The 144,179-nt window shown below is 34.4% G+C and overlaps 1 protein-coding gene, 1 long non-coding RNA gene and 1 pseudogene across 2 annotated transcripts in view; 2 read left to right on the forward strand and 1 right to left on the reverse strand.

The window, feature by feature from the left end:
• Positions 1–18,461: 18,461 nt before the first annotated feature.
• On the forward strand, positions 18,462–21,649 carry LOC126734055 (uncharacterized; annotated as a pseudogene).
• An 11,748-nt stretch (positions 21,650–33,397) lies between these two features.
• Positions 33,398–89,366, forward strand: LOC126742140 (uncharacterized). Its single transcript, XR_007662494.1, has 3 exons — positions 33,398–33,638; positions 33,720–33,789; positions 89,292–89,366. It is a non-coding gene; the product is annotated as an uncharacterized LOC126742140 (long non-coding RNA).
• A 53,574-nt stretch (positions 89,367–142,940) lies between these two features.
• The window catches only part of LOC126741346 (kelch domain-containing protein 4), an 8,865-nt gene continuing 7,626 nt past the window's right edge, over positions 142,941–144,179 (reverse strand). Inside the window, exons 8-9 of the mRNA XM_050447744.1 lie at positions 143,278–143,490; positions 142,941–143,221 (exon numbers count right to left, since the gene is read on the reverse strand). Of these exons, the coding sequence (XP_050303701.1) occupies positions 143,019–143,221; positions 143,278–143,490 (416 nt within the window). The 3' untranslated portion in view covers positions 142,941–143,018. The remainder of the gene's footprint in view (positions 143,222–143,277; positions 143,491–144,179) is intronic.

Below are 144,179 nucleotides of genomic sequence, written 5' to 3' on the forward strand. Positions count from 1 at the left end.
AATTAGCTTAAATTAGGCGGTTACTTAGGTATAGGAATATGTCATATTAAATTAAAGGATTTTACATTTCCGTTAGAATATAAGATAAAATATATGGCGTGTTCCATTTAAAAAATGGGCTTATTTGCATTTGAGTAAATGAAAGATATTAATTTAATTTTTTATGACCCTAAATAAAGCTGATTCAATCGGGCTATCGGAAGTTAATCAAGATGGTCTCTTAAAGTAATGTTTACAATTTCAGCTTATTAGGTGGGATAAAAACAATTAGTTATCCCTTGGTTTTTAACAAACAATACGTATTTTTTTTTCTTTAAAACCCCTGAAGATAGGTATAAGGAAGATAATATAAGTATGATTAAAAATTCGAAAATATATAGGATGTTCCATTTAAAAGATCAAAGGCGTTGCCATTTTCCTACATAAGCAGCAACACTACAGTGCTTGTTACCATGGCTATCTAATTTTCGCTATGTTTCGTTTTCCCTATACAGATCGTACCATCGGTCGTCAATCACCCTGTATATTTTATTAACAAACGAATCTTACATATTTATTAAAGCCAAATTTTTTTAATAGAGATTTTTAATGTAAATTTGTAATAGTTTTCAACTAATTAAAATTTAAAAAAAAGTAATAAAATAAATGAATAAATCACAATTTTTAATTGAAAATATGCTTTTTGTATATTTAATGTTTTAATTTCATGATATTCTCCTCCTTTCTGACTCTATTTTACCATTCCTTGTATTACAGTTTGTAGTAGGGAGTATCAATCTCTATTTCTCATAACATGCCCTAGGCATTTTATTTTTCTTTTTTAATGATATACATTAATTCTTGATCTTTTCCCATTCTTTTCAGCACTTGTATGTTTAATATGAGCTGTCCAAATTTAAAAGATTCTCGGTATTTTAAAGATTCTCCTACATAGTCAAGTCTCAAATGCTTCCAGATTTTTAGTAGTGGCTTCTGTGAGTGTCTATAATTCTATGCCATACAATAAAACAGAAAAAACAAGAAAATAATATAACTGCTTGACCTCGTTTATTTTTTTTCTAAGAGATGTTGTGACTTTTGAAAAAGAGTCTTTTTGTTAAATATCGTCATTGCTGTTTTTTTTACAATATTTTATTTCTTGTGCGTTGTCCCATTGTTCTTTTATAATATTTCCAAGGTAGCAATATTGTTGAACACGTTCAATTCGAGTTTCGTCAATATATAGATGATTTCTTTTTATATATTTCTCGCTGATGATCATTTGATTCGTTTTCTCGTTTTTTCTACGCTGATATTAAGGCCAATATATTGACAATACTGGGTGATATGGTCCACTAACCTTTGCAATGCTTCCAAGTTATTTAATTTTAATCTGACTAATATTTAGTCTGACTTTGTTCGAAAGACTACCTTCGTCTACTTCTTTAAGGGTAATAGTCAAATTTTTTCCGGAATATGAGTTGTATTCCAAAGATATATTTGTCACTATTTTCACCTATGCCATTTGATCTCCATCAATTCTTAAGTATCCAGTACAGATTTGAAATTAATCCGATATCTTTATCGTAGAAGCCGACCTTCCAGAATATCAATTATTTTATGATATTTAATGCGATTAAATGCTTTTTTATAATTTATTTTGGACGCCTAGAAATTACAGCTGATGTATCTGCATCTCTGGATTAAAAGCTCCAAAGAGTGCCTGTCTGGTTCCGACTGCACCTATAAAACCAAATTGATTTTCGCATATCTGTTCTTTGTATTTATTGAAAATTCTTCTGTAGATGATTTTAAGAAACAGTTTTAGCATAGGACTCATCAGAGTGATGGTTATATTCCTCGCACTTTTTTGCACCAGGTTTTTTAGGCTACACTATAAATGGTGTGGGATATTCATAGTCTATTTTCTGGTACCACCGCTTTTTTCTTTTTCTATCTCGTGGATTAGAATAAATGGGCCTGTAACATCTTCCGACAAACCAACTTTCTTTGAACTAAACTCTTGAACCAACACCTGAATACCTTAGAGTAATACCTTGGCCCGAGATCTTGCATACGTACAGTACAATTTTCATCTTAAAATAAATAAGATAAAAAGGGGACAAATTTAAGAAAGTACACACAGATGAGGCCAAAAGAGTTCCTCGACCCGCGCAAAGTACTTTGTCAACTTCTCGAGGACTTTTTATTTTTTCTTGTTCTGAGCCCACGAGAGGCTTTTACGCGGTACCATATGGGTACCGAGCGTGGCACTGTAATAAATGGATTTACTCATTAAATGACCATCAAGTGCATGTTATTTATCACATTTATTGTAAAAGTATTATATAAATATAGCAAATATTTTATATGCAATGAACCACTTAGCATTTGTGAGTCCAAAATTATCATATAAATTGTTTATGCTAATGGTATAATCTATCAATAACTCCCCACGGGTATTAAGTATGTTTTTATACCTCTTAAATCATATTAAGGTTAGGGTACTGCATTTTCTGGGCACACCTTTTGCAATAACATGTCAAACACGATCAATGAAACACAACATTTTGGCCTAAAAAAGATCAAATCTTTTGGTGTTCTCACGATATTTAATATAATTTTAACATTCCCATCAAGCGAGAATCTTTAAGGTAAATAAGACGGTCACGACCAGCTATTATAAAAATAAACTATTAACGGATTTAGAAAAAACGTGATTTTGTTATTAATTCAAAATAATGATGGTTAAGGATTTTTTGATGTTTACCATGCAGAATTAAATAAATTGTTTAAGTTGATCTTATTAAGTTTGATAATAGATAATGTTAATGAGGGGTATATAGGAAACACTTTTTTTCATTCTGATTTTCCCTATATTCTTGAGGCAAAAACTTCTTAATACGACATGACGTTTCCCGTGTCAAAATTACCTTTAAAAATCCATTATATTATGTACATTGTGGAAATGTAAGGAATTGTTTTTTTTTTCTAAAAACATCGGTAGTGCAATCAGATTTTTAGTACCACAGTTTTTTGTTGAAAATTTCAAAATAAGTAACAATTTTTAGAAAATCAACGAAATGGTATTTTTTATTAGGTATATTATTCTAAATTATTTAAAGGAGAATTAACATTTTCGTTACCGTTTCGACAATAATAAAAGGTTTTCTTAGAAATAACAGTAAACCCATCGAGATGGTGGCTTTTTCACCTCCCTTTTTTGAATAATTTCCGAGTAGAATAAAATTTTTAATTAATCTGATCACTTTTGTAAAAATTAAAAATCTTTCTTAAAAACTTCAAAGTTCTCTTTTTTCAGCTATTGTACTCACGTAGACCTTTTTACGACTTTTTAGAGAACGTTTGCAATGGGAACGAAGGCTACAATCGGAAGCGATTTTCTGCGATCTATTTGAAGCTTTTGATTGTGTGGATCACGAATTACTTCTAAACTTGAAAGATAAAGCTTTCTAGGACCCGCTCATGCCTAGGTTAAGTCTTATCTTAGCGATCGGCTTCAGTCTATTGCGTATTCAGAGAAAGAAATCATCTCTTGCAAGAACTACTTGCGAAGTCCTACAGGGATAGATTTTAGAACCAATTATATTTTAGGCATATATAAATGACCTTGTTGGGCCTAATTATATAAGGCGTTGGAGGTGTTGCAGCAAGCCATGGAGAATGATATGAACATCATTAATGAATGGCTCACAACCAATCGCCTTTGTTTAAATCAAACAAAACACATTGTTGGATTTAGGTATGACGTAGCAAGTGTGCCCTTAAATGATAAAGTTGTTCAGAAAGTTGAAATAACTAAGTTTTTAGGAATTCTGATTGATCAAGAATTACGCCTTGAAAAACATTTATGTTAACCTAATATATATAGAAATATTCATATTTCTAACCTGTTCTACAAAATCAATAATCTATAAATTTGGCATCTGACATGGGTGGTAATACCAGACACAGTTATCAACACATGACATACATTTAATCCTATATTTAATATTGTATTTAATTAAAGCTAAAGCCCCTCCTCTTCTACTGTTTTACTTATACATATCTTCAATCTGTTGCCATCTACATCCAGCTTATATAAATTATTATTATCTGTTATATAAGTCTCACTCAAGAAAATGATATTGAGTTTTCACTCTTTTACTAATATTAAAATGTTGTCTCTGTTATTTAAATAACCCTGGCGAGTAAAGTATACAATACTAGAGTTCTGTATAAGATTTAACTCTCAATGATACTTAATTCTTTGCACTTACTCAATCCGCTTACGATTTACATTTAGACCAAGGCCATATGTTTCGTTAGTCGTTAGACATGACACAATTAATATATTTAACAATATTGACATTACATTCTTTTCAACCTCTTTAATAAATGTCTATATCGACAACACCGGAGACATTCTTTAACACCATAATCATTGAAGATAAAACAGCGACACCATCCAATGTTGATTATCTACTTCTAAATAAAACATCCTAATATACAGTATCGGACAAAAATAGAGCGACGATCCAGTTTTTTCTTTTATTAAAAAAGCAAAAACGCAAGAAGAAAGCAAGAATTAAAACTCAATAAAACAAATACACTCATTAATAAACATATATTTATTACATAACATACCAAAATTCTTCCGTATAAACAAGATCATAAAATGAAAAAGAAAATTTAAATATTTCTATACGACAAAAATTAAACGACGCTTACAATAAAAATAAAAGAAAACATTATCAGATTGCGCCCTTAATATTTAGTCCACAAGCCCTTATTTGCGATTACCTGGCGGCACTTTTGAGGCATGGGAGAAATTAAATTATTAATTATATCTTGATCAATATTTTTCCATATATTTTTAATTTCTTCAAAAATGTACTCTTTGTTTTTATAGGTTTTTCTTTTAAGTTGCCTATCCACAATTTCCCACAGGTTTTCGATCGGGTTAAGATCGGGCGATTGGGCTGGTAATTTAAGAATGGGTATTTTATTTTCATTAAACCCTTCTTTTATACACTGCTGTATGTTTTGGATCATTGTCGTGTTAGAAAACAAAACGTAGTGGCATATTCCATTCCGCATAAGGTAGCATGACATTTTCAAGGATATATTTATACTTAAATCTGTCCATAATGCCCTCAATTTGGTAAATTGGTCCCATTTCATAGCCAAAGAAACAACCCCACACTAACACGTTGCCACCTCCATGTTTTACAGTACCTTAGACATACTTTGGGTAAAGTCTTTTACCTGCAATACGACGAACATATTGAACACCATCACTTATATACAAATTAAACTTTGACTCATCACTAAAAAGTACTTTTTTCCATTGCTCTGGTGTCCAGTGAGCATGTTGTTCTGCAAACAGAAGACGTGCGTTAATATTCTTCTTACTAAGAAGCGGTTTTTTGGCAGGTTTGCATGCTTTTAAGCCTGCTTCAACTAGTCTGCGATGTATCGTTCGAGAAGAAACATTAGAGCCCCCAGCTTCAGCCAGAATTAGCTTTGCTGACAGGAAAGGATTTGCCTGGGAGATCCTTTTAATTTTTCTATCCAGTTTCATTGAAGTTTTTCTCGGTCTACCCGTCTGTTTTCAAACCAAAAAATGTGGGCCTTCTGGACAAAAAATTTTTTTTTGTTAATTTGTTTAAAAAATTCATATTTACACATAAAATGAAGACAAAATTTAGAAAAAAAAATAGATGCACTCAAAACGTGGATTTGAAAATGTATCTACATTGGATACACGTGGCCATTATATTAGTTTTGGTTATTATAACCGCATGTATCCAACCCAGATACATAGGAGATATATTTGACAACACTGCTTGAATATGAAGCCGGACGCATCGCGGTTGCGCGCCTTTAGTTATTTTACGGTTGCTTGTTGTGCCTGTCGTCTGTCAGTTCTTGGAAACTGTCACCATTCGTTGCTCTTAACACGTGCGCATGATTACTTTAGTACTTTAATTGCAGTAGTTTTATTATCATCGCCGATAGTGGTTTGCTGTGTGTGTTATTTTTCAAAATGGCGTACGAAGAAGAACAAGCTAAATTAGAGAAAATGATGCAGGAAATTCAAGATGAAGATTCTGTATTCGGTGACGTTTATTTGTCAGACGAGTATCAACCCGAAAGCTGAAACGAAAGCAGTGACTCATCTACAACTTTATCTATTACACCTAAGCGACGTAAAAAAAATGCAATCCCTCAACAACCAATTTATGGTAAGTGTTATATCGCTTTAATTAATTAATTCTTATTTATAATTGTAAGATAGAGGAAGTTGTTTGATATGGGTTCAATAAAACAAAATCGCAATAACATTAATTTTAATTATTATAAACTAAAAATTCTTTCTACTCAACCCAGTACAAGCAAAGGTGTAGCCACTAACGTGGGTTTGGAAACTCAGCAATCCAGTCCAGATCGTACACGTACCGATGTCTTCAGGTGACGAAGCAACCTCCAATTTTCCCACGCATGATAATGATACCAGCCAGATTTCACAAATGATAGAGGATGTGATAAGAAACTTTCGATTACCCAAATTCAGAAAACGATGAAGATATTAAAGCTTCTGATAACCAACCATCTATTGTATGAATTTAAAAAAAATCTCGTTTATGGAGAATGATCCTGGCGTAAAACCGGAATTTCATGACATAAAAATTATATGAATTTTTTGATAAAAATCCATATAATTTTTATAAACTTATGGTACCTGTTGTAAGTTATAAATCATATAGTCATTGAAACAAATCGTTATGCAGCACAATCTAAAAATAAAAATATTAAACGAAAGTCCAGAATACAGAAATGGGTGGACACCAATTCGGAAAAAATTGAAAGGTTCCTTGGTATAATTATGTGGATGGGACTATTTCAGCTGCCAAGTATCCAAGCATATTGGCAGACATCTTTTTTGTACTTCAATAAAGTACGATCTTTTATGAGCAGAAACAGATTTTAGTTGCTGCTAAAAATGCTTCATTTTAACGATAATGAAGGTGTTGTTCAAAATCGTCTTCATAAAATAGACTCACTTCTCAAAAAACTCATAACCAGTTTTCAAGCACCTATTATACCTGATGTATTGTATGTATTGACGAGACTCTCGTCCCCTTTAGAGGACGTCTCTCTTTCCGACAGTACATAAAAAACAAGAAGCATAAATTCGGCATAAAGCTGTTTAAATTGTGTGTCTCCAAGGGATATACCTATAACCTCAGTGTATATTGCGGTGCTGAAAAAAAAAGGGGATGCATGTATCTACTGCAGTTGTAATGTCTCTTATGAATAACTTACTTGATAAAGGACGAACTATATATATAGACAGTTAAACGTGACGTCTTGGTTCTTAGTACTAAACATACAAACAAGTAACTGTTAGACAAAAAGGTGGCGAAGTTCAAAAACCTGAAATTATAGCCGACTATAATAAATGTAAGGCGTTTATTGACCTATCTGACCAGATAAAGTCATATGGAACATCATTGAGGCGAGGAGTAAAGTGGTACAGAAAATTAGCTATAGAGTTACTAGCAGGAACTGCAGTCGTAAATGCCTACATTTTGCACCAAGAAGTTGCCAACGAAAAGATGTCAATAACAAAATTTAAAGAAATGGTTGTAGGAGTAATGCTTCGCATTCCACCCGTTGATGCGGATGCTCGAGGTCCCGATAATCAGGTGAAACATATTTTGGTAGAAAGTCAAGGTGCTGAACGAAAAAGAGGTTGATGTGTAAAGAATACCCATTTTATGCATACTATTTTACAGAAAAGTTAAAATATCTTAAAAAGTACTTGGTTTAGCTATAGGATATATTAAAAAAAAATGAAGGTATTTGAGGGACAAACTTAATTAGATAAAAATATACAGGGTGTTCCCTTTGAAAAATTTGAGATATTGCGTATTTAATTTCAGCAAGTTGGAAAGTTCATTAAAAACACCCTGTATTAAAAAATTACAAATTATCATAGTCAGCCTAGAGGAAGTACCCTAGACTAACTTTGGTACAAGTTTCATAGGCGCAGAAAAAATTTTAAGTTAATTATGATTTTTTAAACGAACCCTCTAAAAGGCAAAAAATAACATAAAAAAAATAATTACGTTGCAACGCCGCACGGAAATTTTAAAAACATTATATCAAAATAAAGTACTCTTTTTACCTTAATATACAGGGCGTACCATTTAAAAAAAATCATACTTTATAATAACTTTTTGTGACGCACCCAGTATACATAAAAATATTTTTAGTTCGTAGGTTTTTGTCAACCCTACAACTTTGCTGTAGAACTTTTTGCTCTACTCGTGTAGTTAAGGCGCTATCTTAGCCGTACACCTTGTTGGCACACCCTGTATATTCCAATAGCTTAGTAACCATGCTGTAACCATCATGACATTATTTTGAATCTGGGGCTGAGTTATGGGAAGTATTCGTTGCCACTTAATGATTAACGTTAATGATTAAGCCGCCATTTTTAGTTGGTTTTCTTATACACGAACCAACTCACAATAAATCACAATATTTATAGGATTTCCTTTCTTCTCAAATCATCTTTCACTTGTTTCACAGTTTTTTCAGGGCACTTTTATTTAATAATAATTATTAAGAATTTTGGTGAAATTTTTGGCGACAGTTGTTACATAGGACGGTTTAATAATAAGTAGGTATTACGGTACCGTGATTTATTTAACACCCTTAAGTCCAACAATTTCTTCTTTTTGTGTACGTTTTTCCACTAACACATCTACATTTGGGTTTACCTCCCTGGCTTTTCCACTAAAAGTTGCAAAGTGGGAATAATAATATTGGTAGAATTGAAATTCTCATTCAGATGACTTCTTTTCTGACACTCCAATCTATTTTTGTTAAATCAACTAGGGTCATAAATTTCACGTTCCCAACTTTTCTTTTTTGTATGAAATCCTCAAATTTATACTTAACACACTAGCCATCTCAATTAAAACTAAAATCTTAAACTATGACATTGGAAAGTAAAGAGTGTTTTCTTTAGAGGCGGAGAAATTTAAATTGAAATTAAACACAAAATATTTTATTGATATGAACGAATTTGCTTTTATATTAAAGAATTTTTTTTGGCATTAATATTTAAAAATGATTTCGGGCATGTGACCTCCACGGCTGGCGCGTACGTGGCGTAATCTAGAGGTCCAATTTTCACACACTCTTTCCAGTACTGCAGGCTGTATTTCGGCAATCACGCGTCGTATGTTGGCTTCCAAGTGCTAAAATGTTTCGGGTTTATCAGCGTAGACATGCGACTTAACATAGCCCTAAAGAAAATAATCTAATGGCGTCAAGCGCACGAACGAGCTGGCCAGTTTACAGGTCCATTCCTTGAAATTATTCGTTGCTCGAATGTCATCTCTTGCAGTAAATTAATTGTTTGGCGCACTGCCTGGCACGTGGCACCGTCCTGCTGAAACCACATTTCTGCAACGCCTGTAACGGCTTCCAATTAGGGCACAAACAAGTTGGTTATCATGTTTCTGCATCGCTTACCGTTTACTGTAACGTTCTGACCATCAGCATTTCTGAAGACATAAGGACCAATGATTACACCGGCCCATAAAGCGCACTAAACGGTTAGTTTTTCTGGATGAAACGGTTTTTTGCCAATAGCTCGTGGATTCTCATCCCCCCAAATTCGGCAATTCTGCTTGTTTACATAGCCATTTAACCAAAAGTGTGCTTCATCACTGAACAAAATTTTTATATGAAATCGTGAATCGACAGCAATCTTTCCTTCCGCCCATTCATCTAATGTACGGCGCAAAAGATGATCATGGAGTTTCAACTCCTGGACAAGTTGAATTTTATATGCTCGCAATCCGAGATCTTTGCGCAAAATTTTCCATAAAGTGGATGGACATAAATTCACTTGTTGAGAAGAAGAAGACGATGAATTGACACATTTGGATCATTATCAACACTATGCTGCACAGCAGCTATCGCTTGTTGCGTGCGCACTGTACGGCGTCTTACGCGATGCATATTGTCGACTAGAGTAAAAGTATTACGAAAACGATCAACAGTTTCTCGAATGAATTTCTCTGAAGGACGATTATGAGCACCATAAAACTCACGTAATGCCCGATGTGTTTCTCGAATAGAACCATGTCTTTCAAAATAAATTTGAACAATTTGGACACGTTGCTCTGGAGTGAGTTTGTTCATGATGAATTGCCAATCCAAACTAATCTAAAAACAACCCAGAACAGTGTTGCCAAATGAAAGTTCTCCGTCTCTAAAAAAAACACCCTTTATTATAAAATATTTAACGATAAAAACAGAAATAACATAGGTTCATAATTGGCACTATAATTTATTGATTTTCTGACTTCACAATAAGTAACTAAATCATATTTACCAAGACATAACTAATTAATTTGCAATATAATATCAATAATTGTATATCCAAAGCAAGAGTACATGTTTTTTGCAACCTACTATAGCCGCATTTTAAAATTGAATGGGTGAAACAAATTTTTTGGTAGCATTGATGATTCTTCCAAAAACGCTGGGATTGTACTTTTTTTATAGTAGATTCTGTAAAAATTAAAAAAATGTTTGCAAAAACACAATAGACCCATCAGCACGGTATTCATTTTAAGCTGTTTTATACATCTGATATTTCTTTTGAAATTAGACGATTTTCTACCAGTAAATCATAGTTTAAAATTGAATTTTTATCGTAAACATGCATAACATAATTATATACGATAGTGAGTTCTTTAAATATATTAGTGTCCCACCCATCTCGTCAACTTTCTGACTTGAGGGGCGATTTTTAGTGCTCTCGGGCTCGGGTCAACAGAAAACAATAAGCAATTTACCTTTCGCCAACGTAAAGTACTAAATGTAACTCAAAACCGGGCCATGCATATTGTATTAACAGGGCATGCCAGTTCGTTGGGCCAGACATAACATAATATTAATGTTCGCCCGATTTACGACTGTTGGACTTAAAAGTTCAGCATTTCCATTTCAATTGTTTTGGGGTGTAAGTAAGCAAATAATAAACAAAAATAATTTTTAGCACCATTATTTTAACAAGTTGTGAAAAACTTAAAAGGAAATTAAATTTAAGTGAAGTAAATTAATAAAACAATATGGTTCTTTGGCTATTATTAGCGGTTGTTTCTTCATTCTAATTAATATTATTTATATTATAAAATAAAATTATAATAAATTTATTTTCATCAATTTTTGATATATACCATATGTTTTCAATCAGCTGTTCTCCTTTTTTTAGCTTAAATTGATATTCTAGTTTGTGGTTTTTGTCACTCTTGGCAACATTCTGTTTTTTCATACCTATCCAAAGTATTCCTAAAATAAATTTTGTCTAAACAAGCGTCTAGCTGCAGTTTTATATAGGGTATTGTAAGTAATATTAAACCAACAAGTATTTATTCACATAGTGTTAGAATTGCAAAATAGAGAAAAGTCACATCTCTTCAATTTGCGAATAAAACCGTCATCACCGTTCCCATCTTATAAAACATTCCTTCATTGTTCTTTTAAAGATTTTACAAGAAAATCGAATCTTTAATGGCAAACTTTGCATAATCAATTTAACAGGTTAATAAAGCGCCGAACAACAATTTGCCGCTCGCGGCTGAACGAGCGATAGTTTTGTTATAAAATTATGCACTCGCTCCGGGCCTGATTTTTTATTTATTTATTTATTTTTTTTATAATATTGCAATTTTTATATTTACAGGTTGTGTAATTCCGTGCCTGGCGCGATGCTTATGGATATATTAAATTGGTATTATTATTATTCGTTGTTTGTTTTATGACAGGTTAGAGACTCGTGATTTTTGTTTTATTAAATTAGCATTTTTTAATATTGTTTCTAATTTTATAGTTGTGAAATCTTTCACGTACTAGCTGGCAACAGTATGGGCTACAATAGCCGTTTCATTTAAAAAGTGCGCAACTATTATTCGTGTGGATTAGTAATAATTCTTAAATTAATATTACGAGTAACACGAGTGAACACTTTAGTAATAGCAGAGACGAAAGTATACTCGAAAAGAACCAAGGTTTATACAGTTGTTATTTATTTAGTTGTTATTATTTTTTTGTAAAATTTTATGAAAATGCAAATAAGTTAATTATTCTCATAGTTTTGTACTATTTTATTTATATTTTGCAGTTTAAGTTTCTGGTTTTTAGTCTCCATCGATAACAACAAAGAAAAAAATTCTTTAAGCGATATTCAACGCGATTCAGGTTAGATTTTTTGACGTTGTCGATAAAGGTATGTTGCTGATATAAAAGAGTATTCCTGGAGTAAGTGTAGGAATGTTCCTGAATTTCAATTTAATACTATATCCTGGATATGACCTCCACATTCGATTTAGGTACAACTTCGGAGTCGCCGACTTCATTATAAGTATTATATCTTACCAGCGAGAAGAATAAGAACTAAATATCCTTAAAGTATTTCTACTTCTTCTACAGATTAACCGACTATACACACTACAGAAAGCTTTTCACTCACCTTGCTGATAAAATCGACGATCTGCAAGCAAAGTATCCTAGTAAAGAAATTGTTATTGCAGGACACTTGAAGTTCCACATGTCACCTATTTGATGTAATCTAATATGACTGATGATAACAGGCACCCAAGAAAACTTTGCGATTAATCACGACCTAACGCAATATACACGTGCCTCCTGTATCTGTTTCTCGTGACGAATCTTGATTCATACAATATTACCGCCCATGCATCACTAGGAACATTAAATCACAAAATAAGCGCAATATGTCAACTAGAACTGAAAACTCAGGATCCACGCCTGTCGCAAAGAGTTTGGTAGCCAACTGAAGACATTGAAAACAGTTCCTGATAACCTGATACTTAGGGACCAACTCTACCTTAGACTGACAAGGCAAAACACCACCGACTTTACCAAGAGATGTTTTTCAGTGCTAGAGATAGTCTTCTATTACGAGTTTTTGAGATCTTGAAGAAGTTCTCAAAAACTTGAACAAGGTATTTTATTCGAGCCGGGTGGGCTCGAATAAAATACCGCCAATATTACTAAAAAAGGGTGCGATAGTACTGACACCACCGTTATGGAAGGTCAGTCAGTCCTATCAGTCAGTCTGATTTTCGAAAACACAGGCGATCTGTTGGTTTATATCACGCATGTCTGGACGGATGCTATCGACAAATATGGTACACTCCGTGCAACAGTCTTGGAAATATGAAAGACATTCGATAGGGTCTGGTATAAAAACTTTTTTTATAAAAACTGTATTCTTATGGTCTGCCACCAATTTTCGTTACTTCGCTTGATTTCCTTGAGAACCGATCCATTCCCGTTTGATAAACACGCCTCGCAGAGATTTATTTCAAATTAACGTTGTTGTCCTTCACGGATGCATGAGGAGACAATCCTTACCTCTTCTTATTATATATCAATGATCCCCTCGACAAAACTTCGGATCCAATTTATTGCTTTAGTAATGACAGTACCCTGGTGTCTTCCTTCAAGTCGGCCAACCAGATGATATCAGCCGACACTTAGTTCAATGTGATTAAGTTTTACATAGCTAAGATTCAGGCTTCTAAATTTACACAGAAGGCTGCCTCTTCCCAAGCCTTATTATGTCTGGCCTTACGGTGCCGCTGTCTTTTTTGTTAGGTGTGGAACTTAAAAGCAATATTTCTTAGCATCAGGATATCAGGACAAAATCACTACTTATTATAACGTACATGAAAACTTTTGAACCAATTGTTAGTAGCCGTTAGACATAAAAATAGATTACAGTTTTCTCAATAAAATGTTGTCTCGAAGGCATTTTGGTTTTTTTATCTTACAGCATTTTAGAGGGCAGTCGCCACAATTGGTAGATGTAGAGCCTTCAGTTTTGTTCCAGACATAGAGGTTCTCAAAGCAGATGGAGCGAAATTGCTTCCAGTTACTATTTTACAGTAGAAATTTTTGAAATTTAGAAATCCTAAAATATCTTTAGGTTTATTGGCACCTATATTTTTTCTATAATTTCACGGGTTAGCCACTTCCAAGCCAGCTAAATGGAAAATAGTTTTAACAATTTATTTTTTTTACATACTGATCCAATAGTAACTGTTATTCTATAAATTAAATCAATTCCTCCCAGGCAGGAGTTGTATTTGTTTACAAAATTTCGTCTCGGAGTTAAGTACTTTGACTCTCTTTTGTACTTACTTCTACCTGTAAGCCCGTAAAAGTAAGCAGAACATTTTTCATATGAAACCACTATACCACCGAAATTTACTATTTTACACTATTACATTTTACCACTAGCTTTAACTGATATTTCAGAGGAACCTCGTCCAAGTGTCGTAATGCTTTTTCATACGATCTTTGCACACTCCTAGGAAATCTTGTTGGAAATATTGAAATTGGTTTCATTGGTACTTGTTTGTTATTAATCACAAAAAGACCAAAAATTATACATCCTGCTCTGGTGATTTTTCTTCCTTATCATTTTGTGTGCCTTGAACTTCATTTTCTTTACTTCTTTAAATTTGATTATTGCTGTTGATTATTGATTGATTTTCTCATCTTACTCGTTGCACACTTCTTGTCTAAGTGATTAATCGGAAGATCATCTTCAATATTGTGCATATTTATTGATCTCTCGAATCCTTAAAAACTACCTAAAAATATGGCACTTTTACAAAAGGGACAATTACTATGGATAAAACTTACCATCATTTGGGCTGTGGTATTTTGTTCTTTTTTTCTTATTTTTGGTGTGGAAACCGTAGTTTTCTGCAAAAGAATTTGTTATGCAAAATAAACAGTCATGGTCATTGTTTATTTTTGGATTGACCGTCGAAGTAACAGTTGACTGATGTGTCTAAACCTAAGGCCGGTTGTAGACGTCGCCGTTTTTAATTTTTTTTCTATTTTTCATCTATCCCATTTGATGTTTTTTCTGTCATTTGTCTTTTATTTATTAGATACCATGTGAGGTTTTGGCGGCCAAAAAGACTCTTAGAACTTTGTCAGTTCATTGTAGGTTGTATTTGTAACCGCATGTGTCTTTAGAATCTTTGGAAATTTAACCCTTTATAGGGAATAAGAGTGATTTAATTACATTTGAAATTTTGGTATAGTTGTACGCTTGTTTGGAACCATTGGAAGCGACCAATGGAAGCCTTAGTAACATCAAACATCCCTTTCGTTTGATTATATTCATTAAACGGCGAATCTTGAACACATGGTCAGATGACTTTTCATGCAATATGACATTATTATCGATAACAACTTTCAAATAAGACTTGACTGAAGAAAAATCCATCTTTGGTCATTGCAGGAGCAATCGCATTAACTTTGGTTGTTTTTGCCCCGTATGGAAACATCAAAAAAACTTCAGTAAATGTTACATTTCTTGATTTCTTATTTACTTTTAAGAATCTCGCATTAGTAAAGTCGCTAATATTTTAAAAGATGTTATTATTCAAATACATTTTTAAGTAGTTTTGAATTTTCTAGTTACGTCATGTTTCGCTATGGTTAATATCTTTTGGAAATTGAAAGTTGAGGGAATGAATGACTCTTACCTATTTTTTTACGTTAATCAATAAGAAGCAGTTATCTGTTTAGCAAGTACTCTTTCTTGAACTCCACTGAGTGGCTCGTGTCCTTAAGAAAGAAGTTAAAAACGTCGTTGAAGATATTTTTATCCCAAAATTGCTAAAACACTTAAGTACGTCCTACTGTCCACTTAAATAGACAGGGTACATTAATTTATGACATAACTTATGTTATAAACTGAAAATATTCTAGGCCTATTCCTAAACATTTTTCCCAGTATTTTAAATAAAAAAATACGCATGGAATTGCATAAAACCGGTACCTACTGTCAATTATTGCATGACCAAACGTCTTCATTATTAACAACACGTTTATTACTAAGCACTTAATATCGCAGCCCAAAATCTAGTACATACTTAGACTTCGATGTCCAACATATTGGACATCAGGACTTGGGAGAGTATATGCATAATAAAATGACTGTAATGGTTTTTACTAGCGCTTACTAATTTTTTCTATCCCCTCTCGATCTTCTGGGTTATTTATAAAGTTTGTAGTTGGTTATCCAACCATTATCTCGGGCGCTACCCTCAAGTTTAATGTGGATGAGGGACCACGGCCTATCGGGTAGCCTTTAGACAGTGGAGAAAGTAATCCAGGTCTTCTGTGTGAGTAAAACAATAGGCAATATTGCATCAAAATCACATTTATTCATCCCAAAACCTAACATGTCATCCCTTTGCTAACACTTCTCAATAAGCCTTACATACGGCCAAATTCAATACGGTACGGTGCGGGAAGAGGAGGGGTGCAATGAAGAGAACCCATGTCGGTAAGCAAAATGTAAAAGCGGTACGGTAATTTATGGAGTGAAGGAACGGATCAGATACAGCCCAGAGAAAATAAAGTATGAAACGGTCGGTATTAATCGGAATGGTAAGCGGTAAGTCACCCACAGGATAATTAAGCGGTCTAATATAAATGCGGTCACTCGTAACCTTGGCCAACTCTGTTTAAAATGTCGGTAGACGCGGTCTTAATTATGTAGGTAGAAGATAGTAATGCTGTCGGGTTGGGAATAATGGGATAATATCCAATGCAGGGTGCTACCTCGTAACGGTCCGACACGTAGCCCCCTAGCACTCTTTAAGGATACACAGTGTAACCCCGTAACGGTCCGGCACGCGACCCCGTGTATCCTGTAGACACTAGGAATAATGTCTTATGCAGGGTGCTACCTCGTAACGGTCCGACACGTAGCCCACTAGCACTTTTTAAGGAATACACAGGGTTATCCCATAACGGTCCGGCACGCAACCCCGTGTATCCCGTAGACACTAGGAATAATGTCCAATGCAGGGTGCTACCTCGTAACGGTCCGACACGTAGCCCCCTAGCACTTTTTAAGGATACACAGTGTAACCCCGTAACGGTCCGGCACGCAACCCCGTGTATCCTGTAGACACTAGGAATAATGTCTTATGCAGGGTGCTACCTCGTAACGGTCCGACACGTAGCCCACTAGCACTTTTTAAGGAATACACAGGGTTACCCCATAACGGTCCGGCACGCAACCCCGTGTATCCCGTAGACACTAGGAATAATGTCCAATGCAGGGTGCTACCTCGTAACGGTCCGACACGTAGCCCCCTAGCACTTTTTAAGGAATACACAGTTTTACCCCGTAACGGTCCGGCACGCAACCCCGTGTATCCTGTGGACACTAGGAATAGGAAAAAGGAATTAGCCTACCTTCTTACCTATTATACTTACATGCTGACAACAGCGGCGGAGTGAAGGAGTTGGTGCGGCGGAGCGATGTACGGTACTGTAGGGCTTACCTCGGTCGGTTGCTGCGGTCGGTCTTCTCGGTCGGACTGCTACTTTCGGACTCCCACCCAACGGACTGCGGACTCAGCGGACTGCCGACTGCCGGTCAGTGCTAGTGTTGCCAGATGATTGGGTGAAAATTATGGTACATTCTGGCCAAAATTATGGAATTTTGTACAAAATTATGGTACAATCATACAATTCTGTCAGTACACAACCTTTTCCTATGTATGACGTAACCTCACAGTCGCACCGTCGCCAAACTTATAAAATGTGTTACATTTTGTTGATAATGGATTATGAATTTAATCAAATTTCCTATTCTGATCATTTCTTTTAATTAAAAGAACGATTTCTAGTAGAAATAAAATACTTTTTTAACAAAGATAGTAATTTATTGAAAAATGAACAAAACATTGCACTCAAAATCTAAATTAAAAATAGATAAACATTAACACAAATACATATACATATTTGTATATTGTAATATTTTTATTTGTAATTTTAACCAACCCTGAAACGATTTATCTAATTCCCAATCCTTTCGATAGCTTTGGGGTCTATTTGCTCGTCTCTTTTTATTTCCAAACTTAACTTGTTTTAAGTTTCGTTCACTATTTTCATCTTCGGATTCAGAATCAGAAATATTTATATGTTTTTGTTTTAAGTCGGAGTTGGAGGTATAATCTTATAATAATTATTGAAGCTTTATTCTTTAGTCCTATTTCACCCCCAACCCCCAAGAGCCAAAAGCAAACAAAAATAATAACAAAACAACTTAACCACAAATAATAAAAATAAATGACGGACTGTTGACGTTGACGTTTAGAAGAGTTGTGTCTTAATGTAGTTTTGTGTTTAATGGGATTTTTCATGTACATTTCGCATTTTACTGCGAAATTGTTCATATCATATTAATATAAAAAATAATCATAGTAATTTATAAAACCCAAAAAAAGACAAAATTATGGTACAACTATGGTACATTTCTGATTATGGTACAAGTTATGGAGCAAGCAAAAAATGTTGCAAAATTATGGTACAATTCCATAATTATGGTACGTCTGGTAACACTACAGTGCATCGCGTTATATAGAGCACGGACATGCGCGGTACTTAGTAAACGCGGTAACAGTAGTGGTGGTACGGACACGAACGGTACTGAGGTATTAACGCGGTGATAAATTAATAATTAACGCGGTCGCGCGTTTATTAACAAAATAGAAACTTTCCTAACTTTACTGGGCAAATTTTAGTTGTCAATATGAATCTTGAAAATTATTAATTTAAGTTGGAACAAGAACCGAGAAATTCTATAGATAAATAAGAGAATTACAGAAAATTTAGTAACTTCGTTACATGACTTGTCAAGGCAATTGAGGCTATAGTTGAGGAACGAAATATAGTAGAATCTTAAAAAATTGGCAAAAATCCACTTTTTGACATGAAAATCTATCTCAGTCAAGTTTGATTGAAGATCATAATGAAATAATGTTCCTCATCAGTCGTGATTATATCTACATAAAAAAAATGACTTGTCAAGGCAATTGAAGCTATAGTTAAAGAATTTAATGCAGTAGAATCTCAAAAAACTGCTAAATATTCACTCTCTTCATTTTTTGACATGTATCTGTCACAAGTATGATTAACGATCGTAAAAAAGGGATGTCCTTCGTCTGTAATAATCACCTTTACGTAGAAAAAATAATTTGTCAAAAAAATCAAGGCTATAGTTAATTGAAATGTAGTAGAATCTTCCAAAATTGCTAAAAAACCACTCTGTTTATTTTTCAATACGTGAGTTTATTTCAGTCCCAAGTATGTTTGACGATCATAATGAAATGATGTCTGTCATCTGTAGTACTTGTATCTTCATAAAAAAATCGATTTTACAGTACGACAATGACATAAAGAGAATTTAATTTATATACGTCAAGACGTTACTAGCCTTATCACCCGGCAATAGCGCTTATTCAACCTTGTCGATCACGTCCATCTAATCATTTTTTTTTACATAGCTCATTTTAATTTACATAGCTCCATTGTAAAGTCAAGTAAAAATTGTAAACATAGAAGAAAAACTCCTACATAATGAGGAAGTTTTTTAAGAGAAAATTGTTTATCAGAATGCTATAAACACAGATATGCCCGAACCGAAAATATCAGTCGTAACACATAATATAATTATATAAAGGGAAAAGAGGAAAGGAAAGTGTCATTTTAGAAGTAGATCCAAATACATACAGTCTTATGCAAAAAAGAGATAAATTGTCTATTGGTTGGAAGTCATACAAGTGCTTTGACTACATAAATGTCATACAGTGTTTTAAATGCTACAAATTTGGACATCTTGCAAAAGAATGCAAATCTCAAAATGTCATTTGTGGAAAATGTGCTGGTAATCACGGATTTGAGGAATGTCAATCAAGTATTATTAATTGTGCAAATTGTAAATATGCAGCTGAAGTCCTAAAAATATCAAACATAAGTTTTGATCAAAATGTTTATGATAAAAACTGTGCCATGTATAAAAGAGTCTATAATCAAATAGAGCAAAAAATAAACTATCCAAATATTATTTATCCAAGCCAAAAATAGCAATCAAAAAATAAATTAAAGGCACAAATAATATACCTAAATATACAATGTCTGAATACTCAAAAAACTCAACTGGAATGGTTTATAAAAGATGTAAAACCATTGATTTTGTGTGTATCCGAAACTCACATAACAAAGGACTTTACTCAAAATGAAATAAAAATAGATGGATATAACATAATCAACAACCTTGACTATTCTGAATGAACACCAAATAAAAGACGAAAAGCAGAGCCTTCTAAGTATGCTCGCAACATACAGAAAAAGGCAAGATTGGAAAGAAAGTCTTATAAAAACAGTAAAGGAAGAGATGTTTGTGAGAAAAAAATTAATAATGGAGTCCTTTGCAGATAGGTTCTTTTATAGTATTTTTGGCACATCGGTTAATTTCATTATTTAGTTGTAGAATGAAATGCTCTGAAAAGTTCTTTAATGCAGATAGATTGGCGATTTTTCAACGATTTTATACTTTAAGCTTTAAAAACGAACAAGACATTTTTCTACAGGGTCTTGTGGATATGATGGAAGTAAAGCAGCGGCGTCCTCGACCAGGTGCCAAAAATAAACCCAAATCAAAAAGTTTCAAGTACTACTCATTTAAAGGAAGTTCCAAAGTAGAAATTTGTGTTAAAGCATTTTTGAATTTATATGCTATCACGTACAAACGCATCAGGAGAATTAACACCTTATCCTCATAAGGCAAGTCACCGAATGACTTACGCGGAAAAATGACAAGTGCTAATACTTTGTCGGAAGAAATTCGGAATTGTGTAAAGGAACACATACAATCATTTCCTACAAAAATCAGCCACTATTCAGGACGTGAAAAACATTATTTGAATTAGACAAAAATGCATCAGCTTTACCTAGAGAAGTATCCACACCAAAAGGTAAGCTTTTCATTTTACAGATGATTTTTCCGTGAAAATTTTAATCTCTCTTTCGAAAGACCACAAGTTGATATTTGTTCGACTTGTGAATTACTAAATAACAAAATAAAAGACCAACATTTGAATGACACGGCCAAGCGTACTGCCGTCGCAGAATTGATAGTTCACAAACGAAGGGCTAAAAAATTTTATTCAAAAATAACCAAAGATATTGAAGAAAAGGAAAATAAAGACCAAGTTCTGTCATTGGCCTTCGATTTCATGCAAAATGTCCAGTTATCCACAACGCCTGTGGGTGAGGTATTTTACTACTACCAGCTTACTGTGTCCATATTTTGTATTCACAATCTTAAGACAAATAAATCCAGGATGTACGTTTACCACGAGGGACAGGCAAAGAAAACAGCTGACGAAATTTGTACATTTGTTCTCGAATATCTGGAATGAATTCAAGGAAAATCAATCGAAGCTTCATCTTTACAGTGATAACTTCTGGGGCCAAAACAAGAATCATACTATGGTCAGGATGCTTTTGGCTCTCACAGATTCTGGTAAATTTAGCATAATTTGGCACTTTTTCCCAGTTAGGGGGCATTCATTTCTTCCGTGTGACAGGGACTTCGCGTTGGTGAAAAAACATTTACGGAAACATGATAGAATATGCATCATTCACGAGATCTCCACGATTATTATTACCAGTACAAAAAATAATACAAACGTTTCAGTCAAAGAGGTTGCAACAAGTGACGTATTAGATTTCAAAAACTGGTGGGAAAAATTTTATAAAAAAACCTGTGTCTCTGAAGAAACAAAACATTTTCCTCGTAACGAAAAGGTCAACTTTCAAACAAGCACCTTTTTATGTTTTAAATACACATCCTAACAAAAAGACACTGTTCAAGCCTATCCTTTTACTGACGGTATGGTGTCACATACATTTAATATATCATAACCTGGAATGGCCTGCCCAACTTTGCCAACGAGCCTTGCGCATCCCTTAGGAAAAGTTCCTATTAAGGCCAACAAAATGGAGCATATAAGGAAATGCACTGCTTTTGTTGCAGAAGAACACAGACCATATTTTAATGCTATTCTTCAGTGGCCTACAATCAACAATCAATGAGTGATCCGAAGATTAGTTTTTTCAAAACATTGTACTCTTCGAGTGAAATTAGCTTTTTATTTTTGACTTGTACTTTACATAACTAAAGCTGTATTAAAAAAAATTAATATATTTTTTTAAATTTACTAAATAGCATTATTTGCAAAAAGGGCACACGTCAATTCTTTCAAGGTCTTCTGGGGGAGCTAAAATCAATTTTTAAATTTAAAATATAGGGAGACAAATCGTGCTATTCAAACTACAAATCACTTATAACATTAAATATTAATAATTTTACTTAATTTGAAGAAAAAACAGTTTTTATCGGTTTCCCAAAAATGGCAAAAAAAAGTGTTTTTTTGACATGTGCCCTTTCTGCTTACATCGATTCATATATTGTTTTTATCATTTCCCCATTTATAGAAAAATTAGAGGATTGCTTAGAAAACCCGAAACTAGGAATGTGGCATCCTAATGCTGACAGATTTTAATATAGATTTAAAAAACAATAGCGTTTATGCCAATAAATTAAACAATTCAATAAATAGTTATGAAATATATCAATTAGTCAACACTTATACCCAGATAACACCGACATCTTCAACAAAAATTGACCTTCTTCTAACAAATAACGAGGATTTAAGGCAAGAAGTGCTAGATACTCCCAAAATTACAGACCATTTAATTATTAATGTATTTTTACCTCTTAGTCAACAGAAAAGTTATAATGTAACTATAACATACAGAAATTTTAAACAACTAAACTCCACAAATTTTCTTGAAAACTTCAAACTAATGGAAATAGTATAGCCATCAGATTGTACAGATACATATACTTTAGCTGATTGTCTAATAAATCATATGATAGTGACTTTAAATGAGGTAATTTCTGAACTAACATTAAATATAAATGAACTAAGTCATAAAAAAATGTGGTGGAATCCGGATATAGAAAATGAATTAAGAACACGGGATAACTTATACAAAAAAGCTATTTGGACCAAAACCGAGGAAGATTGGAACAACTACTCAAGGCAACGAAATAAAGTAGTATCATTCATTAAATCAGCTAAAGTAAGTTACTACAATCGTAAAATTGATGAAGTAAAAAATAACTCTAAAGAAATATGGAAATCGTTAAAAAAAGTAATTAGCCATAGCGGTTATGTTGAAAATAAAAAGGAAATAATATTTAATAATGTGATTGTTAAAGAAAAGGATCTCTGTGAAAGTTTTAATAATTTCTTTCTGGATAGTATTAAAGAAATAGCAAAAAATACTTATAATTTTTCTTAGTTTAGATAATTCTTACTTGCAAAATTGATCCAGCTCATGTTCACACATTATATTTTGTATAACATCTTCATTAGTTTTATTTCTATAAATATAGGTATTATAGAAATAAAACTAATGAAGATGTTATACAAAATATAATGTGTGAACATGAGCTGGATCAATTTTGCAAGTAAGAATTATCTAAATTAAGAAAAATTATGAGTCTTATGGAAAATAAAGAAAGCAACACCGATGGTATTACTGTAAAACTTAAAAATGTAATTTGAAGAGTAATTGGAGATAAAATGCTGAATGTAATTAACCAAAGCCTGGAGTCTGGCACATTTCTGAAAAACTGGAAGCTAACCACTGTTGTCCCAATTGAGAAAATTAGTGGGACAAACAAATGTGAAGAGTTTCGACCTATAAACATGGTTCCACCCTATGAAAAGCTACTCGAGATGCGTGTGAATCCACAAATTGTAAACTATATAGAAGAAAATAATATACTTAGTGTATACCAAGCGGGTTTCAGAAAAAAAATATCATGTAAAAGTGCTTTACAAACAGTTCTTTTCAATTGGAAAAAAGCATTGAAGGATAGAAACCTAATAGGGGTTCTCTTTTTGGACTTCAAACGTGCTTTTGAAACCATTGATAGACAGTTGCTACTACTGAAATTACAAAAGTATTGCATGGGTGAGCATATCCTCAAATGGTTTGGGGACTACTTAAGGGTTCGCCAACAGGTGACCAAGTTCAATGGAAAATTCTCCTCTACCAAAGAAACAGTATATGGTGTACAACAGAGGACATTCTTGGGCCCCACTTTATTTATATTGTACTTAAATGACATTGTAAAGGTAGTTCGTAAGTGTAAAATTCAACTTTGTGCAGATCAGATAATTCAGATCAGATAATGATCCAGTGCAGCACAAATAATAGAAACTTTTATTAATGAACTTAAAAATATATATCAGCGATTAAACAACAATGGTCTACAGCCTTACATTCAAAAGATAAAATCCATGATTATAAAAAATAAATATATTAATATAAACATATGTACATCGTACATGATGTGTTAATTAGCGAACAAGTTATAGTATATGTCGATAAGTTTAAATACTTAGGTTGTATAATTTATGAAAATCTAACATTCTTAAACCATTTTAACTACATAACAAACAAATTAGCAAAAAAAAAACAATATTTTAGGTCGTCTGTCAAAAAAATTAAGTGTGTGAGCCACACTAACTGTATACGAGACAATCATTGCTCCTCATCTTTATTTTTAATGAATAACTCCGAAATCGATTTACTACAAAAAAAAAAACAAAATAGGGCGTTAAAAATTATTCTTGGTTGCAGTCGTTATACAAGGAGAACAGAAATGTTAAACTGTGCCAATGAGTATAATCAAAAAATACATACGCAATAAATATCATTGTGTCACTTACAACATAATGATATTTATTTATAAAATGTTACACTACTTAGTTCCAAGTTATTTAGTAGGAAACTGTAAGTTTGTTAGTGACATTGATCAACACAATACAAGATAAAGGATAATTTTTACATAGACAGGGTAAATACTGGTGCAGGTCAAAATAGTTCATATTTTAAAGGTTTAAAACAATACAATGAGTTGCCGGATTAAGTAAGGAGCTGTAATAATATAAACAGCTTTAAAAGGGAATGTAAGCAATATATTAAAACTTTAATTGTTATATTCCATCAGACAGTATTAATGTAACTTTTAGAAATTTCAAAAGGATTAATATGAATCAATTTCAGCAGGACTTGGAAGGAATTGAGTAAAATGCTATTTATATTTTGGATACAATGGATGAAAAAGTTAATTATATTTCCACTAAATTAACTAACTTAATTAATAAACATGCACTTCTTAAAATAATAAAACAAGTTGATTCTAAACCATACTGTCCGTGGTTTACTGATAATCTTAAATTATTAAAAAGACTAAGTAATGGTGCACTAAATCGGTTTCGCCTTACACGTTTACCTCAACATTGGGCATTCACTTCCGACTCATTTAAAATAGCCTAACGAGATCAATTCACATTTTGTTAGCACAACAAATTTAAACTCTGCTCCTAACAAAGACCTTCTAGAATTTTACAAGAATAATAAAAAAGTCAATCAGGAATTCTTTTTCATTAAGGTAACAGAGGATACAATTTCCAATACTGTGCTTGGGATGAAATCTAAGGCTTCTGGAAGCGATGATATAAACAGTACTATTTTAATATTGTGCTGCCCCTTTATCATTCCTTATATTAAATTTAATTAATTATTGTTTACGATTATCAACATTTCCGAGTGCTTGGAAGTCGGCCATTGCTATTCCTTTTCCAAAAGTAAATCAGCCCGATGACTATGGACAGCTAAGATCTATTTTATATCCTACCAGCTATGTTCAAAATTTTAGAGAAAGTTATGGCAATGTAAATTTCTGTCTTTATTTCAAGTAATAATATTTTGCCAGAAAAGCAGTCAGGATTTCGACGTGGACATAGTTGTACAACTGCGTTGGCTGAGATTACGGACCGTATTAATGGGGAATTGGATAACAGCAAAGCTAGCATTCTGGTACTTCTAGACTATTCACGAGCTTTTGACTTATTAAATCATGATGTTTTGTTGAGTATTTTCAAAGATAATTATACTAACAAAGTATAATTATTATATTACTAGTTTACTATTATTTTCATTGGTATTTTAGTTTATATTGGTTTTCGGTTTAATGCCCAATCTATGATTCAATCTTTTCTAAGTAACAGGACGCAGAGAGTATTAGTTGATGGGAAGTACTCTGAGGTAATGACCTTACACTCAGATGTCCCACAGGGAAGTGTCTTGGGCCCTCTTCTTTTTAGAATTTACACGTCTAATTTTATTAATTCAATTCGCCATTATGATTATCATTTATATGCCGACGACACTCAATTTGATACTCTTTTAAGCAAAAAAATGCGACAGAGGCTAACCTTAGAATAAATACGGATCTTCGAGCGCTTTGTGAGATGTCCGCAGATCACATGCTGAGGTTGAACCCCTTGAAATCGGTGACTTTATTATTTTGTAATGATAAACTACGTGAAAATATCTCGAGTCAGTTGGATCTAAGTATCGGAAACGCTAATATTTCTTTTAAAAATTCCACTAAAAATCTGGGTTTAATTTGTGACACTAAACTAAAATTTACCGAACACATAACAGGTTGTATTAAAAAATCCTACTGCGCCCTTAAATCTCTTTTTCCTCATAGGCTTTACTTAGAAAAGAAAACCAAAATTGAACTATGTGACGCACTTTAACTTCATGGATAGTGTTTATGGTCCTTTTCTGGATACAACACAGGCCCGGAGAGTGCAAAAGGTTCAAAACTCATGCATACGTTTTATATGTGGCATAAAACGTGAACAACACGTATCACATAAGCTTAAAGAACTTAGTTGGTTGTCAATGTTCAATAGGCGCGTACTGCACTCGGCTTGTCTGTTTTATAACATCATTAAATTTCAGTGTCCTATCTATCTCAGTAGGAAGATTGTTTACAGAACTGATGTTTATAATATAAATATACGTAGAAAGCACATCCTTACGATCCCCAAGCACAATAAGGAACTTTTTAAAAGAAGATTCTCTTATAACATAGCGTTAACCGTAAATAAATTTCAAGTTACTCATTTTAACAGATCTTTATTCTGTTTCAAAAGAAGGATCAGACAGCAGCTTCTCAGTGAATGAGTTTTTATGGGGGTTTAAAGGTATTTCAGAGAAAATAAGATATTATATACATACGATTTAAAAAAAAAAATTCTGACCAGAGGTGAATAGTTTTACCATGTATTATCTCTGTACCGCTTAACATAATGGACCGAGTCATCTAGCTTTTCATTAATGTATTTGGTTTTATTAGGCTTAGGTTAGGTAACTAAATGTAAGTACGGCTTAGAATTTTTCTACGGCTTTAATAGCCTCTCCTTTTGGAGAGAAGCTGACTATAAAGGCCATTTGTTTCATTTATATATTTATTTTGTATTTGCAAAATTGTTATAATTAATTGGAACAATAATATAATTTATTATTATTAAATAGTTAAACCAATGTATGAACTTGATGCTAGCCTAGTGCTATTAATAAAGGATTTTTTTTTCATTCAGATGGATTTGTCATAACTCTAGGCTATACTCCGCAGTTATTGCCACATATTATGAGAAGTAGAAGCGCTTATGAATAAAGCATTTTTGCCAAAAATTTAACCATTTAAAATTCGGGTTTGCAAGAGATTGAAGTTATATATAAATATATAATCTACACCCGAAGGTTGAGGGGACGAAAGGGGAACCTTAGCGACTCTAATTTCGATTCTTCGTTTCGTCGGTTCTGCGAGGCCCCTCCGGGCCGTTTGGCCTACATCATTTTAAATAAATTTGGGAATTCTATTTTGTTTGCGTTGCCTCTCGGAACAAACAAGGACGATAGCCGCGAGCGGTTCTCGTTCCGTCTCTTTTCTTTTATTTTCCGGCCGCTCATAATTGATTAGGACCTCTTTTCACATAATTAAAATCTCCTACGATCTTTCTGCTATTTCACGTTGAGTTTTGAACCTCGTCTCGTTATTCGATAGCCTTCGGGTATTGTTCGTGCCTTGAGATATAATTTTTAGGTCTTTTTTTTTTAAATGTTGAAAATCATTGAACTTTTTTATTTTAAGAAATTAGCAATAAGTTTGCTTTTAGTACAATTTTGGTGAATGTAAGTGATTTTTAAGAAAATAAAATCCAACTTATCCTAAATATTCTTTTAAAATATATACATGGTGTTCATTTAAAAACTTCCCACCACGGATTTATCGAAAACCACTGTTAAAAAAAACGCCGAAATACGTACGTCAAAAGGTTTGTCAAGGGGACAACTTTCTAACCTAAAATTACTTCACCCTCTGCCCCCCAGGATCATACCCTTAAAAATTTTAAATGGCAAGGGGTATCGAGTAATAGTTTGTTTAAAAGGTCTTTCGAAGTCTTTTATTTTGACGTTTGATTTTTTTAAATCGGTCGTTTCGTTTTCGAGAAAATTAGAAAAATCTTTGTTTATCTTAATTTGTTCGGATAGAAAACAAAAACATGAAAATATCGGTTTTTATTTCAATAAGTGTTCAAAATGTTGCCCGTTAGGGTTTACCAAATCTACAATTCGTTTATAATTTAAAACGGAAACTACCAACATAAGCAGCAATTCCGAAGATTAGATGTGGAAAAAACTCAATAACAACCTGAATTTTTTTCCGCATTCTTTTCATCAGCACAGATATCCGAACTGTATTTATTGTTATACCTGCTTAGTTATTTATAGTTGCCAAGGAAAATAAAGAATTTATTTTGCCGTCAGTTACATTTGTGACAGTCTTGGAATAGTGAAAATGTATTTTTGTTGAATTGAAGATTTTACTTCCAAAATGGTTTACACACTAGCCGAAAGAGTGGAAATTATTCTAATTTATGGTGCCCAAAATCAATGTGCTCGGCAAACTGCCGTCACGGCAACGCCAGACATCCGGAGAAGATAACTTCGCATAGGTATGTTTGGACCTTGTTACTAAGTTTACTGACACTGGATCTGTTGCAAATAAAAAACGTGATCATCGGCGAATTTTGGATGAAGCCGCTCAAGTTGAAGTTTTGGGTCATTTTGGAATAAATCCTAATACTTCATTACGCAAAATTGTTGCTGCCACTGGTGTTTCATTAGGCTCTGTTCACACAGTTACCAAACTTCATAAATTTTATCCATTCAAATTGAAAATATTGCAAGAGTTAACTGAAGACGATTTCGATAGGCGAGTTGAGTTTTGTGAAAAAATTACTGAAGCGATTAATGATAATACTATTCATCTAAAGAATATCTGCTTCAGCGATGAATGCACATTTTATCTAAATGGATTTGTTAATAGACATAACTGTAGATATTGGAGCAATGAAAATCATCATGAATTTGTAGAAGGGCATACCCAGTACCCTCAAAAAATTATGTATGGGCAGGCATTTTAGGAAATAAAGTGATTGGGCTATTATTTATTAACGGAAATTTAAATGGAGACATTTATTTGGATATGTTGGAAAAAACCATCAATCCGCTTATCACTGAATCCATTGAAAACCAAATCGATGATGATGGAAACCCTATACTTGATGAGGCTGAACTATATTTCCAGCAAGACGGCGCTCCTCCTCACTATGTTCTTCCCGTTCGGCAATGGCTAGACGACGAGTTTCCAGATAAATGAATAGGGAGAGGGTGGCCTATAGAATGGCCTGCTAGAAATCTATTGTATTTACTCCCCAACCTGAAAGTTTGGATGAACTTCGTCAACGCATCAGTTTGGCCAAAAACGGGCAACATTTTGAACACTTATTGAAATAAAAACTGATATTTTCATGTTTTTGTTTTCTTTCTGAACAAATTAAGATAAACAAAGATTTTTCTAATTTTCTCGAAAACGGATCGACCGATTTAAAAAAATCAAACGTCAAAATAAAAGACTTCGAAAGACCTTTCAAACAAGCTATTACTCGATACCCCTTGCCATTTAAAATTTTTAAGAGGATGACCCTGGGGGGCAATGGGTGAAAGGGGGTGAAGTAATTTTAGGTTAGAAAGTTGTTCCCCTTGACAAACCTTTTGACGATTTCGGCGTTTTTTTTGAAACAGTGGTTTTCGATAAATCCGTGGTGGGAAGTTTTCAAATGAACACCCTGTATAATATTGTGTACGCTTTTAAACTATCTAAAAAGTTAAAAGAATAACTTTAAAAATATAATTTGATATTCTTCGATTAATATATTTGCGTTAAAATATGAAACTACTCTTTTTTTAATGAAAATATTCAAATTTTTCTAGAAACGTAAGTCAAATTTATTATTCTTAAGTCGACTACATGTTGTATTATTTGGAATTTAAGACATTAATTTAAATAAAGAACTTGTTGAAAATTTGGCTAGAAAATCGTAATCTGGGTTAAGGGATTTACACCTGTTAGTAAGCTAGGTTTTCTTATCTTTTTGGTGGCTCCTCATTTTACCTAATTTTTGCGGGAAGCTTAATAAAACCTCATCTTTAAAAGAAAAGCCAGGAACCCTTCTCATGGTTTTGGTTGGTCGATAAGGGGCCGTAGTATGGGTGAAAAGGTAAAGGTAAATTCCTTATAAATCCTATTATATTTCTTTTGAAATGCATGGTGCCAGAATGAGCATATAATTCGGTTATTTATTTAGCTTTTACGGTGTCCACCTGCTCCGTTATGGCTACTCTTTAGTCTAACTTTTTGGTCTGTCTTAGGCCAAGATATTCACTCATCGTGAAGCTTTTTAATGGAAGATCCGAAGTTTGTTTCTATGCAAGGATCATCTCGGAAGGGTATGGATTAGTGTAACTAATCCAGCATAGCGTGTTCCTTTGTGGAGCAAGTGTGTCTTGAGTAGTGTCCATGTTATTGCACTGTTTCTCGCACAATGCCTAAATGTGGGTTCCAGGGTTATGATTATTAGCCTTTATTAGGGCACGCAAGGAAAACGCAGCTTTATATCGTTAAACCCAGCTTTAGTATTGAAAGACAAATCAATGTCATAATTGACAACTAATTTAATCTATAACCTCAATTCAAAAAAAATAAATACAAAGACAGTAATGCTCTAATACTTAAGTTGTAATTATGAAATTTAAAATTATGAGAAAGAAAATAAAGTAAAATTTAGCACTTAATACTTATTCAATTGTACATCTGATAATACCTCGCATATACGTATATACTCAGTTCCCAATTTCAAATCAAATCAGTGATGGTGGCTATATAAACAATTTTGCTAAATTGAATTTAAAATCTGTGATCATTTCTACATATTAATTCCAAAAAAAAAAAAAATTATCCGTAAATTGCGACGAGCCGATAAATCAATACCTGAAGAAACCAAGCCAAAAAGAAAAGGGGCTACCTGAAATTCTGAGTCTCTCCGACTGGTAGCAGGGCCCACCTGATCTGAATGGGGCTCCTTTGTTGGCAGCTATACGTTTAGGTCAAAAGAGGCAGCAGCAGATCGACCAGTTAGGATGCTCCCAGAATGTCTAGCAGGTAGTGGAAGGCAATCGGTATTAGGTGTAGCCGATTGGAAGGAATGCAGGTTCCGGAGGTGATGATCCAAGCGACTTGATGTCGTAACACGTGGAGTAGCAAGTGAGGTGGAAGCAGTAACAATAAAAATTCAGCAAAAGCAGAAGCAGAGGATAAGCAGAAGGTACAGGAAGGCCGAAGATGGAATGTGGCCTTTTCTGGGGTTTATTTAACACAACAAAAACAAGGAGCCCTATAAACTCTTAGGTCTACTTAGAAAATCAGCAATTAAGCTATCCTAGCACATACTAGTAACTACAAAAAAAATTAGGCTAAGATAGGGTCTACCTTTTCACATCCGCATTAAGCGAAACTATCTGTCATACTCTAGAACCAGATAAAGAATGAATCTATTAATAATAGGATTGTCAGTTTCCCCCAGATTTTAAGGAATGCATTTATCTGTCAAGTACCTAGGTGTTGACATGCTGGGTTTAACTACTGGGTACTATCTGGTACCAACATTGGTTTAAGTAATTTGCAACTATGGAGCAATCTATAACTTGAGGCCATGGTTTAGCAACAATAATTTACAAAAAAAAAAACTGACAGACCAGATTGACATTAACATTCTTATCACTATTGATCCTTATGATTTGAACAAAATAAACAAATAGTTAATATGTGCTCAGTATTCATTAAAATCTAAACTAGGCCAAATTGACCTGCAAGGTAAAATCAATGGCAGTTCCTAATTCTATTCAATCAACAAAACAATGAAACAATATCCCATATTATTATTTACTTTCCTCATCCAATAATGGTTTTCCTTGCGTTTCAAATCGGGTATGTTAGGAGGGACCATCTTAACGGTGTATCATATCTGTGTAGTATGTATATATATGTATGATTTTTAAATAAATTATTTTATGAAACTATGGTTGAGATTTACTTTATCTTGGCAAAAAAAAATAAATAAATCAGTTAATATATCTGTTGGAGATTAAACCTGTAACACCATTCCACACGTCCATGTAAAGGACGTCAGGAGCATCACCAACGATGGAGTTTGACTGACTCAACATTAATGGCATCATAATTTACTGTAAGTTTGTCTTTACCAGTTACTCAAATTGCGGAGTACCTAGTACTTACTTATAAGAATTTAGAGTTATTACAACATCGTACCATGAGGATTCAACGGGTATAAAATTTGATTGTGAACTCTGTGAAATATATTTTTTATTAATTATATAACGATAAAATTCACATTTTTTTTAAACTCAATTTAATTTTATATCAAGTTTTAAATTTATGTGGTAGTATATTTCTTTATATATTTATATATTTCTTTATATATTTCTATTACAGCTTACCGAGTATGTTTCAATGTTTAGATTTTTGATTTGCATCATTTTTTTGTTTAATAAATGTAATATGTTATATGTATACAGAATTTTATTAACACACCCTGGTGATCTTAACCACCTTTATCGATTTTAAGGTTTGGAAGTAACGATTTTTTAACTGTAAGTAATATCCTAAGCTAGCCCTATTGAGGCAATTTTATAAGTAGCCGTTCAAAAGAAATAGTGTTTTTGGCTACGATTTAAAATTTTTTCATATAAAATAATATTTGATCAAGTGTGTTTAAGAAAAAAAGTAATAAATGAAAAACATGATAATGGGAAGTAATTCAAAAAAATTAATTACAATTTTAAGACGTTAACGAAATGAGCGCATATTCACAGTAATTCACAAATACAAAATCTTAAGACCATTATTATAAACTAATAATAATCTCTAAAATTCTCCCGTATAATTTTTTCCGTTCCACCCTTAAAATTCAAACCACATGGTAAATTTTCAATCGACCACCACATGCACAAATAGACCTTGAATATCGTTACTCTTTCTGCATTAAACGGTTAATTACGGCTTCTCGTTGCTCCCGTAATAAACTACTATAAAGATCGGCTGATAATGTGGTGGTACCATTAACAGCAGGCTACCAGCTCCACCGAAGAAAATTATTTACCATGGTGCTCACGGAACGACCATAAGGACGGGTGACGAACTGCGTAACACCGGTAACGTAACAGCTGCGTAATTATTACGTATCGCACAAATGGATGTCATTAAGAAAACTGTTGTTTTAACTTAAGAAAATATAACAAAAAACTTGCTTTTTTTTGTAATAAGAGCCCCGAAGGGCTGGAAACTTTAGTACGTAAGTACCGTATATTTCACAGTAACGATGTATTTCTGGCGGCCGCAAATTAGCAAAAATTACGCCCTCTGGCTTTTGCAGAACCGCAAAGTACCGCTACCGGACTCGAAAAGTACTTTGACAACTGCTACCGCAGTTCACCTCTGGGCGGGTAAGTTTTTACCTTAAAAACCATAATTTCCACTTTGGCAGCTATTTTTTTTTAATTTCTATAATTCACCCTATACTTGTTGAACAAATTAAAACCTGAGAAAAACACTTTAGCACAGTCAGCAGCGAAACACAAAGTACAGACATTTATTTATCTGCCATCTACACCATTATTTCACAACCGTTTAAAAATGTCCTCAAGAAAAACTGGAATTTTCTATCATGGGCAACTGAAATGATGCGAAAATGACGGCATCACGTATCAATTGATGGTACAGTACCACGTTTAATGGTACTTAATTGTCTACCAGGAGAAACGAATTACGCCATAAGGGGCGTTTAATGGCCCATAGCTGGTTATAGTATCATTTGTCATCTGTTTTTCTTTGGGAAGGCAAGTATTGTCTTTGAATAATGGATTTTCTTGAATTTTTTAATTAAACACTTAACAAGGAAAAGAAGACGACTAGTTCACATATTATGCCACGTAATCGATAATTTCATACTAAACAAATGGTCACGTGGTGGTCTCATGAAACCTAACGTCACTGTTTGACATGATAATCCAAGATGGCCGCTAAAATTACTGGTGGTTAAAAGTGGTTTGTTTCCGGAGATATTGTAAATTTCTGAAGAATGTTTATTATGTGCATTTTTTTCTTTATTTTCTAATGAAGCCACGCCTTTTGTGTAGTTGACATATGGCACAGGATCGACAATAATATAACAAATAATGTTTAAAATAGTAATCAAAGAAAGTTGCTAAAAGTGATATATGCCGCGAAAATTAAAAAAAACCCTCCTTGTGTAGTTGACCAGAGGGAGGTAGGTAGACGCGCAAGGGGTGCAAAGGAAAATGTGGTATGTACCAAATGCTACTTGTAAAGAAACTTTAGATGGAGAATAGATTATTAAGAATTTTTGTTATTTTAATACATATTTTGTGACAAATTGTTTTGTGATTTTTTCAAACCATTTCTTTCTATATCTATACTTTACTTTAATAAAATAGCATAAAAAAATATATATAAATATTGTTTAATTTGCCAAAAAATTTGCGCAAACTATTCATAAAAGAATAATTTTATACCATCAGTAAATTTTGAATACGAGACCCATATACTGTGCGTTGTCTAGAAACAAATAGCATTAAAAAAATAATATTAAAGTTAATTATTTAATTGTTGGTTTTTTTGATTTAGTTTGTAGTATGTTTTGTATGAGTCTGTAGTCTATATTTTTATGTTTGCACACAGGCTTAAGCAATATCTACAGACATGGCTTTTTGTTTTCCTCATATTATATTTTTATTGGTATTGGTTAATCACATTCCTTGGAATTTAGCAAGCAATAAATTAAATTTTTTATTTTAATTATTATAATTATTATAATGAACCAACGGTCACGTGATGTTTATATGATATCTAAGATTCTCCCACTGCTTGTTGTGACAACCCAGATGGCGCTAAAAGTGACATATCGTCACCCTAATATTACAAGTTGTAATAAAGGGTGATTCAAATTGAGTTTCCAGATTACAATTTTTTTTTTTTGAAACGCTACTGAATTTGTCAACGGCAACGTGACATTTCTAACGTCAAAATATAAACAAAACAGTCATGGAGCAATATACGACCGAACAACGTGTTAAAATTATCCAAGCCTTTTATGAAAACGGCCGATCAAGGAAAAATACATTTCGTGCTTTACGTGAATTTTTTGGCGCACAAAATCGGCCTTGTGAGAAGACAATTTGGAATTTGGTACAAAAATTCGAGCAAATTGGATCCGTCGCTAACATCAAAACTCCTAGGCATGCTCGTAGAGGTCGGTCGGAACACAATATTGCTATTGTTGCCGAAAGTGTGAACGAAAATCCAAGAACATCGATTCGTCATCGATCGCAGCAACTGGACCCTACATATTCCACTACACAGCGGATTTTAACAAAAGATTTGCAGTTACACCCATACAGAGTCCAAATAACGCAGGAATTGAAGCCTAGGGACCATCAACAGCGCCGTGTATTTGCCGAATGGATAAGAGAACAAGGGGCAAATTTTCCAATGAAAATAATCTTTAGCGATGAGGAACATTTTCACCTTGGGGGCTTCGTAAATACTCACAATTGCCGTATTTGGGGATTAGAAAATCCAAGACAGATTGTTGAAGTGAAAATGCATCCTCAAAAGGTGACTGTTTGGTGTGCCTTTTGGTCCGGAGGCGTAATTGGTCCATTTTTCTTCGAGGATCATACGGAGAACGCTGTTACGGTTAATGGCGTTCGCTATCGGAACATCATAACAGAATTTTTCTGGGAACAGTTGGAAGATATGGACATCGAAGATCTCTGGTTTCAACAGGACGGTGCCACCTGTCACACATCAGGAGAAACGATCCAAGTACTGCGCGGCCAGTTTCCAGGTCGCGTTATTTCACGTAACGGTGATATCAATTGGCCGCCGCGATCCTGTGATTTAACTCCCTTAGATTATTTTCTATGGGGGTATCTTAAGAGCAAAGTCTACAAGAATAACCCGAACACCATTGCGGAGCTGAAACAAGAGATTAGACGCGAAATTACCAACATAGGTCCTGATTTGTGCCACAGAGTAGTCGAAAATTTCTCCAAACGGATTACGTCATGCCACATGAGCCGCGGCAGTCATTTACATGATGTCATCTTTCATACGTAATTGTAATTAACTACCTTCAAGGGGAAAATAAATATTTTTCTATAATTTTCAATTTCTTCTTTTTTTTTAATATTTTTAATGTGGAAGCTCAATTTGAATCACCCATTATTAGTATAATGAACCTACGGTCACGTGATGTTTATACGATATCTGAGATTCTCCCACTGCTTGTCGTGACAACCCAGATGGCGCTAAAAGTGACATATCGTCACCCCAATACTACAAGTTGTATGTAACAATTATGATAATTTAAGAAAAATCGATTTGAAAAAATGGACTAAAACGCAAACGATTAAGTACTTTTCTTTTTTATTAAACAAGAAAATTAAATGAAAAGAAAATCAAACGATTAAGTACTTTTCTTTTTTATTAAACAAGAAAATTAAATGGACAGTTTTTACTGTCTGTACTTTTATTTATTTTTATAAATTATTTTGATATAAAATTCCAAAAAAAACATTTTCTTCAAAAAATAATTTATTGAAAAAAAACATAGGATTCCGTTATATCAAAAATAAATTTTCTTTTTTCCAAATGTAACATAGAATTTTGTAACACAAAACTAGTATTTAATTTAACATACACAGCAAAGCATATAACTTTTATTTACGGCTAAAAATACTTTCATAGTATTGCCTGTCCATCTCGGGAATCCATTTATACATAGACTTTATTGCCTCTACTTTACTTGATGCAAGAAGAATAGCTTTATATATTCATCTTTTTGATTCCAGTGGAATAATTAGTTGTTCTGTTTCAGCTGTAACATGCCGCTTTCTCAATTTTCTTTGATGTAAATTTAGAGATTTAAATTTTTCTGTGACGTTTGACGTGTGGTTAAAGTATCTATATACTATCTTTATACTTGAGTTCGAAAAACGATCTAGAAAACTGCAAAGAAACTACTTTTGAAAATGGCACAGCATTGTAGTAGAGTTGGCTTAAAAAGACCGAAAGTCTATAAGATCTTCTTGTTTCATTTGGATAATTGTATATGGATTATGGAGGTTTACTTTTAAAAGGTATCGTAAAAGAGATAAAGGAGAATAGTATTCTACCTTATTTAATTACCTTTCGATTGAGCTGTGGATTGCATCTACTTCTTGGATACAAGCATGACCAGGAACAGAAAATTTCATTGTGATTTTTGATAGGTTGTTGTGTTTTTGAATTAGGTGACTAAGGCCATAACTCATGAGACTATTTCTATTTTGCGGAACGCAGTTGTCGCTCCACAAAATAATTTCTGTAGATTCTGGATTGTCCTACATAACTTTATCAAGTATTTTGTAAACCGCACTTGCAATGTAATTTCCCTTTCTTCCATGTAAAGCTTCACTCCACACACCACAGTATACTTTTTTGCCTATGGAGAGGTGTCCAGTCATATTGTAAACATTTAGTTTACTTTTATAAAAAAAGTTTTTTATGTCAGCTTTTGGGCATGTTAAAACGTTTTCTAGATCAAAGCACAGTATTGGGATTTCACTATCCTTGTCTTTTTGTTTTTCGTTTCTCATGTACTCTTTTTCATTTAAATGATCAGCATATTTTTTTTCCAAAATGTCATCCATCTTATTTTCTATTTTTTTTAGTTTTATTTCCTCGCACGTATCACATCTGTCTTTGCGTGGCTTATGAAAAGCAATGTTAAAATTATTGCAGAATGTTTTCCTATAAACAGAAAATGAAACTGGAGCTTTTTCGGGTTCTTTTGCCAAATTCACATAAAGTTCATATAAGCTTAATCCACTTTTGCCATATTTTTTGTTACTGTTCTTGCGACAATAATGTGATTCCACACGAGCAACCAAGTTTATGTGCTCTTTAACAAAATCTATAGCTTCAGGTAACGTTACCCTTTTCTGATGTTTTCCCTGTATACTTTTAGTCAATGTGTTAGTCACCGTTTTATTTTTGTGAGCTGTATAAATTGGTTTCTGACTTATACATAAAGTTCCTGTATAAAAGTCTTTGCAAACTTGAATTAGTTGACCATTTAACTCAAAATAAAATCTAAAGGTTCTCTTTTTTCTTGAATTTTCAAGCTTTTTTCCTTTCCTTCTCCGCCAGGGACTATCAACTTTAGTAGTGTTTAAAATATAGTTCTTTTTTTCAACAGCTGAAAGCAGATAATAATTTTTAAAAATCTCCTTTCGTTGTTCATCGCTTATTATTCGAGAGCATTTAAATAAGCATTTTTGTTAACAATCTTTTTTGTTTTTAATCTCCCTGGCGGGAACGACGAAGAAATATATTCAAGGTCCCGATCAAATTTAGTTTTTCTTATATTGCATGCCCATTCGGATGTATTTTTTTGTCTTTTGCGTGTTAACTTTTTGTTAGTCTCATTTATCGAATTATCTTTTTTAGAATCCGTAGTATCATGTGAGGTTGCTGCGTTATGAGAATTATAATATTTTGTTTCAGGGTCTTCAATATTATCATCTTCTACTGAGGGCGCTTTTTGTTTTGAGGTGTTTAGCGTTAACGTAGTGGAACAACCGGGAACATTTCTAAAACAAGAATTTAAAACTTTGTTGGAAATAATTTAAAATTTGCTAATATCTTGTAAAAAAATCGTTTTAAAACTAAATAAAACAATAACAATTTTTTACCTATTAAAATTTGTTTGCAGCTGAACAGAAGACGGATGAGAAGATTTTTTAATCTCAAATTTGCTGTTTACTTTAAATTGCATTGCAGAATTAGAAGCCTTATACGAGCTGGTAGAGCAGCCAGGATTGTTTCTAAAACAAAACATAAATCTACATTATTGCGTTTTCCTTGACTATACAGAAAATTTAAAATGGTTAAAGTAATATTCATATAACATAACAATAAGTTAAGAAACAAAAAGTAATATGATAACTTATATATCTAGTTAAATGGCTTTCTAAGTCTGACTCTTCACATTCGCTTTCACTGCTACTGGATCGGGTTGGAATGTTAATATAACGACCACGAATTTTAATTCTAAAGTCAATAAAAAGTGAAAAAGTAAAAAAAGTAGATTAAAAATTTAAAAACCTAAGCTTAAATAGCTAAAATAAAAATTTTAAAAATCTTACCTGCATTCTTCTTTCTTTTTTGATTTTTCAGGTAATGTATATTCCTTGTCTTGGTCAGAATCATAACCGTAGCCATCACTAATATCAGTCTCATTTAATGCCATATTTTTAAATAAACTTCTCAACAAACACTTGCTCTGCTCCGATAAACGTTTTAAAATGAATTATAAACAAAGCAACATAACCCTACATTTGCAGGGTTCTATGTTAGTATGTACATAGTTTTTGTTTTCCTTATATTACCAGAGTTCTATGTGAGCTTTAAATTTATTTCCAAAATTATAGTGTAGGGCTCACCACATGGAACTTGTGATATTACAAACCAAATTTCCCGGAAAATGTTACATACAACCTTGTAATATTGGGGTGACGATATGCCGCCGAAATTCAACAGACTATTGTTTACTAGAATATTGAAAAATATTTTCGCATTATTTTTGAATTTTCTAAATTTAGCCAAATATTTTTTTCATTCGTAAACAAAAACAGAAAGATTCTGAACAATTATAAAAATCGTACTTACCAGGGCTTGAATTTGAATAGTTTAGTAAGGGTTAAATATTTTAGTATTATTTTAAGTAAGAGGCATTTTGCCGAGATGTAAATAAAATGGCTTTTATAGTTAGAGTCTGTTTTATTTTAATGTAAATGGCATTTTGAGTGCATAGCAAGACTCTAGTTTTATTGGAAACCCAGTATAATTTTCTTTAAAGCTTTTTATTTTTTTTGGGAAACTCTATAAAATGTATTCAATATATATGAAACGCTCTGTATATCCCATGCCACCTAATTTTTTTTTAATTTTTAGGAATCACTGTTTAATATAACAATATTTTAATGCATTTTCATTATTTTCTAAGTTACTCCACTGTATGCAACTGTTAACGCGCTAGATGACACTATTATGTTTTTCGTTTTGCCTTAACTTACAACTCTGTAATGTAATTATGACCTATTTATTCATTATTAAGAAATGGTTTGTTTACTTAAATATTGATAATTTCTGAGAATATTTTCTTCTTAGTTTCGTACTATAACAGTTATATTATATTTATTGCTAAATAAACATAACTAACAATTTTTTGATTGACTTGAAATGCCGCGCTCCTTGCGAAGTTAACATATCATGTGATCGACAATCGAATAACAAGCAAACACGAACTTAATAAATATACCTGGATTGCTAATACATATGGCCACCATACCCAAAAATGACCAATGCCTGGTGGCCGCCATTTTTATAGTGGTTGTGTCCTTTTGATGTTGGTCACTCTGAACATATTTCGTGTTGCCAACAAAAATATATTAAATAACGGTAATGAAGTTGACGACGTTGACGTTTGACGTGTGAGTATAGTGGATTGCCTAGTTTTTAGCGATATGTAAACGACGCTTGGGTATATCATCTGCAACAGGCGATATAGCTTCCTCCTTATTTAAACGTATTTGTTTCACTGTTTCTCAAAACCGGATTATTGTAACTTGTCCATCTGTGTTTATGATAGAATAATAGAGTTGTTTATTTTTACTATATAATCCCTTGCTAATTACAAACCCTCATAAAAACAGCTATATTTTGATTTTTATAGATGGTTGTACGTATTAATGTGGAAACACTGTAGATAGAAGGAAAGTAAAAGTCATAATAGTAAAAATAGAAAGAAAATAAAGTGTTTTAACTGAATTTGTTAAGTAAATACAAGCAAAAATTTAAATGAAGATTATCATTTTCATGCTATTAGGATTTATAAGATTTAAGTTTAAGTTTAGATTTATAAGATTCAAGATTATTAGAATAATAAAACTAATAGAAAGAAAGAAAGAAAGAAAATGTGCTATATTACGTAAGAATAATCTTATGTACAAGCATCCTACAAGCTAAAAAAACAAAACAAAAAAACAATTTCAAAAATTGACAAAACAAAGAACAAAATTAAACACAAGAAGACAAAACTTTTTGAACATACTTGAATTAAAGATAACTAAATAAAACAATCAATTACTAAATACAGGTAAACTTGTTGACAAAACTAGAGAAAAAAAAAACTTTCCAACATGTCCAAGGTTAAAACCTATCATTAAAAAAGTCATCCAGGTTATAATATGCCTTAGCCAATAAAAGCGTCTTTAATTCTCTTTCAAATTTCTTAACATCCGATATATATCTAACACATAGAGGAACATGATTGTAATTTTTTTTACTTATGTAAATTAGTGAGTTTTTGGTAAGGGAAGATGTAGAAATAGGTAGGGGAACATCATTTACACGACGAGTCAAATGGCCAGTGTCAGAGGGTAGTTTGGGAATTTTGTGAATAAGAGCAGCTGTTTCTAAGATAAAGAGTGAAAAAAGAGTTTTTTTTTCAGAAATGAAAAGGGGTTTGCAAGAATCTCTTAACTTAGCAGAACACAGGTATCTAATCTGCTTTTTTTGAATAACAAAGACAATGTTAAGTAGTCCCTTATTGGTTAAACCCCAAAAAGGCAAGCAATACCGAATATGAGATTCAATAAGTGAAAAGTACACTGAACGTGCAACCACCCCTCCCAGCTCTTGTTTTGCCATTCTTACTGCAAAACATCCAGAAGATAATTTCCCAGCTAAATATAAAACATGATCTTCAAACCGAAGGCGACCATCAATGGTAATTCCTAGGAACTTGCAGCACTCTTTATTCTGCAAGAGGGAATTTTCGTCAAACATCAGACCCTGAACATCGCACTTAAACCCCATAATAGACGTCTTTCTGACATAAACACGAGCCTGTTGGAAGCACACCACTCTGATAAAATCTGAAGGTCTTTAAGGATACAAGTCTTAATATAATCAGAATTTTTATGGGTCCATAGTATGGTGGTATCATCAGCAAACTGAACTACCTTGCCCTGCAGTTTCAATGAACTCAAGTCATCCACATACAGTAAAAATAACAGTGGTCTCAACACTGAACCCTGGGGAACGCCGCATTTTAGGGATCTAGAAGCAGACAAACGCCCAGACACTGTAACCTTCTGAGTACGATTTGATAGATAGGACTCAAGCCATCGCAACGCTACGCCCCTAAAACCATATTTATCGAGCTTAGATAACAGTATTCCATGATCCACACAGTCAAATGCTTTGGATAGATCACAAAACACTGCTGCCGATGACTCTCCAGAATTCAAGGACACATAGACACATAAGGGACTAATGATGCTGTTTTTAGCTCTCCAAAAAGCTAAAAACAGCATCATTAGTCTCTTTACCGGCTTGAAATCCAAACTGATTTGCAGACAAAATGCCATTATGATGTAAAAAGGACAAAATTCTGCTTTTTTCAAACTATCTTAGAGAGGGTAGACAAAAAATATTTTGAAGTGCATGCATCGATCTCAAGTTAATCGGAACTTTGTCTCATTTTAGGTGAGAATTTCTTTCTTTCATAAATTTTAACGAATTTCTTAAAGAAGTACAAGTAAAATCACAGATCTAAGGCAACTCTCTTAAATTCTTAAATAAATGTAACTTTCTATTTTGTATTTGTAAACATAACCTCTCAAAAACTTTAATTGTTCTGTTCCCCTACAATTGGCACAACTGAAATTTGTCAGAGTGACCAACATCGAAAAGACACAATCACGCAAAATGGCGGCCTCCAAGTAGTGGTTATTTACTTTTCATTAAGTTGGCAGGCCAGGTATATTTGTTAAGTTCGTGCAAGCAAATCACTCCTCCCACTGTTTGACGTGGCAATTCAACATGGCGCTATAAGTGAATTACAGGGGGAATGTAACAAGTACCCAATTAGCAATTTTTTAAATTAGGTGCGACAACGTTGCAAATTGCAACGCAACGTTGCAGTGTTACGTTGTCCTAACCACGTCTTACACCAATTTAAAATTTTAAAGAGATTTTTTTGGTTATGTTACGTTACGTTACGTAGTGACTACCCGTTAATTTTCTTAACGCTTTTGCAACGTTTCTAGAGTTACTGATTTTTGGACGAATGGACGCCTTAACGACAGAAAAATTAATTACTCCAAAAATACAACCTTGTTAATCCATTTTTTCCACAGTCCCCATTAATATTTGTTTTGTACGTAGTTTAATATAATGAATTATACGGGTAAAATACCCATTTTAAAAGATTTAGAAGCACTTAATTTATAAACGGCACATAGTTTACTGTGAAAACATGTTATTTTAGCCCTAAATAACACGCGCTCCCTGAATTTATACCGGTTTTTGAAAAAAAAAAATAAGTAATTTTTTTTATTGGAAACCCGCAGTCGTTGTCCCTGGTTGGCCCGAAGCAAGAGGAAGAACGGATGGACCTATCCTAAAATTTTAATATTTCAAATATTGTTTGCAGTTTGTTGCGCGTATGCAGCACGTTTTTTTACAAATTTTAATAAAAAAAAACTTTAACTTTTACAAAAAAATTCATAAGCTCTTCGAAAAATATAAACTCAGAATGTAATGTTAACATTACATTCTAAGTTCTCATTGCTGTTGCTGCTATATAAATCCTAAAAAATTAAACTTTCTAAAACTTACCATTGTTTTTAAACTGGTTAGTCTTTTGTGTAAAAAAAGGCTATAAAGTAGGATATAGAAATCATGAAGGAAACCATTTACAGACAGTTAACCCAGTATTTTAAACTTTAAATACGTAAAATTTCATACAAACCTTTTCACTGCTATCTTCCGCCACTTCCATTGATTCTACATAATCCATATCAACTTCAGGTAAGCTAGTCGTAAAATTTTGCGATTTAAACATGCATGTCATGTGACAATACAAGCAATGCCGGCACACGGACTATTTGCGGCACATCAAAGATTCTAATAGATCTCTGAACTGAACTATAGGCATTTTTGCTTCCATTGCAAGTTTTTTTTTGCCCCTGTAGTAAGTTGCACAATATTTAAAGTCTTTATATATCTTCATTGTTTAAAGCAAAACGAAAATAATAAATCCCAATAATTCCAAGCAAAAAATGAATTATAAAAATAAAAATATAGATTAAGTAGTAGGTTATGTTGAATTGAATATTTTTTTCCTCTTATTCTCTCTACCTTTATTTTTCATCTTCTTCTTAAAACTCTTAACATGTCAAAAAGCTCCCTCTACAGCGAAAAATGATTAACACAGACGATCAGGCAATGTAATACCCATTCGCTAACGATGAGGTAACGTTGTTCTTACTGGGTTTTTGATTCGAAAAATTATACACGTCTGCACGTCCTTATTTTAAGGGTAAATTACTACTGCTACCATCTATAGTAAAAAAATACGTTGTAAAAACAGCAGAGTTTTACAACAGTTGCGTTACAGGCGCAATACGTCAAAGTTTGGTCGAAAATAAACGTCGTTGCAAAACCAACTACATTTTGCACTGAAAACAACGTTGCAATATGTTCAATTCTGTGCAATAGCTCTAGATATTTCAAAGGCATTCGATAGGGTCTGGCGTCTTAAACACACTATATTCTTATATCACCAGTTCTTATTGCGTGGCTTGGAAGCTTTCTCGAGAATCGATCCATCCAGGTTGTGGCTGATCGACGTATCTTAAAAACTTACACACAAGCAATAGCTTTTAACGTTTACTAGGCTCAGATTCGTCCATTTCTTATGTATTGCTCTCACATATGAAGCTCTGCATCCAAATACACTTTGAACGTGCTTGATTTCATCTAGAAGAAGATCATACGTCTCGTGAATGACGTCTATAGAAGATCCAGAGATAAATAGAACCTTGTACAGTTTGGCTTATAGACTGAAGCTGGTAGACCTTATTCTGTTTTATCGATACCATGACAGTAAATGCTTTTCCGAATACCGAGTGCATCTGCAAACGTCTAGGACGTCGCTCTATCCGAATTCCTTTTTATGGAGATGTGCAAGTCTGTGGAATTAAGTTCCAACAAAACACTTCTTTCCTGAACATTATAACTTGCAGAACTTAAAGAAAAATATCCCTAGGCACCTTTGTAGCACTGGCATATTTTTGAACCTCGAGGACCATAGGGTGCGCCCTTTTCACTATTTTGTCACTTTTCCTCCCAACTTGGACAGGAAGCATAATTTCTCCTTATATACATTTTTTATAAAAATTAAACTAGAACATGATTTTTTTTGAGTTAATAATTTTCTAACCGAAAAAAAAATTATAAGTTTTGAAAATGTCTTATAAATTCCTCAATGTTTTTGCAGAAAATTTTGTTTTTTTCATAAAAGAAAGACCTATGACACTTTTAGATGCTCCTGTTAAACTCATAAATTTCTTAAAATGAAATATGCATAGCTAAAAGAAAATAAGCCTTCCAGCCTAAACCTAAGTAAAAACCATCACAAATAAATAACAGAATCGACATAAACTAATGTTATATGAGCTTTTACGGGTTGGGCCGAAAAAGAAAAACTATGTTACATGAGGTACCCGTTACTTACCCCTAAGCAAACTTCGGAAACACTCGTTCCTAATATTATATTATTTTAAAGACATTCAAAACTGCACCGGTAGAGGGCCCCCGGGGCCGTATTGAATTCAATTCATTTCCAAATGCGCGAGCACAAAACGCTTAAGATTTATGAAAGTATGTCTCGAAATGCCAAACATTAATTTCCATGGTGGTAAAAAATTTAACCCGAGGCGATCGATAATTTTAAGAGTAAAGTAGGCAGTCATACTTAGAACCACAATACGACCTCTAGGGTAGGTACGTATAAATATATTATATTATAAATCACAAAGCATAACACGAAATGGAAAAATAAATGCTCTCTCTTATGGGGGTTTTTTATAGTTATATTTTTACCATAGGCTATTCATGCTACCAGGGGATCTTGAGAACTTCTCAGGCGGCTAAATTCATTGTTTTATGTTTTTTTAATTGTTTATTATATTTAATTGTTAAGTTTTTTAGTACTTTCGTTGTTATTTGAGTAAATTTTCTGTAATTAGGTAGTATCTTTTTAATTGTTTGTCATGTTAATTTTTTCTCTACTTTATTTTCTTTTTTTAACATATTTTCATGTTACTACTTATGCCTTAGTGTTAATCTTAAAAAGCAAAATTTAAAACAAAAATAAAATTTGCCATGAATTTAAAAAAATCTGGTTTTGGGTCAAGTTTATAGACTTTTTGGACGAAACTTTGTTTGAAAATAAATCATAGCTGATTTAACTCTAATTCTAAATTTCTTTTTTTTATTGTATCGCAACAAATCTCTCTTATTTCAGCAAAATATAAAGCATTTTTTAAATAAAACATATTAAAGTACTGCATAAAGAAGTCAATATTCAAAGTTAAATGAATGTAGATTACGTATATTAGAGAAAAGGGCAAGAACATTGCAACGCTGCTCGATTGCATTACTGATGCTATCGACACAAATAATCTTCACCAGTGACGTCGTCAAAAAATATTTACATGTACAATATAATTAATATTATTATTTTTCAGCTCTTTATGCATTTTTTAACGTACTTCATTAGAGTAAAGGTATCTATCTAATAAAAGGCATTTTTATGGAATCTAAATATTTTATAATTATTAGATTTCTTAACTGAAGAGCGATTTCTTAATAATTAAAACCGAGTGTAAACCACCGAACTATAGTCCTAGAACCGCAAAACACACGGCTCTCGTTATCTGAAAATGGCAAATTTTGAACAAAAAATATGGTTTGTACGCTTTTGTAAGTTTTCAGCTGCTTGGAATTAAGAAACGTCAAGCATGCCTTGGTTCTAATCGCTTTAGTCCCGTACTCTTATATACTTACTGATTTTAGCGACCGTACTTGTTTATTGATTTGTTCCTAAAAAACTATCTAAAATTATTTTATTTTCGGGCCAATAAATTGTTTTGGTAAAATTTTTATTCTTTCTTTTTTTATTTTATCTTTTATTCTTTAACCCTAACCTTACGTTTTCCATCATCACATGGATTTAATAATATTAATAAATATTGTCCTATAATTCATACTAGCCAGGTTAAATTCAGAGGCATATTTGTAGAGAAAAATTAGTCAAGTATTTTATATTTTTTTATTATATGCCTTATTTTCCGACTTGTTTTTGCAATGCATACAAAAATATAAAATAATAAAACAAAAAGAATAGGAACAAACATACAAAAATACATGTTTGTTTAGATCTTGAATTAAAAAACTACATATATAAATTATTATTCGACTTTTTGTAATCTCTTGTTACAAACATCAAAGAATAAAAACTAAAGGTGAAATATTAAAAAAAAATCTTCTTGAGAACAAAATAGGCTTCGATACACAAAAAGAGCCTACAACACATCATAATTAAAATATAGATAGTATTTAAACTAAAATGAATCTTTAGCCATTGAAAAAGGTTGTAATGGAAAAACTAGAATAAAAATACTAAAAATAATATAAGTAAGTAATGGAAAACTCTTACTTAATTTAAATACATTTATTTATTGGTATTTAAATATTATTAATATTATGCTGGAGTCTATTGCTTTTGTTTTCTTTTTGTATTTGCAGTACTTGACTATTAAATTTAGTTTTGGTTACCTATAGTTGTTTGAGAGATATTTAAATGTAAGATAAATCAGGAAACAATAAAATCTAACTCCATTGCATTCCCGAAAAATTACCTAGGAGAAATTGAATTATTAAAAAAATACCTCTTTGAATATTAGAAAAAATAAAACAAATGATAATTTTTACGCGAGGCTTTATAATAAAGAGCAATTTTTACAATAAATAACGTACTCCTGCTCAACGTAATAAAAAAAATAACCGCAAAGAAATTGATAAATATACTTATATAGTTATATAACGGCCCTGACTACGATGCTTGTTGTTAATTTAGGTAACGAGTTACTGCGCACACTCATAACGGTTCTCTTTGTGAATATATTCCAGGAATGGAATTGAATTAAATTGTCAAAACAGTGGGCTGCCAAGGCAGTTATACATATAGGTCTCCTGATGGACCCGTCATGCCCTACCGGGGGTTACCAGAGCCCAACGGCTTTAGAGAAACCGATAAGGCTCTCTGGTCTGAAGGACTTAAAGTCACTCGGTACACTGAAAGTGTTACCCAAGTATTTGAACCTGGCGCGCGTGAGAGCTGGGCACTCCTCGACTACATGGTCAAGGGTTTTATCCTCCTCACAGCACCATCGGCATTCCGGGTTGTCCGCAATACCGATAGTATGGAGATGGCTTCTTAAGTGCCAGTACCGGTTAAAAGTCCTGTCACTAGCTGAATTTCGCGTCTTTTTAGGCATAGCAGATTTTTGGTGAGACAGGCAGAGGGCCCACCCATGTGCGCTTTGGCCTGTCTCATACCAGGGGACTCAGTCCATCTTCGGTGGGTCCACTTGTCCAGCAGACCCTTCATTGACGCGACCGCAACACATTTGGCGATACCAACTATGGGTTCCGGCCCCATCGGCACATTCGCGGATCCCAGTCTGGCAAGAGAGCCGCTTCCCCATTACCTGCATGGTCTGCGTCGCCAGGTATCCAGACGAGCTGGACCCTGCAGCCAACCTGCACCAGTTTTTTCAAGACTTTTATGCACTCTAGTGGCAGCTCTGCTGTCCGAGCATATTGATACGACTGTATTGCGGTGTCCGCAGCTTATGATTTTCTGTCCGCATTTTAATACAGCGAATACTTCGGCCTGGAAGACAGTGGCGTGCTCCCCCAGCGAGTATGCCCTAGTGGTATGTGGGATCCCACTACAAAGCCCTGATCCAGCTCTGTTATTCATTCTGGAGCCATCTGTGTACCAGATAGTCCCGCTATTTAGCAATGCAGGTCTGTTGGAATGCTGCTACTCCTCTCTACCTGCAATGTGCGTCACGAATCCCTCGCAGTCCACAGTGACTGGAGCCATGCAGTCACTGCCCATCAGAAGGAGAGGACATTCCTGTATGGCCCGTGACCAAATTTTCGCGTGACCGGTCTCGCCAGCACGTAGTTCGCCGAGGACGTATAGCCTGTACGCAGTCCTCATTGCCTCGAATTGCACAACGAGGTCCAGAGGCGGAAGTCTCAGCAGAGTCTCAAGCGCTTTAGTTGGCGCCGTTCGCATGGAATATGTTATGCTGAGACATGCAAGACGTTGGACTCTGTCCAGTTGAGCACGAATTTTCGATTTCTTCGTACATGGCCACCGATAGCCCCGTATGTGAGAAGAGGTCTCACAATGCGCGAGTAGAGCCAGTGGAGGATCTTAGGAGACAGATCCCAGGTATTGCCGAAAGCCCGCCTGCAGGCCCATAGCGCGCAGGCCTTCTTCATTCTGGTATCTGCATTATCGTACCAGGAGAGTTTGGGATCTAACTTGATTCCCAGAAATCGAACTGTCCTGGAGTAATGCAGCAGCACGCCACCTAGAGATATAACAGGGGGCGTACCAAAGTTAGGTCTCCTCGTGAATAGTAGGAGCTCTGCGTTGTTGGGGTTAATCCTGAGACCCCCCGAGAGGCACCATATGTCGACCATACGCAGGGCCCTGCATTGAGACGGCATCTTTCTCCTGGCAAAGGATTACCAGATCATCAGCGTAGGCCTGTGTGTATAGGCCAGCATTGTTTGAAAGATTTATTAGGCTGTCGACCACAAGGCACCACAAGGTATGGGACAATACTCCTCCCTGCGGGCCAATTATTTTTTTTCCTCCCTGCAGGCCAATTTAATTTCAATGTCTAGAAACGCACCCAGACAGGCCTTGCCACTACCCAGAGCACCCTCCATTTTCCTCACGAGGTGGTGTAGGGCCAGGTCCGTGGATTTGCCCGCCTGATAGGCGTATTGGTGCACATGAAGTGGTTTTTTGACCAGTATGCTTTCCTTAAGGTACCGATCAATCAGCTTCTCCATCGCCTTCAGCATAAAGCTGGTAAGGCTGATAGGTCGGTATGATTTGGGATCTGTAAAATCGCTTTTTCCGGGTTTCGGAATGAAGATGACTTTCACTTGACGCGATAACTTTGGGTCGTAGCCCTGAGCAAGGGACGTCCTGAATAGTCTGACTTTGTATGGGGTTAGTACTTCTAACCCGTTTTGCAAAAGGCATGGATATAATCCATCCATGCCCGGAGATTTGAAGAAGGGGAATATCTTGATTGCCCATTTCACCCTCTCGTAGGTAATTATTCTTTTAGCAGTCTCGAACTCTAAGCGAATCGAAGGCCGAGAACAGCTAGGAGGATCGCGAGATGAGTTGGAATCTGGGAAGTGAGTGCGCAGCATGACCTCCAGTGACTCTCGCTCATTGGTATTAAAGCCGCCATCTGGAAGTGACAGCGACCCCACTTTAGTTCCAGGTTCCTTGGACAGTACCTTGCACAGTCGTTCCAGGAGTGGAGTTCAGTGGTGTAAACTCAAAGCCATTTGACAAGACGAATACGTTTCTTATCTGAGCCACATGAAGTTTTTTTGGAAACTCGTAAAAAAATTCGGTAAGCTTTACCTATAGTTACAGCACTTAAAAAAAGTTAATAATAGAATTCAAAATACAAGGATACCGTAATTGCATTATAAATTATTTTTGTATTGAAACACTCCAATGTCCCTTACAACCTGGTTTGGCGAAAAGCTTAGTGCTTTGGAGTTCGGATTCGAACGTCCCGCGGTTAGATCACCATTCAGTTTCTAAAAGACTTTTTTTTTGTTTTTTATGTTTATATTCGTTTTTATAAAAAAATATGTATAAAAAAATATTTAGGATTTTGGTAATATTCTGTGTTTAAAGGTTCATATTTTAGTCAATAGCGACAATCGATTGTAGATAATATTTTTATATCAACTATATGTTACCATAAGTATTTTATTGAGGTGTGTCATCGAGGTATATTTTTTCTATAAATTAGTTTTTAACCATAGCTACCTAGTTTTAATCTAAGTCTGATGATGCCCTAAGGCGAAACGCGTAACCTAATAAATAGACGCTCCATTTATGAGTCTTTGACTATCAGTTTAATTTTCTTGCCTTATATACCTAACACTCTGAGAATAATGGATAAATATTTTAAATTGTGTAATGCGAGTCAGGCTGTACTTATCCAAACCTACAGGAAAAACCTAATTCAGATAGAAAAACCACGGAAGAGTTTACTGATGAAAATTTTGGTTCTTGAACAATGCTTTTATAAAGAAAATACTATTTCAGCTAGTTCCAAAATTTATAAACCTTATGTGCAAAATACATACTAGAGCATCTACTATAGCAGTAAAGAGAGTTCGGACTATTTGGATCAAAGAAGAAATAAAACGTTATTCTAAAAATTTAAATACTGTTAACTCCAAGCTTCTCTATTTAACTCTAACTTCTGTAACATCTTTGTTAGAATTTTGTGTTTAGATATAGGGACGAGGTTGAATCATTTGAATGTGAAAATCACCACTACGCGGACGATACGCAACTATATTACTGGTTTTTATAAAAACCAAGCTCGTTAGTCGCTTCAATGTACTAATTCAGGTTTAGAAAACTTAAGATCTATTATATGGAACTCGCAGTTGGAAAATCGATGCCAAAAGTCCTTGCAAGCTTAATTAGTTTGACTGAAATATCTAGATTTGCCGAAAAGAATCATGCAATCTTTGGCAGTTTAACCATTCCTGACTGGACCCTGTGATGGTAAAATGGACCAGAAGTTGGAGTACCAGAAATATGGCAAAGCAAGTCACGTAAAAAGACACAGTCCAGATGGCGCCAGTTCTACTCCCGCCAGTAAATCTAAGAAAGGTCTATGCAAAGAGACGATCTTTGACTTTTCTTCTTTTGTCTTCTTTAGCATAGATTCTCTCCGGACGAATTAGAGCATTGCTAGTAGGGAGAAGAAAAATGCTAAGTGGTTAAGAGCCACCACCATTGATGATGCTTGGCAAAATGGGGATCTTATAAGAAGAGACCAGGAAGAAGATTCCGATATCCAGATAGTCCTAACCTAAATAAAGGAAAGAAGCCAATTTGAGAGAAAGTTCTTAGTATTTTCCCGCTGTTAAGTAATATTAAGCTCATTGAAACTCCATAACTTTGTGAGACTCTTACGAAAAATAAATGGTTAAAACTCGGAAAACGGTTGACCACGACGACGAAGAGGAAAAAAGGCAAATCGTTGTGCCTAAATGTGCGATTTCGGAGTTACCAGAGTAAACTTATGTGTCAAGAGGATATCTTGGAGTAATAAAGACTTTGAGAAAAGTGAGTGAAAGATTTTACTGTCAATAGCGAGGCTGACGTAACAGACTGGAGCAAGAAATGCGTCGTGTGTGCAGCAAGTAATAGACCGCAAAAAAAGCAGAAGGCTTCGATGCGCAGTACAACGTAAGAAGTATTTTTAAAAGAATAGCTGCTGACGTTGCTGGTCCGTTCACCAAATTCGAAGGACGGAATATGTACATCGTGGTCATGACTTACTATTTCAGTAAATGGTTTGAGGCGTGCCCTCTACTAATCCAAGAAACCTCTACTATCACTGATGGCTTAATAAAAGAGTGGATTTGCCATTTAGGTTTATCTTTAGAGCTACATTCAGATCAAGGATTCAATCCAGTTTATTCCAGAACATCTGTATAACGCTGGGAATCAAGAAAATGAAGACCACTACATTACACCCGTAGTCAGATGGCATTATGGACAAACGAATAGGGCCATTAATCGGTATTTGGCCAAATGAGTCTCTAGCCACCAAAGAGACTGAAATAGGTTTCTTTGTTTGGTCCTGCTTGCCTTTCGATCGGCTCATATCGTCTAAACTTTAGTTCTCCACAAGGAATCAATGTTGCCGGAAAGAACTACGTCAGTGAGCTGCGTAGAGTGAATGCCATTAATTGTTGATAATCAGGCTCGCATTTTTATTCAATATGATAGCGATCGGATGGCGAAGGAAGCACGTGATGTCAACGCCAAACACCAGAGGTTTAAAAATGGTGACTTAGTTTGGCTCTATAACTCTAACATCATCTAAAATTTGTTTAATACAGAATACAATACAGGAGCCAGGGGTTTATTATTTATTATTTTTCTTATTATAGAAATTATAAAGATGCTGAGCTGCGGTAAATCCAATCAGAGTCGGATTTGAAATTCGATGTATTTAGGACTCATTATCCTTATGACCAAAAGGGTCGCTACTGCGTAACCAGTAAAGTGTACACCAGCCTTTGAAAAGTACTTGCCGCGAGGGCATATCGGAAAGGCAAGGGCGAACTGGCTACCTTCCTCATATACGAATCAATGGACAAAGTGAGGGAAGTGAGGGAATCGGTATACCTCAACTTTGAAAGCATAAAGCTGCGACTCCTGGGTAAGCCCCGAGAGAAGGAGGATATCAGAACCAGGATGATGACGGAGGAATCCACGCTGGAAACCTCGGCGCAATTGTAAATAACAACCCTGCATAGGAATAAGCTATTGCAATAAACTTACACCACTGCTAGGCAGCAACCGCAGCTTTGAGTAAGTACATACCCGAAAATGGCATTCAGATAGCCCTAATCCAAGACCCGTATATTTACAGGGGCCAGATAAGAGAACTAGGGAACCTCAAATGGAGAGTTGTATCAGACCAAAAAGAGGCATCTTGACAAGAAAAAATATATGTAGAGGCCACACCGCTGTGAGAATTTTGCGACAGGAACACGGCAATGATCGAATTGCAAATGAAGATAGCATAGAAGAGCTACCACACAATAATATTGTCAGCATACTTTCCACATGATCAACAAGAGGAATCACCTCTCACCGCTGTTTGGAAGGTGGTAAACCAGCAAAGGTTGTACAATCTTCTAATAGAATGCGATGCCAATGCACACCACACTATTTGAGCGAGCTTTAACACAAATAAATAAGTTGAGTCACTATTAATTAGATTACCATGCAGATTTGGGTTTAGATAAAACTAATGTGAGGGATAAGCCGACATTCAAATAATTAATCCAATCCTATGAATGAGACATATCTGTGACCTAGTGACAAACTGGCACGTATCGATAAATTCAGTTTGTCAGATCACAGGTATATAAAGTTTAAGCTAAAAACTGCAGAAACTCCGAAATTTTAGGAATACGAACTGGAGTCTATTAAGAGACAGTAGGACGCAACCTGGATAACTGTCCAATGGAGGCTTAAAACAACTTAAGGCTCGAAGTGCTGACAGAGTTAGTTGCAGAGATGCATTTAAGAAATTATGTCCCTTATGCAAATCATGTCAGGCATGCAGGGAGCACCTCCTGGTGGAACTAAGAACTGAGCTTAGGCGGACAGTAAGAAAACTCTTTAATAGAGCAAAGAGAATTAAGGAGTGAAATAAATTTATATAAAGCTTAAGCAGAATCATTCAAAGATATCGAATCTATAAAAAAGGCAAAAAGAGAAGAACGTAAAAAAACTCTGCAGGATCTAATTAAGATACCAGTATATGCAAGACTCCACGAGGTAATATTACCAAAGGGATCGCAACAGACTCTTGGTTCGCGCATAAATTTTAATGAAGAATATAGGATAACTGAGGACCGGAGGAAACGCTCGGCTTAATACTGAACAGTCACTTCCCGGGATCGGAAATTCTCAAATTAACACAGGCCCAATACCCGATTTCTGTCATTCCAAACAGAGGCAAAAAGGAAAACTAAGAACTGGCAGAAAAGTTTGTAACCTACGAGAAAGTTAAATGGGCAATAGACAGCTTCAAACGACTTAAGTCTACCGAATTAGATGGTATTATACCTATCATGCTACAGCAGGGTAAAGAAATGCTGCTACTTGCGCTATGCAAAATAATGCGGGCCAGTCCAGACATGGCGCAAATATTAGAAAGTTTAAGGGAAGTGAAGGTAATATTCCTACCAAAAGTGGAACGCGAATCTTTCCGACCAATCTGTCTTATATCATTCCTCCTGAAAACAAAGGAAAAATCTTATATAAAGGAATGTCAGAGAAAACGTACTACGTGCTAGCACCACACCGACACCCATATTCTTACCAAACAGGTAAATCTGATGAATAAGCGATCCACGAGATTCATCTTTGAACTACAAGGAAATAGCCCTAGAAGTCTTCTTAGACATTGAGTTATTTTTTGACAAGACGTCATATGACGGAATCAACCATACCATAGCTGCTCAACATATACGTCTTACGATACGCGGTTGGGTCAGCCAAATGCCAACAGCACCACCGTAAAAGTCGAAATGTGTATCACTGCGGCTGTAGAACCTTTTATCGGATAGCCTACTGAGACCACTAGAGTGACAGCATATCTTCGCTGTGAAATATACAGACGATATCATTCTACTAGCACGAGTGGGCAATCAGGCTCATTTAATCGAAAAAATATAAAGAGCTCTGAAAGTTGTCGAGGACTAGTGAATGGAAGAACAACTAAGGGTAACCGCCCAAAAACCACCCTAGTTGCTTTCACAAAAAGAATGAAACTAGAGCTCATTACAGGCGGAGTCCTCTTTGACAAATACCTGCGACTCGAAGATGATGTTAAATATCTAGGGGTGAGCCTGTATAAAAAACCCAGCTACAAGGAGCATGTAGTAAATATCACAAAGAAGGCCACAAAAGTTCTTATGTACTGTAAAAGAATGTTCGGCAGATCATGGAGACTATCACTAAAAGTGATACAATGGGCATACACAACAATGGTCAGACCCAATATTACATACGCAGCACCAATATTGTGGCGAAAAGGAAGACTGGTATTTAGAACCTTAACAAAACACAAAGAATAGCATGTTGGACATCTGCTGCTGCCCTAGAAACCTGACGGGATTGAGCTCATTACACCTAGTAGTACGGGCTGAAGCAATATCAGGCTATTGTCGAACGGCTTACCAATCATAATGAAAGTTGGACGCTATTCAACAAGATACAGAACTTTGGGTGTGTGACTGTGTGGCACTGCGAATAGACAAAAGCAAGGTCACACAGCTAGACAGACGCTTTGCAATTAAAGAAGTCAAGGGATCACTGGGCACAGAATATAGCCGGCTTAGGCAAGGCGGCTACTCAGTATGGTACACTGCGATCACACGATCGAAGATCGGGGTAGAATTGGTCGTACTAGAGGATGGACAACAGGACATACAACTCAAGTTGAATCTGGGTCTGGAAGCAACAGACTTACAGGCAAACATAATAGGAATCCTGGCCTGTGTCCAACTGAAGAGAGAAGAATCGTCAAGGGACCGAACCTTCGCAATCATTACAGGAGACAATGCAGCAACAAACGCTTTAGAACAAAGCCTGGACAAAACTACTTAGAGGATCTCCCGGACCTAGCCAAAGATCAAAATAGGCCAAAGATAACATTATCAGAAAATATGAGCCAGAAATAAACAAAAAAGCCCTGAAAAAACATGCTGTGTCAGCGATAAAACCTGCAAAAGAAATATCAGATATTGATTGGAACTGGGGCATAAAAACAACTGGGGACAACTGGTACTAAAGCTCCCAAACAACTTTTTGGAAGCCCATCCTTCAGGAAGGGGGAGAACATACTGGGCCGCTTCAGAGTGCAAGTGCGAAAACTACCCACCAAACACCCTGCAGGAAATACCTGTACAGACTCACTACAGACAGTAGATACACCGTTGTGTAGAGGTTGTAAGGAAAAAAGTCTTTACATTCTATGCTTTTGGGAGGCAATCAACCAGACCGCTTGGGCGAAGCTAAACCCTCACCAAAGAGGATAAGAACCTCACGACTGGGTCAAATACTGGATATCCTAAAAGCAGCAGAAATGAACATATGAGAATAAATCTATGGGGCACAATAGAACTGCAACAGAGTCGACCGCAGGCGCAGTGCAGGGAATCAACTTGTGTCTTCCAGTGGGTAACCGGTCACAGAGTTCTACACTACCGGGGGTTTAACAACTCCTGCTTGCCGAAATAGACGCTGCATTCATAAGACTCTGATTTTAAGTTACATTTTCTCCGTATCAAGTAGAATTATAACTTTTGGAATACCTTTGGTATGACCACGGGTCCAGTCCGCCACTCAAACAAAAAAAAAATAAACCGATCAGAGAGAGATCAAGAAAAGAGCGGACGAGCGAAAAAAAAAGAGCGGCGCAAGCCATCTCAAGCCGCGACCGAGGCGAGGTACTGCTTATACCATAATACAAACAGCGTGTCTGCCGGGGGCGGAGGAGTGCCGCCCCGGGCGTCGTTGGGCGCGACGTAAAATATGCCGCCCTTCGGGGTAGTCGGAGAAACAGTTGTGGGATCAGATACGTGGACGCGTTCCCTTCGACGGCCGCGACCCGTCGTTGCTCTAGGGGGTCAAAAAATTACATTCCTCTCTTTTTTTTTCCTGTTTTAATTTTTGACTTAAGTCTCATCTTTTGTTTCTTAACAGTAATCGCTTTAAAGGTATTTTAAATATTAACATGTTATAATATTGCTCGTAAAGTTTAATTTCTAGTTTCCCCAAGGCAAAATTAAACGTCTTGTATATGCATTTTCAAAGACGTTATCGGCAGGAGTTGTATATCATGGTTAGGACAGAATACGTCAAAACTTTACCTTGATATGCCCTGATGGGATCAAATTGTTATCGTAATATCGTGATAAACTCATTTAGGCAAAATAATTCTTAATATTAAGTAAATAATATAATATAATAATAATAATATAAATAGTAATAAAATAGATCACTTTTGAGTGTTGATACGATTGACCTTCCGCATATGGCGCATTATGGAGTCGGAGCTCTAAGTAAGATCATGTCGGACTTTAAAAGAAATAGTAATAAATAGTCTCCTCAATGCGCATATAGAAGACCAAAAGATAATGACTAAATAACAAAAAGGGTGCCGAAAGGGAACCAAAGGGTGCAAAGGGTGCTCATCATAGAGTCGATTATTTTGAGCGAGGTGAAGAGAAAACCAGGAAATTGCTAAAAGGCCTACGACTATGTTCTTTATTCCTTAATCAAGGTATTGGATTATTATTACCGCGTGTTAAGCTCTTAATAATTCCGAAGCTCTTAATAATTTGTGAATACGCCCTTTTATCAAAAAGTCTCCCGAATAAAAATAATAGATCTCTTTTAGATCTACATTAGGAAGATAACTTTGCACATATACCGGAGGCATCAATCACAACAGTCGTAGAGACCAAAGTTTTATTTTTTAAATAAGATGTTTAATTTTTTCATACATTTTCCGATTCTATGCATAATTTCAACACAACTTCATGTAACATAATATGGTATACCTCATTCCACTACCTAAAAAGATAGGACAATTAATAAAATTTAGTATACAGTGCTCTTATTTCAAAATAAAGCACCCTTAATACGTTCTTAAAACAACAAACACTTCAATTTAGATATACAGGAGGACATTTAACTTTGACAAAGTTATGTCAATCAAGGGGGTGATCTCCAGCTAACCTCACTTTGATATGTCAATCGGAACCCACATTGTATGATATATCAAAGTAATAACATCAATGTAAGCAGTATTAAAATGTCTATTTAACAGTGTTAAAAAAATTAAATCGGTTGACGTACCAGCGAATAGTGACCAAAAAACTTATTTTACCGACAAATGTGATACATTACTTTAAAGGGCACACAATCTCTTATTTAACCAAATCGCAAAAAACAAAATTCACATATAAGCGAATAGTAAGCAAAAATGTGTTGTAATAAAAAACATTTTATCAACCTAAACTATGAAAGGATCAAATAGTTGCCTCATAGTGTTACAGATTATTTTAAATAGCAAATAATTTTCCATCTTACTTCGCCAAAAAGATTGATGCAAGTTGAAGCGATTTACCAGTAAATTAATGTATGGTAATAAACAGTTCATAGAGTACAAAGTTTTTTGTGTGGATGAAATTGGTATTGTAATACTAAACAAAAATAATATGTATTTTCTCTCCGCACTACGCTTTCGCAGTTCGAGTGGCTTAATGAACAGCTTTTAACTATGTGGATTGGCAGGCCTGGTGCAATTGAATGGCCCGCACGGTCGCAAGCCTTAACACCACTAGATTTTTTCCTTTAGGTGTATTTAAAAAGCAAAATTTATAAAACTCCACCTAAAAATATGAATGATTTAAAAGATCGAAGACTTCATTAATGTCTCGCGAATAAGAGAGCACTACTTATTTTAAGCATTTAAAGAAATACATTCTGCGGACTGTTTAAGTTATCAACACCTTTTTACACCCTTACTATTTAGAAGTCTTACTTAAACTTATATATTTTATACACCGTTGGGTGGTAGATTGTGTGCCTTTTAAAATCATGTATCACACTATAGGACAGCCATTTGACATAACAATCTTGCATAGACCCAAAAACAAAACGGGCATTCATCGCCTTTCATCACTTGAAAAGTGCTTACACACATCCTTAGTCCCGATATCTGAGACCCAGGCCCACATATAAGTGCCATATCTAAATAAACTTAAACTTAAAGAGTACCGCTAGAGATTCATATCCTGGTATAGATTAACAAATACATTAAATTTACAGAATAATATAAAATATAAAAATACCTATTTTACACTTGTTTTTTCTTGAAATTAAAGTTCCCCAATTCCAGAATAGAAACCCCAATTCCAAACTTATATTATTTAACAAAAATTGAAATAAATATTATTTAAACAAAAAATTGACAAGCCATGTCAAATATCTAAGAAGAAAATCTTTAAAGTTCGTATATTTACTATATTCATTACGTTTTATTTTTTACTGGAATTTCATTTACTTTGTGCTTAATATGCATATTTTGATGTACGGTACATAGTTTACACTGAATAATATTGTTTATATCTTTAAACAATATTTTGCACTTAAAACAGAAATTTACAGAATCTTAATCGATTATGTTATTACCGCTCGCCATTACAACTGTACGACTCGCAATAAATAAATAAATAAATAAAATTCACAGTATGTTTATTAATGAGGTAAAAGAATTCGTAAAATCGAGTGGGTGGAAGAATGGCGGAATCTTCTTCATTCTTCGTGATAGAGAAGAGCGCGTCGCGCGTGAATCCCCCCCGGGTAAAAGTCAAAAAGTTCCCAGAGGAAAGTGGACTCGGATCAAAATCCACCATTCGTTCACGTGTGTCCTCTGAGAAAATTCCTTTCGACTCATTTCATCGCTTTGATTATTTTCTCACACGAGCGAGCAAAAAACCATCAGATTATTTTTTAATCAATATGGGGCGGGTAAGAACTGCCAATTATTTAATCAATTTGACACTGATGTAGTGGTTGCACTCAATCAATTATATTTTATAGATTTTAAGTTTAATTAACTTGTTGAATCTTCAAACAATATGGGCCCTTTGACTTTAAACCACTTAAGTGATTTAATCAAGGGCAGTTAATCAGAATCATTTATTTTGTTATCTTTAGTCCCTAATTGATTTTCGTATTTTGTATTTTTATATTATTTATCTCATTGGCTTTGATTTATTTAATCACTGTGATTCAATCAATTTTAACACGTTCGCTGCTCATCGATTTTTTAATAAACACTGGTGGTGCTAAGACAAAAAAACTTTCGTTTTGGAATATTTATGTTTTTGCGTATTATTTTTTTTTTTTTTTTTTGGGGTCGGTGGAGAAATTCTTTATGAACACTGGTTACGCGGCGCAGCCCCCAGTAGTGTGGAACTCAGTGTCGAGTCTGTTTGGTCCTATACCCACTAAAACTCCACCGCTGGGTGGTGCCTTGTGGCTCCCTACACTGCGGTCTGCTAAGAAGCAGTCCTATTGTGTCCCATATGTTTAGTCCCACAGGTTCAATTCTGTAGCTTCAAGGAAGTCTAGGATTGTGCCCAGTGGTAGATTTCTTATACCCTCTGGTGAGGGTTTCCCTTCCCCCAGGAATGTTGCCCTGGTTTGATTAAATGCTTTACAGAAGCATAGTATGTGAAGAGTTGTTTCGTCCTCCTCATTGCATCCCCTACATAGCGAGGTAACTGATTTCCCTAGCGTATGCAGGTGTTTCCTGCTGGGTGCATGGCCTGTAAATAGCCCCGCGACCCTTCGTAGTTGTTGTCTGGAGAGGCCCAGTATGTTCTCACCCTTCTTGAAGGGTGGGCTGCCTATAAGTTGTTTAGATTGTTCCATCTTTGGCAGCTGTTCCCAGTAGAATTTGTTCTGGTTTGTTAGCCAGTTGCCGATTTCCCTCTTCCAGGTCTTATCGCTGACACAACATGTTGGTTCAGGGCCAACCAGGCTGTTGCTGGCTCCCTGGGTTGCAAGTTGGATAGCCCTTCTTGCAGCCTTATTGTTGCCCATATTCTCTGCTAGGATTATCTCTGGCCTATTTTGCGCTTCGGCGAGGTTCCTGAGATCCTCCCAGCAGCTTTGCACAGTCCTTGACTTAGTCTCGAACTGTTGTAGTGCAAGTGTTGCAGCCTGGTCTCCTGTGAAAATTGCAAAGGTTTTGCCTCTTGGCAGCCCTTCTCTCATCAGTTGGACACGGGTTTGTATTCCTATTATGCTTGCCTGTAAATTTGTTGTTTCCAGGCCCAGGTTTAGCATAAGTTGTCTTGCGTATTATTAGTTAGATATAATTCTTTTTTTATGTCTTTTTTTTGCAAAAAGAATCATTTGGCGGCTTTAGTACTCAGCCACGATTTTTTTCGCTTAGTGCTTACGCCACATAGGCGTTACTGGGAACTATTTATCAAATTTCTTTATTAAATTCAAAAATCCTGACAAAATAAAGGATAATAAACTTTATCTTAAAACTTATAACATAAAATATTGAAATAGTTCATATAATCAAAAAATTTTAAAAAATTATCTCCGCAAAAAAAATAGTTCATAACTATAAAGAACTAGACAAATCTAATTTTTTTTTACTAGAATTTAAAAAGATATATTTGAAAACCAAATAGGTACATAATTTATAACAAAAGTATTTTTAAAAAAATTTTATCTAGTTTCATAGATTATTGTCAAATTCCTTAAAGCAAGGGTCTAAACATAGTCCTGGCAGTTCTAGACAACTCTTACAATAATTGTACCTCTACGAATTCCACGTTTTGAACAACAACGGAATTTTTTTCGCAGCCTTCTATTGCCTGGGCCCTTTTTTGTTTAGATGAACCGTGTTGAAACCCTTGGTTTTCTTTGGATTGGCCTGGCTTCTCTTCGGCTTAGATTATGGATACCATTGCTTTAACTAGAACTATTCTACTGAACCACGGTATTCCAAGACAACATCTTCGGTCTGGAATATTTGTTGTATGACATATAGGAATTGTACAACATAGTTTCCACAATATTAATTCCTACTTTTTTGGTTTTATGGTGGGTAGGTTAGTAGGACTGCAATTGACCTTGTAAATCTATACCCGACATATGAATCCTATAAAAGCAAAATCCGACAAATCCACTTTTAGAAAATTTTGGGAAATGAGAAAAAACAATAAGGGGAAGTTAAAAGCTCAATATCTTTTTAAGTTTCTTTATATACATAGAGCAAGTCATCAAGCATCTAATTTTGAACAATTCAACCTGGAAAAACATCTTAGTGTAAAGTTATTTGAAATTAATTTTTTTTGTCGGGTTTTGAAACCAACAAATCCATTTGTCGGATTTTAAAATTGACCATAGTGAATTTGTCGTATTTTGTAAAAAAAAACTTTTGTTTTTGAAATACGTATTTTATTACGGAAAAATTTAACAAACATAGATACTTATAACGAAATTATTTAAAAAATAGTTTAAACTAACAAATCACTTAAATAAGGCATGTTTTCACACAAATTCTCTTCATTTTCTGGAATTTCTATGTTCTCGAGATTTTCCAATTCGTATTTTTTAAGAATATTCTTATAGTATTCCAATTCATTCAGTTCTTTCCATTTATCTCCATAATGTTTGGTGAGGAGTGTTTGGACATCCTTTAGCTTTTTAGAAATACTGTATACCCTTTTGAACTAATACTAGTTTTATGTCGGTTGGTTGCCTTTTTTTAAGACTGATTTGAAAACACCCAGATCTGATTTATAGGACTGCTCTCCTCAAATCGTAACCTGTCTAGAACTAGTGCGATTCAATATGTACCTCTTGCATGCATTAAATGAGAAGTGCCATTGTCCAGTAGGTTTTACTGTTTCCTTACAAGCTTTCTTCCAATTGTGCACTTCTAAGTCAGATCCAAATCGATAAACTTTACCATGATCAGTAAAAATATTTAGGTACTGTTCTACGGAGACTAAGACTTTTTCTTTTTTTATATTTTTTTCAATTCGAGCGGACACATGATCTGCAAGGAGAAAAGAATGCCCAACAACTGGAAAGATAATTTCTAATTTTGAGACTGACTGAGGAGCCTTCTGACTAAGCCACATGGTATACATTGTAATAATATTATAAGGGGTACGAATTTTACTTTTAAAAGTTCCACGAAAAAAAAGTACGACGTTAACTGCCAATGGCGTAATAGACTACCATTTAAGGACTTCTAAATTTATGGAATATAGCAGCAAACTCTCTAAAAAGGACTGTGTAGTTCTATTTGTGGGACAAGAAAATGCCTTAAGAGGAACTCCAATTAATACTCCCGCCATCACAAAACTCATTGGGGCATCCCAGCATACTAATTTGCTTCTACTTGGTGCTCCACAATCTCCAAATCGACCGGAGTTGAATGATTTTATTACAGAGCAAGATAGAATTCTTGAACACCACTTCCGCAATTCCAATGCTACTTTTTTACCTTTAAATTCCACTACGACGGAACATGATTTCATCGCCAGGCTATGTCACAACTATATAAATAAGATATCGCAAGATCGAAATGGGAGCCGGAACCATATTACTGTTGTGAATAATGATATAGCATTGCAGTCTCAGAGGACGCCTGAGCCCAGATCTGTAGAAGATCCATCTCATCATCTGAATTTTTTAGGTCATACAAATACGGGAAAGGCCAAAAAAAAATGAAAGTCATAAACGGAGTGAAGATTGTTAATCTAAACGCAAGAAGCATTCGACTTAAATCTGCTGACTTGGAACTGCTCTTACAGTTAAATGCCTATCCTGAGATTGTCTGCATCAACGACAACAACTTGGTTGTCGGATATAGAGATCACATGTTTTAAACTGAATGACTATGAGGTCGCGTCATACTACTGTAGGGACTTGTGTGGTGGTGGTGGTGTGGCAATATTTGTCAGATCTGATTTCAGTACTTACAAAACATGTAGAGAATAAAGACTTTTCACTGTCTGGTAACTTTGAATGTGCTACTGCTCTTCTCCAGGCTGTAAATAGTGTTAAGATTTTAGTTTTTTGTATATATCGTCCTCCTAGCTCTGATTTTAAAACTTTTAGTGAATACTTTGAGAAATTGTTAAAGCTTTTATATAAACCTAATATTTTAATGTGTTTTTGTGGTGATTTTAACTATAATTTTATTTCCAGATGTAAAGAAGCAGTACATATTGTGGACGCATTTAGCTCATATGGTCTTAAACTAGTTTTTTCTGAACCTTCTAGAACTCAGGGATCATCCTGTACCTTGATTGATAATATATTCACTAACGCTGCGCTGTTTTCAACTGAAACTCAGATATTGAGTTTTGACTTGGGAAAACCCAATCAGTCACGATTTGAGCAAATTTTCTATGAGTTCTAGATCCTTTTCTCATGAAAACATACGCTATTTTAACAACTTGTTGTCCAAAAAACATTGGCTGTCAATTATTAAGACTCTGGATTTTGAAAGTAAATTTTCTTACTTCTTTGACACATTTTCCGGTTTATTTAATATGAGCTTTCCTTATGTAAACAAATCGAAGCCATATCACAAAAAGTCTCATCAGTGGATAACACCATTGATAATTAATGAGGGTAAGCAATTGAGGCTTCATACTCAAGTAAAGACCGTTCATGACCATGAGTTACTGACATCCTATAGAAGGAGATTGAAGGTACATAAAGAAAATATCGTTAATTCTAAAAAAACCTTGTTGCCTAAGTTGCTTACTTCTAACAATATGACTCGAGCCTCATGGGAAATTATTAACTCAATCACGAACTTTTCAAATCGCGGAACAAAGTGTGTTCCTAATTTGGTTACTGATAATGGAAAGAATGTTACTGGCAACCTCAATATTGCTAATACATTTAATAATTTTTTTGTATAGTCAGTGCGAAAGATCACAGATAATTTTCAGGCACCCATGGGAATGAATGTGCCTTTTGATACTTTATCCCAATCTCTTTTTCTATTCCCTTTCACTGAAGGAGAAACACTTGAGATTATAAAATCTTCCTCCAGGAAAAAGTCATCCGGTGTAGACGAGGTACCTTGTTACTTATTGCTAGCATGTGCTGAGCATGTTATCTCTCCACTTACCTATCTTCTAAATTTATCATGATTTCTTTTATTATTTATTCAGTTTGGCTATTTTCCTAAAGAGCTAAAATCAGCTGTTGTCATACCTCTTCATAAAAAGGGGGAGACAGCAGAAGTGAGTAACTATAGGCCTATTGCTCTCCTCTCTATATTCTCAAAGATCTTTGAAAAATCTTTTAAAAGAAGACTTATTGCATTATAAGATTCTTTTGCTATACTGTCATGTCATCAGTTTGGATTCAGGTCTGGACTCTCTAGATCAGATGCTATAATATCTCTTTATACAAATATATTAAATAATTTTGAATTGAAATTAAAATCTGTTAGTATCTTTTTTGATCTTACTAAAGCATTTGATACCATTAATCATGCTTTACTATTAAATAGGATCTTTCATTATAGTATAAGAAGTCCGGCTTATAAATGGCTTGAATCATATTTGACAGGTAGAACCCAGACTGTTAGATTGAGAGTTAGTCAGGTAACCATATCTGATTGGGGAACTGTCGTCACTGAGGTTCCACAGGGTAGTTTTCTTGGGCCCATTTTATTTTTACTTTTTATTAATGACTTGCCTCTTCTGGTTAATGACAGCTACATAACACTTTTTGCCGACGATAAATTAGCAGTTGTCTCGGGTACTGATTATCAGTCTATCCACTCAAAAGCCACCAAGTGTATAGCTGATATTGCGGGGTGGTGCAAGTGGTCTTTGTTTGAATAGTTTGAAAACCAATTTCATTGTTTTCACTCCGATTCGAGCTATTCAGGACCGGAGCTTACTCTTTAGAGAGGAGTCATCAAGTAGCCTCATCCAAAAACACTCCACCAAGTTCTTGGGAATTGTAATTGATAGACATCTATCGTGGGATCCTCAGGTGGAATTTATGTGCAATAGATTATCTCGCAGTAATTATGCCATCTTGTGGATGCATATACACTTAAAAGCTTTTATTATGCCTCAGTGCATTCCAATCTATCCTATGCCTTATTAGCTTGGGGTAATTCCTCCAGTATTGGGAGAGTGCCAATAAATCAAAAGCGCATTGTACGTACGATGTTTAGACTTTCCTTCAGAGAAACTTGCCGTGGTACTTTTAAAAAAGAAAAAATCCTAACTATAATTAACATCTATATCTTGGAGTGCGCATGTCAAGTACATAAAAATCTTTCAAACTACGTGAGATCTGGAGATCTTAATTTTTATGAAACTCGAAATGCAGATAAATTATACATCCCTTTTACCCGGTTGTCGCAGGTACAGGATGGTGCGGAAATTATATCTCTCAAAATTTTTAATCATCTCCCATGTAGAATAAAGAGAGCTAAGACTTTTCCAACTTTTAAGAGGGCTCTTAGGACCATGTTAGCAGACTGTCCTTTTTATTCGTTGACAGAGTTCTTTAACTGTAGATTTATTGACTAAATTAAGTTAAATTTGTTTCCTTTCATATCTTTGTAATTTTATACTATTTTTATTAGCATTGTAGTTTTTTTATTGACAATTTCTATACATTGTTATGATGTCGATGGAAATAAATGATTTGATTTGATTTGATTTAAATTAAAGTAGACTTTTTATTCTTTTTTATTCTGACCTACACATCCGTCAGCAACAAGTCTTACTTTATTTTTATTCCTAAGGCCTAGTTGACAAAGTTTGTAAAATACAGCATTTGCTATTTCATTTGATCCCTTATTCCTTATTCCTGGTATTCGTCTTCAGTCCAAGCATAAATTAACACATTATTTTTAGTGAGGGGTGAGTGTGAACTGCCAGTAACAATGGTAAATATAAAGCTGGCGGCTATAATAAACTGATTGGTCAGGAATCTTTGGTAGGACCTGATTCTTCTGGCAATCAAATGATATTGTAATTAGTTCAGGTTTTTCTTCTTTTAAATGGTCAAAGAAAGCCTTGGCGCGTAATTTATGTACATGTCTTTCCGTCATTAGTTTATTTTTTTTATTTTCGTCTTTCTCATTTTTTATTTATTCTGTTAATTGGATACATACGAAACGCACATCAGTGCGGGGTGAACTAAAACCAATGTTGTAATTGGTATTAAATATCATTGCAAAATAACTTTTTTTAACAAGGAGGGTTGGTATTTCGTTCATTTTTTTATAGTATAGTCTCCACATCTTTGAAATACTAAGTGTTGAGGGTAAATATTTGCGGTTAGTACTGTTTCGGCAATAATGAGACTCGATTACCTTAAAACTTTCAATGAATTTCATTACTGACTCTTTTTTCGCACTATATTTTCCAGAATTTCTGTCGCCACCCCTTGTTTCAGACGCCATTTTCTTGGATTCTTTAATACTCTTTAAAACCTTATTAATCCGATCTTTACCAACTGCCAAAATTTTAGTAAATGCATTCCTGCAAACTGGAACCAGTTTTAAAGTATTGGCCTTGGGAATATTATAAACAACTGAAAAACTTCTTTTCATTTTGGGTCCTTTTGCGTTTAATATCTCTAATCAGGCAGTGCTTTAAAATTAGGCTCAATTTTAGTTTTGTGAAGATAAAAAGTTTTATGAAAATTTGAAACATCGTACATTGACAATGAACTGCAACGATACGATTTTGTCGCGTGTTTACATTTTGGATACTCCGGCAAACTTTTATTCTTGTATCTAGAATATTGAATATTATGCAAAATACTGTCAAAAAACTTACCTTTCATTTTGTTCTCGTTTTCTCTTCCAATCTTCTGGTTTAGCCACTCTTTTCCTTGCTAAGAGAGGCGTCGTAGGTTTTATTGACTCTGTCAATTCCATTTCATAGAGTTTTAGGCACTTAAAACTTATTATTTAATAAAAAAATTGGCAATAATTAAATAAAAGTACAAAATACTACTGTTCGAGTTCGCGAACAACGTTATATTAACAAACATTGTAAAAAATTCGCGCGTAAAATTATTATTATTATGTGGACCCCGGGAGCGCCGTGATTGGTCGAAATGGATTTTTGTCGGTTTTTATTACGACGCGTCGGATTTGACCTTAGGATTTGGCGGATTTTTAAACTATAGCCAATATTCTACTTTATTTCAACGTATTTTAACGGTTTTTGATACCACAAACCTATTTAAATCTGCAGATTTTTGTTATGTAAACAGTTCAAAACAATAACCTCGTTTTTGACCAAAAGTAGATTTATCGTTTTGCTTCTATAGGATTCATATATTTGTTGTATTGCACCATTGGGGTTGGTTCTATTTTGTCCACTTTGGTTCTATCTTGCCATGAACCCACTCAATTCAAGTAGGTATGGATTTGGCCTAAAAAAGGATAATAGAGAACTAATAAGAGTAAATAATCTACTTTATATGGATGACTTAAAAATTCTTATAGCAACACGAAATTAACTAGATCAGATGCTTAAAATAGTGGAAAAATTCTCTGATGTTATAAGAACGAACTCTGAACTAAATAAGTGCCGAACTGTGAACAATATTAAGGGTAAACTACAACCAGGTGACTTTCAAACAAATAATGGTTAGATAATTAATGCTATCGACGAAGAAGAATCCTACAAATATTTAGGAATGAAGCAGGCGCAAAGAATTGATTATAAAACTATTAAGAATGACCTGACTACAAGAATGCGATGATTCTTTAAAACAAGTCTTAATAGCAGAAACTTATTTAAAGCTATTAAAACAAATGCTGTCAATTAATTAACTTACTCTTTTGGTATTATAGGATGAACTAAAACGGGCATTAAACTACAGGGGCTTGAGCTGCCTAGATATCATAGCACCGAACAGGAAAAAAAGCAAGCTTGGATGGGAACACCACTACATGGAATGCATGTTCACAAGGTTCAACAAAAGTATTTCGACATAGCGGCGTCGAACTACTGGTTGATTTCGAGACAGGTTTTCCCCGAAACTGAAGGATTTTTTTGTAGCAATTTAAGATCAAGTAATACCAACAAAAAATTATTTAAAATATGTCGTAGATGACCGGACCATTCAAACTGACAGATGTAGATATGGATGTTAGACACCGACAATGATAAGAGGGAAACATAATAAAAAGATTGTGAAGTACAAGGATCTAGAAAACCAGATACGAAGACAATGGGAAATGAGAGAAATGCGAACAATCCCAATTATTGTGTCAACAATAAGAGTAATACAAAAGAGCTTACGAAAACCATCTATAATCTGATGCAGAAGTCGACGTTATTATCCACATCTCGAATCGTCAGAAAGTATTGGAAACGCAGATAACATCCACTAGTTCAGAAAATATATCATGTACATTTAGTCCAAGTTTAATATTTGTTAATAAAGGTAAAAAACGGAGTCGGGTCAGAGCTTCCTTCTTTCAACAATCCTTTCCAAGGGGGAAGTGCGCTTGTTGTTCGACATGAAATCTGATAATAATAATAGTATTAATAATAATAAAAATAAAGCTTTTATTTCAATTTAAAACGGGTAGAATAATATTATCAAAAATAAATAACACTAATGCTTTAACTGTGGAGCAGTCTACCTTAACAGCTACTCTACTGAGCTCACTATAGGCACCAAAAACATAAGTAGCAAATTGGCTAATTAGGGAAAAGAATGTAAAATATTCTACATCAAATTATACTAGGTACTAAACCAGATTTGATCAAATAACTATCCCATTTCCCTTATAACACCAAACATTAACCAACCTTAAATGCAACTACTTAACTACTAAAATATCCTATAATATGATACATTATACAAATCGGTCAATATAAACTCTAAAATATTTTATAAAATAGAACTACGCTTAGAACATTGAAAGGCCTTTCAATGTTCTAAGGAACTACGGCAAAGATTTTATATGCTGAGGCATTTTACTACAAAGCGTCTCTATGTTGTAACTAAAGGATCTTTCAAAAATAGATATTCTGTGAAATGGGATTATTATTGAATCTATATCGCGAAGATCTAGATTATGTATTTCAGAGCGAAACTTTATTTTTCGATATAAATTTTCAGAATACTTTTTTTCCATTATTTTATGAAACAAAACAACTGAATGAAGGATACCTGCTGACCCATTCTAAGGCAGTGTAATTCTTTTAATTTAGCTGCTCTCTACCGGGAATTGAATGCGGTACTTATCCCGTTCTAGCAAACATGGACTATAAACTACGTCACTTATTTAAATTAGCAAGGGTCCTCCTACGCATACTCAGTAAGTCTTACAACATCATCTAGCGAGATCACTAATAGCAGGTCTATTACTATTTATAGTTAACTGAATGTCAGCCAAATTTTATGACGGAATTCTACTAAAAAGGGACACCTTGTACTAAGAAATGCTTCTATGACACTGAAAGAAGAAAATTTACATCTTGGTTTACTTGACCAACAGATTCCAAAAGGTGGTTTGGCTTAATTAGTATCTTGTATTTGTATCCTGAAGATTTGTAAAGCTACGGACCATCTAAAAACAAATGTATTTGCTGAAATTGCATGTATTTTGCCAACTAAACAAATTATTAATTGATTTTGGGATTTGAACCACTATAATATTTATTTATTCAATTCTAGGCGAGTAAGATTATTTCGAAGTCACAGCATCTGAACTTTATGTCTATTATTCAATGTGTTGAATGTTTAAATAATTCCGAACTATAGTAATGGCTTAACTGAAATTATTATTTTATGTATTTAATTGTTTGAATCACTTACTCAATTCTGGTTTATATTAGTACTTTCAGATTAATAGTTTTAACCGAATCATTACATTTTTGCAAATAACGAAATAAATCAATTTTTCCACTGATTTTGTAATAAGAATCAATAAACTTGCTCAACTGATCACCATGGCTTAACTGAATCAATTTAATTGATTTTTAAGTGTGAACCATTTGCATAAGATTTTTTGTAATATAGGCTCTTTTATAAATAAAAGATTTGAATAACTGTGATGATTAATGAGGGTCTTATCTGAATCATATGATGTTTATTATATTATTGAGTTGGATGTCACATTAATTGCGTAAATCTTTGAATCAATGTAATGATTATTTATTTAATTTCTGGCAATGGTTGGGTAACGGAATCAACTCTTGTACTGGTTTTGAAATTGGATTTCCTTATTCCGCTTTTTTATATGAAGTGCTATACTATCAGAATAGGCCAGTCTGATAGTATAACACGATAAGTCTATAATTAAATATTATGTCATTTAATCATTGTGGTGAATAATAAATTAATTTCAGATCAATGGTATTATAGCTAAAGAAACTCTTATAACCTATATAACCTATAAAGAATTTTCTGAATCCTTAATAAATATTATTATTAATTCTGTATCAATAACTCTTTAAAGTCAATAACAATTGACTGCGAGTCATTAAAATATTACTTATTTATCACAATTACTATATTTATTGATTTGTCATGTTAGAATTTGAAATGACAGAGATTATTGATTATATTTAATGTTGTTGATTTCATATCAATAATTCTATATGGGATTTAAACGAACCACAAAAAAGTGTTGATTTTGTAGTGATAATATAATTAATAAATCAAAATAGTAATTTTATGTATTTATTTTCTGTGGCTTATCAGAAGTACATGAAATAAACCTGATCTGCGTATAAATTGAATTTATGATTTGTCATCAAATATGTATACAAAAATCGTAACGAAAAATTTAAAATGTTTTGGTTTAACTTATTATTATTATAATTAGAAAATGTGCTGTGGGCGACACGCGAAGATTGGCGGGGATGTTTCTTCAACTTTTCCCCGACAAACTTAAAATTAATTTTGGTAAGAATAAGCCTCGAGCCAGGGGTAGTTTTTACTGTGTTTTAATTAAATGGGGGTGGATGGTTTTTAATTAGTTCACATTGGGGACAATATAATCTTTTTAACAATTTACCGGCGTTTTCCATTAACCCCCATATTACTGAATTTATAATTTACCACTGACAAAGTTAACATTTCGTGGATTTCATTTATTCATTTTAATCATATACAATTACCATGTAAAAAAATTACTTTTTGGAAAAAACACTATTATGAATATTATAGATTATATGTCAAACTTTGGTATTACTCCTGTTGTTGATACTCAATAATTGGAATTGTCCGCACTTCTCTCATTTCCCATTATCTTCGTATCTGGTGTTCGAGATCCCTATACTCAACATGTCAGGCCTATTGTTACTTATTCGTTGATCCGTAAATACAGTTCTATCCCAATACAATTTGTGATGCTCATTTTTAAGAACTGGTTTTGGTTTATAGTTGAAATATGATACCTTGGCTGTTGATAAGAAGTTTAGTTCTTCTACGAGCTCTTGATGCAGTATCAAAAAAAGTAAAAATTTGACATCCACCGGTGACATGCTGAATGGACACTCACGTTGTCTCACATTCATACCCACATCTGTTACTTGGTACCGTCAGGTCATCTACAACCAACTTTAAATAATTTCTTGGTGGTATTACTTGATCTTGAATTGCCACAAAAAACCCTTTAGTTTCGGGAAAAACCTGTCCCGAAATCAATCAGTAGTTCGACGCCGTTATGTCGAAATACTTTTGTTGAACCTTGTAAACATGCATTCCATGTAGTGGTGTTCCCATCCAAGCTTGCATTTTTTCTTGCTTGCTGCTATTGTATATGGGAGCTCAAGCTCCTGTGGTTTAAGTAGTGTTAAGTCATTTGCTTCACATACGGCATGAATGTTTCAGCCTTTCTTAAGAGAAAAAACGCAAGGTACTAATTTGCTAAGTCAGCTCTATATCGGCCATTCCTCTTTTTCCCGTAAGTCGAGGTAGCGTAGTTCGTTGTATGGCACAGCGCGGATGATGCTTATTGGCTTTCGTTAGGAGTGTCCTTGCCTTTCTTTGCAGATTTTCGATGTCCGTTTTAGTCCATCCTATAATACCAAAAGAGTAAATTAATGAAATGACTCCATATGTATTAATAGCTTTAAATAAGTTTCTGCTATTAAGACTTATTTTAAGGAGTCGTCGCATTTTGTAACTTAGTAGTCACCTCATTTTTTATAGTTCTATAGTTAATTCTTTGCGCCTGCTTTATTATTATTATTATTATTATTATTATTATTTTTCTGTTTTAGCTCGCTAATAGTGGTGTTGTCAATTTCATCGGCCTGAAGGCAAGATGAATTTTGCTATGGTAGATTTAGAAACTTTCGAACAATGTTGCATGTATTTAGTATAACAGATTTCTGTATAGTGACAATCGTCCAGAAGGAAAGACCCAATACATTTAGGTTTTTGGACAGTGTTAAAGGGACAATTCCAGTGGATCAAATAACTAGAGGGAGTATATATACATTATCTTGCCTCCATTGTTGTTTTATCTCGTGAGCTAGATCTGCGTGTTTAGTGTGTGTCGTTTCTAGGACATTATTGGTATTTGGCACTGCTATTTCAATTAGAAAAGTTTTCTTTTGGGCTTTGTTTATTAAGATTATATCTGGTCTGTTTGAAATTAGCGTCCTATCGGTCAAAACAGTTCTGTCCCAGTAGAGGCGAAAGTCGTAACTTTCAAGTACAGTTTCTGGTTTGTACTGGTAATAGGGGCAAGTTTCGCCAATTAGATGATAAAGTTTTACCAGTTCTTGATGAATAATTTTTGCCACACAGTTATGTCGGTGCAGATATTCGGCAGCTGATAGAGATGTGCATCCTGATGTTATATGTTGAATTGTCTCCGGTACGCGCAGGCATTTTCTACATCAATCGTCGATTACTTTCTCATCTTTAGTAATGTACTTAAGGTAATTTCCTGTAGCAATCACTTAGTTTTGTATAGCCATCATAAAGCCTTCAGTTTTAGGAAATAGATCTCCACGAGTCAACCAGTAGTTCAACGTTTCATAATCGGCATGTTCGGCATTAAGTTCGTGAGGATGCTTTCCGTGTATTGCTTCCATGTGTTAACTTTAATGGCTGTGTGCTCCTATCTTGTTACAGTAATGTGTTCTGCTATACCTGCACGGAGATTCAAGGGTGTGTATCCGTTATTCGCTAGCACCACTGCTCTATGAAGAGAAGAGATTTCCCTCATAGTGAGGAAGTATTTCTGAAGATCTGCTACTTGTTTTTTGAAGAGAAAAGAAATATCAGTTAGTCCTCTGCCACCCTTGGATCTGGGAAGAGTAAGTTTTTCGATGGCCTGAGGGATGGACTGAGGGTGGTGTGCTCGAAACGTCGTGAGCGTTGTTCTGGTCTTCCGCTCAATCTCCTCTATATCAGTCTTTGTCCACCTAATGACTCCAAAAGAATACGTTAAGACAGGGATAGCGTAGGTATTAACCGCTTTAATCATGTTCTTATCATTCAGTTGAGTTTTTAAAATTTGCTTAAGACGATTTATATATTCCTTTTGGAGGTTCTGCTTCATTTTCTTGTGCTCTGTATGGGCTGACTGATGTACGCCCAAGGACTTATAAGTTTCCCCTTCTTCCATAGCCCGAATGAACCTACCATCTTGTAATAATTCAAAGTTGTTGGTGTTGTGTTTTACCTTTGATAACTGTTTGAGTTTTGTATTTATCGATACCAAAGCTTATTTTAATGTCGTGGGAATATTTCAATTGTTCGCAGCAATGAGTTGACATGCGTTGATGTCCCAGCATAGACTTTGATATCATCTATGTACATTAAATGTGTAATATTATATAGGTTTTCCTTGTTATCTTTAACGGTAAATCCATGTTGACTTTGATTAAGCATATAGGAGAGGGTATTCAGAGCCAGACAAAACCAGAGGGGACTCAGGGAATCTCCCTGGAAAAGGCCTTGTTGTATTTTAATAGACTCAGTCGCTAAATTTTCATTTCTGCAGTTAAGATTTAACTGTGTGGTCCAGAAACCCATCATAAGTTTTAATAAATTGATAAGCGGTGAAGAGACTTTATAAATCTCAAGGACCTTAAGCAGCCAAGTGTGTGGAACGGTATCGAAAGCCTTACGGTAAGCTATAAAGGTGGTGTATAAGTTTCTCTGCTTCTGTATTGCTTGTTCCATAATTACAGTGTCTATAAGTAACTGTTCTTTACATCCTTGAGACCTTTGAATGCAGCCCTTTTGTTCTAGAGCGATAATTCCGTGGTCTTCGCAGTGCTTATAAATTATTTTTGCAATGCATGCTGTAAGCAGTTTATAGATTGTAGGCAGGTAAGTCATAGGCCTATATTTTGCAGGATTTTCGGTATCGTTATCATTTGGCAGCAAATATGTTAGTCCTTGCGCAATGTAAGTTGGTATTGTGGTTGGTTCCTGCAAAAATCTGTTGAAAAGGACGAGCTAAATGTGTCTAAGTGCATTTAAACCGTTTGTACCAAAAGTTATGAATTCGGTCATTACCAGCTGCTTTCCAGTTGAAGGAATTCTCCACTATATGCCTCAATAGCTCAGGAGATATTATCGGCTCGTCCATTGATCTTAGTTCTTCCATTCTGTCAATCTCTTTTTGTATCCAGAGTGCTTCGACACTATGAGTTGTAGGTACGGACTAGATTGACTCCCAAAACTCCCTGACTTGTCGTTTAAATGGTGGTTTACCGCTGTCGTTATTGGTGACATTTCTAAGCCTCCGATAAAAGTGTTTCTCGTTGTTCTGAAATAGCCTATTGGATGTTTTCCTAAGGTTAGATTCTTTATAGCTTCAAAGTCGTTGTGCAGCAACGCTTAGTTTTTGTTTGAGAGTATCTAAAACTTCTGCCATATTATGATTGGGAGGGTTATATGTGGCATGGGTTTTGTTTTGCCGCATAACACTATCGACTTGCTTGGTTAACTTACTGTTTCTTTGTCCTTGAATGTAGGCGGTGAGTTGGCCAATATCTTTTGTAAGTTTGGTTATTTTGTTGTTTAATCGCCTTTCCCAAGGTCGGACATGTTCTGTTGTGTAGTTTGTATCTGAGTGGTTTCGGACGTTCGATTTATTCATTCTGATAGCGGTTACAGCTGCTCGTATGCAGCTTATTAAAGGTGTTATGTTCTTCCAGATATTGTGGAAGGATTGCAGTATCTAATAAGTTTACCACGATCGCAAGTTGCCTGCTGCATTTTTGCTTAGAAATAACTGGTCGCTTTGTAGAAAATTCTATCAAAGCCCCAATTAAATAACTCCTTACCTTCTCCAACTGAGTATTATCACTGGAGTCTTGGTTTTGTACTATTCGATCCGGTGATGGTGGAGTATCTGGATCTGATTGCGCGGCTCCTGCTGGTATTGCTGCTTGAATATTATGATCTTCTCAAGGCTCAATAGGATGGGAGGCGTCGTTCTTAAGTGCTTCCAGCAGCTCCCTTGATAGGCGTCTATTATTGATTATTACTCGCTTTTGATCGATTAGCCTTTGATCAGATAAGTGTGCGAGATCTGGGTGTATTTCGGCAATAGCACGTTGTAGTAATGGTCTTGTTCCTACAGAAATCGTTTCTCCTTCGGTGACTTTGTAGTAGCAGCGCCATGAGATCTGTGTTCAATTGGTCAGTCCACTGCATACGCTGCCGGGGTTTTCTTGTTTTGATGGTTAGTGGCTGATTTGTCACCAAAACACGGTTAGCAGATTGAGCGACATGTTTTTGGGTGCTCACTAGTGCAGGTAGGTTCGTAGCGGGGTCGTCAATGGGTTCGACGAGCGTAGGGTTCCCGCGCCGTCCTCGACCGTTACAGCGCTCGTGCGAGGCTGTGTTCTGTGTTCTTGGAACCATAATTCACGTGTAGCAGCGGGTTAGCCTGAAACACGGTGTTCTCCCTATCGCGTCAGCCTCACCCTTTGCCATCCACCGGGTTGGGTTACCCGGGCTCAGGCTCCGGGAAAGTTTCCAGGGCCCACCAGCTTGGAGGTGCGACTAGGAATTGGGTAGGAGAGGCTATAAGAGTCGCTTCACTACCCCTCTGGACCCTTTATTAATTATAATAATAATAATAATAATAATAATAATAATAATAATAATAATAATAATAATAATAATAATAATAATAATAATAATAATAATAATAATAATAATATTTAGTTAGAATTATTAGTTCTTTATATAATAGATGTTATGTTTTTATATGTTATTTGAAAGAAAGTCACCTGTAATGTATTTTTGGAAAAAAAATATTTTAGATGAAATTAAAAAGAGCATTTCCTAGGAAATTAATCAATTAATTAGGTTTGAAAGGCAACAACACGTGCTTTGGAGACATTTATCCCCCACCACTGTCACATGACAGATGACAGACTTCATCAGCTGATCCTTCAAGTAGTAGGAATGTTTTTGATATCTGTCAGTAGGAATGGGCGCTTACGTCATAATACATTGTTGTTATTCAATTCTGTTAGTTGTTTAAAGATATTTCAGTTGTTCATTGGCTATTTGCTATTTTGTAACTAATTTGTCTAGCAGTATAATAAGCTTATTTTGTAATATTAATTTCGCTTACAATAGGATCACTCTTTATTTTAGTGTAAGTTGACGTATCGCCCAGAATACAAGTTGCTTTTTGATTGTAGTCTACTAAAGGCATTACTACGGTCATATTACTCTTGTCAGCCCTGGTCACAATAATTTCTGCCTTATTATTGTTTAGAATGGAATATGTTTTATTTACACATTTTAAAATATATTATCGCATGTCTCCGTTTTTGTGAATATTTGAAGAGTTAACAAAATTTAATAATATATTTAGGCATTTATTAGGAACATTGATCCTTTTTTCTTCTTCTATGTTGTCTATTGTGTATTCAGTTGTTTGGTTGAATAGGAAATTTCTTATAAATGTGAAGAAGGTTAAATTTTTCCCTAAGCTTAAAATGTACTAAACATAATGTGGAAATTCACTATCAGTAAGATTAAAAATCAAACTCCGGAAACTGACACTTTTTTGTTTTTTAAGTAAGCTTTAAATATTTTCCTTTGTGATTTTTTGACTTTGTAAAAGTTTATTTTGGGTATTTATAAAATTATTAAAATGATATTCAGTTAATGTAGTTTTACGAATTTCTTTATGATTTTGAACTTTCTCTATACAGTGCATTCTCGATGAAAGGAGCAAATTTATTTAAAAATCAGGTATTTCTTTCTTCTTTTATTTCTTGGACAGGTCAATTAACATTATAACTTTCGCGTTTTTTTGCAATAAGAATTGTCTATACAAGGTGCTCAAAGTAGAAACTATGGCGTCAACATTATTTTTTTTAAATCGAACACCCTGTATATCATCACATTTTACAGTTCTACGATATATTCTGAATATTTTTTGATTAGCATACCATATGCCTAAAGTCAGTAATGGTTTATCAAATTTGATGTAATAGACAAATGCATGAAGCATACGACATTAAAAAATTAAAATGTATATAATATTAATTACAACTGATGTTAAATTTGTTTTCCATTTATTTCAATGCATTTTTGAAGTCGGTAAATAAATTCCAATTGCACATTTTCAGTCACTTGTGGATAGATAAGTCTAATTTCTTATCAAAGTCTTTGGTTTAAATCATCAACATTATTTGGTTTATTTAGATAAACTTTGAACTTCATATAGCTCCATAAGAAAAAATCTATTGGGGTTATATCCGCTGGCCACTCAATCGGTCGTCTTCGTCCAATCCATCTGTTAAGTTGCAAGAATTTATCGAACGGCGATGGCGAAGTGAGGAGCTGCTCCGTCTTGTTGAAACCATATCTCGTTATTAGGTATGTCAGTCTCTTGTGGATCAGGGAATAAAACAACTAAAGCAGGGATACGTTCAAACTGTAAAAAGTTTAAATAATGATAATAATAATAGTCTGTTTAATGTGTTTCGAAAAGAAAAGGTCCAAGGATTCAATTTTTCTTAATACCTGCCCACACATTTTTTGAGGGCGCTTTGTGTGGGTCTATTGACGATTTTTGGTTGTCCACGATCTGCAATTTTGCCTGTTAACGTTTCCGTTTAGTGCAAAGCTAAAGTACGCACCCGGTCTCCAAAATCAATCATCACGAGCATTTTAATTCGTTCTTTCTTAGATAAATGCATTTTATGAAAAAATGATGACGTGAAATAACAATTAATATGACAACTATACCCACATATGCGTCTAAAACAAATATTAAGTAGGTTCTAAAATTGGAAACTCTTTGAAAGTAATAAGGTCTACTTATTTTCTAAATCACATGAAAAATTAATGTTGTCATAGTTTCTACTTGAAACATCCTGTAATGAAAATTTTCATTGAAAAGGAGGCATTGACTCAACTGGACAACAAGTTAAACATTAGTTGCGATAAATCTAGAATAAATTTGTATGTTTTAATTTCATGTTTCGTTAGTCTATTAGGTGATACTTAACATAAACCATTGACTTTAGGCGTATGGTTCTTTTTACAAAAAGTATACAGAATATAATACAGGGAGTTAATTCTTGGGTAAATTTTAAGAAAAAAACTTTATATAAACGTATGCCCTAAAAGGCGTAACTTTTTGATATACCGGGTGGTAAAGATTGAGGAAAATATATGTTTTTTTTTTATAATACCTGTAAAACCCCTGTAGATATTTTAATAAAATTTGATGTGCATTTTCTATGCATCAAAAGGTATTTTCTGAGGCTCACTAATTTTTATTTATTCCAGTGACGTTTCTGTAAAACTAAATATTTTTCATGAAAAATATGGTACGCCACTTTTTTTTAATTTTTTTTTTGTTTTTGTAGTTTTTATTTATTTCTGAGCAAATTTAATCTCTTGACATTCTTTTGTCCGAGGTTGAGTATTCAAATAAAATCCATCTACCTAAATGTATTAAGTGTTTATTATTAATGTTTAGATGTGTTTCTAACTTTTGTTTTAGACCAAATGAAAGGAGAAGAAATTAAATACCTAATTATAAAAATTTTTGATAATGACCACCCTCTACCATTATGCAAGAGTCTATAGGTCGCCGCATTTGTTGACGAATCCGATAAAAAATTCCGGGAGAATTTTGAATTACGGCACATGAATTAATGATTCAATTTCTCAAGTTATCAATATGCAGTACCCGAATCCTGTACACCTAGTACAATCTAGTGGATTCATATCTGATGACCGAGGTGTCCAAAACTGAGGACCGCCTCGGCCTAATATGGATGGCCTCGGATGTTTCGTCTAAATAACGACGTGCTAATAAATTAAAATGGACAGGAGCCCCATCGTGCATAAACCACATTACTCTTATAACATCTAGGGGTACCGCCTCAAGAAGTCCTGGAAGTATGTCTTGGAGAAAACGAGGGTATGTTTCCCCATTCCATCTCTGTGGTAGAAAATGTGGGCCAATAAGGTGGTTTCCAATGATTTCAACCCATACATTTAAAGAAAATTGTTGTTGGTTATGAGCTTCAACTAGGGTATGGGGATTTTCATCTGCTGAAATGTGGTTATTATGGTAATTAATGATTGGCTCTCTGAAAAAATTAGCTTCGTCGGTAAACAGAATCCGCCTTAAAAATTGAGGGTTTTGCTCAATGACTTCTCGAGAGGACATTCAACGAGAAAATTCAAGATGCCTAGGAATATCTCGTGGTAATAGAGTCTGGACTCGTTGTACGTGATATAGATATAATAACTGATCCTTTAAAATAGTCCATACCGTCATATGATTAACATGTAGCTGCAGACCATTTTGTAGTACTGGTGTCAGGTGGTTCATTAATTAAATTAAGTACTACTTCTTCCAATTCCGGTGTTCTAATGTCGCGTTGGCGATCACAGTTATGCTTTCTTGGTTGAAAAGTAACAGCTCGAGGTTCCGTATTATGAGGTGCCATTCGTTGAGGGTACATTTCAGTATACATTCTAGATGCTTACAATGAATTTCGTTAGCAAGACCATAAACAAAATGCATATCGGTCATTTTTGCATTTTAATAATTTGCCATTTTAATGAAATGGATTAAAATTGCACAAAAAAGTTTCTACTTTAAAGGAGGCAAGAACTGACAGCAAGTAAACAGTGGTATACCATATATTTCATTAAAAATATTTACTTTAAACCTTGCACGAACGTCATTGATACAAATTTAAAAAAATTAGTAAGCCTCAGAAGTGCCTTTTGATGCGTAGAAAATGCATACCAAATATTACTTAAAATCTAAAGGGGTTTCACAGATATTGTAAAAAAACATATATTTTTCTTCAATCTTTACCACCCGGTATCTCAAAAGTTAGGACATACGTTCATATAAAGTTTTTTTCTTATAATTTACCCAAGAATCAGCTCCTGAATTTTTTCGCATATATTTATTTACACCCTGTATAGAATTGTAAAAAGTCATAATATTCAGGGTGTTCTATTTTTTAAAAAATGAATGTTGACGCCATAGTTTTTACTTGATATAATAATGTATGTGCCCAAAAAATAAAAGACGAAAAAAATACCTGAATTTTAAATGAATTTGCTCCTTTCATCGTGAATGCACTATATAATAATTCATCCATTTATCTCTATTCCACGCAATTTCACGAAAAGCCTCCCAAATATTTATACAAAAATTCAATCCTTCGTTATATTCGACTCATAAGCCCTCGGGCTGAAATATATACAGCTATATATAGAGCGCCGCATCATTCCAGGGTTGAATTTTACTTTACTTTAATACGACCGAAAGGCCGGGGGCGTTTGGGGCCCCGGGGCCTCTCTCGCTTGGCCTCGACTCTACATAATTTTAAAGGACCCCCGGGCCCTACTGATACAGGGGCGTATCTCCGCTCTTTGGTAGGGATATGCACTATTGTTTACCAAAATTCTATCTTGGTCAAAGTGGAATTTTTGAAGCATCTAATATGTCTTAAAAGATTTGTCCTTAAATCTTGAGATTTCTCCAAAAATATTCGGTTTTTAAGAAATTTTGAAACATTCTCAGAAAATAAATTATTTTATTAGGATAGACGTCAGTATTTCAGTAAATAGAAATTTATTCAATTATCGAAAAAGTGAAGAAAATAGATTTATTCACGTACAGTGGTGTTACGATAGTCGTGTCCGTTTCATTTATCACCCTGTTGGTTCAAATTTTGCACATTCAGTAATAGGGACCACGACTCCATATTTTATATGTTTTAGCATTTTTCTGCGTTTCTATCGATTAGTCATTGTTTTTAACCTGTTTTGTCTGAAATATCAATAATTGGTACTTTTAAAATATAATAGTCAGTTAATACCAAGCATTCGTACGATTAAAATATTCTACGGTTGTCAATAAAGAGAGTGCGAGAAACGTCTTAAGTCGAGGATTAAATCAAAGTGGAAATATATTATTAATATCATCGGGTATTATGTAGGTAAATGGCTGATCCTGCAACTAAAATATCTTATTAATTCCTATCAGATTTTGTATAGAGTAACACTACATTGGGTTGTCAAAATGGAAAAAACAACGGACGGAGGCCAGGGGTATAGTGTTAAACGCGGCAGGGTGCTGATAAATTCAAAAATTAAAATAAGATCAATAAACAGAATAAGAAACTATAAGAAGGTACCGTAAAACGGAGTTACTTTGCACTGAGCAGGGAAACTTTGCACCGAACATGTTAAATTATATTTTCTGTAATCCTCCTCATAATTTTGTTCAGGTATTTCTACTACCTCTAGAACACATAGGCAACATCGCAATACGTCACCAACACGCGCGCGTATATCCTCCTGGTCGCCAGTTGTTTATCAGCAACCGTCCGAATATTAACCTAGAAATTCTATGATTTTCTGGCTTTGCAAAATCATAATGTGCAGAAAGTCCCAGAGTACAAAAATTGGTAAGTACACGTCTAAAGGCTTATACTATAACCGATTGCGATTTGTAGTTGTTAAAATAACGGGTTTAAACAAGGATAGCAATAAAAAAAACATTGTTTACATGGGCACTTATCATGTGGAATTGGGTATACTTTGCACCGCTCAAGTGGTGCAAAGTATCCCCTACTTGTCACGTCCAAACTATTTTCATTCACAAGAGTAAAAGTTAAATAGGTAAATGGTTTTCAGAAAATGCCCAGACGTTATAAAAGGAAACTGGGATCTCGCAGATATGCAGACTACTCAGAAGAAAATTCGAAGGCAGGTTTGTCAGCAATACAAGATGGCATAAGCACAAGAGTTGCCGCTGAATCCTTTAACATTCCAAGGAGAACTATTTTTTACAAATTAAAAGGAACACACGCTAGAAAACCTGGATACTCATCAATATTCTCTTATGAAGAGAAAAGATGTTTTGTACAATGCATTTATAGCCTTAGTGATTCTGGTTTTCCTGTTACTGGAATGGAATTGCGACAAATAATCAAGCGCTATTTAAATCGCAAAGGAAAAAAAATAACTCGTTTTAGGGATAATACTCCAGGTATCGATTGGGTCAAATCATTTTTAACTCGTCATAAGGACCTTACTGCAAGGATAGCCTCGAACATAAAAAGAAGTAGAGCAACATTCAATGCAAACCAAATGACTGAATACATAGAAGATCTAAAACAAACATTAACTGGTGTAGAGCCGCATGCTATTTTTAATTATGACGAGACAAACTTAGATGTGACGATGACCCCGGTCAAAAAAAGATATTAACTAAACGTGGTGTTAAGTATCCCGAACGAATTTGTAATTCCTCAAAGAGTAGCATTTCTCTTATGATTTGTGGAAATACAGCTGGTGAGGTTCTACCTCATTATGTGGTGTACAAATCCAAGCATTTGTGGGACACCTGGACTGAGAATGGTCCCCCTGGTACGCGTTATGCAAATACTGTATCTGGTTGGTTCGAATCACAGATATTTGCAAATTGGTTCAGCACTCTCCTATTGCCCAGGTTTAAAAAATTCAGGGAAAGAAGGTCGTTTTAGGAGACAATTTGTCTTCTCATATTAATGATGAAGTCCTCGATTTATGTCGAAGACACGACATTGATTTTGTATGTTTGCCTCCGAATAGCACCCACGTTACACAACCGCTACATGTCGCATTATTTGCCATCATGAAAAGAGACTGGAGAGATATTTTATCTCAATATAAGGAAACTTATGTAGGGAGTAGATCAAATGTGTTTGAGAAACAGCATTTTCCAATGCTCTTACGATCATTAATGGAAAAAATTCAAAAGAATGGCGCTGAGATATTAAAGTCGGGATTTAGGAAATGCGGTATCGTCCCTTGCGATGTAACACCGCTTGGAGCGGTTAACAACAACTAAGCAATCTAATATGACAACTACTAGCGACACAAATAAATCAAGTTCGTCGGATATCGAAAACACTTTCATTAAGTATTTAGAAGATAAAAGACAGGAAGCCACACAGTTTAAGCCACGTAGGAAGAAGAAAATAACGGTTTCAGTAGGATACAGTATTGCCCATTCTGAAATTAGTTTAACAAATCTAACTGGAGCATCTACATCCACACCTCTTCAAGCTGTTAAACCAGAAATCGTAGATGATTCAGAGATTAGGACATTGTTTTGGACGACCACTTTCCACTAGGCAGGGATTCATCAGATGATGAAATAAATGAGATGCAAGAAATGGAAGAAGAAAAAGAATTTAATGAAAAACTCGTTTCAGGTTCTCTTGGATCAAATATTGTCGACAAAGTCAAAAACTCTGGATTAGATGATGTTAAAAAAGTTGTTGGCGAGTACGTCTTATTTTCCTATGAAGATCATGTTTATCCTGGAGTGATAACAGCAATAGAAAACGATGGAGCGATGATCAATCCTATGGCCAGATCGATAAAGTTTTGGAAATGGCCAGAAAGATGTGACGAAATATGGTATTCGTGGGACATTGGCGCCATTAGCCCTCCCAAGAAAATGTCCAAACGAGGATTGTACATTGTCCCAGAATGCGACAAATTGTATTTTTACTATTATAATGTTATAATAAAGTTTGTTCATTTAAATTGTAGCAATTTTCTTTACTTTTATGCTTGTTTCATAAGTATATGTAGGTAGGTAGATTTAAATTCACAAAACTTGGCCCACGAACATTTTTTCGCATTTAATTGGTGCAAAGTATGACTTTTTTGGGGTATACTTTGCACCACTAATAAAATTAGGTTGTTCTCTTGATTAGGCAATATACGTAACAAATAGCTACAATCAGAGTTATATTACAACCTGCTCAATTGATATTTATAATAAAAAGTTCAGATCTTCTTTCGAGTGACGTTACATCCTAACTAATAAAATAAAACTAAAAAAAATGGTGCAAAGTAACCTGGTACGGTAGTTTAAAAGAAAACCGAATTTTATAAGTTAAAAATTACAAAAATAGAACGTACCGCGTTTGAAAGTTTCACCTTTTATTAATATAATTAAAAACCTTGGATTATTTGCCATTTTCGTCATAGATTTTATCATAAAGTAAGGGAAGGTAGTGCAAATGTAATTGTTTAAATGGCTATAACTTTTAAAAGACCTATCCGATTTTGTTCAATTTAAAATTGTTTAAGTACTTTAAAATATTATATCCAGTAGTACGCGAAAGTTTTTAGTAAAATTGACTGGAGACGACATTTGAAATAAAAACACGTACTAATATAATAGTACGTGTAATAGTATAATTCTGATAGCAGAATCTAAAAAAACTCGATAAAATTTTCTAGAAAAAACCTAAAAACCGCAGTCGGCTATCTTTTTTACTTTTTTGAGTTATTACCAAAATAAAAATTTTTGCAATCACTTGGAATTAATAATTAAGTATTGGATCTTATTTATCTTGCATCTTGCTTCCCAGTTTATCTAAGCATCAGATTAATCTATATTATGTAATAGTAACAACATTTTTAAAAATTCTGAAGTTATTATAATAAAAAAGTTATTTAATTTAAGCTTAATAATCCTTTTTAACGCATGCTTAAAGGAAGCATTCGGGTTATAACCAAAAGCAATACCAAAAAATGTACAAATGTTCAAAGTATCTACCATTTTGTAAAATAGAGTTCCCAATTATTACCCTACATATGCTAACACCTGGAATTTATAGCATTTTGACTACGCTCTTCCAATTCAGCGATCTGGGTAACTGTTACTTAAAAATCACGTACTCTTTGAGAATAATATGCTAGGCAACCATCATGTTGATACCACATGTTTATACTTAGGTCAATAAGAATATCTTCTTGACAATGACATTGACAAGATAATTTGTAAAAAGTTAAGATGTGATTCACCATTACATGTTCATCAATAATAAATCGCCCAATAAGTCTATTCCTCAAGTGAGAGTTTTCCCGTGACCAATAAGGCATACAATCGTCGAGATAAAAATTAAAGTGGCTTCAAGTGCCTAGATATAATTTTTTTCATACAGTTGGAGAATCCTCATTCACCATTGGATGTAACTGTCTTAAAAATAGTTTTCTTGACAAAAATTTCTAAAGAAGAGAACTGTATTTTTATTATTGTAAGAATATTCGTAGAATCCCTTAAGGAGTCACAATTTTTCTCCCTTTTTGCCCAACATGAGAGTATTTTGAATGTACTATATTTCACAAATACTCTTAGCAGAACGGGAAAATAATATTAAATTTTCAGTATTAAAACTATAATCTTTCCATCCCTATTTAAAATCTTTATCTCCATGATAAGTTAGTTTTTACATAGTTAATCCTACTATAGATTTAAACAAATTTTTGTACTTTATTTTTCAGGACAAATCCTGGAATAATTAATATGTAATATAGTATATTCCTTTCCTGGCACAGATTTTAATTTGGCAAAAGTGAGTGCAACTTTGGCGCGTAACATGGAAATATCTCAAATGAACCATTTTTCACAAACATCCCAAGCAATACGAGAAAAGAATATTTAATTTCTACTATATAAACTATAGGCGATAAACACCTTTACCCCGAGTATTGAATCTCTAAGTACCAGTTCTACGCATTGAAGGAGAGACACCATGAACGTGAAAAGCATTTTAGATGAATTATTCAAGTCACCCCAGTCAACCATCGTCAATTTACCATTATAGTTTCTTCTCTAGTTCACCTAGAAGAAATCTGAAAATCTGAAATCTGACCTAGAAAAAATGATTTCTACTCAAACATCACCATCTTCAGATCTAGAGCTTTGCGTTTTTTTAAAAAATTTTTATTACTGAAGTATCCTCAAAGAACCGTTTGCTTATATAAAATTATATTAAAAACTTTATAACTAAAATTATATGCTTTATATTAAAAACCGTTGCCAAAATATTTTTAAAAAAATACTTAGAAGAGAATAATATGAATAAATATTTTTTTAAAGCAGACTTGTTATGTTTAAAATCTTAACTATCACCTGAAAGAAACTACAATTGTTAAATAAAAATATTGGTAATAACCTACAGCTTTAAGTGTTACAACTAGCAAGAATAGTAAATTATATAATGATCGGGAACAATCCGAAGCATACAGCATGCATGTCAGCCTTAGATATGGAAAAATTATAAAATACAGTATGACGAGAGGCCCTAATTTATAAAATGCAAATCGATTCGATCACTCTTAGAATAATTACGAGTTTCCTAAAAAACAGGAAAATAACAAAAATTGAAAATAAAAACTCGGACGAAAAAGACATCAACTAAGGTCTTCCCCAGGGAAGCGTTTTGTCACCTACATTATTTAATGCATTTATATGCAGTACCAACCAAGACAAATAGTGAAATTACACTTTTTGGTCATAATATAACAGATCTATACAACATGAAGTTTCAACAATCAGAGTACAAAGCCAAAATAATTAAATAAACCAATACTGTAAGAAGTGGAAATTAAAATTAAATCACGACCAAATACAACTAGTAAATTTTAATTTTAAAAATATAAGAAGAAGAACCAGGCTAAAAATTCAAAATACTACAACCGAAGACAACGATGATTTAAAATATCTAGGAGTAACGCTAGATAGAAAATTACTATTTAATAAACAATACAGATATTTATGATATACTTATGATATAACAAAAATGCGAAAAAAAAACTTGTAGAATTAAGATCAATTGTATAAATGCTTAAGCGAAGCCGTTTATAAAATTAGAAATATAATTCCTTTAGAATTAGTAGAAATAAATCATGTCGACAAGGCTATACAAAAATAAATACATAAATAATAAAATCCAATCACAAGAACTTACCTATCCAAGAGAAATCAGTTATTATTGATAAGCCATATCGCGAAGTTAGTGGTGAAAGTTAAGCCCTTAGATATGCTGTAGGAACTTATACAATAAGTGACATTAAAAAAATACAAATAAATTTTACATTAAAGGGTAGGTGGTCAGTATATACAGTTTTTATTTTCCTTGCGATATTAATGTTGAGAATTATATTAATTCTTAATTTATTATTCCGGTGGACTGATTCTTTTTCTTTTAATTTCAGATTAATTTTTTTTATGTGTTGCTGGCCCAGCAAAAGGCAAACGTTAAGAAAAGGAGAGTATCCAAGGATGGAAAAATACATTCGTGTTTTATAAGTCTTTTAAATCGACAACGACAATGGACAGTAGGGACTGGATTGCCAATTTTCTAAAAAGATATGGCATTAGGCGATTTAAAGTTTGTGAGAAACATTTATGGTATTATTATCATTCTGGCAAACCATATATAGCTAAACCCACCACAAGTTTCTTATACTGATGAATACGCATAGCACCCTGATGGGTTCCAAAAAAAAAACCGTTGCGGAAAGAAAGAGCAGTAAAGAAAGGATCATATTTTTGACATCTTGTAATTCTGATGGCGGTCACAAACTTAAACTTCTAGTGATTTAAAAATCTAAAAACCCCATTCAGAAATACACTGCTCCCGTGGATTATAAAGCGGCAGCAAAAGCTTAGATGATTTCAGCAATATTGAAACATTGGTTTGACCAATGTTTTGTACCTAAGTAAGAAATTTTTTTGAAAGAAAGCGAGATCCCTAAAAAGCCGCTTCTTTTTATTGATTATGCTTCAAGTAACTGTAGTGAAAAAGAATGAGTTCTAGTATTAATACAACCACTGATTCAATATACTGTACAAAGATTTTCTATCGAAAAAGAGGTTAAACATGAAATTTGTTGTACCTTTTTTTTATAATGCTTCGAAAAAAGTGCCAGCGAGTTCATTAAAAAAATACTGTGATAAGATTTTGCTCATAGTGACGTAGTGGATAAAGATGATCCTGATGATTTGCTCCCTCTAAGTGATTTAAACCAAAAACTGCCACCATTTTTAGCTTAAAAAATCTATAAGCTTTTCATAATGCTCCAAAAATATAGATGTTGTTAAAGCTTTAGATTGGAATGATGGTTATGCTCAAGTGCTTAAGACAAATTATTTAATTGAGCTAAATGATAAATCAGACGAAGATATCCCATTTTCAGGTTATCGGCTAATTAAATTAAAAATCAAGAGGATATTAAACATTACAATTTTCTTTTATAGTAGGCCACAGGTAATATTCTTCCTTAAACGGACATGATTCTGCAAATATTAAAGGAAACCGCCTATGAATAAAGGCAACGCAATAGTGAAGAGGCTAAAATCACTAATTTCTTTAAATCAGTTCAAAAAAATTGAAATGGTCCAAATCAGAAAAAAGATGAAACCGAATAAAAATACGTGAGAACCATTGAAATCGATGATTAAACTATTATTATGCATATATTATTTCAATATATACATTTGTAATCCTGCTTGTATTGTCTTATTTATTTATTTTTGAGTTAGCAATAGCTAAAACCAATTTTTACAATAATTAAATTAATAATGCGAATTTTTCGATAGTTCCGTGACCCTACTGTATTTAACAGAATAATGAGTGTAAATCTTTAACGATTCCTTTCGTTATATTTAATTCAATCTGAACCCAATAATTCATAAATATCATAATTTACTTGAGGTATAACAGATTTTGTATACAGGGTAATCTTCATCTTAACTAAGAAATTATAACCATGTTCTATGTTAAAAATAAGCTCTAGTTTCCCATATAAATATACAGGTATGCCAAGAAATTAAGGATAATTTTGGGCAAAATAATCATAAATCATACGCCACTGGTTTTTCCAAAAGTAAAAATTACTCTTGAAATCCTCATTTATTTGAAACAAATTCGGTTTCTTGACTTTTTTACGTACAAGGCACTGTTTTCGAGTAAAAATTAAAACACATTCTCATCCGTAAATAAATCACTCTAGGTGGTTTAAATTTCTTAGTTAAGATCAAGATGATAAAAAAATCTATGATACCTCAAGTAAATTATTGTATTTTAGATTGATTTGACTTAAATTGAATTAAATATTTCGAAAAAAATTGCTAAGGATCTAGGTTCGTATTAAAAAATCCAAATTTTCAAAAAAATCCATTCTTCTAAATACGTGAATAAGCCTATTTTCTTCTTCTTTTTAATAATTGATATTTCCGGAAATAGTGACGTTATACCCAACAAAATAAGTTACTTATTATGAATTCACCATAACAATATAGATTTTACTTACATTCTTGTAGGGCACGTCATAATTTACAAGTTTGCATACTAAAGATTTTTTGGTAGTGACAGTAGAAACAGAGATAATTGGAGAAACATGCCTGACAGTTAAGAGCTCCAACTTCAACCTTCAAAACTCGAATTTCTAATTTCTCTAAGCTACAAGTTTGCTTACCAACAATTTGTAGGACCAATAGAAATTAAAATAATTGGAAAAAACGTGCTTGTCAATCAAAAGCTGTCTGAAGCCCTCAAAACTCGAATTTTCTTGAAAAAAATATTCAGATTTCGAGAAAAATTCTTTCGCAAAAAAGCTTTTTTTGTCGAGCAGACTTTAGACTACAATTTTTCTAATCAAGATTTTTTTCGTAGGAAGATTGTACCCTAAACTCTAAGTTAGCTTACTAAGAATATTTTGATAGGACAAACAGAAATTTAAATAACTAATCAAAACGTGCTTGTGAGTTAAAATATCAACTGTCAGTCCTCAAAATTTCAACTTTCTCAAAAAATAATTGGTTTTGATAAAAATGCTTAGAATATTTCTTGTCGAGCCGACCCTAAACTCTAAGTTTGTTTACCAAACATTTTTTCAGGTGCCTAAAATCGATTATTTTAAGAAATATTAAATATAACTCTGTACAAATGTTCTAAAATATGTTCCAGGTAAACTATTTAGAACATTATTATTGAGCAAGTCCTTAATCTACAAGTTTACTTTGCAATAAGACCAATGACACTCTTACAGGTGAACAGCGAAAACTCTCATATCAGATTACGAAGATAAGACTGGTCTACTCACGTTTTCAAAAGTTCCTTTCAACGTCTTAATCCGTCTCTGATAATATTATGGCATTGTATATTCGAGACTTCGTCGGTTTGGGCCCTCGGGCTTACGAAGCAGCTTTCGTTTTGACGCCTTCGGGCTAATACCGTCCTGCGGCTCATTTTGTATTGGGTTTCATCATTTTAAAGCCTCACCCTAATGACTTAAACCCAAACTTTTACAAAATATTGCTTTCCTACGCGCCTGGATAGGATATATATCATATATATCATTCAATGTATGAAGTTTTAAAATATGAAATATCATTTTAAGGGATTAATAGACATGCCTCTTTTGGTATATATAACGCCTTCAGGAGTTTTTAATGCCTCTCATACCATTGTTTGTTTCTATAAACATGGTGATAATTATTTGATAAATAACAACCATAGCAGAATAACCCCTTTCCCTAAATCTTATTTGTCCATCATGCAGTTCCGTAATAGCTTTAATGCGGTATTTCCAACTTAAGGTTTTTACTAGTCAGAAATTTAAATAATAATTATACTTAATATTATCATCTACAGGGTCTAGTTTTTAAGTAGTTCATCCTATTTGAGGACCCCAATTTAGTTTATTTAGGTCATATTATTGTAAATCCCTGTATTTTCTCAAACAGCACAGATACGTACTAAAGACGTATTTTGTACGTACTTCTAGGACATTTTACGTCATGTATTGGACATAATATGGCGTATCAAGGATGTTAACACGACTCCTTTTTTTGTGTGGTAAAATGTGTTTGGGAGAAAAAATAACTATAATAATTTATAAAAACTGAAAATATATTTATTATGAAAAAAACATATAAAAATATAAAACAAAATATGTATATGTCTAAAAACAAAACAAAAAATGAAAGTTTAATAAAGTAAATAAGGCTCATTCGTTCTGCGCAACTATTGTGGAATACAGTTTTCAATTTTCTTTGGGCTTCCAATCCCTGCTTGTGTGAAACTTTTTAAAATGTTCAGATAAGTAATATACATTCATTACCACTAAAATGAATACATATGCTCTTACCATGAATTGGGCTAGATCGTAGTAGATCCTTCCTATCACTGAGTGAATAGTAAAACTAAATTAAAATGTAATAGAAAAAAAAACAATGAAAGATTTTAGATAAATCCTAAATTCACAGGAGCGTAAACCTTTATTACAAAGGGATAACCCACACCATGAGGCCAATATTGTCAAGCCAACTGAAAGAAGAGCGTTCGTTTTCGCATCTATCACTTGTCTTAAACACTGTCAACAGTTTCAACACCCTAATGTTGCCAATTAGTTATTTAAATTAATCAAACCAGATGTAATCAGAGCAATTTTATTTTAAAAGCTTAGCAGAGCGCTTTCGGCGTATGAGCCATCATCAGTGCTAATTGTCAGTTAAGCCCAGAAGTTTACCATAGTGGGAACATATTTGATATTACTAAAATTATACATAACATTTAGACACACTTAAGACTATACAGAACACTTAATTTGTATTGTCCTTCGAGCAACACAGCCACTTCCCTCTTCTAACTATTTATTTGGCAGTCAGTAGGGACAACAAAAACCCTGGGTTGCTTTTGTGACCGATCTTGATAAATTTGATATATTATTATGACAAATACTTCATTATCTCGAATTTTTAGATGTTTTGAAAATCCTATACCTAATTACTTTTCGGCCATAACAATTAAATTTATAGGGTATGTTAGTCCTTTAGAAAGAAGGAATCTCGAGTTGACAGTTGTTGCCTAATTTATACCGAATTCGTTGACTTTTTCTATCAAAGCTAAGAAGCATGCAAATGGTGTTTTTTCTGTTTCCCCTATCGAATTTAGAAGTATGGAAGATAAAACTTAAAAGTATGTAAAATTACGTATAATTGAAAAAAAAATTCTTTCCTGGCATATAGTTTTCTTAAGTATTTATATGTATGTATTTATATGTGCATATACAGGGTATTATTATTTGTTGTTATTGATTTATCAAAAATCACTGTTTAAAAAAAAACGCCGAAATACGTTGTTAAGGGGGACAACTTTCTAACCTAAAATTACTTCACCCCCCTTTCTCCATCTGCCCCTAGGGTCATCTTCTTAAAAATTTTAAATGGCAAGGGGTATCGAGTAATAGCTTGTTTAAAAGGTCTTTCGAAGTATTTTATTTTGACGTTTGATTTTTTTTATTCGGTTGATTCGTTTTCGAGAAAATTAGAAAAATCTTTGTTTATCTTAATTTGTTCAGATAGAAAACAAAAACAAAAACATGAAAATATCAGTTTTTATTTCATTAAGTGTTCAAAATGTTGCCCGTTTTTGGCCAAACAATGATATAGGCGATGTTCAAATTCCTGACGGATATTTTCAAAAACATGTTGTGGGATATCATGGCAGCTGTCGATAATGCGTTGACGAAGTTCATCCAAACTTTCAGGTTGGGGAGTAAACACAATAGATTTCAAATGACCCCATAGAAAAAAGCCTAGAGGCGTTATATCAGGAGATCTAGCAGGCCATTAGAAGCGATTTCTTATATAAGGGATATTATCTCCCGAGTATATATGAGTAGCCAGACCTAATTAAAAAAATCAGCTCTTACATTATGTAAGCTAAAAAAACAACCTTTTTGAAACTTGTGCTTGGGCTGTGTTGTAAAACATACAGCTTCGTCACAAAAAGTATTAGTGTTACTCATATAAGCTTTTTTTATACCTAATACTTATTAAATTAGGTATGTGTGTAAAAATATTTTTTTACTGGGAATTCTGATGCACTGGTTAAAAACACAGCAGCCGATAATTCAGATAATTTACTAAGTGATTTACCCTTCAAAATGGCAGGGGTAGCTTTCCTGAAGAGTGCAAAAACTTCTTTAGCTTCCAAAACGGTATTTAGTAGGGGAGACCGGGGCAGGTTGTAACAATTTATGGTTTATTTTTATTGTAGCAAAAACTTTTTGTCTTACAAATTTCGTATTCTCCTACCATATTCTACAAACCTTTAAAAATATTATAAGAGACTTGATTTTTTATTTACTATAGTATTATTTTAAAAGTATCAAAAATAAAGCAGACATGATTTTGGTACAATTTACCCCGCCCTTGGGGTAAGTTGTACCATTTTGAGGGTAAGATGTAACATCGTTTTCTACTTTAGAAAACTAGCTTAAATTATAGTTAAAGCAATGAGTATGAACATTTTCCTTACCAGGAAATAAATAAAATGAAAATAGCTACAAAATAAACATTTATTTTTAATAAAAAAACATGTAATAGTCTAACAAAAAAAAACAAACAAAAAATTCTAACAAAATTTCAATAATATAATCTTCTTATATCAATAGCTTTTTAACGTAATAAGAAAAAACATAACTTAAATAAAGATAAAGTTCAAAATATGCATTTGTAGAACCAACAAACATTTTATTCGTCGTCTGAGTCACAGTGATGACATATATAGAATCCGAGATCGCCGGGAGTGCACTCATCGTGTGCCCACTGCTTACATGTTTTGCATTGAATCCATCCTTCTCCTGGTTTGCTATTAGAAAATTTCTCGCAGCAAACAATGCAAATTGTATCGTCTTCATCAGATCGGCTGCCCAAAATAAAAACCAAGGAACTGACATTTTCTAAAAAATCGGGTTTTTATTTTATCTGCACTTACTGTATTCTTACGTACATTTTGGTATAAAAATCGTTTTCATCGGATAATAAATAACGAAGGTTAAGTCACCTAAGAAACCAAGTAACTGCACCCTATGTATGTGTTTTCAAAATAAAAATGAAGTAAATGTACTTTACAATATAAAAACGAAGTAATTGCAATGCAGTTACTTTGTTTTTATTTGGTATTTCTGCCGCCCAGGCGCGCCTTCTCCACCTACAAAATCCGTATAATCCGTAAGCTTGCTCAGCTTAATTATTTCAGCTCAATTTTTTTTTGTTTTGTGTTATGCAGTGTATTTGAAAAGATTTTGGAGAGGAAGGATGTCGCTCGCCGGTCCTTGCAGCAAACGTTCAAAGACGTTAGTTCAACTTGCCTTGCTTAATCGCGAGGAAAAAGAACCTATGATTATGGAACCAGAATGTAATATTGAAATAAAAGTAAGTACTTATGAAATCTATGAATAAAATTTTATGTCTTTGACCTTTCTGGTTTTTTTCTACATTTAATACATTATTAAATTTCCATAGAGTATTATTTTTTGTTTATTATAAAGTATGAAACTTCAGGTTACTTCTTGGACAACATAGAAAATAATAGGGACGAGATAAGTAGTTCCTATAGAAAAACAATGCGATGGCTGCTAAATTATGACAGTGATGCAGAAATCAGCATTTTTGATGATAGCGATCAAGATTGAACTTATTCGCCATCAAGTAGCTCAAGCATCGACGATGACGAAAATAAACCTAAAAAACTGCCGTATAAAATAAAGGTTGGTGTTTTTTATGATATAATTAGTGTTGACACTTCGTGTAAATCGTAACATGTATTAAATTATAATATTGCGTGATAAATAGCTACAATAAAAAAGAACACGAATATTTAAATCTATGAAACTGTGGTATGAAATAAGCAAATGACAAAAATAAAAAATAAAATGTAAAAGCTTTTTTAATTGTTTTGTTTTTTAAATATGAACCATAAATTTTTATTTCTAAAATTAAATCATTGTCAACATGATATTATTAATTAGGAAACATATTATTAAATAAGATATTTATTAAGATATTATTAAAAATTAATATATTTCTTATGTTCATGATAAAAAATAGGTAAATCGTTAAATATAATTATATTTTAGCAAATATTTTAATTTAAAATAATATCTAAACCTTATACTAAACTGTTAGTTCATGTATAAGGATTTTAAAGAAAAAAATCCAAACATTAAAATATGTTCTATAGAAACTTATAGGAAAGTCATTAAAGATATGAACATAAGTTTTTATATGCCCAACTCGGATAAATGTGACGACTGTCAGACTCTAGAAAACGATATAACTGGAGCAATAACGGAGGATTCAAAGATCGAGGCCAAGGATAAACTTAGAAAACACAAAGAAAAAGCAAAAAGTGCAGAGAGGGAGTATAAAAAAGATGGAGAAAAGTCAACAACTACTGCAAATACTAGATTTTACTCCATGGATTTACAAAAAGTAATTATTTTGCCGATCATGCCTGCGAGTAAATCCTGCTTTTTTACCAGCCGCTTGATTGGTTTTAACGAAACCTTTACTACACTTAAACCAGACCTTAAAAACAGTAGCTATTGTATTTTTTGGCATGAAGCATTGGGTAATCGTGAAGCGGAGTCGATAGCTGATGCAGTTTTGCAAATAATAAAGACAGAAAGAGATGCAGAAGAATTTGTTTTTTGGGCAGATAATTGTTCCAGCCAAAACAAAAATTACGTTTTGTACTCTTTCCTGGTGTCTCTGGTTAATTCTCCTGAAGGGCCTAAAAAAATTACTTTTAAATATTTAACTAAGGCTCAAACACACATGACTGCAGATGGAATACATGGGAACATTGAAAAAAAAAACGAAACATCTATGATTTTAAAGATTTGGTTGAAACAGCTGAGTCAGCTAGAAAAGGTTTAAAAATCTTACTATTAAATGAGTTTTATGCGTTTAAAAATAAAAAAAGAAGTACCAAAAAAAGTGATGACCCTATAAAAGATTTTGTTTTAGGAAATGTTGTGGAAGCATGTTTCGAAAAAAATTAATTTACAATGGACTATAAATATGATTTTAACAACGACCTACACACAATTGACTTATTTCAAAAAAAATATATTAGTAAATTACAAACCTCCAAATGTCGAAATATTACCTGTAAGGGGAATTTCCGCTGTAAAGAAACAAAACATCTTGCATACTTTAGTTCCTCTTATGCCCGAAAATAGAAGAAATTTTTGGTTTGATTTACCAAAATCAGAAACGTCTACTGACCTAACAAGCACCGAACAATATGAAATAGAAGAAACTGATTAGTTTTGTGGAAGTAATTGGCTTAAATTTATATTCAGTTAAAGAATTTTACAGGGTTCGTTACGTTAGTTCTTACTTAGCTCACGACAAACTAATTTTAAGTTGTAAATCAGAAGTCTTTTTTAGTATTAATTTCTACATTATTATTTACGTTTTTCTAAATGATAAACCGTGCAACTTCTCCTTTTAATTTTTTTTATTAAAATATATTTACTTTTGGAATAAACTTTTAATTTTTACTGACATTTGTTATTGTATAAAATTTAAAACAGAAGTAAATATGGTTTTTATTTGTACGTATAATTTATAAAACAAAGGTGTAAAGGCACTTGCTTGGTTTTTAAAAAAGCATTTTAAAAGACTCATGCAAAAATGCAATATAAGAAGGCAGTAACTGTAAATACTTTGTTTCTTTGTTTTATTTCAATATTAAGCAATATTCTAAAATAAAAATAAAAACAAATTTTTCGACGCCTATCTCACATTTTTGTAAAAAGAACGCAAAAAATATATGGAGTATATTCCTGTCCCCTGTGCTCAAAAGACAGCAATATTTTTTTTTTCAAAAATATGTTTGGTTCAAGCGGCTTGATAAAAAACACAAATATTGATTTTTCTTGTTATGTAAAAAATGCAGTTACATGGTTTTTATTTTAGGCAGCCGAGATTCATCGTCAGAAGACTAAAGAACCTTTCTTTTGGCTGCTTTAACCTTTGGCGCCAATGCTTTCCCTTTTTTTACAAGCTTTGCTTTAGTTTCCGACTTTTTAAAGGCTTTAGCCTCCAGTTCGGGCGTATCAGTTAAAACAGCAGACTTTCTTTTTTTCCGGCCTCTAGTTGTTTGTTTTTTTGACTTTGGAAATGGTCTCACTGCTGCTGGAGAAAAACTCAGCATCGAAGTAATTTCTCTCAAGAGGATTAGTGGGTAAAGAACTTTGATTTCCTAAGGTACAACCGTATCATCAGATACGGACGGGACCTCAGGTGGTACTTCTTAATGTTGACGGTCTTCTTGTACGTACGGTCGATCAGTTACACTGGATGGCAAAAAGTCATCTTCCCCGAAACTGTTCCTGTTAAATGGTTCAATTCCAATACATTGAAAGCCTTTGGTAATGTTACTTTGTGAAAGTGCTAAAGGAAGTGCTTCACGAGCAAGTCCTGGAATATCATATATTTTCCAGGATGATTACGCATCCAGGAGTCTTGTTGGGACGTCATATATTTTTTAAAGGGACCATAAACTGACCGGTCAAGAGGCTGGAGGCAATGGGAACAATGAGGTAGAAATGATAATAATACAACTCCATTTTCTATGGCAAATTTAACAGTTTTATATGACACGTGAAATTCATGGTTATCCAGTAGTAGTAGGATGGGTTTTTCGGTAGAAGGCCGAACATGTGAAAAAAAGTGTTGAATAAATATGAAAAAATCTCGAATACAGTGATCCTGAAAGCGCTTTCGAGGAAATAGAAACATCGGCGGGACGTGGTTACCAATAGCACAGATTTACAGAATACAGATGCGAAACTGATCGAAAATACGCGTCAGAGCGCCAGACTTCAGACACGCCTCCTGGGTGATGGATTTCCATCACCCGCCTAGTACGGTGGCAAGGGGTTTAATTTGCTGCAAGCCTCCGTGCCGCGTGCTTTTAATTTTCTTTGCGTAGTACGCGTGTTTATGATTAATAATTAAATTGAAATAATATATTTGTATTTTTTTTTAATATTTTTTTAGTATTATTTTTGTTTAAATTGGGGGGGTATAAGTGTGTATATCTTTATTGTTCCAGCTAGTGGTGGAGGAACGACGTTATTTAGATTTCCAAAAGATGAGTTAATAAGTTAATATTTCGAGATAATGCAAAGCATTAATTTTACTCACCCATGTATTAACTTTCTTTTCCAGTATTTAATAAAATTATTTATACGACTTAAAATATTTTATACTTTAAAATTCGCTAACAGAGATTTATCATCTGCCAAAAAATCAGATAAAACTATAAGAAAATTAAAAATTTTACTTTATCTTTAATGTTTTATTAAATAAGATCATTAAATCTGTTAAATGAAATAAAAATGTACTCAAGAACCCTTACATTCTGTTTTATTTAAGCCTATTTCTATTTTGACATTATAAATGCATTATAATATCCCAGTGAAATTATAGTGCAGAACATCTATCCCTACAAAAAATAAACTTAAAAATACATTGGTGCGGCCAGTCCAAACCATCCTTTTCAAGGACATCGAATATTGGGAGCTTATATCTGCGATCTTTCGCATCTGGTATTCTGTAAATCTGTGCCAATAGCGCTTACTGCAATGTATAGAGTTACTAGAACCCCTCTTTCACTGGATGTTATACCCCCAACTTGTTTTGTGCCTTTTTCGGCTATAACTTTTCCTAGCCTTTGAACTGTAGTCAGCCCAGTTTCATCCAGATTCCATATGTCAGATGGTGTAAATTGAAATCTGTCCCGGACATTAGCAAGTTTCTTCATAAAACAAATCAACATTTGTCTTATTAAAGTTTGTCACACGTCCAATACTGGTTGCCTCGGCAACTCGAATGGATAAATTAGGATGTTTTTTTTAAGAAAATTCGTTAGCCAATCTTCGCCCGCTTATTTCTAGACCATGACTCAGGCACTTTAACTTTAAATGCCATAGCACAGTCATAAGCTAATTTTCTTACCTCTTTTGAAGAGAGACCAAAATACATTCTTGCGCACCGCTTAATATAAAGCTAAAGTTTATTCATTTGGGCATCTGTAAATATTTGTTTGTATTTACTATACCCAAACTTTTCTAATGAGACATGTGTAATATTATTATTATAGTTTTTCTCTTTAATTTTCTTAACATATCTGCTAAGTGTTACATGACGAATTTTAAGATCTTTTGCTACTGATCGAATGGATTTATTATTTAAAACTCTGGTTATAGCTTCTTCCATATCTTCTTTGGATGTCTCGCCCCTACTTGTTTTCTTCTTAGAGTTTCTCATGCTAAAATTAAACAATAAAAAACTATTATCTTAACCGTTACAATTTTTGGGGTAAGTTGTAACACGTTACAATTTGCCCCGAGCTAAGTGTTTCAACTTACCCCAGCAGACATGTGTCCACTATTTTATTTTATTTCAAAAAACTAAAAGCTGTAATAATCAGCAACACTGTAAAAGTGCAACTATATACCCTAACAAACAGCACCCCAACTTAAGTTGAACAAATAGGCATACATGCAAAAAGATATTGAAATTATATTCCTACCTTCAAATTTTACTTTGACGTCACAATTTTCCTAAACTGCACTTAAATTTCAAACGGAACGTACGCATTCTTCGAAAGTTGGTAGTTGACTGAGATGTCAACTAAGAGTAAGAGATATTGAAAAAGTAACTATTCGTTACAGGAGTACTCGTAACTCATTGATACCCGAAGTAACGAATACCGAATTCAAAAACATATGATTACTTTGATTACTACCTAATACCTATACTCTATACTATTTTGGAAACAGGATATACTTGGAAACAGAAGTAGCTCGGATGATAGGTGCAGAACGCCGGGATTTACCACGTGAAACTAAGCATCTACTAGAAAAAGCAGATTCCGAAACGGAACAACAAAAAAGTTTAATTTGGGCAGATTTTGATAAAATTGCAACTGCGCGAAAAGAAATTGATGCAAAAACAGCAGCTATTTTAGAATGTCGCTCTTATATTATAGCTGAGGATCTTTTGAACAGAAAAGAAAATCCATTAGACTGGTGGAAAGCTAGAACGGCAATATATCCTCATCTTTGTAAATTAGCAAAAAAATACTTATGCATAGTAGCAACATCAGTCCCATCTGAAAGGACATTTTAAAAAAATATTTTTTAAAACAATATATTTTAATTAATAGGTAAATACCAAATCAGCATTTTTATTTTCAATAAAATTTTATTTTTTTTTATATTTATTATTAATTTTTGTGCATGATTATTGTCAATCGATACCGATGGCGGTATTTTACATGCAAATACCAATAAAAGTAACACAATCAGTACAGTAATCATAGTAATCGAAGTAACGAATACTTTAAATGATTACTTAATAGTCGAGTAACGATTAGTAACGAGTAATCAAAAGTAACGAAAATCAACATCTCTACTGAGATGAGAGGCCCCAAGGCCTACTTGTTTCAACTTACCCCGTGTTGCAACGTACCCCTACAAACAATGAAGCTAATATAGACAAGTATGGATAATTAAAATAGATTAATATTCTTGATACACCAAATTTTGTATAATTACAGATCATTTCATCATTTCATCCTCAACAGTAACTGCATCTCAGATTAATAGTTCTACAGTAACCAAGGGTCTAGGTCAACGACTACTATTTCTCATTCAAGCCGTCTTTGTTTAACTGCTACACATTCCTTGACTCTGCCAAGGAAAAGGTAAAAATACACTCAAAATAGACATCAATATAGCACATTTAAAAACTATTGTTCAATTCTTTCTCTAAGTACAAATACGGGTTTTATGCCATGTATCATCTTATTCTATACTTATTCTATACCTATATCTTATTTAAAAGTGATATAGTATTTTATTGTGTTATATTTAATTAAATGTAATTAATCAAATGTATGATATTACAAAGATTCTTTATAATAACAAACATTTTATTGATCAATTGGAATATCATAATACACTTTTTTATGTTTTCTTTTTAATTTTGGTTATACTATATTTTTATGTACATTATTCTAGAGTAAAATCAAAATGATATCCTGGGGACCTAAGCACTGATGTTTCCACCGTTTCAAAAGCTAAAGCTAGTCGCTAAATTATGAAAAAAAAGGAACAAAAAATTAAAATTCGAAGATTGCAGCAAACACATTTGCGCCAAAGAAATCGAATAAGATGTCTCAAGTCATTATTAAAATACTTAAGAAATAAAAACATGATTTTCGAAAAAGCTCAACATACTACATATTTTATTTGACTTAAAGTACTTGTTTGTATATTACTACTAATAAACTATCTAATCTATTGCCTTTATTCTTAGGTAAGCTTTGTTTTTTAGTTTAAATTAATATGATATAATTGGTATTAGGTATTATATAGATCAGTGTTAAATGTCTCAAAACCATTGTACAGGCTAAATACTCATAATAAAAATCTTATAACCTATAAAAAACCTGCAACTCCTTCACAATTTGAACATCCTTGTAGTTTTAAGTCTTTCCGCTGAAGCAATACTGTCTCTTTGAAAAAGTCAGCACCATAGAAGTATATATTATGTGATATAAAATAAGTGATGTAAAACGGAGTTTTGTTCAATACAATAAAATTTTGAAAAATGTGTAAAATTTGTGTCTTAAAATATGATTTATTATATAAGAAATATATAATATTAATAAAATATTTAATTTTCATAAAAATGTTTTTTATTAGGACCTTCCTCTAATGAAGTCCGTTAAAAAAATACATAAATAGCTCATAAATGGTAATATTACTTATACTCAAAGTCTATAATAATTAATAAATATTTACCATGTAAATATTTGTTGACGACGTCACTGGTAGAGAGTGCTTGCTTGTATGGGTGGCCTCAACAATGCGATTGAGCGGCGTTGCAATGCCATTACCGTTTTCTCTAATATACTTTATTTACATTTATTTAACGTTGTATATTGGCATTCATATAGAGTATCTTATCATATTTTATGTAAAAAAATGCTTCATATTTTGTTAAAGGGGAGCAGTAGTATTGTTTTGTGCCTTCGGAAACAACTGAAAATTTTTATGATATTATAAAGTGATTTTTGCCATTTCTATATAAGCATTTGGCATCATTGCATCAGAGATGTTGCAAGCAAACAAACCTGCCCATAGTTCCACGGCATGCTACTTCCAGCCTTTCAATGTTCTAAGTCATGAATGCATTTTTTAACTACCCAGTTGCTTGGTGTCTTATTGGAAAAGGCTTCTATAAAATCCTTGCATTGCTCATTGTAACTTTTGCCACCTAACTTGCATTAAAGATAAATTATAGATTACCGTAGAATGGGGCTATTCTGGAAATCAGGGGTAATTTGAGAATTCATCCGAAAAATGTTAAAAGCGGCAACAACGCCCACAGAGTTAATAACAATACGCAAACGCCGCGCAAGGCCATTAGTACACATGCAACCGCGTACTCGAGCGCAGATCGACGAAAGGTAGCTGTTTTATTTTGGCGCGTAAAAATATTAGGAAAAACACGTGTTTTTTGGTGAAAGAACGGTAAGTGGTTAACTTTACTCTGTAAATCTAAACCGATTAATTGTATGATATTGGCACTTAATCCAAATAAAAGTATGGGGTTTTAGGAAGGTGTATTGGTAACATAAACATTTTAGGACTCTTTTGTTTTTTTTTATTCAGTATTTTCTGGAGTGGGGTAATTTGAGAAGTGACTGGGGGCTATTTGAGAAGGCATGGGGGCTATTTGAAAATTGTTAGAAATTGCTTTCAAATGAAATTGGCTTTTTTAGAATGGTATGAGATAATGGTGAGCACTATTAAAAAAACATTTAGCCATGTCAGAAATGGCAAAAATTACGTGCCATATAGGCATTACTCAGAGAAAGCCTTAGCCAGAGCAATAGAAGAAGTAAAAAAATGGCGGTTAACTTTGGCTAAGGCCTCTGAGCATTTCAAAGTGCCCATCGCCACCATAAACAGACGTGCTAGGGGGACCAATTTATTTGAAAAACCGGAAAAAGACCTTCAATATTTTCCAAGGAAGAAGAGGAACAGTTTGTGAAATACCTAAATATTGTGGCAGCTTGGGGATTTCCCTTTGACATATTGGATCTAAGACTTTTTGCGAAGAATTACCTGGATAAAAAAGATGTACAGGAGGTTCGTTTGAAGGATAACTTTCCTGGTAGAGATTGGGCATTAGCTTTTCTTAAACGACACGAAAAGCTCATATCAAACCGTCTATCATCCAATATTTCAACTAAAAGAGCTTCACTTTCACCAGAAGTTATCGATAATTTTTTTGATAATACCCGAGATACTTTATTAGCGGTAAATCCTAGTTTAATGATAAATTATGATGAAACAAACCTTACCGACAACCCAGGCACTAAGAAATATATTTATAAAAGAGGATCAAGGTACCCAGAAAGAGTGATAAATTCGACAAAAACAGCCATAAGCTTGTATGCTGGTACTGCTGATGGCCAGATATTACCAGTTTATGTAGTGTATAAAGGTGAGCATCTTTGGGACTCATGGACTGAGGGAGGCCCTAAAGGTGCCAGATATAATAGGTCTAAAAGCGGGTGGTTCGATTCCGCTTGTTTTCGAAATTGGTTTTTTACTGTGGTAGTTCCATTTTTTAAAAATAAACCTTGAAAAAAGGTGAGTAGGTATAACAGAGAGGTTTAAGTCATTTTACCCATATTTAATTTTCATTTTAGGCTCTCATTGGGGATAACTTATCTTCTCACTTTTCCGAAGACGTCCTTAAAACGCGCGAGAAAATGGATATTGCATTTATTTGTTTGCCAAGCAATGCGACCCATGTCATGCAGCCATTAGACGTCGCATTTTATTCTTCACTTAAGAAATATTGGCGCGAAATTCTGACAACGTGGAAGAGAGGCCAAGGGCGAAAAATGACTACACTCTCAAAAGATGTATTCCCTAGATTGCTTGCACAGCTCCATAACAAGATTGAAGAGAATAGCAAAGGAAGGCAAAATTTAATCTCCGGATTTGCCAAAACTGGATTGCACCCTCTAAATCCTGCGCAACCAAAGGAAAGATTACCTGCATCGTCCACCACAGGTACAGATTCTAATATTTTAGATTCAAGCATTTCAAGCTCAGATTTGGATGTCTTAAAAGAAATGCGTATGGGTAGTTGTGAGCAGCGTAAAGCACCGCGTCGCAAGAAGCTTACTGTAGAAGCAGGAAAAAGTGTTTCTACATCTGATTTGTACCCGTCTACTAGTAGAAATGTTTCTGAAATAAGTTCATGCGAATCATCAGATGATGAAGAAGACCAGCTACAAAATATTGACGATGAAGACCTTCCCTGTTTTAATTTGAAAAAACCTGATAAAGAAATCCAACCAGAAGAACATGATGATGAAAATCAGCAAGAAATAAGTGACGATGATGACTATCCTCTTATAAACTTTAGTAATCTTAAGGTCAATGATTGGGTAGTTGTTCGATACACGGCAACAATTTCAAGCCAATGTTATATAGGACAAATAAAATCCGTTACCCTGCTAAACGGGGAACGGGTTTTCAAAACATCGTTTTTAAAAAAATCCTCCAAAACGGAAAGATTTTTATCTCCTCCTAAGTTAGATGAAGACGAGGTAACAACCGAAATGATTATCATGATACTTAGCCCTCCTAAGATTGAAGGTTCAGGGACCAGGCAATTTTTTACCTTTTCGGATAATCTTTCAGAACTAAACATAAAATAAACATATAGTTACCACTGTTTGTAACCTTCAAGAAACCTTTGTTACCTTCAAACCAGAGTTATTTTTAAGTTGTTTTTTTTGTTTGATCATTTTTTAGAGTTATCTACTTTATGTTTTTTTGTTTACATATTTTAATTGTAATTTGCAATGTTGCAAGAAATATTTTTTGTTTTGTATTTTTTTTTTATATGTTAACATGTTTTTTATTATTTTTTAAATGTTTTTTTGTTTTCCAAATATCCCCTTCAGTGGATAAATGATGATTTATGCAATTTTAAGCCATATTCTCAAAAAGCCCCACCCTATGGGGCAATTTGAGAAGGCCCTAAAAAATTTTTTTTACGGCTCCCAGAAGAGGAAGCCGTTAGTCAAATATAAGAAATAGATACCTCTATCATAGGTCTTTCCAACGCCATTACAAAATTGATCAAGCTTACTTTTGTCTTATAGATATCGCTCAAAAACCTCAAAAAAATTCTCAAATAGCCCCATTCTACGGTATCGACTTTGAGAAAAAAGTTATACAACGTTCACAACGATATCTTCACCAGGTCTCTGTCACTCCAATGACATCGTAATTACTAGACCTGCGGTGATCTTGAAAACAAGCAGAGTTTGATAACAAAGATCTCGTGTTAACATGTGCCACCTTCAAGCTCACCATCCGAATATTCAAAATGTTCATGACTATTCAATTTGTGTTGTCTGTATTCAAATCACATATTTAAAATTGGTTTCAAAATACTTTGCTGAAATTGTATGACACAAGAGAATGCCTTTACAGGTTTGTTCCATTACAAGAGTTCGTCAATATTGTAGCTGGAAGGTATACAAAAGAACAAAATAAAAAATGTGCATACGAACAAAATCGGTCACGAACCATTGAACCCTTTTATATACTTTTATTCTTCTCTCGTTAGTCATCACGAATAACCGCGACGGATGGGCGATGGAACCCACGCGAGCAAGTTATTCGAGGAGCGCCGCATGACGCGTGGGCGAGCCCCCCTCAAGAAATGGGGCCCCCGGGACGAATATCGCTTTATTTTTACTTGACGTGTAAAAACCGAAACGGGATTAATTCGACATTTTTCTTGTGGTAACCTTGTCGCAGGAGAGTGGCAACTGTTGAAAAACTGCTGATCTACTATAAGCGACGAGACGCCAGCTGCGAAAGGCATTTCGATGTCTGTTGACCAAATAGGGAAAAATCGGTTTTAACGCAAGATGCTTGCGAAATTTGCCGTACTAGTACATCGCACGATAGCATCTTGGTAGTAAATCGTACTATCAGTATTTTTTGTTTGTTTTTGTATGTCCCAACTGGCTCATAATGGGACAAGGTGATTAATAATTCTTATATCTTTTAAATATCCATGCTCTCCTGTATGGCCTCGCTCATAGTCCAACCGCAAGTAGGTTTGTAGAATGAGGAAATTGCATGAAGTTCCGTCCCTGGTTCGGGTAACATTTCCCTTTTGTTTTTTAGAAAAACATAAAAATCAAAATGATGAAACTAAAAATTCTCTACAAAAAACTATAAGCTAGTTATCTATAGTCGGATTACCGAACAAATGGATTAAATGATGTGCGCGAAATATAGGCCCCATCGATGCAACCTTGGCAGATTTAGACGAAGAGAATTATGCCTACTTATTTTAAATTATTTTACCGTACAGCTTTGCTTTGTGGGCAGCTTTTTTTAAAATATAATACGGTCGCCTGTAAAATGGGTCCAAACCGATTTTGAGGTTGTGCCAGGTAATGATATAATAATCCCTTTTAAGTACTCGTGCCAGGTCAAACATTTAGGGTGTAATTGGCCAGGTTGATCAGAACCGAGCACTACCTGAGCGCTGGAAGTTTTGCCTATAATAGTAAGGACCAATAAAAATTGTTATACCTGAGCAACAATCGAGCGCTCAGGGAGCGCTTATTTCTGATGAACCCGGCCATTATAAAACATAATTTTATGATCATAATCTGGTTTTGAGAATTACTTAAGTAGCTTTTATCTTTTTTAAATATGTGTTTTAAAATGAAAGAAGGAATAACAAGTTAGGGGCTGTGCTGGTAGGACTGTGAGATTTAAATTTATAGATTGAATATAAGTATATATTTGCGAAGATTCAAATATTCGAATAGCAGAAAATTCAACCAAAACGATCTACTAATAAAATAAAAGCCGCTCGACTAATAAAATTAAATAAAACCCCAAGTCGTGAACCCTATCGAGGGTCTAGGCCACACCTCCGGCGCAGAACGATCACGAGACCACTCCATCTGTTCGGTAACCCAAGTTTAGTCCAGGTATGTTCGGCGTTAGTTACTCCGGGTTTAGTTGGTTTAATTTTATTTGGCGAATACACCAGACAAGGATCAAGACCATTTTAACCGCCGATAACTTTAAAACAAGACAAGCAAAGCAATACATTTTCCCAAAAAATTGAAGAGATCAGAAAATACTCTAAAAAATGTAGACAAGTTTTAAAGTATTTCCAACAAATCTTTTTGTAATAAAAATTGTATATACAGGGTGTTTGGCGGAGGGTTAGCCAAACTTGGTGGGCATATTGATAGGCTCAGATAGAAGATATTTTCTTAATAAACTTGTGTTCTAAAAGTCTCGGGTTTTTTTATATCTGTGATTTTGTGTTATTATCAGGATTTTCAAGAAATTATGCCTTTTGACATCTTTAAATTTTTTCAGCATATTTTTTACGTTTTTTTTACATTTGTATTTAGTCTGCAATGTATCCTGAATCTAAAAAAATCAATATCAAGTACAAATAATACCGAAATAACTCGTTTTGAGCTCAAAAAGTTAATACAAGTAGCAAAAAAAGTTATGAATGGTAACTTTAACTTGACGCAAGAAAAAAAACTAAAATCTATCAATATGTTCAGGTAGTTTTAAAAACATCTCCAGTTAATACTCTTTTCAATGATATACGATGTGTAACACAAAGCCGACTAACTTGCCACAATTCATGACTTTAAAGGGCAATAAAGTAAAAAAAAATATTTTTTTAATTTTATGTATTTATTTCAAAATAACAAATTTTATTAAATTTGCGCTCCCCTGGCTCTAATTCATGCCATACGTCGCCGTCTCATTTCCGCTGTCGTAAGACGAATCTCTTTTTTGATAGTTTGAAAAGCGGCATCGATTCTTTGAATGGTCAAATGAGGAGATCGTGGAACATGCTATGGGATTGTTGTTGTGATAACAACAATATGTGCTACATATTGTTGTTGTCATTTGACATTTGTCATTTGTCGTGGTGTAACTTTTTAGCTTTCTAACGTACCCAAGTCGTTAATTTAGTATTGTATCGTTTATACTGTTGTTATTGTTGCTGTTAATTGAGTTTTTAAATTGTTTTTGTGACTTTCCTTATTTTCGTATCATTATCGCCACAATGGCTGCATACACTACCGAAGAATACGCCGATATTGTCTTTGCTTATGGAAGAGCCAATGGTAATACGCGAGAAGCACAAAGAATTTATGAGGAGCAATGCCTCACCACAACACTTTTGCTAACACTTTTCGTCGATTAAGGGAAACAGGCAATCTAAATTTTCAAGAACCGAGGATCAATCGGAGGCAGTATGATGTTGCTGTAGATGAAAACGTAATTCGCGCATTCGATGAGGATCCCACCACTAGTACAAGGAAAGTAGCTACAGATCTGAACATTTCTACATGGAAAGCACGTTCAGTTGTCAAGGCAGAAGGAAGGCATCCTTTCCATTACACCCCAGTGCAAGGTAATTTCATACTACATCAACAACTTAATTCCGCAATTTTTACTGGCATCGTGATACTCTATTCTAGGTTTTCTACAAGCCGACTATGGGCGACGGGTACAATTTTGCCGCTTTTTGCTTCACGCAGACGTTGAAAATGGACACTTTTTAAAAAGCATCTTATGGACAGATGAATCAACATTTACAAGTGCAGGGATATTTAACCAACATAATTTACATTATTGGGAAAACAAAAACGTAAATCCGAGCCAAGTCTTTCCAAACAAGATTCAGTGTTAATGTTTGGGCAGGTGTGATTGGGAGACACCTCATCGGTCCACACTACTTGCCGAGAAACCTCAACGGGGACAATTACTTACATTTTTTACAAAATGATCTCCCACAATTATTGGCTGATATACCCATATTTAATGAAGATCGTCTTCCAGAATGACGGGTGTCCTGCACACTATCGGGTCGCCGTTAGAAAAATTTCTGGACAATAGTTTTCCCAATTCGTGGATCGGAAGAGCAGGTCCCATCGCATGGCCTCCACGGTCCCCTGATTTAACCCCTCTCGATTTTTACGTATTGGCGAATGTGCCAGACGAAGGTCAAGGCTGCTTTAACTGCAGATTACTTCACACCAAAACGATCGATTTTAATAATGCTTTTTTTTATTTTTAAGGTCATATATGAAAAATGATAAAAATCAAAGCAAAGGAGCATAACATTTTCTACAAAAAATTATTTAAAAGTTTTAAGGTATCTCTAGTAAATATTTGGAAAAATCATACAGTTTATCATTTAACGAAGGTGCCAGGTCAAGGGGACAAGGCCGCTGAACTGAAGATAAGTTTAGACCAGGAGAAGTGATTTTATCAATTTTTTTTTCGAAAGGCCGTACTTCGCGAGCGCTTAAACTTCGCGATTTAGACGGGTTTCTGTTAGTAGCATATACAGAGTGTTCCTTAAATACGTGCTAATATTTAAGGGGGTGATTCCTGGATCCATTTTAAGAAAAAAAGTTCCTATAAACATATGTCCTAAACATCTTAACTTTTGAGATACAGGGTGTTAAAGTTTTCAAAAAAAATCAGTTTTTTAATAACTTAAACAATATCATAGACATTTATATGAAATTTAGTACATGTATTCTATGCATCAAGACGCATTTTTTTTATATGCAAAACAATATTTTTTATGCCAGTGTTATCCCTACAGGTCTTCTATTAAATATTTTTAGTGAAAAAAATACTACGCCACGGCGTATTCGTAAAATAAAAATTATTTTTAAGATCCTCAATCACTTTTTATCAAATTTGATCTCCTGTTTTTTTTTTGTCCGACACATGGTCTTCGCTTAAAAAAATAAAAACAATTTTACTTCTCTATAAATCTGATGCGGTGTGAAAATGTTTGTTCGTCGATTGCAAGGAAATTAAGGGTATAAGATTTATTACAAGGAGTATGAAAAGTTAAAAAATAATTTAAAAAATACTCATGTTTTTAACGCGTTTAAAAAATAAATGGAAGTATAAAAGTAACACACCTACTTACCTAATTTTACTCTGAAAACAATAGGGTTTTAAGTACAAAAAACGAGTTTTATTCAATTTCATAAAACTAAGCTTAAATGAACGGCTCACATGTATTCTATCTTAATTACACTGATTACAAAAAATTTTAAAAATGGCCACCTTCACTAAGTAGGCATACTTCCGCTCGTCTACGCATGGAATTACGCACACGTTCAAATATTCGCGGAGTATTTCGTATAGTTTCACACGAGGCAGCTATTCGGTCTCTTAAATCTTCTAGTAGTATTTACGGGAGTTTAATAAACTAGAGTTTTAAGGTGCCCCCATAAAAAGAGATCTAAGCCTTTGAGATCGAGGGATCTTGCTGGCCATTGTTTTGGTCCTCCGCGACCGATTCATCGATCCGGATAAACGGTATTTGTATGGTTTCAGACAAGTAAACTAATGAACAGGAGCACCATCGTGCATGTACCATATTCAATTTCTTAACAAAAGTGGCACATTAACAAGAAGCCAAGGCAGTTCTTCTTCGAGAAACTGTAAATATGACCGACCATCAAGGCTCCCTGGTAAAAAAAATGAGCTTACTAGGTAATCACCAATAGTTCCTGCCCTAAAATTAACCGAAAATTGGTGTTGAAAATGGGTTTCCGTTATTGCACCGGGGTTTTCTTCTGCCCACAAATGATTGTTGTCAAAATTTGGAATAGCGTTCCGAGAAAAATTTGCTTCGTCTGTGAACAAAAACTGTGACTCAAACTGCGGATTTAGTATAATATTCTGGAGATACCACTGAGAGAAGTTCACTCGCTGCGGAAAATTTCCGGGAAGTAATGCCTGTACTTTTAAAATATGGTATAGGTGTAATAAAAAATCAACCAAAATGCGCCAAACAATTTGATGACAGATATGCAGAGTTCTAGCAATCTTCCTCGTACTCGTCTCAGGGTGTTCTTCGATTGGTTGTAGCACTGGGTTCTCAATTTCAGGGGTTCGAGGTCTACCTTCCCGACTACCTTTCTTGAAAAAACCAGTTTCCCTAAGTCGACGATGAATATTTGAAAAGATACGGCTATCTGGTAGGACACGATTCGGATACCTTTCCTGATAAATACTTCTGGCTTCTGTTATGTTACCATCAGCGAGGCCATATACGAAATGCATTGCTGCCATTTGTTCATTGGTATAATTTACCATCACTGATATTCAGAAAAATAGCGTGGAAACGAAATAACTTCAATAAATAGTTAAAAATCAAATAAATTACGCACTGTGATAGTTTTTAACAATTTGATATGTAAAATCCCAGCTCAAGCAATAAGAAACATGTATAGGCGACTCCGCGACTTTATTTGGGTCAAATAAAGACACGTTACGCCACTTTTTTACTCCCATTTACTTTTTAAACGCGTTAAAAACATGAAATTATTTAAATTTTTTAACTTTTCATACTTCTTGTAATAAATCTGATCCCTTAAATTGCTTGCAATCGACGAACAAAGATTTTCACACCGCATTAGATTTTAGAGAAGTAAAATTGTTTTTATTTTTTTAAGCGAAAACCATACGTCGGACGAAAAAAAACCAAGAGATTGCTAATTGCTAGATGCCAAATTTGCTAAAAAGTGATCGAGGATTTCACAAATAATTTTTAGTTTAAGAAAAAGCAGTGGCGTAATAGAAGACCTGTGTGGACGCCACTCGCAGAGCAAAAATGTTTTTGCACTTCAAAAAATGCATCTTGATGCATAGAATATATGTACCAAATTTCATAAAAATGTCTACAATATCTATTTCTACTTTTTATTTTTAATCCAAAATCTAACATCAATAAGTTAAGTTATCATAATTATGTGTTGATATCCCTTTGAGGACGGAATTAATTAAATTACGAAGAAAATAGTCACTACCAAAAAATCTTTATTTAAATGGGTATTTGAACATAAAATAGTATGAAAAAAATAAGCGTCTATTTTTGAAAAAAAATAAACGGCTGTTATCTGGACTAACTACTAGTCACTCACTATGGTTTATGGAAATCGTAAAAACAGTTTCTTACATCTTTCAGGCATAATCCGGCGTTACATGTTGAGCACTTCCATACGGTTCGATGTGGTTCCTTGCGGCTACTGCATTTGGCACATCTAAGAGAAGTAGTGTGAATGGGCATATGAGCATTTTTATCGTATTTTACTTCTTGAGCTACAAGAGGTTTGAATTTATTTGGAGGTTTCTCTGCATTTTTCCGACCACGTTTCGCTTGTTCTGGATTTGAACCAACTAAGCCACTCACTACAGAAAGCCGAAACTGTTTCAATGTCATAGTATTTGGGATTCTTTGTTTGAAGATGTAGGAATTAATGACTGTAGCATCCACAAAGTACCAAAAAATTCGGGGCTACCATTTTCGTGACTTCCTATCTATTTCATACAGTGACTTTAACATGTCAAACTTGTCGACGTACTCCATGTGCCGATTATAATCGTTAACCAGTGATGGGCATTCTACATCTTCTTTAGAGCCGTCTTTTTTTCTTCTAGAAGCAGTTTCCAGGTTGGCAGGATCGTGAAAATTTGGAATAAAAAGAACGCTTTTTCTATCCATCCACTTCAAGGTACGATTCCTCCTGTAGATACCCGGTAGTCCGATTTTCCTCTTTTCAAATGCTTATCGTCACGCAAGTCGTTTGGCATATTTTTTCTATTTTTTCTGGCGGTTCCACATGCATATAAATGCCTTCCAACAGTGAACTGTTTTGCAGTTCAACCGAGTTAAAAAAATTATCAAAGTATAATTTATGCTTTTTACCAACTAATTCTCTAGATAAGTCCTTTATAACCCTGGCACCTAATGATTTTTCAGTAAGATTTGAAACTTTACCCGTATAAATTTGAAATTACGACATAAATCCTGTTTCGCCACTTCTTACCCACACCTTGTATCCCCTCTTGATCGGTTTCATCGGCATGTATTGTCGAATGCTGCTTCTTCCGTATCGTGTAATCGTATCATAGATTCGTCTATGGCTTGGTACTCATTTGGCATAAATGAATTTTGATAAGAATTTGATCAGGCATCAAGGAGTGGGCGAATTTTGTAAAGCTTGTCATAATTGTCATCTTGCTTTTTCGGTTCAGTTGCGTTGTTATTCAAATGTCAGTTGCTCAACAACCAGCCAAAGCGATCCCTGGACATAGCAGAACTTATATAATCATCTCTAAGTTCAATTCTGGACGACCAATAACTTACGATAGGGTATAGGTTTTAATCCCATCGGAAGGTTCAGACCAAGGAACACTTTTATTTCAGCTGAAGTTGTTGGCAAAAATGAACTACAATTGCCACCTTGTTTTTGAACGGCATAAAGGTTAGTTTCGAATACAATTTTTTCGATCAGATCCAACGTAAACAAATGCAAAAAAATATCAGTAGGACTTTCTAGATCTTGTGGTATAACGGGTCCAGTATTTTCAGTAAATGGGTCAACCTGTGTACAAATGTAATCTGCTTTGTCCACTGTATTGTAGTATTTCTAAGCTGTAACTGTAATTGCGCCAAAGAAACCTCATCTTCTTATTCATAGTTCAGATTCCCATTCATAGCTCTGTATAACTACAGCTACAGGTATATCTTGCTGTTCCTCGACATCTTCTAATATATCAACGTCCATTGCCATAATATCCAGAATGTCCTCACCGTCACAAATATCATCTTCGGTAACGGAAGACACCTCTGATTCGTTATCAGATGGTATGCTACGGATTAAATTTTCAAAATCGCCAGGAGGTAGATTTTCTAATTCTTCCCACCTCCAAGTAATTTTGGACGAACCTAAAAAAAATAAACCCTCTGTGAAATAAATCACTAGTAATAAAAAATATCCATAGCAAATGTATATTTCAACTCCTATTAGATTTGGAAATCACCAAGAACCGCCTGAGACTATTATAGTCAAAGTCTTTATTTCAAACCATTCGTAAATTTCCTGTAAACCAATAATCTTAAACTTTTATGATACCTCTCAGATTTACTGATGCCTGGTGGTTAGACCGGGATATCACACATTTGTTTTACAAAAATAAAAGTAATGGGCATAACAATTTGTTTACACCAAAACAAAACAATCCTTTCACACTAACCAAATATCGAAATAAAAACCGAATTTATTGCCATCTAGAGCATGCATGTAATATTTCCATATATTATACTACTTAGGCAACACACTATGCATTGTGGTTAGATCAAATGACCGCTAGACGTTTACGTACAAATTTAATAAATTGTGGTTAGCTCAGCTAACCACTGGTCCTAAAAGGGATATATTGCTGAGTTTCCTTTTTTGAAGAGTGCGTAAACTTGACAACAGAGAATCGTTAAATATATTTGTGAACAATATATTATAAACCGATTTCAATAATTTGGCTCATTATATAAGGTAAAGGTGCATTCATTCGTCTGTAAAAAAAAAACATTTAGTAAAAATACCTGTGGTTTCGCCCTTTTCATAACTTCAAAATAGAAATTTGCTCTTCGGATTTCATCGCTTTTCTTTAGTTCGTAATGTTTTTGATGTTTGAAGGAATGTTATTTGTATTTTTTAAGTGTGCGCAATACTGTACCTTCTCCTACAGCTTCTCCAAGACGCTAATTCCTTTATTTTCTTCAACATGAATTAACATTTGAAAATCTTAATTATTTCCGCCAGATCTGCCAACATTATTGTTTGGCGCATTCAGAGCATTTGCATATACTACTTACTGTACCCTTAGTCTCAAAGTTATTGACAATATTCCACACCGTTGTTTTACTTGGAAAATGCCTATCAGAAAAATTTACATAGAACATTTCGGAGAGAAAACATCTTGTCGGACTTGCATTGTCTTGTTTATTTATTGTAACACGACGTTTCGGAAAACAGAAACCTTTGCAGAACATCAGCAAAGAAGAGGAAACAGCTCTCAGGAACCTCAGAAGTGAAAAGAACATCAAAATTCTTCCTGCAGATAAGGGCAATGCAACTGTGATTATGGACCTGGAAACCTACGAAAACAAGGTTGAGGAAGTTTTGAACAAAGGCGAATACAGGCTACTATCTAAGGATCCAACGACAACCATAGAAGGTCGAATTTACAGAGCACTTAAAAAGTACTCCTCAACATTGTCGGATGCGGTACGCTTTAGGCTGACACCACATTATAGCAAACCTCCACACCTATACGGACTACCCAAGATTCATAAGGAGCAAATGCCTCTGCGGCCCATCACGATCTCTAGAAATTCGCCGACATCAGAACTCTCGAAATTCCTTTTGGAGATCATTAGACCGATCCAGGGAAATGCAGCGTCTTTCGTGCGAAACTCTGCCCACTTTGTAGACCTTCTTGGAGGGATCGAAGTTGAGACCAATGACAGATTGGTGAGTTTTGATGTCGAAAGTCCGACATAGAAAGTACACCAATGTGCCCATAGGAGAATCTCTTAACATCATCCGAGACAAACTAAGCAAGGATGCAGCTTTCTCAACTCGGACCACACTGCCTCTGGACGGGGTGATGGAACTTTTGGAGATCTGTCTTCGTAATTCTTACTTTCAGGTCAAGGATAGATTCTACGCCCAAGACGAAGGACTTCCGATGGGTTCATCTCTTTCCCCAGTAATAGCAAACATCTTCATGGAATGGTTTGAGGAACATGCAATAGATGCCTCCCGTTGCAAACCGAAGCTCTGGCTTCGATATGTGGACGACACCTTCATCATCTGGGACAAAGAGGAAAAAGCACTTCAGGAGTTTCTGCTTCACCTCAACAGTTTCAGACCAACAATCAAGTTCACGATGGAGACAGAAAAGGACTCAGCTCTACCTTTTCTAGATGTTCTCGTTAAAAAGGTCGGCGGAAATCTACGAACTTCAGTTTATAGAAAACCAACACACACGGGCCAGTATCTGCACTATGAGTCCAACCATCCTGCAACCACCAAAGTAGGCATCATAAGATCCCTCTACAATAGAGCTCGAACCATCTGTAGAAACGACGAGGATCTCAAGACTGAAGTGGATACCATCTACAAAGACCTACAACAGAATGGATATCCAAAGAAGTTAATAAATAGGACCATCCAAAGGACGCGTCCAAATCAAATCAGAGACGAGGCCACCACGACAACTAGACTTCTACCCATACCTTACATTAGGGGTACATCGGAACAAATCCGACGCATTGCCAGCAAGTACAATATTAGAACTGCCTTTAGATCTAACACCACTATCAGAAGCGTGGTTTCAAAGACCAAACCAGATGGCATGGTGGATACCAAAAATTGCGTCTACCGGATCCCATGTGAGTGCGGTGACTCATACATAGGTGAAACGAAGCGCCCCCTAGAAATCAGAGCGAAGGAACATCGCAGCTGGACCCAAAGAGGAGAGGTTTCCAAATCCGGGATAGCAGAGCACGCGTGGCATAATGGACACAATATCCATTGGTCAGAAGCCAAGATTCTGCACAAGGAACAGCACTGGCGGAATAGGAAGTTCGTAGAGGCAGCTTTCATTTCACAGAATCAGAGGATCTTCAGCCAGCCAAGCGTCGATATACCCAACATCTGGAAGCCTCTACTCTCAGGACAGTGTAGGATCTAGAGAGACGCGTGTCCTTCCCCCCCTCCAACTCTTTTTCACGGATGACTTTCCCACCCTTCCCTCCCCTTCCACATCGCTGCACACATCTAGTATATAAGCCTATAGAATAGTAGTTTGCTGTCAGTTTACACTTGATAACGGTTGGAGATACTTACCAACCGAAACGTCGTGTTACAATAAATAAATAAGACAATGCAAGTCCGACAAGATGTTTTCACTGTACCATTGTCTACCACCTTCAAAAACACATTTCGGAGACTTTTTGAAAACTATTCCCCATGTAGTATCATTCAATCATAGTTATTTTCTCTTGATTAGTGTAATAATTATTCATACTGCCCACTAAATAAATAAATGAAAACACTTTGACATAACATTGTAATAATTTGGTTGGTCGTTTCATATTTTCTCGCTAAAATCGCAATCTCTATAAAAAATCGCTTTTTAAAAAGTAATAAAAGTTAGTATGGCGGTTTACCTTACTCTCACCTTTAAAAAAGTCTAGTACAGTTTTTCTGCAAAATATACAGGAGAGCCAATATTTCAACACTCGGCATATGAGACACGTACGCTTCATGCGTCGATTAACGCGTTAACGAAAAATTTTCTTAAAACATACACAAAACTGAAACTTTCAATTTTATAATAAATTCTCCCTTTCAAACTATACATATTACAAAATTAAAGAACTTATCGACACTTTTATGAATCTTTATTTAGCAATTTTCTATTAAGCAAAATCCAATCAAATTCCGAATATACACACACACCAGTCCGCACCGAAATGACCCGCTCTTCAGCGTAATTTCTTTTCCCAGTTTATTTTGGAAACTGGCAGCGCTCGAAGGGCACAGGCCGGCCCGAAATTCTCCTGTTTTGTTTAAACTAAGCGAGAGCCCATTTTCCAGTTAAATTGTTCATTGTAATTTTGGCCGCCCGCGGCCCAAATTTGGTAAACGTGGATACACCGCCTCTGGCTTTTTTAAGATCATTGGCGGCGAACGGTTTTCAACAAAAGGACATTTAACGGTTTAAACGAAATAAATTGCATACGTTTTTTCTATACAGATTTCTTACAACATCGCCTGTGATCGACGAGCGAGATGAACTGAATAGTTCTGCCGCCGTCATTGCCAGTCCCAATCAGTGTTGCCAGGTGAAATAAAATGAAATCATGAAAAATGTAACCAAAAATCATGAGTTTTGGAAAAAAAATCATGAGATGGCGTTTTAAGCCTTATTTAAAAAAAAAAACATACATTATTTTTATTAAAATATTTTTTTGATGAAATAAAGATACAAGTACCAAAATATCTACTTTTTTATTAACAAATTTAAATAAAAACATAAAATTATATGTTAAAGTAAACAAACGTACATAATCTTAAAGTAAATAACTGAAAAACAAAAATCCGAAATATCCGTTATTTTATTCTGACTCATCGGAATCATAAATTTGTTTATTTAATTTTTTAAGCAAATCTTTTCCTATTGGAAAATTTGAACAAATACGGTTTTCTCTGCCCACTAAACTTTTGGTGTGCAGTATAGCAGCTATCATAGGAGTTTTCAACCGATTTCTCTGTTTTGTTTTGTTTAAATTTATCTGACTAAACACCCTCTCTACGTTAGCACTGGAATGCGGCAAAGTTAATAAATTAAACACAAAATTACTTAAATTGGGAAACCGGGATTCTGTATTTTCCACACATTTAATCTTAGCAATTTTACCCCAAAAATCGCAAATACCTTTCCAGGTAAAATTAATTTCATAATTTCTAAGTAACAACCATTCATTGTCAATAACTTGCATATCAGCAGGAATTAAATTTTGAAACAACATAGAAACATTACTTATAGACCTGATTTTTCTTGATTTAACTACCTCAGGATCTAGAAATTCTAATTTCTGAAACACAGAGTTTTTAAGTGGAAATCTTGACAATATTTGCTCCACACTCTCAATATAAAAGTCTAGACATCTTAATTTTACCATGTCGAGTCGGTTTTTTTCCAGATCGGCAGTTTTTATGTGGGCAGAAAAGTACATGTCATTTAAATTTAAAAAAAGTCTAGGGTCTTTAAAATCTATATTTTCAATGTTGGCATTTAGATATTCGTCCTTAATATAATAATCTAAAATTGTTTTAACTGTTCTAGCAACCTCTTTATAAATAACGTGAATTTTGGGCGATTCGCTTTGCATTAATTTGTTTAAGCTATTAAAAATAGGTAGTACATGCGATAAAAATGATAAGTATAATTTATTTTCGGGCGTGTTTAGTTTTTCTAAAATAATATTTGCTTGACTGATTTTAAGAGACGCCTGATCTACGAAATACAACCTCAAAGCTTCATATTGATTAAGAAGCCTTTTAACCACGCATTCCAGAGATAACCAACGTGTCTGGCTAGGATGTAAAATCTTCGATATTGAGACATTTGCAAATTCCTGGAATTCCTTATATTCTTCCACTCTCTTCGGACTATTTAAAAAATAGTTATATACCTGTAAAAAATTATATTTTTTAATTAAGTATACATTTATTTTATTAGCGTATAGCTTACTTCTCTCGCAAATTGTTCCACTTCCTCAGGCAACTTGTGGCATGCATATGATGCACACAAATGAAAGCTATGGCATATGCATTTCATTATGAATATACCTGGAATATTTTCTCGCAATCGACTGACCACAGAATTATTAACGCCAACCATGTTGCTCGCTCCATCTGAAGCAAAGCCAATAAAGTTTGACTTATATGGAACTCCATTTTCGGTAAGGAAGTTGATTAAAATTTCATAAAGTGCAGCCCCTGTGGTCTCTACTACTGGGATTAACGCCAAAAAGTTGTCTTCAATGTCAAAATTAATGCACATTCTTACAACTAAACATAAATGTTTGGTGCACGAATTATCAGTAGACTCATCTATGATAATGTTAAATTTATTATCCCTCATTAGGCCAAGTATCCAAGATTCTTGAGACAAGCCTGTAACTTTTTGTAAAACTCTTGACATCTTTGTTCGTTTACATTTCATTTGTTTGACAATATCTGAATCAGTGCCTACAGCATTGAGATAATCGATGAAATGCTCCATCAAATTCATAGGGAGATTATGTTCGGCTAGAAACCCCGCAGTTCTTATAATTCCTTCTTTCGCTTTTTCTTCAATGCTTATTTTTTTAGAACTTTCTGCAAACATTTGACTTATTTTTACTTGACTTTGCTTGCCCATTAAATTATATATATCCGCATTAAAGCAAATTTTAATTAGTTACGATTCAGTAACTCATATTATCATTTAATTCTCGATTTAACATTATTATAAGTGAATTTAGATTTTGTACTCAATAAATCCAAATTGCACTTATTTTAGGGTCTGTGCCGTCGGCTTGATCCTAATGAGATTACCCTACTACTTCTGATCGAGCACAAGTGTCATTTACCTCCCCTTTTTACCTATCCTACCCCTCTGCGGCATCCCCACCCCCTGCTAGTCCGCTCACCGGATCAACTGACTGAGTTCGCGTCTCTCTGATTAGTACGCTATTGATTTTGGTTGAGTACAAACGTGTCACAAAGTGTTTAACGGCGTAGCCGTTCGAGATTTAATTTAAATCGTAGTGTCCTTTTTTTTTATAACCAAGGTAGGTTGATTAATTTTTTCCTTTTAGTTTAGTGATATATTTTTCTTTCCACCAAAACTTGCGGTATCAACCCTTTTTTGGTCAAGCCAAGAGGAGTCGTCGGCTCCAGCTTTTGGGACGACGGCTCCGGTTTTTGGGACGACGGCTCCGGTTTTTTGGGACGACGGCTCCGGTTCTTCTGACGACGACTCGCGATTTTCTTGCGTCGGCTCGCCGAATCGGGCCGTAAGGCTCCGAGATTTGGGCTGTCGGCTCCGCAAATGGGGACCGTCGGCTCCTAAAGTTGGATGAATTATTTTTTTTTGAAATAATTCTTATTCTATTGCAGATGGTTTCGCAAACCTCGCTTCAATATATGTCAGATTTGTTTATGTTGGAAGACGAGGATCCGGAGGAAGATATGATCCTGCAGAGAATAAAGGATCTTGCTTCTACACATTTGCCCGAGGGATGGAAGAAATGGAAGGCTGCTAAGCTATCTAGGAAAGATATTTTGCCTGGCAAGACGGATCCCCAAGTTTTAAATAAGATAAGATTCGCTTTGCCAACCATTGGACTGGCAGAAGCTTTTGACCCTACAGCCGTAACCCTCTCAGAAAAAAGGTATCGCGAGATAAAACTAAGGATGCTGGACTGGCCTTTCTGCATTGGCCTTATTGTTAGTCCCGCTGCGATTGCAGCTAGAGTTCGTGGCTCTGCGGCTCATGCCGAATTAGTTTTAGCAGCTATAGCTGGTATTAGACCACTAATGCTTTCTCGGCGCGAGGCTTGTCTCCAAATGAAACCCAATTTGTCTGATGCTGAGAGTGATACCCAGTCCTTTAGTTCTCAAAAAAGAGGGCGGGAGTCGAGGTTGGACGCACTGGAAAGAAGCACTGGTGATATTCGCAATATGCTTGAAACTCTTTTGGAAAGACGGGAGTTTTCGGATCCCCCTTTATCTATTCAAGGCCAGGTTTTTCCTTCAGATGAGGGGGAGGAGGAGGAGGAAGATGATGATTTGCCTTCATCAGTTATCTCCAAGTTGGATACATCGCCTTTTACAGTCAGTTGTAGGGGAAGACTGGAGTTTTGCTCCAAGCACAGTGGAGCAGAAGCCCTCGATACCGCCTCCAAAGCCAGAAATTGAAGCTCAGGGCATTCAATGCCAGCGCCTAGGATTACAGTCTTTTAATCGGATAAGATACTCTGAGGTTCAGAGAAAGCTCCAAGCTTTTCCTGTTTTCAGTGCGCTTAAGGTTAATTCTCAGATTAAACATATGGCGTATGGCCAGAACCATTTGGTTAGGGCGGATACCACTTTGGCTGCTATAACTCATGGCCTCCTTCTTCAAAGAGAGGCGTTTTCAGAAACGCTTAAAAAGCTAGTAGCAAAACATCCTTCCATAGCCCGGGATGTTCAGCAAGAATTTATGGAGTCTCAGTTTAGGTCTTTATCGGATGACCTTCTGCAATATGCCTGTGGCAGACGTGCCGAGGTGATTGAACTGCGAAGAAGAGCCTTTAAGCCTCGCAGTGAAAGTGCTTCTTCTTTATTGGTGGAGATCCCACCATCTTCAACCCATCTTTTTGAGGAGAATTCTCTGTCGGAACTAATAAAACGGCATGAGAATGTATTTCGGACTGTAAATCGTCCAGCACAACAAGTGAGGCATGCATCCTTTCCTGTCAGAAACTCGAGAATACAGTCCGACTCCACGGCAACGGGAAGTCAAGGTCAATATAATAGTGGCAGGTTTCAACCTGCAAGAGGGACATTTCGAGGTTTCTCCGACCGCGACGGCTCATCACGTAAACGGGGTTTTACCTCCGACAGAGATGGTTCAAGAGGAAAGAACCCCGACAAAAAGCGACAGAGGAAGAAATGACTATTTACAGGAGACTTTTTATGGGGGTCAGCTGAAGGATTTCTTTCCAAGGTGGGTAGCGCAGGGCGCCCCGGAAAATATTCTTCAAATAATTTCCGGTCATTCAATACCGTTTATAAGAAGGCCTCCTTTGATCAGGTTTTCCGATCAGGTTATCAGCGACTTTGCCTTCGCGGGTCTGGAGCAAGAAATCAAGGACATGTTACATCAAAAGGTTCTGGAACCATCAATGAACAAGTCTGGCTTTCTTTCCAAGATGTTTCCCGTCCTAAAAAGCAGCGGTGGTGTTCGTCCAGTTCTCAATCTCAAGCGGTTAAACGACTACTTATCGCCAAAGAAATTTCGACTAATAAGCCATCAAAAAGTTCCTCAGTTTATTCAAAAAAACGATTATCTGGCAAAGTTGGACCTAAGCCAGGCCTACTTCCATGTACCGGTGAAGCCGTCTCACAGGAGATTTCTGTCATTGGTGTACGGCCAAAAAGTTCTTCAAATGACCTGTCTCCCCTTTGGTCTGTCGACAGCCCCGCTAACATTTGCACGAATATCGAACTGGTTAGCAAGTCAGCTTCGGGAGCAGGGGTTAAGAATAATTGTCTACTTGGACGACTTTTTAATTGCTCATCAGAACCGGGACGTTTTACGAACCCATGTCGACAAGGCAATTTTATTCATGCAAAACTTAGGTTGGGTGATAAATTTCGAAAAATCGGTTCTGGAGGTCGTCACAGTATGCGAATTTCTGGGTTTGATCTGGGACACGAAAAACGGAAGTGTCTCTTTGCCGGAACGAAAGATACAATCGTTGAAGCAGGATCTCAGAAACATTTTAGCATCAAAGAAGTGGGATTGGAAAATTGCAAAGAGGACCTTGGGAAAAGTAAATTTTGCCAGAAATGCTATCCACCTAGGGAGGCTGAACTCGAGAGGAATGCAGAGGGCGGTCCGTCTACTTCCTTATCAAAATCAAACAAAACAGTTTGCCATCCCTGCTACAGCGTTAATGGAAATTCAATGGTGGCTGCAGAATCTTCATCAGTCCATTCCGATGTTCCCAAGAAATCCCGAAATTTTTATGACATCGGACGCTTCCGACATGGCTTGGGGCGCTCAAGTAGGAGACAAATTTTTATGGGGTCGCTGGAACAGCCGTCAGAAAGAATGGCATATAAATCTGAAAGAGCTTCACGCCGTGTTTCTTGCGATCAAAGCTTCCTCGCACAGTCTGTTGGGAAAGTCGCTCCTAATTCAGTCAGACAATCGATCTGTAGTTGCTTACATTCGCAACGAGGGGGGGACGAAATCCGTATCAATGTTGAACGCCACCAGGAAACTTCTAGAGTTTGCCCACGAGCGACGAATAGTGATCACGACCTATTATCTCCCAGGTCCCTTGAACGATGTGGCCGACGCTCTCTCGAGAAATATGAGGTTAGCGGACTGGCATCTGTCTCACAGTGCCGTTCTAAAAATATTCAAAAGATTGGGCAAACCTCAGATAGACCTTTTTGCCTCGAGAAGCTTAAGGGTGGTAAAGAGATATGTCTCGAGGGATGTCAGAGATCGACAGGCAGTCTTCATCGATGCTTTCAGCAGGGAGTGGGCATATCACCTAGGATGGATATTTCCACCGCCGTCGTTGGTCCCACGAGTCCTCCATCATTTGAACACAGCGAAGGGATTTTACATAATGATAGTGCCGAGATGGGAGAAAGTATTTTGGAGATCAGACCTTCGAGCCCGCGCGGTGGCGCCTCCTTATCAAATCCGAAACCTGCAGCATCACCTGTTGGATGCTCAGACGGGCCGACCGTTACCTCAGTCACAAAAAATTTCTTTGGAGGCCTGGAAGGTACGGGGTGGTTCGATATAACCAAGAACTGGGATCAAGATGATAGAAGACTTCTGGAGGGTTCATGGAGAAGATCGACTTTAAAAACTTACGCTTCCCCTTGGAAACAATGGCTTTTATGGTGCGATAAAAACGCTATAACGCCTTCAAATCCTAATCCTGGGGAGTTAGCTAGATACCTATCGTTTCTTCATAGGGTTAAAAAGCTCTCATCTGCCACAATTAAGGTGCATAAGTCGGTTATAGCTACGCTAGGAAACCCTTACGCCTCCATTTCACTTTCTTCTAGTCCTATTGTTAAACATATGGTCAAAGCAATAGAGCTCTCAAGACCACTTCTATCGAAGAAGTCTATCTGGAACGTTGATTCCTTAATTTCCTGGATAAGACAGGAGAACACTAATAGTTTGAGCCTTTTTCAAGTTTCTCGCAGGCTGGCTCTTATTTTACTCCTGGCATCGGGTCGGCGTATCCATAACCTTACGTTACTTTCTATCGATCAGGAACATATGTCGATTGAAAATGAAGCTATATGTTTCTGGCCAAGGTTCGGTTCCAAGACGGACAGAGCTAATCATCGACAGTCTGGTTGGAAGCTTTTAAGAAATAAGGATTTAGAGTTTGACCCAATTTCCTGGACGGAAAGGTTATTATCTCTGGGAGCAGAGCGAAGAAGGGCTAGAACAGATCTTACTAGTCTGTTTATAACAACAAGGGGTCGTGTGGGACCGGCTTCCAGATTGGTAATAGGTGGCTGGATTAGGACAGCTTTTAAAGCGGGAGGGATAAATTCATCTCCAGGAAGCTTTAGATCTGCTGTAGCTTCTGCAAGGCGAGACAACGGTATGCCTTTGGACCTGATTCTTAAATGTGGCAATTGGACAGGAGGTCAAAATGTTTTTAAGCATTATTTTAAGGAGGTGCATAGGAATGGTTCTTTCAAAAAGACTGAAATAATAAGTGATACCTTTGTGCCATTATAACTACGTTTACCTGTTTATGTAGCTAGTTTTACTTTGTTTATTTAGCCTTTGTGCCATTACTGCCGTTACCTGTTTATGTAACTAGTTGTATTTTGTATAACTTTGTGTTATATTTTTTCTTTTGTTCGCGTTCTTGACTTTTTTATTTTTAATAGAAATACATTTCTGTTTAATGGTAAAAAGGAGAGTTGCCTCATTCCTTCCCCCAAATTTCACAGTACGCTATATATACAATAGTCGTCAGAAGCCAAACACTTCTCATTAGGGTCAAGCCGACGGCACAGACCCTAAAATATACAACGTTTTTCCCCCGAAGGGTAAAAAACGAATTATTTTAGGTCTTGCCTAGGCTTGACCCCCGTTAAGTTCTTGACGACTTAATCTTTACATGAGAAGGTACTAATCAGAGAGACGCGAACTCAGTCAGTTGATCCGGTGAGCGGACTAGCAGGGGGTGGGGATGCCGCAGAGGGGTAGGATAGGTAAAAAGGGGAGGTAAATGACACTTGTGCTCGATCAGAAGTAGTAGGGTAATCTCATTAGGGTCAAGCCTAGGCAAGACCTAAAATAATTCGTTTTTTACCCTTCGGGGGAAAAACGTTGTATATTTTTACAGAAAGTACCTTAACTTAAAATATCATAAATACCTACCAGGCAAAGCCTGTCCCCTTTCTGCTGTTCTCGATCCATTGCAAACCCGGTATATTTTTCCATTCCTTTTTAAAATTTTGCTTATAAACCTTTCTTTTCTTGCTAGGTCCTGGAAGAGATATACTCTTGGATGTACTACTACTAGAACTACTAGAATCACTGTCACTCATATTTTTTAATTATTTTCAACTCACAAATAATGCTTTACAATACCAAATACACGAGCAAATGCATAAAACTTCGTGAAAAATATAGCCCGTAGAAATATCCGAGAATCTCGGGGAATCCCCATACTCGTCAGTATTTCCCGTTTATATAGGGCTGTGCGGATATTATTTAAGGCTTTATGATATTTATATGTGTACATTTAGTTGTAGTTTTAGGTTATTTTTATTTTATTTTTATTTTTACGACTAATATTCTGAGTTACGATTTTAAATCTTTGTTTTTTTTTTAAATCATGAGATTTTTAGACAAAATCATGATATCATGAGATGTAAGTCAAAATCATGAGATCTCATGATAAATCATGAGACCTGGCAACACTGGTCCCAATCAGGGTTCTTAGACTTGGTTAGGTCCCTTCCTAGGGTAAAAAACCCATTATGCTCACAGGGAAGAAGTCCCAGCTTTGGAAAATGGACGGATGACTTTGAAAACAACTCACGCGAATATAACCAACGTAATATACATACATAGCAAAAGCCGGGCAACCAGTTGCCAAGGCATCTTCGCTTAGGCCAAAAAGCCTGGCATCCTTCCTGTTGATCATGATAGTCATACTTGTGCTGGAGAAATGCCCGCGTACACCAATACACCAATATGCCCTACTAGGCAGATAAATCAACAGACTTAGCTCTCACCAATCTTGTAACGAGCATCAGTAACTCGCTGAAACAAAAAAGGAAGTGACGGGGGCGGCCTTCTTAGGGTATGGACATACCGAAGATGCATGGATGAGTGCGGTGGAGGTCGCGATCGTTACATCGATGTCAAAAAAAACCTTTAGTTTCTAATGATAGCACACATATCAATGATGTTTCACCCATTCACGCTCGCCGCCTATCATCGCGGTTTACAGCGATGTCGAGGGCAGAACAAAATAGTTTGAGTTTATATGGCGATCGAGCTGTTGCCGCGAAGTAAACTTGCACGATTATTGGTGCTCTTTAAATCACCTGACATACTCCAGTGAGTAGGTTGTGAGTAAGTTGTCAGGTTGTGAAACGTTTCGGTTATTTCACTTCAATTACGTTCAATTACGTTAAAAACAATGAATAAGAATGAATTAATAGATTTGGTCTTTGGTATTCCTGCTCTATGGGATAAGCGCCATAAGCAGCATCACAACAGGCATGTTTTGGCAAGGGAGTGGAAGAAAATAGCAGCAAAAATGAAAGTGACAGGTATGTAGGTATATTAAATAACATACAGAGTATTCCATTTAGTCATTTAGGTATAACATTTTTTATACTATTAAAATTATTTTTCAACCCTGTACAGTGTTGTGTATTATTATCATACTAACAAATTATTATTGTAAATTTAAAGGATTGACGGCAAAATATTCTGTAAATTTTTGCCGAATTAGTTTTGCTCTGGTAGTTGAAGCATTATGAGATCTAGACCGTTGTAAATTACATCTTTTTGGAATTAGAGGAAGGTCTAAAATATTGACAAGAAATGACTCTTTATCAATGATGATGTTATGTAGTATATAGATTGCTTTAATAATACTATCCGCAGTATCTTCGTGTGTTTCAATTACACAACTCAAAATTCTCCATTTCGCAAATAATATTCCAAATGCACACTCTACACATTTTCGAGCGCGAGATAGTTGCTTATTAAAATTTTCTTGTGAGTGGTTTAACATTTGTCCGGAATAGGGTTTCATCAAGTTTTCTTTTAGGGGATAAGCTTCATCGGCAATAAAAACATGGGGTAGTTTATGGTTAGAATGAGGTAATTTTTTTTTCTCTGGGATTCCTAATTTATTTTTTTCTTAACAATTGGGAAAGTTTTGAAGCCTGGAATGTTCCTCCGTCACTCTGCTTTCCGTAGCCACCAACGTCAATAGAAATAAATTTTTAGTGGTCATCAACTAGCCCTTGCAAAACTATGGAGAAGTAATGTTTGTAGTTAAAAAACATGGAACCTGAGTGAGAAGGATACTTTATTCGAACGTGTTTGCCATCTAATGATCCAATGCAGTTTGAAAAGTCCCAAAGTCGTTTATATTCTTCAGATATTCGTAAAAAGTCAGCCGTTGTGGGTTGTTTCATGTGAAGTGGCTGGAACACTTCCCATAGAGCTGCGCATACTTCCTTAATAATGTTTCCACTGTTGAGGATCCCATCCGAAACGTAAAGGCCAATGATCTGTTAAAGAAATTAAAAACTTTACGAAGCAAGGATAGTTAATACACATATTTTTTTCGCACCCGTATAAATAAATTTTTTAAAGACCGAGTTTTAATTTTGTTTTTTATTATAGAAGCAGAAGCAAGAAAATGTTGGAAAAATGCAAGGCAAGAATATGGAAAACGAATAAAGAAAATTCAGGGTCGATCAGGAGATGGAGCAGAAGATGGAATTGTTTGCCAGTGGCCTTATTTTGAAAAATTATATTTTCTACGCGATCAGTTCACACCTCATCACTCATCTACAAATTTAATGGATGAAACACAGGACGCTGTGGACAGCAACTCAGAGGATTCAAATCTAGAGGAATCTAATAGTGACGCTGAACAATCTACCTCCACCTCAATAACAAATGTGATGAGTCCTAATTCCGAATCACAAGACGTGGCTGCAACAATTTCAACTGTAATGGTGCTACTTCGGGTTCAAAATACTCTTTTTCCCAAACCGGTTATAAATGGCGACTAACGCCACAAATAGAAATTGGGAGACAGCTAGTTGATATTGAAAAAGAAAAACTAGCCTTACGGGCAATTAAAATGTCCCAGGACCCCAATGATGATGATATAGGGTTTTTCAATTCCCTTCTTCCTTATGTGAAAAAATTGGCGCCTAGAGATAAATTAAAGTTTCGAATGGATATGCAGAACTATTTATTTGAAATTTTATATCCTTCAAATCAGCAGACGCAGGCCCCTTCAGTACCTCCTGCCACACAGGTAGAATATACCCCACATATTCAACCTGGTCATTCTCGGTGGAATGCGGAGCCTTTCCTGCCATAAATCAGAATTCAGCGGATGTAGATGCTTTAAACAACTATACACGCTTGAATTAAACTAAATTACAATAATTACAAATGTAGTTTCACTTACCTTATTGTCACTACCAGTTTTTCTTCAGCTAAAATCGGGTTCGTATGATAGTTATTATAATTGCAACGTTCAATTTTCATTTTTATGTTGTCATATATATACTTGAATGTATCTAGACTCATTCTCATATAGGCATGGAATCTGTCAGGATGATCTGGAAGCTCTTTAAACAAGTGATGGTATTACCTATATATATATATATACCTGCGATTTGAAGAATTACATATAATCCATCACTTTGCACCTGCAGACATACAGTCACTATCATCACTAATATTGCTTCTATACATTGTGAAATATTTAATAATAAAACTTAGCAAATTTTTCCGAATTACATCAGTCTCCTCTGAAACCTCAAAGAATACTGAAAGCCGAAAGCTTTGACTGAAAGGAAAGCATCTTGGGCATGTTTTACCAGGCATCGATGTAAACCTCGATCGCGACCGCGACCTCCACCGCGCTCATCCATGCATCTTCGGTATGTCCGTACCCTTAGTCAAAGAAGGAGCTTTTAACAATGCGCTGCCACGCTCACTCTGTGAATCGACAGCAGCAAGAGGAGTCAGCCCGCTTATCTGCAACCGGATTAAAGCCATCCTAAGTGCGAAAAGAATAAGTTCTTAATTTCTTCCAGGAAAGTTTGAAAATTGAAAATTCACGTAATTAATTGGAAATTTTAATAAAAACATGCCAAGAATTCAACAACTTTTGATATTTAAAGTTTAATCTATTCTTATGAAAATAAAATATAAAAAGTAATCCGATGGTACCTGCGGCAAGAATGCTCCTTATGCGCATATCGACTGCGCCAATCAACCCGCAGGGCCGGACCGGACTCGGGTGCCCTTCGGTGCCGATCCGGTCGGTCTCAGCGAGCCGTGACGTGGGAAACAAGTGAAAAATTCGTGTGTGCGAACCCTTAGGGCGGAGGCTGTTAATTATACCACGCAATGGCGATGATGCCGATCATTTGCCGGCGTAATGCCGATACTTTTTAGCTCGACGCGGCCCTAAGGGCCCCTCGGACCGATATCGAAATACGCCCCTGGACGGATTTGAAAAGGCGTCTCCGTTGGTTTTGTTGTCACGATATACCTTTATATTGTCTCTAGGGGATTTCGTTACTTTTTCTCTCTCGGTTAAGGTTATTTGCATATTTTTAATCGGGTTTATTTTATTAACCTTTTATGGTTTTAAGACACTTTGTATACCCATACGGTCTTTAGTATTTAACTATATTAAAGTTACTAACCAGAAGTGAAAATGGATTTGTACCGTCATAATAGCGGGTAACTTAAAATTTGATTATGGCGCCAAATTTAAATTTCTACTATACCGTGCGCTTAAAATTAGTAGAAAATGTGTGGTTCTTTCGCAATTTATAGTAGGCAAATTGAAAAAGTGTTAAATTGGGACTTTTTGTTGTCCCCATAGTAAATAAAGTCCTCGATTTGTCACCCTTTCGATTTGCGTACTCTAATTTTTGAAAGACCTATACATTTCCTACATAGGTCTGGGTTTTATAAATTAAACAAGAAATATTTACAAAATAATATTATATTATAAGAATAGTGATAGCAAAGACATCACAAGTTATACAATAAAAATTAAGAGTTATATACGCTTATTAAAACGAAAATAAAATATAAAAATCTTCTAAATTCCATAATATATAAGTTTCTTGTTTAAAGAACAAACTTGATAAAGTAGCATTTATTCAGGGTGTTACAAAAGATCATAGTAAATGTAAAAAAAGTCAATAAAATTTAATAAAAACACCAAGAAATTACCGCATGCTCAATTCACCAGTAATGTTGTTAAGTAAATATTATAAATTAAATAACTATCCACAAATAGCGGCAAAACCAAAAGATAAAAAATTCACAAATATATACTATATCATAGTTTATAAAAAATAATTCACAATGTATATAATAAAAGTTAACAGTTATAATTGTTAAGATATTAAATAAAATATAAAAATTCTTCCAGATTCCAAAATGTATAAACTTACAACTTAATTTAATGAGAAACTTTGTTGTAAGAAGAGCAAAGTTTGCAAAGTACACCTTATATAGTGTGTGGCAATAGGTTATAAAAAATTAACAAAGGCAATACATTTTTTTTATAAAATCACCAAGGAATTATCTCCTATTCAATTCACGAGTAATGTTCCTTACTACATATTATAAATTAAATAACTATCAACAAATTAGTAATGAAAGAGGCAATATGTTTAAAATATGTAGAATTTACAGAAGTTACCGTTTTTCTATTCGCTTTTGAAAATTTCAGACTCCAAGATTTGTATAGAATCTAAAATTGCTTATGTATTGAAACTGCTGAAAATGCCCTTTTCTCAGGTCTGATTAATAAGTTTTATAATAAGTAAGTACACAAAGAACAAACTTATAACACAAAGTGGCAACATCAGATACTTGCATTGTAAACATAGAGGTATTCTACGTTGCCAAGTTCCTTTTTTTTCATCAACTTTTTTGTTAGGAATCTTTTTTTAATCTGAAAAATGTGTTGATTACTCTCAAAGTATTAGTAAGTATTTATAATATTAGTTTTAAAAAGTTTCACATTTTTTACTGTTATATTTACTGTTACAAAATAGAACACATTACAAAAATATGCAGTGGATTAAGAACAATATATATTGATTGAAAATTGGAAAGTCGATTTGAGGCTATCAAAAAGTCCATACAGAAACAAATTGAATTCTGTTGCATATTGAGGTTCATTAGGTAATTTATTTTGGACTTCAATGTCTAAAAATAGAAACCATATTTGGGAGTATTAATTTTTAAAATCATTCAAAGAAATAAAATCTTACCGCATTTTGCTATATTATCTATGTAGAATCCTCTGGTAATTACTAAACTAAAGTTACTAAAGTCCTGGGTGCAGTTTCTAACTTTCAATACATCAGCATATTCTGTTGTTGGCTGCTTCTCTATGTGACCAAAAGTGGTCAGTTCTTAATTTTTGTAGTCTGAAAAATTACATTTTCAAATGTTTTAAAAATAGTTATTATGAGGCAAAATAAAGCACCTTGTTTCGACTACGTAATAACTTTTAATGGTTAACATAAAAATGTTTTCCGGCATACTTGCAACAACTCAGAGACAACAAAAATTAAACTAGCCCTAAAAACATGTGTGAAGCTGGCGTCCGATCGATGTCCAACAACCAATTTATAGTCCGCGCTCCCTGTTATTTAATAAATATAATGCCCATATCTCCTGAAATTCCCAAGGGATTTTATTAATTTTTTGTCCAGATATTAACAATGAATACCTAAATCGTTTTCAGATGGTTGCAAATCTATACAAACGAAAGTTTTTTGTTAAAAAATTATTGAATTTTTAGATGTACAAAAATATAAACGGGTATAACTTCGAAAACTCCCTTTTTGCTGAAAAGTGATAAAGAAGTCTGAAGTGAGTCATATATTGGGAAAAAGAAAATTTAAGTCGTTAAATTCAGAGGCGAGTTAGGTGTCAATGGTGCGGTCCTTCTAGGTCCTTCATATTTGTGAAGAATCGATTGAGTATTGGATACCAACATTTAAAGAATCCAAATTAAAAATATTAATTATTATTAGTGTTTAGTGTAAATATAGTACAAAATAGTTTTGGTTATTAAACGAGTTTCACTATTTCTTTCGATTCACAATAAAGAATGCAACTCAGTTTCTGCTAATTATAATAATTTAATATATCACTTTATTTTCTTCTGTTAAAATTGAGTAATCACTGGCAACATAGAATACTAAGCATGTTTATCAACAAAATATCCCCTCTGCCCCCTGTGTAGATGTTGCGCTCAATCCAAAGCAGCCAATGTTTATTCTAGTCCTAGTGTATTCAATGTTCTAAGGTTTTATCATAATTCATGGTTAAACTATAGCTAACATATTTTTCCTACTTTATTTTTGCCTGCTGTTTTATTTCCAGCAAGTAATTTTGAAAAATATTATAAGCTGTTCCACGGATGCATAAAGTTTATGGATAAATACATATTGTTGGTGATGTATTGTTAAGGTTCCTATAAAGTTTCGACGTGATTTCTTCTATAGTATTGACAAACCCATACTGTTTTTTGGATAAAACATTGTGTTTATCAAGAAATTTTAGGAGTCGGTTTTTAATAATTTTTCCAAATATTAAAAAAAAAATGATAATAAGCTTATGGGGTTATAATTTGTCATTTTATTTTTATACCAGTTTAAAATATTGGTTTTACTATTCAATTTTTAAGCTTATTTGACCAGTTTTATTTATTATAAATTTAGCCTGTTCTGTTATATAAGGAGAAATCACTTATATAATATAATATATAGATTTTATCTAAAACACCTTTCTTCTTTATGATTGTAAAAACTTATAAGGCATTGGCAACAGCAAAATCATCGCCAATTTTTTTATTTTCCTGGTTTATAATTTTAACTGTAAATATTATGTGTTTATTATTTCTGTTATTAATTTCATTAGGTATTTACCGTAGACTCTTAGAGCTTCCAGTACTTTTTTCCAGTATTTTTTTTAGAAGAGCATTTAATTTATTTTCAAAGTATTATATTTTTGTCGTAATTCATGAATCCTTGGGTTCCTACTTACGTTTTGATACACCGAGTATTGTTCTGTGATTGATTTCATTGGATCCAACATCCAATTTTTATATTTTTGACGCCTCACGTGTTTATATCAAAAAATTTCCTGAATTTTCGATATAAAAATATCAAACCATTATTTATATGTTATGTAAATTATGTTTATATATTATATACATTATAGTTATATGGTAATGCCCAACTAATTAGAAACGATTTTAAAAAAATACTTTATTCAATTTTTCAGTTCTTTAAAATAAATGAAAATCAACTTGTTGTAAAATTTTGATTGTTCATCACAACAGCAATATATAATTTATTTATAGACATTCCACTAAGAAATTTGTAAGGAATGCAAAATATAAAAAAAATTTATAGATAACACAGTTGGCCATCTACTTAGAAACGACGAAAATAAACGCGCGTATAGTTCATTTCAAACCTTTGTACTGGTAACAATTTGTGTTTTTTGTATCTACAAGCCTTGTCTTTGTGTCTTCCACAGTTTAAAATGGGTAGAAAAAAAAAATGTGATCCGTCAATGCGTAAAATAATTTTTACGCTAAGGGAAAGAGGTTGGATTTATAGTAAAATAGCTGGCCACCTAAAATGTTCAAAAAAAAATGGTTTTCTATGCACTCAAACACATAAAAGAACATAAAACATACAAAAATATTCCACGCAAGAGAAGATCTAAAAAAACCAGCCAACGAACTGATGAAACTATTGTTCGATTATACATCTGGTGGAGTCAATGCCCAGGAGATGTAGAGCTGTCATTGAAAATAAGGGATTTGCTACAAAAGATTGATTTATTTAGGGTTTAGAGTTCTTATTTTGTTTTTTTTTTTAAATTGATAAATCTTTGGTTTCTAATTAGTTGTCCAATTCAATATTTGTATAAAAAATTAACTTTTTTTAAAAGTATATATAGGAAGACAAATCCACTAAATTTATGGTAGTATTAAAGGTAAATGTTAGTTACGACAATGGGCGAGAAATTTAAGAATAAACAATTTTATTTACAAAAGGTTTATGATTTTTATTAATTTATTCACACTGTTTCTAATTAGTTGGCCATCACTGTATATTTAATTTTTCCTTTTATCTTTTCTTTGGCTTTAAAATTCTTTAATTTATTTTTATTTATTATAATGCTTAGTGACAAAACATAGTGATTAGTAATATTTGTTTGAATAAATCGATATTAATATCCACTATAAAGACCACATAAATAATGGTTATTTCAATTTCTAGTTTTATTGAGCATATATTGTAAGGACAATGTAAGCTAGCTGTTGTTTTGTGTTTCACTATTATATATAGTTTCTATAAATCTAAAATTATTAATAATTACTATTTCCGAAGATTTTGACAATGAAGATTTTACTAACGCTAGCATTCCATAATTTTGATTATGTTTGCTATTATTCTAAATACATGTATAACCATTAATAGTAAAATCACGCGTATCCATAATTTTTCTTGTTTGTCCATCCATAGGTGGATTATCTATAATTATATAAATAAGAAATTCATTTATATTTTTATAAACGTTCCCTATTATTTATATATTTTAAATTATTATGCTGTAGGTGACCGTCTGTTGACGGTATGTTTCCAGAATCCTGGGTACTGTCCACTGTTATTCCTGTTCTAAAAGTACAAAATACCGTTAATCACAATGAATTTAGACCCATTAATACCGTACCTGTCTATGAAAAGCTCCTTGAGGCTTGTGTAAAAAAGCAGCTTCTTGATTTTTGCAACGAAAATTCAATAATCGTTTCCAATCAATCAGATTTTCGTCAGAATCACTTTTGGGAATCTGTGGTTGTTGATATTTGTGATAATTTTCTCAGAGCCATTGACAGTGATAACTATATTTTAGCCGTATTTTTAGACTTTAAAAGAGCTTTGGAAACCATTGATATGAATATTTTAATTAAAAAATTAGAAATATTAGGAATTAAGGGTACAGTCCTAAACTGGTTTAAATCTTATCTATGTAACAGAGTCCAACGTGTTAAGTATGTTAATTGTCTGTTTGGTGTTCTTGATGTTATGTTTGGTGTACCGCAAGGCACAGAGTTAGGTCCATTATTGTTTACACTATATGTTAATGATATGATAAAAGTAGTCAAAAAATGTAAAATCGTTTTTTTTGCAGATGACACCATAATTTACACAGTTGGTAAAAATCTTAATGAGCTGGTATCTAATATAAACACTGATCTTGATAACTTATTTGGCTGCCTCTGCCACAATAAACTGAGTTTAAATGCCAATAAATCAAAATTATGTGTGTTTAAGAGAAAATAAAAATAAAAAGATTGAGACGGGTAGACATTGACGCTATGGACATTATTGTAGATCGAGAAAAAATTCTTTTTGAAAAGGAAATAAAATACTTAGGACTATATTGGACGCAAGCCTAAACTTTCATGCGCATGCTAATTACATCATGAGGAAGTTTTCAAAGAAAGTTGGATTTATAGCACGCATAGGAAAAAATCTATCAATGCACACAAAACTAATGCTTTATAATGCTATTGCCCTTCCTCATCTGCAATTCTGTTCGACATTATTATTTAATTTACCCCAATATATAATAAACCAGTTTAAAATAATACAAAATAAAGCTACGAGAATGATCCTTAAATGTAATCGTTATACCCCAGTTGTATCTATGTTAAACGTCCTAGGTATGTTGTCTGTGAACCAAAGAATTATGTTTAATGTTTATCTGTTTATTTTTAAATTTAAACATTCTCTGCTACCAGACTATATCTGTGATAAGTTGACAATTTTTAGTAATGTTCACAATTATCTTACTCGCAACCGAATAGATTTTCTAGTTGACAGATATAATACAACTCAGTTGCTCAAGTCAATATTATATAGGGGCTTAATAGAATTCAATAGGTTACCGGCTAGTCTTAAATCATGTGATAGTTCTAACGTATTTAAAAGGCTCTTGAGAAAATTTGTTCTAGAGATTTTGTATTTGTCTTTTTTATCTTTATTCTGTGTTATGAATTTTATATTTTGTGTTATATCATTATACGTTTTATTTTATAGGTTTAAATTATTTTGTGTCATTTTAAGTTTTATTTATTATTTATTTTACCTTCATTTTATTGTGTGTTTGTGTTCTGATTTTATTAAATTTTAACTCATTTTATATTTTAAAATTTTATTTTCATAACTCATGTTTTATTATTTATTGTTTTACGTGTAGCTTCAGATTTTATTTATATGATTTTATTTTTACATTGTATATGTTTGTTTTCTTACCTTTTTTTATATTTCCACTCATATGTGAATGCATAATCTTAAACACGTTTATTTGCCAACAATACTCGTACCTTATACCAGCACTATTATTGTAATATTATCCTTATTTTTTGGTTTTTAATTTAAGTTTATTAGTTTTTAATATTATAGGGGAGACCGGGGTTGGTTGTTACAGGGGCTGGTTGTTACACTTAGTTTAAATCGCGCGCCAACATCGATGCAGCGCCATGACATCAATTGTCAATTCGTTGTGCGCCGGTAAACCGACCAGTGTAGTTCTGCTGTTCCATTGGTCATATTTATTCGATAAATGCAGTGTATGTGTTTTCTAACCTTAAAAGCAATTATTAGTTTACCGCGAATTTATCTTATCATTTTTCCTGGTGGAATAGATATGCTATATCGTAAGGAAATACATTTAAATGTAAGTAATATTAATGTCCGGTCATTTCTTCTGATTAATAATAAGGTTAGGTTTGAGATGCTTCGTTTGCTAAAATATACGAACGGGGTTGGTTGTGCTCCGTGCGGAGCTATTTACATCTGTGGTAACAACCAACCCCGAATTTGTTTCAACTACAAGTCTTTGACGTTTTTATCTTGTTAGATAGGCGATAATATGAGAAACTTCAAAAGAAAAACCGAAAGGGGACGTATACCACTAGACACCTTTCGTAGTGCTGCAAAAAAAGTATTGGAATATAAAAGATCTGTTAGGACGGTTGCTGAACAATATGGTGTAAATTTCATGACCCTGCAGAGATATTGCAAAAAAATTAAAAATAAAGGTAAGTTTACTTTTACAGTTTGTTTAAACACCGTCAGGATGAGATTTTTTTTAATTTATAGAGCTAAATGATCCAGATCCTACGGTTGGCTATACAAGGAACCGTCAAATTTTATCTGATGCGATGGAAGCTGAGCTAGAGAAGTACTTAATAGAGTGTTCTAAAATGTATTTTGGTCTGTCAACCAAAGAAGTTCGAAGATTGGGATTTGAATTGGCTATTAAGAACAACGTTGAAGTTCGTCAAGCTTGGCATGAAAACTCAATGGCCTCAGGAGACTGATTATCTGGATTTCTTAAGCGTTATCCAAAGCTATCTTTGCGGACTCCCGAAGCAACCAGTCTGAGCAGAGCAACGAGCTTCAATCGGGAAAATGTATACAGATTTTTTTGATCTATTGGAGGAAGTCATGGATAGGTACAAATTTGAATGCCAAGATATTTACAACGTAGATGAGACGGGGATTACTACGGTCCAAAAACCAGACAGAATAATAGCGAATAAGGGTGTAAAACAAGTGGGGAGTGTGACTTCTGCCGAAAGAGGTGCTTTAGTTACAATAGCCCTGGCTGTAAGTGCTAGTGGAAATACAGTTCCTCCAATATTTGCTTTCCCTTGAAACAATTATAAACATTATTTTGTCGCAAATGGCCCAAGCGGATGTATTGGAACTGCAAACAAATCAGGCTGGATGATCCAAGAGGACTTCGTCAAATTTCTTGAACATTTAATAAAGCATACAAATAGAAGAATAGATATTTGTAGGCAAAATGGTGTTATAATTTTATCTCTACCTCCACACTGTTCCCATAAACTTCAGCCCTTAGACAGGTCCGTCTATGGCCCACTGAAGAAATATGTTAATAGTTTGTGCGACTCCTGGTTAAGAAACAATCCCGGCAAAACCATGTCAATCTACGACATACCTGGGGCCGTATTTTCGAAACCATGCGAGAATCTTCGATTGCGAACAAAGTCGAGCGGCAAAATTCGCACACGAATTAAAAAGTGCATTTTTGAACAGCATTCGAAATTTCATTCGCATGCGAACATGAAATGTAGTGGCAACGTAGCAAAGTCGAGTGCTATTGGAGGCCGTGTCAACCGGGATGAAGACGATAAAGATTTTTTAACCTAACCTAAAATGTAAGTTTAAAAACATCAGGGAATTTTGAGGTTTTTTCATGGCGTTTCTTGGATTTTTGCGAATTGACTTTTTTTTTAATGAATTAAAAAAATAAAAAATATTGCGGTTTTGTGTCGAGCGAGCGAAAGAAAGAACTAATTTCATTTATGGAAGAGCACCCGGAATTAAAGTCGGGCAAATTCACCCAACATTTTTCGGCTAAAACTGCACAAGCCTTGTGGATAAAACTAGCGGACAGATTATACAGTCTCTGGAGCACATAAAGAGCACATCATCGTAATAAGCTTAATCATTCGATCGTAATAGGCTTGCTTAATCTATATAATTTATTAAATTGAGCATCTGCATACATTTCAAATGGGTCAAGAAATGAAGAGTACATCCTATTCCTTCTATCTGCCAGAGTTTTAGTCTCTTCCAGTGCATCCACAACGTTTCTTTGCACCAGATTGTTTAATCTTGCCATTTGATTATTGTTATTTTTTTTTCAATAAACAACAAAAAACACTACGAAAATACTTAACCAACTCACAAATTAAAAACAAAGCTAGTTTAAAATCAAAACAAGACGAGTGGCAGAATCGCACACGAACTTTGAAATTCGAATGGTATATACCCATTCGACACACCGTATGCGAAAAAGTTCGCATACGAAGCGGTCAAAAATACGAATATCGATTTTTCGTGCGAAATCCTCTAAATTCGTATGCGAATCAAAGTCGAATGGTTTCAAAAATACGACCCCTGGTATTGTGCGTGATGCTCTACCATTAGCAGCGACACCAAAGAATATTCAGTCAGGTTTTCGAGTTGCAGGGATATATCCATTGAATAGGCACATCTTTAATGATGATGAATTCCTCTCTAGTTCTGTAACTGATCGCCCTGATCCTGTCATTATCCAAGAAAATGATAATAATCCTCCCGAAAATGAAGAAACTGTTATAGAGAAGCCAATAAATAATATTGAAACCTCCAGAGATGGCTTAAAAACGCCTGACCCTATGGAATTTGAAGTTGTTACCGTTTCAAAATCCCCTACTACTTCAAATATCCCGCCGTCTTTTGCCCCTAATTCCAAACCTAACATCCTCCAAATACCAACTAGAGTTAAGTCGCCGAAGCCTGGTTCTTCACATGATATATCGCCGAAGCCTGGTTATTCACGTGATATATCGCCGAGGCCTGATTGTCCACAGGATACCAAAAGTAATACGCTTTATTTTAGCCCTTCAGATATACGTCTATTTTCAAAAGCTGGAATTCGTAAAACTAATTTTCAATCAGAGGTCGTAAACGGCGCAAAGCCGCTAATATAATATCCTAACCGATACTCCGAACAAAACAGAACTTGAATTGGAACAAGAAAAACGAAATGCCAGAAAAAAGAAACAAGAGTTAAAAATTATCAGAGTTAAGAAGAATCTTACAGGAAACACAAAAGCAAAACAAATAAAAAAGTGTAAAAAACCTGCTGAAGGCGAATCGAGTGGTGATGAAGATGACCTCTTTTGCTTGGTTTGCTTTGGACTTTATTCAAAATCAAAGCCGGCTGAAGAATGGATCAATGTACCAAATGTCACCAATGGGCTCATAGTCTCTGTGTAGATGCCGATTTGTTCTTTGTATGTATCAACTGTGACTCAGATGACGATGCTTAATGGTGTAACAACCAACCCGAAGGATACAACAACCAACCCCGTTACGGGGTTGGTTGTTACATTTGTCATTACTTGTTATAACCATTGACAGTTTATTTTGAGTTTGATATATATTTATTTTTCATTATTTGTTAGTTACAGAAAAGTATAAGCTAAATAAAACTATTATAAGATGTTCATAAAGTTTCAATAAAATAAAATTACAAGTATTTTTCTTCAAATTGTAACAACCAACCCCGGTCTCCCCTTAAATGCCATACTATGTATTTTATTTTTATGTAGCAAATTTTGCTAAATAAAAAAAGATTTATTTTATATATGAAATTAATATAAAACTTTTGTTTAAATAAAAATCCTGTGGTTTAAAAGATCATATTTAAATTTCAATTGCTTAAAATTTCTAAATGATCTAAAAAAGATTATTCTAGGAGAGGTTTTTTTAATATTAAGGGGCATACTAACATATATTATCAAGTTATGATCAGAAATTGCTTTTAAAGACAAATCAATTTTATTTTAAAGTTTTGACAGTTATTCTTAAAAGTATACCAGTTTCATCTTATATCCTAATCCGTATCCATCTCAGAGTCGCTATCCTCTTCACTCTCGTCACTATCATCCTCATCCGATCCGCTTTCACTATCAGAACCCAGCCACTCCATTTTAGAAGAATCATCTTCGATTATCACCTTCCATTCATCCACTTTTTTTAAATCGATACTGTAGAGGTCGCTGAACGTTAATTCGCGTCCTCCATCCTCAAACATTCCTGCAATAAACCGCACAAGTTTTTAATATGTCCTTAAATTATTATCATTCCCATACCTCCATACAAGTAAAGTATGCCATGTTTAATAGCCAATCCGCAATTCATTCTGGCACTAGGCTGGAATAAATTCAGTTTTTCTTCTTCAGTTTTGGAGCCGACATCTCCTGAAGAGGTTGCCGCCGGTCCAATTGTAACCTTAAACACGCCATCATCGGAAATTATTGTTGGTTCCACTATTGGCTGTTCCGTGTCCATTTGGCTGCCATTTTCTAAAAACAGTCAAAGTAAGTATAGGGTCTACCAATAAGAATGATATATGTTTAAATTGCTAAAAAATAAAAACGAATTGGTTAATTTCTATGATTGATGTTTCATGTTGTAGTTTATTATGTAACATTATGTTTTAAACAAAATATCATTAAGATGTCCACCTCCCCTACGGCGGCAGACGTTTAGACGATGAACCCAATTTTCAATCACTTTTTCTAACAAGTTGGGCTGAATTTCGCGAATAACCCTAGTTATGTTAACTTTCAACTCATTGATGGTTTGAGGATTGTTAGAATACACCTTCGACTTCACATATCCCCAAAGAAAAAAGTCCAGGGGAGTAAGATCACAGGACCTTGGTGGCCAGTTGATATTGCCATGTCGCGAAATTATTCGATCTTCAAAACGCTCTCTTAATAAATTAATTGTGGCTCGGGCGGTGTGTGATGTTGCTCCGTCCTGTTGAAACCAATTCTGTTCGAAGTCTCCACCATCAATTGCAGGCCAAAGAAAGTTTGTTATCATGCCGCGGTAGCGCTCTCCGTTGACTGCCACAATACGCCCCCCTGCATCCTCAAAAAAGTATGGACCGGATAATTCCACCGACATGCAAACCACACCACACAGTCACTTTTAACGGGTGTAATGGCACCTGTACTAATTTCTGGGGATTGTTCTGACACCAGAA

Source organism: Anthonomus grandis, chromosome 1 (genome assembly GCF_022605725.1).
Source record: "Anthonomus grandis grandis chromosome 1, icAntGran1.3, whole genome shotgun sequence".
NCBI classification, from domain to species: Eukaryota; Metazoa; Arthropoda; class Insecta; order Coleoptera; family Curculionidae; genus Anthonomus; species Anthonomus grandis.